Raw genomic sequence first — 137,401 nt, 5'->3', positions numbered from 1 at the left:
TATGCAATGAATTCATAAGAACATTAATTCGCCTAAAAATCTATTTTTTGTGTATGTGTTCGATAGAGACCTCGTTCAATCTGTTTATTTTGGTTAACAGGCGATATATTTGTAACATGGCACAGGTTCTCTGTCGGATGTTTTCACAATAAAGTTTATGAAGGACGCTTCTCCCAAAAACTGTGCTTTAAAATACACATCAATGTTGATATTGTTGCCTAAGAACGATTATGGTACCAAAATCTTATTTACATCTGATATAAAAAGCATCAATTCCAGTATCTCTCATGTTGATGTGTTTACAGTCACAATTTAACAATAGAAATTGTTACATTGTATTACTATTAATTATATTGGACATGGATGTAGAAATGAATCCAGGCCCTTTTGACAATGAATTGTCAGTATTTCACTTGAATGTGAGAAGTATCAGAAACAAATTCGAATACATTGAAGATATTACTGATAAATTTGATATTGTATGTTTTACTGAAACACACCTAGACCAACACGTGTCTTTTTCTCAGGTGGTGGTGTTTTAGTCTTTTACTAGAAATTATTAAAGTGTATTCGCAGAGATGATCTGGAATTCCAGGGTGGAAATACAATTTGGGTACAGAACGAAATAGCAAATCAAATTTTATTAATTTATAACTTATAATAACTATTTATAACTAATTTGTAAACAGACCAGAAAATTCACGCCACCAGTTTTGGGAAAATTTTGTATTGAGAAAGCTGTAGAAATTACTGGAAATGTTACATTAGTTGGTGATGTAAATGTTGATATCTTGTATTTATCATAAAACCATATCTTAAATCAAATTATGTAGGAACTGGACTTAACCAGTGTTATCTATGAACCCACCAGGGATGACCTTACATAGTTTACTTGATCCCATTTTATTAAGTGATCTTTCTGTGTGCAGCGATTCACTTTAATTGCTAATGACCGCGGTATCAGTGATCACGACGCTTGCGTAGTATTCTTGTCTCTACCCGTTAAACCTTTCTCGTACGTATTTACGAGAAGTTAGGGCAAATAAACAGGCTGATTTTAACTAGCTATATATATCAAACGATACAGTTGTCAGGGTAACACTGTTTCAAATTGTATTTCAGTTGACAAGCATTGAATTTACTGAACAGTATTTAGTATTCGTAGAAAAAAATAAGCCAGATTAGACCTCGTGATAAGTTATGGATGAATACCGATCTCAGAAAAGCTATGCGGTCACGTGATATGATACATAAAGCAGTTAAACGTGTCTATTTCCAACATCGAGAAATTTAAGACAGCGGAATAAAGTCAATAATAGGCAAAAGCACGCAAGGGAAATGTTTTATTTTAGCGTTGGTGATATAACAGATAACCACTAGTAATCCTAATACATACTGGAGATTAGTTAGGAAATTATTTAAGCAGTCTGGAAATCAGAATCTTATTCCACTTTTAATTGATAATGTTAACGGAAATATACAACTAAGTGATTTTGGTAACGCTAATATTTTAGATAATTATTTTTGTTTTATATCTACATTGAATGACAGTGACAAACTTTCACCCGTATTTAATTCCCGAAAAGTTTTCAGTGTTTGATGCCATCGTAGTTAGTAGTGAGGAAATATGTGATATTTTAAATGTTTTAGAATAAGGAAAATCCTCTGGTCACGACAGCTTAAATCACCATATGTTAAGTACTGCAAGTTCTATATGTAAGCCATTAGCTATTCATTTTATAAGTCGTTCAGCTCGTCTACATTTCCAGAAGTTTACAAAGAGGGTTTAGATGTGCCGTTATTTAAAAAAAGGATATACATGTAGTATTTACTTATAGACCGATTACGTTCTTATCTTGTATATCTAAAGCTATTGAAAGAGTTGTATTTAAGTATATATATAACTCATTGTTTTATGAGAAAAAGTCCGGTTTCATGATGCAGCATTCCACTGTCCACCAATGTATCATACATTTAATATATGATGGTCCCTTGAAGAAAAACAAACATACTTGCCTAATATTTTGTGACATATTAAAGGTATTTGACAGGGTTTGGCACAAGGGTTTATTAACAAGATTGAATACAAATAGTGTAAAAGATATTTTATTAAACCGGATAAAACATTATATATATGATAGGTAACAAAAGGTTATTGTTAAAAATTAATATTCACACAGGTAAACAAGTGCTGGCGTTCCACAAGGAAGTGTATTAGGGCCACTTTTGTTTTTAATATATATAAACAATATTGTTGATAACTTGAGTAGCATTTCTCGTCTGTTCGCTGATGATACTCTATGTCTCTTCGTCTTCTGATGATGGTATTGAAATGCTCCTCAACAGAGATTTAGATATCGATAGTCGAACGATTGACTTACAAAATTTAATCCTCAAAATACAGAAGTGTTATCAATGTCTGATTCTGTTAACAATCCACCCTTACAGTCCTCGTTTGGCGATGAAGTGTTGAAAGTCACAGGCACTTAAGTGTAACATTTAGATGCAATGTGGTCCCTAAATATTACAAACATTTGAAAATCGTGTTTTGAAATGTAGCAGTGTTGCGTAAGTTGTTTTTTTGTTAAGAAAGAAAACTTTTTTGAGAATACATAAAGCATTTGTATTTAGTGCTAAATAAATAGATGGCTCGCATACACTCAGAAACATCGCAATGAAATCCTTTTAACTTAATTTTAATGGTGGAGCAAGCATGTTGCCCGGATAGATATCCTCTAGATTGTATCTAGAGCAAGGAAACACATCATTACCTCCCATGCAGTAAAGGTTGTCGGAGGTATCCCGGATGTACGCGGACATGATACTGAAACCGCTGTCCGTGATGACAAGTAAGTCACATGTTGTCAAGGTGTAAAAATCCACCATACTTGTCATAAATACATCACATCCTACTGAACCGTGATCCATATTTCCCAGCGTACCCGACAAGGTGATGATGTCATACCCTTGAAGAAATTTAATGCCAGCATCCCGCACATATTGCTGATCGGATGCTATGAATATATCATATTTAGAACGGTCTAATTTTGAAAGAAATTTCCAAATTTTTGAAAAATCTCTGGGTTTATTACCAATGTCTCCCGCGCGCGAATGTGAGCATGCTAATAATTTATGCTTTCTTCTTTCCTGAATCTCAGCAAATTTGTCTAGAACAGTTTTGCCGGGTTTAAAAAGGTAATGATACAGTTCGGAATATATATCAGCGTATTGTAGTTTTGAAACCCAAGGAAAATCTCCAGCGATGTTTGGTCGTTTTCTAAAGTCCCGTGTCATATCCCAATTCATTCGGATAAAAGTGACATTTTGTAGAAACGCATTTTCAAGATGATTAGTCGTTACAGTCTGGACTCTGAGTTTGTAGGAGTTATTGTCAATCAAATTCATATACTGGGTGTTTCGTGGTACTTTAGATTCGTCAATTTTCCAGTTATATTTGTTAGGTTCAAGAAAAGTGTCAAAAGCACACGGTTTATCATGATTAATCTTGAAGTGTCGGCGTGCTACGATGGCTATTCCAAATGTACTTAGTATACCGGACAGTCTGTCTGACCATCCGCCACACAGACCCATGTGTCGTTTACTGCAGTCATACACTATATATCCATTTAACGGACGATCCTCAGGAAAAAACAAGTGACCTGTGCTTGACCCTTCATTCACCTTTTGGTCGTCTGAATGAATTCCAGGCACGTTATTGATATCCGAGAGTTTCTTGTCCGTATGTGGATATCCTTTGTTAGGAATTTTATTGGAAGTCATGATAACCATGATCCTGGAGACAATGGTGACTACGGTTACCATGATTATTATAATTCTCAGTTTACGTGATTTCATTCGACGTGAAAGCTGGTGAAACAATAAAAATGGAGCATTGTTTAATGGATTGAAAATGTGAATGACACAAGTATAACTTCAATCAGATGACTATTGAGATGTAAAATCATTTCTTAAAGACAAAAATACATTTTTACATGTTCTCTTAACGTTCCTTGCTAACGAGCTTCTTCTGAGATTTTGATTCAAACGTGCCATTTTACACATGAAGTAAGGCTGTCGACAATGTAAAGCGTAGCATGTTCACCTTTACTATGGTGTTGTATAGATAGATTTATCCATTTTGAAGTGAATTAAAACTAGGTATATGTGCATCATGTTTATAAGATATTTGATGGATTTTCTCCAATACTTTCAGCTGAAAACTTGAGATAAACCGTTATCAGAGTATTTTAAACTTACCATAATGATGATAATGTGTGGGTCTTGCACGTGATGTGTTGGGTAGAGCAGGAAGCAAGTAACTGGAAACATAACGTATGTATATATATATATATATATATATATATATATATATATATACACACACTTGTACGCATTATTATTAAAGTATCACATTAAATGTTGAAGTATAGACAAAATTACGAACGACATTTGATTCTATAACAATCCATTAGTACTTAAATTACCATGGTATGGAGTATATGACTTGAAGAAACGGTCATTGCTACGGCCTGTTGGTTTTGCTCTTTACAATGACTGAGTTTGATACAAGTTCAATAACTTGTATCCAATCCCTTTGTTTTAATACAATATGTTTAAACAAACTACAAACAAACAACTTGCCTTTTCAGACCAGTTGGTGAATTGTGAAGAAGTGTATGCCACGTCACTAAGATTGTGAATTCGTGTATACATGACAAGACAAAAAGACACATTAACCTGACATTTTTTTTGTATAGAAATTATCTTGATAAATCAAATGGTCTTTTGATGTTGACCACAACAAATACATAGCTTGCCGTGACACTTGATGGGTAAAATCGTGGTCACCCAAGCGGTTAATGACGGAGCTTATTCTACAAAAAAAGTTAAAGAATGTTGAAGGGAGTGAAACGTTTAAACAATGGAAAATAATGAAAGTATTGTTATGATAAAATGCATTGAAATAAGTAAGAGTACAGTAAACACAGTATATAACGTGTAAATACGACAAATTAAGGGACAAATGTATAGTTAGACTCTCATCAAATACATTAAAGTACATCAGGAAGCACGCCGGATGACGCTGAAGTATTCGCAACCAAATTAAAGCAAGTTAAACTAGGACGTCCGCTAAAGTACGTTAAACTAATGGTACTGGAGGACGTCTGCTACAGTACGCTAAACTACTGGTATTGGAGGACGTCCGCTAAAGTACATTAAACTAGCACGCTAAATTGCTGGTATTGGAGGACGTCCGCTAAAGTACGTTAAACTAATGGTACTGGAGGACGTCTGCTACAGTACGGTAAACTACTGGTATTGGAGGACGTCCGCTAAAGTACGTTAAACTAGCACGCTAAATTGCTGGTATTGGAGGACGTCCGCTAAAGTACGTTAAACTACTGGTACAGGAGGACGTCCGCTAAAGTACGTTAAGATTACTGGTACAGGAGGACGTCCGTTAAAGTACGTTAAACTACTATTACACTGACACCCGTACTAAATCATCCTACACTGACATCCGTACTAAATCCCCCTACACAGACATCCGTACTAAATCTCCCTACACTGACACCAGTGCTAAATATCCTTATAACGGTACCCGTATTAAATCTCCGTACACTGACAACCGTGCTAAATCTCCTTACAATGGCACCCGTACTAAATCTCCCTACACCGACACCAGCACTAAATCCCCCTACCTTGACACCCGTACTTAATCCCCCTACACTGACACCCGTACTTAATCTCCCTACACCGACACCAGCACTAAATCCCCCTACACTGACACCCGTTCTAAATCCCCCTACACTGACACCCGTGCTAAATCATCCTACACCGACACCCGTACTAAATCTCCCTACACTGACACCCGTACCAAATCCCCCTACAGTGACACCCAGGCTAAATCACCCTACACCGACACCCGTACTAAATCTCCCTACCCTGACACCCGTGCTAAATCATCCTACACTGACATCCGTACTAAATCTCCCCACACTGACACCCGTGCTAAATCACCCTACACCGACACTCGTACTAAATCTCCCTACACTGACACCCGTACTAAATCATCCTACACTGACACCCGTACTAAATCACCCTGCACCGACACCAGTGCTAAATCTCCCTACACTGACACTCGTACTAAATCTCCCTACACTGACATCCATACTAAATCTCCCTACACTGACATCCGTACTAAATCTCCCTACACCGAAATCCGTACTAAATCTCAGTACACTGACATCCGTACTGAATCTAAGTACACCGACACTCGTACTAAATCTCCCTACACTGACACCCGTACTAAATCATCCCCCTACACTGACACCTGTGCTAAATCATCCTACACTGACACTCGTACTAAATCCCCCTACACTGACATCCGTGCTAAATCCTCCTACACCGACACCCGTGCTAAATCCCCCTTCACTGACATCCGTACTAAATCTACCTACACTGACACCCGTGCTAAATCATCCTACATTGACATCCGTATTAAATCTCCCTACACTGACACCCGTGCTAAATCATCCTACACTGACACCCGTACTAAATCCCCCTACACTGACATCCGTGCTAAATCCTCCTACACCGACACCCGTACTAAATCCCCCTTCACTGACATCCGTACTAAATCTACCTACACTGACACCCGTGCTAAATCATCCTACATTGACATCCGTATTAAATCTCCCTACACTGACACCCGTGCTAAATCATCCTACACTGACACCCGTACTAAATCCCCCTACACTGACATCCGTGCTAAATCATCCTACATTGACATCCGTACTAAATCTCCCTACACTGACACCCGTGATAAATCACCCTTCACCGACACCCGTGCTAAATCATCCTACACTGACACCCGTACTAAATCACCCTGCACCGACACCCGTATTAAATCATCCTACACTGACACCCGTACTAAATCCCCCTACACTGACATCCGTACTAAATCTCCCTACACTGACACCAGTGCTAAATATCCTTACAAAGGCACCCGTATTAAATCTCCGTACACTGACAACCGTGCTAAATCTCCTTACAATGGCACCCGTACTAAATCTCCCTACACCGACACCGAAAGACTGTTTCCTCGTGTTATTTTGTTAATGTTCGGGACTAGTAAACCCTCAGAGACAGCACTATCATATCCTCATACTCCCTCTTAGAGTCGGCAATGATCTTAGAAACGTCTGCTCTCAGTGGTCCTTTTTTTAGTAACAGTATTTCTCGCAGACCTCCCACCCTACCTTGGCTTTGGAGTTATACAGCTTACCGTGGTCCTTTTTAGTATCAGTAGTTCTCGCAGACCTACCACCCTACCTTGGCTTTGGTGTTATACAGCTTACCGTGGTCCTTTTTAGTATCAGTAGTTCTCGCAGACCTACCACCCTACCTTGGCTTTGGTGTTATACAGCTTACCGTGGTCCTTTTTTTAGTAACAGTAGTTCTCGCAGACCTACCACCCTACCTTGGCTTTGGTGTTATATAGATTACCGTGGTCCTTTTTTTAGTAACAGTAGTTCTCGCAGACCTCCCACCCTACCTTGGCTTTGGTGTTATATAGCTTACCGTGGTTTTTTTTTTAGTAACAGTAGTTCTCGCAGACCTACCACCCTACCTTGGCTTTGGTGTTATATAGCTTACCGTGGTCCTTTTTAGTATCAGTAGTTCTCGCAGGCCTACCACCCTACCTTGGCTTTGGTGTTATATAGCTTACCGTGGTCCTTTTTTAGTAACAGTAGTTCTCGCAGACCTCCCACCCTACCTTGGCTTTGGTGTTATATAGCTTACCAGTATCAGTAGTTCTCGCAGGCCTACCACCCTACCTTGGCTTTGGTGTTATATAGCTTACCGTGGTCCTTTTTAGTATCAGTAGTTCTCGCAGGCCTACCACCCTACCTTGGCTTTGGTGTTATATAGCTTACCGTGGTCCTTTTTAGTATCAGTAGTTCTCGCAGGCCTACCACCCTACCTTGGCTTTGGTGTTATATAGCTTACCGTGGTCCTTTTTAGTATCAGTAGTTCTCGCAGGCCTACCACCCTACCTTGGCTTTGGTGTTATATAGCTTACCGTGGTCCTTTTTTAGTAACAGTAGTTCTCGCAGACCTACCACCCTACCTTGGCTTTGGTGTTATATAGCTTACCGTGGTCCTTTTTAGTATCAGTAGTTCTCGCAGGCCTACCACCCTACCTTGGCTTTGGTGTTATATAGCTTACCGTGGTCCTTTTTAGTATCAGTAGTTCTCGCAGGCCTACCACCCTACCTTGGCTTTGGTGTTATATAGCTTACCGTGGTCCTTTTTTAGTAACAGTAGTTCTCGCAGACCTACCACCCTACCTTGGCTTTGGTGTTATATAGCTTACCGTGGTCCTTTTTAGTATCAGTAGTTCTCGCAGGCCTACCACCCTACCTTGGCTTTGGTGTTACATAGCTTACCGTGGTCCTTTTTTTAGTAACAGTAGTTCTCGCAGGCCTACCACCCTACCTTGGCTTTGGTGTTACATAGCTTACCGTGGTCTTTTTTTTAGTAACAGTAGGTCTGCGAGAACTCTCATGGTCATTTATTCAGTTCTTAAAAGTTCTGACAACAACATATACAGAAAATGTTTGACCAGGATGAGGTAATAGATTAATATAAATAAGCTACAACGTCATATCTTAGACTTTCGTGATTTTATATATATAAAATATAGTTTTCCTTGGGGGAAACATGCCCTGGTTCCAACCCTTTAGTGGAAGAAATGACCCTTTAACGTCGTTAAAGTTTGCCGGTTGTCGCTTTGTCTATGTTGATTGTGTTCTCATTTACACCCTGGGTAAAGGGAGAAGATAATTGGTCAATATTACTAGGACTGTAAAGGACCTCGGTATCTAAATCAATAACCATATGTGATAACCCAGTTTTTAGGCAATTCTTTTTAATATTCAAAGTTGAAAATAAGTGATAGTTTTACTACTGACATTTCGTTAAGGAAGGAAAATATAATATACTGACATGCGAATTTTACTTTAAAAGGAATATTGGTATGAATTATATACACAGAAGTGGGGTGTTCTTTTAAAATCACCAAGTATTTCAAAAACTACAGTGTCTAGAGATGTGTCGGACAAAGCGCTGTGTAAAAAATGAATATGATTATAAAATAACTTTTTATATGATATTTTTAATCCTTGTTAAGTACCGTGCAATACAACTGATCTGAGTACAGTCTGAGTGAATACGTTTATCTGACACTACAACAACAGATTTGACTACAACTTGATTGAATAAGGTTAAATTGACAAACGTTAATTCAGGTTCCAATCCAAGAGCTGACTTTGATTAAAATCAATATTACCAGAATATGTTACAAACCCCTTAAATGTATGTTGCAAGACGTTTATTGATCATTGATCAGGAAAGTTAGGACAGCGAATAAAACAAGCTGTCTATACTATGACAATTTTGATGGCAGGACATTGCTACATTACGTTCATAAACAACTATGGTTAGAAAAATTATATTAAGAATATTCATAAAAAATATCATTCAAATCTCTTAGAATTGATACGAATTTTTTGTACAAATAAACAAATAAGAGAATTTGTTGGTTTATTGTTACCGAAAGGTAATATTTCAATTGGACCAAAACATCGTATAGGAAGGATGAAGAAAAGCCGATATTTAATAATAATGCTCCTTGGTCTGATCTTCTTCCTTATATGAACATAAAGGACTGTTGACAAGGTTTCTACGGAATAGATAGAGATTTAGAGACTGCATTCCAGTCTCAACTTGCATGGTAAATCTTACATAGTCTAATACCTCTATAGAAATAGAGTGGAACTTTGTGACCTGGGGCTTTTAGGTGATTTTTCAGTTTAGTTACTGACGGATCATTTTTTTTTTTACTAATTACCAATATAATACTAACACGAGTATTGCGATCATGGATACTATTGTTGCGATGAGGAAGAGATTCTTAGAGGTACAGTAGGAGACGACTATGATCCGGAGAAGTTCTGTTATCTTAGATCTGACCATGTGTACATAAGACAGACACGGCAGATTTTCCAGGCCCTCTAATAAGTTTTTCTTGTATATCTTCTATTAAATAGCCTTGTAGTCATTTCTGGGACAGTTCCGTGATTAATTCATGATGGAAGGATCTGTATAGATGTTCTGTATAGTAATTAACCCGATACTCTAGCACCTGTGTGTTCTTAAAAACATACATTACATCCGTTAACGAGTCATCCACTTCACAAAACTCTTCAAACCAAAGCTGTAACAATATCTTCGTCAACCCCACAACATGTTGGCTTTTTATGGTTCCCCAGTGATATGACCAACCTTTGTGTAGGAGTGTATCAAAGCCTGATGGAGGTATGTTATCATTTTCCCACACAAAACATTAAATGCAGTCTTCCTCTTTATCCATGCTAAGAGGTCAATGAAATGTTACCCGTCTCATATTTACAAAACAAACAGCATGTGTTGAAAAAGACAATCCTGAGACTATATCTGCTGTTCCGTTCTTATGTCGTTGATACAGTTTCAATGTTTCAACGAAACCCCACACACGAAACACGTCACACTATCCTCTTTTGCCGTATAGAAAAAGCCGCCAGCAGCACGTTGTAACGGAGTCTGATGACGGTTGTGTGGTACATGTATAAAAGTGTCCATACAATCACAACACTTGACAAATGAAGGATGATGTGGATACAGAATGGTTAACACTACAGCCCTCTGTTACGTTGTCCATTTATACTTTCTCTACAGATACACAACAAACTCTCCGACAAAGTCTCGTTTTCTTTCCCACTTCAATCAAACAAATCTAAAGCTCACCTAAATGTTTTCTGATGACGACGAACCCTTGTAACACTAAGACAGCTAACTTTGGTGAATGAAACGTCCGTTAGACTGATATTTTCTTTCTTCATCTGATCGGTTTCAGTTTAAGCCAATAAAATGAAGTAAGGGGGAAAACATTCCTTTATACATCACAGACTGGACCTTGCCTGGACCTTGCCTGGACAAACTGGACCATGTCTGGACTGAATGAACCTTGCCTGGACCTTGTCTGGACAAACTGGACCATGTCTGGACTGAATGAACCTTGCCTGGTCCTTGTCTGGACTGACTGGACCTTGCTTGGACTTGGAATAACATGACCTTGTCTGGACTGCCTATACCTTGCCTGGAGTGGCTGGACTTCCTGGACCTTGCATGGACTGAATGGACCTTGTCTGGACTGCCTATACCTTGCCTGGAGTGGCTGGACTTCCTGGACCTTGCATGGAGTGGCTGGACTTCCTGGACCTTGCATGGACTGAATGGAGCTTGTCTGGACTGCCTATACCCTGTCTGGAGTGACTGGACCATGTCTGGACTGACTTGACTGCCTGGACCTTGCCTTGACATTGTCTTGACCTTTTGTTGAGCCCAACATACATCTACTAGTTTTTTCAACTAAATCTTCAATAAACACCAATAGATTAGTTTAAACTTTATTTTATTTGCAAATTACAATCATGGTACAAAGCTTAATATGCAAAAGGATCCAGTAAAAAGTTTTGTAAAAACTTATGTAAAGTGTTTCCTAAAAAATCAACCAGCTGGCAGCAAGATCTAGTCTGGCTTTGAAAATGAAGGGAACAGAGAGATATGAGATTAGAGAAGAGCAAAAGGACTGTTGGCGGCATGATTAAACAGTGACCTTGGTACGCATTTGCGTATAGTGTTAATATCTATAGTAATTGAACACATTGGATAATTACAAAAGCATATCGAATATAAACAAGCATATGCACAGACTCTCTGTTAACGATTTTAAAACGCTTAGTTTGAAGGATAAATAACTGGACCCTTTGAAAGATTGCTTTATTTTCAACAACAGTTAGTGAGGGGTCACCAAAGAGAAGAGTCTGTAGTGGTTCAATGTCAGGTGGATTTCCAAGATGACGGACACGTAGATTAACAAAATTAGGACATGATAACAGAAAATGTTCAGTTGTTTCGTTTGCTTTGGCGGTAAAACGTTATCTGCATCTCTAGTACTGTGGCGGTGTATGTCAGAATGACGTACAGGAAGTAAATCGGTTAAGTAGGAAGGGGCTGCACCGTGCACTATTTTGTGGAACTGGATTATTTTGTTATTTTTCCTTCGAAAAGAAAGGCTTACCCAACCAGTTTCTTTGTATAAATTATCAATGTTAGTAAGTTTATTTCCCCCAGTAACTATCCTAGCAGCTTCTAATTGAATATTTTCTAGCATTTTAGACTGATTATCTGTTAAGTTAGCCCATACTATGTTAGCATATTCTAGAACAGGTCTAATAAAGGAAAAATACAACGTTTGTTGTGTTTTTCTGTCTATTTCAAATTTTAATGATCTTAGCATTCGCAGTTTAGTATTAGCTTTACTCAATATAGATTCTATATGTTTACCTCAGCCACCGTCTTCAGATAGAAAGACCCCAAGATGTTTGTGACAAGTGACTTGAAGCAAGGGAATGATATTCATAAGTAGAGGAGGGTTAGTGTAACGGTTTTAGTAGGATTAAATTTTACAAGCCAACGATTTGACCAACGGTGAATTTCTTCAAGATTTATATTTAAAATATCAGCACAGACATCAGGAGTATCAACGGTGACGTATAATGACGTATCATCGGCAAATAATTTAATGGGTGCATTTACATTATCAACAACATCATTTATATAAATTAGAAAGAGAAGAGGGCCCAATTTAGAACCTTGTGGCACCCCTGCCTTAATTTCCACCCAGTCTGAAAATTTACTGTTAATGGCTACTCTTTGTTTCCTGTTATGTAGATAATTTCCAAACCATTTTAAAAGTTGACCACTAATTCCAAAGTCATGTAATTTACTTAACAAACCTCGATGCCAAACTCTATCGAAGACCTTGCTGATGTCGCAAAAGACCATACGAATTTCTTTTCCCTTGTCTAGTGCCGAAAAGATGTCGTTCGTTATGGAAAGAAGTTGACTTGCAGTGGAATCACCAGAGCGAAAGCCAGACTGAGATGGGGTTAACAGTGAGTGATCAACAATAAAATTATAAACATACTTGAAAACACATCTTTCCATTACTTTCCCAACAATAGATAACAGAGAAATAGGACGATAGTTAGTAGGATCCTTGCGATCTTCTTTTTTATGAACTGGCGTGACATTTGCACATTTCCATGACTGAGGAAAAATACCAGTGGATAAAGATAGATTAAATAATTTCTGAAGGGGGACACTAAGGACGTAAGAAGCCTCTTTTAGCAAACGCGGATTTATAAGATCAGGACCTACGGCCTTGGAACAATTAAGAGTGGATATGACATCAATAACATCTTGCTGGGATATTGTTATATGGGATAAACTAAAATTGTGTCTCTTACTAGAAGGGGGTACGTCTGTGTTGGAATCGTCTATGTTGGACTGGGAACTAAAGAATGTATTAAATACATTTGCCTTTCCATAATCATCAGAAATAATGATGTCGTTAACAACTAATGGGGGGATATCTGACTTTTTGTTCGATTTGGACATAAAGCTGTTAACTATTTTCCACCACTGTTTGGGACGGTGTAAATTGCCGTTACAAAGACTTTTACAGAGTTTGTCGAAATACCTAGGTTTCGCGCGCCTGACAGCATTCACACACTTATTTCTAATTCTTCTGAAGTTAGACCAGGTAGTAACTGAACCTGATTGTTTTGCTATTTTGTACAACTTTTTCCTTTTCCTTAATAATTTACGAACGTCGTTATTTAGCCAAGGGGGATCATGTGTTCTGACAGTAATGGTTTTATTTGGAATACATTGCTTAGCAATATCAACGACTATATTATTAAAATTTTCAACAGACTGATCAATGTTGTTCATGGTTAATACTTCATTCCAATTTATATCACTCAGTTTCTGTCGGTAAAGATTATAATCTCCATACTCAAGTAACCAGATACTTCGTTTGAAACAAACGTTATTATTTCTACTAATATTAGGAATACCATAAACTGGACAATGATACCTTAATGGCTGATCTAAGAAACTTTCACCTACATGACAATTTTGAACAATGGAATAATTACTAGTACATACAATGTCGAGAAGAGAAGAAGTTGATTCTGTAAAATAAGTTGGCTCGTTAACTAACTGGGACAAACTGTAATTACTGATCGTAGAACGCAGCCGCGTACTATTGTTACTGTTACTTAGAAGATTAGCGTTAAAATCACCTGTAATTATAATATCACTGATACCAGTATTAAAAGCTAGGTCAATGGAGTGATCGATATGGTCCCATGTAAATACAGGTGAGTTTGGGGGTCTGTAAAAGGTTCCATATAGTATGTTGCGATTGTTAAGTACTATCTGAACCCAAACACATTCGACAGTCGGTACTTCTAAATCATGACGACGCTGAGCATATATATCATCTTTAATATAAACTGATATCCCGCCACCAAGTCGATTGGGTCTAAAGTAAGAGAACGGATCGGAGAAACCAGGAAAAAGAAGATTGTCTGTACTTTCGTTAGCATTTAACCAAGTTTCTGTAAAAGAAAGGATACTAACTTTATGCAGTTCACTAAAAAGGTCATCCACCTTATGTTTAAGACTCTGTACATTTATATGAACAAAGGAATACTTTGAATTATCAATTAATTCACTAAAGTTAGATGAGCAAGAAGATTCAGATGACAATTCTGAGTCCGATGAGGGACCAGGATTGATTTCTACATCACCTGATAGTAATAGGAACAAATGAGCTAACACAAGTATGAATAGCATATCCAGAGAGAATGTGCAAATACTCTGAGATTCGAGGGGAACACGACTCTTAAATTCTTTAGCACGGCTAAAAGTTTGGGCAAAGCTGTTAATTAAAGTAACCACGGTTATAACAAATAATACGTCAATGAGCAGTGAATCACTTAGATGATAACAACAATTTATACAAGGCAAGTTACGGCAATAAAAGTAGCCAATCCGAGCACTGTAAAATTCAGTACAACAGGGCATTTATTAAGTTATACCAGTAGATATGCAAAGAAAATAAACGCGTGCTTGGATAAAAAAGTCAACAAAGTATATTGTATGTCGTAAGATCTCTTCACAATACGGGTACCAAGTGTCAGTGTTGATGAAAATAAGGGAGGAAAAGAGATAGAAAGAAGGCGGAACAGAAAAAAGGTAGTACAGGAACAAAAATAGGTACATTTAGATTGAATTAATAACTCGGAAGGTACCAGAGGATATTATAACTATGACATCATACAATTACATATATACACCATATAACTAAATACGTCGATATACATACAGACGCAATTACCTGTATATCATAACGCACACGTATAGCCTGGCAAAGATTGAAAAAAAAAAAAAATCAATGGCATATTTGTCAGATATCATAGTATTTATATGATAAATGTAGGGTCCAAAGAGTCACAAGTGTAGATAAAATAAAATCAATGGTAAGGATATGAATGGTGATGGTACAAAAACCGAAAGTTTGCACCGGCACCGAATCATTTACAATCTCCTAACTGTGAAATAGAGAACAAAACAAAAGTCCATTTGGTGCATGCAGATTGGAGCCAATTTGGTTTAACGTTTTCAATCTCCACATGAACTTGGGACGTCTTGATACAACTTGACGTCATTTCATTATGGGCGAGACTCTCGTCACAATAATCTTTATCACACCTAACAATACGTTTAGAAGACGTATTGAAGTATTTAAAGGTGATTTAGTGAGAAAAATATACCACGTACATTTTTAGCTGTGGTTCGTGGATGTCAATTACACATATTTAAGTATATGATTTTCACTTGGTTCCGTAGGGTCAATACCCCGTGCGGATCAAATACAAAAGTAAATAATAGTCATAACTGAGTAACTTTGACTTAGTTGGCGTTTCCGATCTCATTAGGCTGGTCAGTGCAAGATAGGAGAATATTGTTTTGGTGAAAGTACGTGAACCATTCTCATCAGTAAGTACTGATTTTACAGTCTGTCAATTAATAAAACTACTTGACATATATGACTTCCAAGATCAATTATTCATGAATTGCAACGATTCGGAAGAAAGAAAAATCAAAACAGGCAATAAGGTAGGTCACCGACTGTTCCATAGTCGAGGGTAAGATGTGTATGCGCATAGCTACACGTACGATAGCGTAACATGTTACTGCATGACTATTGTTTCTGATTGCTTCTTAGAAATAAATATCATTCAACTGAAATGACCTGATAGTTGAGTAAGTAATATTTGGGGGAAAAGTATAAACATCTTAAGTAATTCGAGCAACAAGCTGATTTACCTGTAAGTAATGGGCCCGTCGGACGGGTTCGTGTACACCTACAGTTAGATGTAAACAAAAAGAGAGCACATGTGGAATAGACAAGATTTCATCACGATGGAATGAGGTAATAAAGACTAAAGCTTAATTATTATGCATAACTTTTCAAGTTAAAAATCAGTATGTTACGTTAAGTATATGAATAGAAGTACTTTGTTACAAATCTAGGTAATCCCACGTGTAATGCACGTGTGTAACTCATGTTGACATAGTTTGTCCAAGTGGAATGAGGTCAGTCTCTGAGCGGATTTGATATACACGTGACAGTTTATCCTTGATCATAATTTTGCCATTGGTTGTCCAAGTCTGTAAGATCTTATGGGACTTAACCAGTTGTCTGGCGTGAGGTCTTCATTTACTGACACGTTGGAGAATGTGGAGTTACGGAAAGCCTTGCTGGATTTCAACAAACGAAACTTGGCATCGACAGTCGTGAGTCTCATGATTATAGCCGAGGAACCATTGGTCTGCTGGCGCGGTTTGCCCACACGATGAGATCTTTCTACATCGGAGGGGCTTAAGTCCACACCTGCCATAGACACAGCCTCCATCACTTTCGTGGTAGTATCTTCTTCGTTTTCCTCAGGAATACCGGAGAACCAAACCAGCGACCGTCTGCTGTACTGTTCAACGTCGTCGATCTGCATACGTAGATCTCGATTCTCGGACTCCAAAGACTGAACTCGTTCAAGTAAGGGAGTAACTTGCTTGCTAACCTCAGTCGCAACTAGTTCATGTATTTCCTCCCGAAGAGAAACTTTGAGAGCACGTACAATGCGATCGATGTCCTCTTCCGGGAGTCTAGGACCACTCATGGTGACGTGTTGACCAGAAGGATATATATGCCCTGATGGCGGGGGGTTTATGTAGCTGGGAGGGTGGATTTGGGACGATCCGTACTGAGGGATGTTCTGGTTTGCCATAGCAGTTGGAGCAGAAGATGACACACCAGAGAAGGAATCTTCAAAAGAAGATGTAGATGAGATTGACCTTGGCTTATATTTTTTACTGTCACGAAGAATGGACGAGTCAGTGGAGGATGAGTGATCACGGTGACGTTTGTCTCTCTGTAGGACTGAGGAGTACGACATGAACAAATGTCACTCGAACAAAACAGAATGTCTCAAGCAGAATTTCGAGTTGACAGCGGTAAATATTAATCCAAGAGAAAATGCAAATGAGAAGAACAAGTTGTATATGTAACACACATGACTTTTGGTGTTGAACTAGTTACACTGAGGGGTCGAGAGCACTCTGAGCAGATCCCATGTACATGTATGGGCGAATATTGATGTAAAAAAGTCACATATCTATCAAATATGTATGTATGTAGACCTTTAAGACATTACCCCACATTGTCTGTGTACCCTCCGAGTTCAGGTTGTCCTTTAAATGCCCATAATATGCATTTTCGGTAGGAGTCGATAACAATAGCTGCTGCCCATTAAAGGGACGTAACTTGTCATAGATTAGCCATTTAGGTTAAACAATATATAAATACCTAGTACTGGTAAGCTTGTAAAAATGATAAGATAAAAACGCTTTCAAGATGCCAAATATTGAAAACTAGGAATTAAATAATATGATTTATTTAGAAAGTAGGATTGATTACACAATCCAATAGGTTATTAATTTATCGCATTTAGTATTGTAAATAATTAAAACTCCTCAAAGAGAGATAACTCTTACTACTGTTATATTATGTAGATGGTCCCGTCTCTGCGCCATCCTCGATACTCTACGGGGTTACGATCATTTTCGTTTTCTGCACCACCGGAACTTGTCATGGCAAAATTCAAGACACAGGTGAAGTAATTTGATTGGTTCCAGGAGAAAAATTGATCAATCACAGACTGATACATTCCTTTGTGACGATAACAAAGGAGTTAAACCCAGCTTCAAAAACATAACAATATACCGTTGTCCTACCTCAAGTTCACCCCGGTTTGATGTTCAAAGGATCAAACACGTCTTTTCGTCTTGTCCACTGGGAGTTGCATACGGAACCTTCAATTTTGCCATAATATGTTCCAAGGAAGCAGGGAGCAAAAGTGACACAAAGTTGTAACCCGTGGAGTCGCGCGTGACAAATCGGAAGACGTAGGTCAGCTCTCAAAAGGAAAATTCTCAGGTGCAGGCATAGATACACAGGTCCCTGGTCTATGCTATGAACCAGTATGTGATGTGTGTACGATATACATTTAAATGAACTTAACTTTATCCTTTGCTAGATCGGCAAAAATGGATATATTCACAAGAGTATTTACGTACGTTTCCTGAGTGTTCGTTACATAGACCAACGACAGGTTTTCAATTTCCAAGGTAAAACTACTAGACGTGACGCAGTGACATCATCAGAAACTGACTGGTATGCTATTTTGCTTGGGGTAAGTTCTGATATTATTTCAACATTGCCAAGTTCAGCAATGTATATCCAAGAAATCAGCGCGAGTTTCCGACAACGTTGTCAAAATCTGAGCTTCTCCGAACTGACTCCAATAGATTGTTATGGTGCACTGTATATATACCCCAAGTCTCTAAAGTTAGATACATTGTAAAGGCGTGTGATTCATTTTTTTCACAAATCAGCATGATCTGTTCCTAGTAGGTTTTGTATGATAGGTTGTTGGTAGGCGTTCATTCCTAACAATACATGTAAATAGTTTGTTGATCATGTACACCAATGGAATTGTCCATTTCGCACATTTATGAAATTGTAAATGTGTATGTCTTTTTGAAAAAAAATAAGGGGTATCCAATTTGAAGAAATGCATCTCTAAGAAACTTAACATCTCCAACAAGACATCTCTAAGAAACTCAACATCTCCAACAAGACATTTCTAAGAAACTCAACATCTCCAACAAGACATCTCTAAGAAACTCAACATCTCCAACAAGATATCTCTAAGAAACTCAACATCTCCAACAAGACATCTCTAAGAAACTCAACATCTCCAACAAGACATCTCTAAGAAACTCAACATCTCCAACAAGACATCTCTAAGAAACTCAACATCTCCAACAAAACATCTCTAAGAAACTCAACATCTCCAACAATACATCTCTAAGAAACTCAACATCTCCAACAAGACATAGCCTCGAAACATCTTTAAGCAATTCAACATCTCCAACAAGACATCTCTAAGAAACTCAACATCACCAACAAGACATCTCTAAGAAACTCAAACGAAATTTGAAATTTTTGAAAAAACGTTAATATTGTGTGTAAAAATAATTTACTTCAGCAAGTATTGAATGAAGTTATTTCATACAAATTGTGTAAGTTCTAATGTATAGAGGAAAGGTCTAAATTACAAGCCTTATTGGATATTGATGTCACAATTAAGTGTACTAGAAATGTAAAATTAATTTTTCAACGTGTTTAATCTGTATGCGTTTTAGTTGTCAAGATGACCTTTAAGTTCAAACTCGGTCATTTGAATGTCTAGACATTTTCACTTCACTTATGGGGTTTGTAATTTAAAACTGGAAGAAACTATTGAAAATACCTTTATGTCAACATAATCATAATCCAAACTCAAATTCAATAAAACTAGGGCAAAATACGAACAAAAGAAAGGTTTACACGGGGTCTACTGAAAAAGTACGAGGAGAATAAGACCATGTGTACCAGAAGAGTAAGTGTCATCTGATTCAACACCCGTCGTGTTCACTTTGGTCAATCCAAGTAAGTAATGTCACGTTCTCAAATAAGAACAAGGTATACAACAACGAAACCAATAGGTAAACTAACGAGTATCAAACACGTCCAGCTTTATATCATACAAAGAAATATAGTATTTCTCACGATAGCGACCATTAAACTTACCCATAATTTTCATCAACCTGCATCTTTTGAAACCCTGTGTTACGAGTTTGTCCATCAGTTGCGACTTCTTGCATTAAAATCGGGATAAAAGGAACATGCTCTTTAAAATAAAATCAACTGTGACATGTAGGTACCATAGTTTAGAGATGTATGGTTAATGCTATCAAGAAATGGAAAATTCACAATAGTGAAACTGAAATTGTTGGTTTTGTTGTAGGAAAAGATCGAGATAAGCAGCTGATGTAGAAAAGTCTGCAGCGTCTTTGATTTCCAATTCTGATAGGTTTTTTCGATGGACGTGGTCGATAAATGTCGTGTTACTCAAAGACATATTCCGATGTGAGCATCTTCTGATTCATTGACGACACCTGCCATGTAAATCTTGGTCAATCCAAGCAAGTAATGCCCCGTTCTCATTTGAGAACAAGGTACAGATTCATATCGTACAAGAAGAAGTAGAATGTCTCTCAATGGGATCCCCTTGACGACTTTTAACTAAAACTTCCCTATTATTTTTCATCAACCTGCATCAGTTGAAACCCTGTGTAACGAGTTTGTCAATCATTTTACGACTTCTTGCAGGGAAATAGTGATAAAAGGAAGAGCCTCTTTAATATTGAACTAACAGAGGGGCGCAGTTAGTTCCTACAGGTATGCCAATAGTCTGTTGTGAGATCTTACCACCAAACTCGACGAAGATGTTGTCAACCACAAACTGGATCACTTTTATGATTTCCGTATATTTCTTCTTAGATTCGGACGAAATACGCTTAGTATAGTTTACAACTATATATTGATACCGCCGTTCACTTTTTGTGGAATAGAAAACTCTCATGGCAAGGGAACGAAGGCCTTCTTTCAGTTTATGACTGGGTATGGTAGTTAACAGAGTTGAAAAACCAAATTTTCTTGAAAAAAAATAACGCGTTCAGAAGAAGTTCTAGAATGGTATCGACAAATGCTTTGTTTAAAAGTTAGAGAGAGCTAAAGATTATTAGACAAATACCGGTGTATAGTGGCCTGGTTACGATGGCAACCTAAATTACTTTTAATAAAAATCTTCATGTACATTTTATACAATTACATCGTATATACGATTAACAAGTAAACACCTATTTTTCACTCCTGATATGGAATATAACTCCTGAAATACATTCATAAATAAATTAAAACACAGGCATGCTAAGAAAGCTTAAATTCATTGAAACGAGGGGCAGAATATAGATATAAGGAATAAATGAACGGAGACCAAAACAGTATAGCAATGAAAACGCTCCCCAGAAAATACATAGCATTAAACCATGTAATAAAGTAGAAAATTAACATTATCACCGCTAACTCAGTTAAACTCAATGGTATAAAGAAACAATACGAGGCAATTTCGTTTTCTTTCATTCCCAAAGTACTAAACAAATATGACATTGCTTACTGGTGTATATGTTTAGGACTAACTCCATATAGGAGTATTGTTAATTGAAGAATATTTTGTATAGATGTCGTGCTCACAGTTATAACACATATGTGTGGTTTATCTTAATGGGGCTAAGGTCGAGACGAGATGTGTGTGTTTGTTTACTCCCACCAAATTAGGTCAGAACAATGTTTGGTATGACATTAGATTCATTTTCTTAAACGGAAGTGTCATAAAACGGTAATAGGGTTTATCTTGTATCAAAGGTATACATGTAAACGTGTTGATTTTGTATTGATCAGTATTACAATTAAAACAGAAGAAACAGCGTTAAGCCAATGCTATATGTTATATCTTACAGGTGGTTCATACTTTGCAATAAAACAGTACATTGTTTGATTGGAAGCATAATCATACAATTCACCGCGAAAAATATTTTGTATTAGTTTGATAAATGTTTGCTTAAACAATATTTTATTCAATAATTCGCATTTTAATACAGACAGGTACATTTAACACAGCATTTACATGTACATTATTAGAATATTCATCCGGCTTATTTACATAACTTAAGCTTAAAGGTTTGTTTTTCATAAGCATATGAAGAAATACCATAATAGGCATCGCATTGATTTTATAAACCAAAAATAAATTGGTCGCTTAAATGATAAGGAAGTCTAATTGTTTTCTCAAAGGTAACCGACTTTACCTCGCGTGATACAAACCAATAAGGACACGGTGCGAAAAACAATCAACGGATATTATGTAATATGATATGCAAAGTAGGGATATCTCCGTGTCCAAACATAGTCAGTTTGCAAAAGACGAGGTTTACGTGTTAAAAAATAGCGCCACTTTGTTACAATGTACACAAGATTTAGTCGTAGAATTACTTTACAAATATACTTAGGAAGGTAAGTATCATAAGTCACCACATTACAAAGACATAAAGACTAACAAAATTTTAAAATGGAAATCATTTGGTTTGGATGAGAAATTCTAGTGAATTTGGCCTGCTATTACACAACATACAACAATGTTTATATATCACAAACTATATAGTTAAATTGAAAATTTTATCACCTCATGCCGGGACAGAATCCACCATACTCTACACCATATACAAACAACTCCCATATAATACACTCTAACATCAAACCCTCGTAAACTAGGCATAATATGCGTGCACAATATATCCATGTACACATGATATATTTATATCTTTTTACTGGCTACTTTCAAGATTAACATATAAAAAACACCCACATGCACAGATTCATACACAAATATTTACAGGTAAGTATGTGATCATTTTGAACGTTATTTGCAATCGATAGAACGTGTAAAAAATGCACGTTAATTTAGATATTAGACTGTTAATAAATCGAGGTAAGTAATATTGGATAGTTGAAAGAATTCAATGCGATCACTCAATACAAATCAACGTCATTTATATGAACATGTGAAGTCGTTTAAATTGATGTAGGTGTAAGTACATATTACCATTTTCAGGTAGGTGATAAATGTTAACATATATTGATGTTAAACTAATATGTGAGTTAGGTACATTTTCCTTATATTTTGTAGTGTTATCTAATAAAAAGTACTAGGATTTTGTCAACTGTTAGATCATTTGTAAAACTGTGACCTAATGAAAGATAAAGAATTAAAACTCTACAATTATTGAGATTTGTCAATGATATTGTCTGTCTGTCTGTCTATCTGTCTGTAGCCTAATGAAAGATTTATACGAGTTGGAAACAATGTGGTTAGTTATATATGCTATAAATAGAATTCAAACTCGTGAACTACTGTGACTTGTCGATGAGTCTGTCTGTCTGAGAGATATGTGAAAGAACAGGGAAAACACACCGAGTGCCCCGACCAGGAATCGAACCCAGGTTAGAGTGGTAATCGACCGGCTCTACCAACTGAGCCAAAGAAGCATACTCCGTCAGCTGACTGAAACAGACTTTATTTAACATTATGAAAACTTTCTTGGATCTGTTGACAACTTGTTTTAGATCTATAGCAATTACTTATATTTCATTTAATTATTATGGGAGAAGTTTCCCCATATGTCCTCTACCATTTAGTGACAGTTTCAACTTCATCATAAAAACCTAATGGCTGTTATGACGTAATATCTTATTTTACCTTTAATTGCCATATCTCATTAACGGCTGAATGTATTGAATTCAACTGTGGATATGCTATGTAAAATAATAAATAAATAACATATCTCAGGAAACATTTTTTTGTAAAATGTCAACTTTAGGTTTTCGGTAGGGGTCAAAGTTCGAATCGAAAATTTTATGAAACAAATTTGAATAATTTGTACCATGCCTAGATGCTAGATAATTGAGAGTGAATGTTTTCGGATGATTGGCTACCAAGTGTAATGATATTAATGACATTGAGTTACTTCAAAGGTCTAAAGATTCAATATTGTCAAGAAAATTTAATTAGTACTTTCTCAATAAAGATGACTTAATGTAATTTTGTCAGTAGCATACTGTGACAAATTCCTATTTAATGTATTTATGAAATCTTGTCTGAAACTTCAACTCACTGTTCTTGTTACATTACGGTATTAACTACAGTGCACTAGTTTTTCCAGTGCGAAGAATGATCTTGAAATAGGTAATATTTACAAAAGTAAGATATAGAGAAGATTGTTGGATTTAGGAGTGAAAAAGTAGGTATAACACTTTACAGTATGTTGTAAGTCATCGATATTATGGACACTATATCAACGTTGATTTGTCTACAGGAATCTATTAGTATTTTGAGTTATGCTGGAGTTATATACCTAAACAATGAATTTCAACAAGCTTAATTATTTAAACATATCAATATGCAATTATTGTGATCCCCGCCTCATTAGGTGTAGTAGCATTCAGAGCAGGGATATGGTCATCACAGCCTGGCAGGAGTACACAGTATGATCTAACAATGGACTGATAAAACAAAGCAAGTAAGTGCACTCTCCCTTATCTATCTCGGCCTGTTATCTGTTATGAATCATGAAGGTGTGAGTTTTGCATAGACTCTCAAACTAGTGCCGTCAGATGAAGCATTTGGCCCCCAGCGCAAGGAATCACAGCAGGATGGAAGGCTGTCTATTTACCAGCTTTTTATATGACAAAGAATGATATTGTTTTAAAGAAGACAATTGCAAAACTATAAATCCTTTCCATGCCATCCATATATTTCACCTGAGTTCCTTTACCTGTGATTTTACCTGTTTTATCTGTTATTATATATATTATACTAGACACTGTTATATCACATATAGGTATTTGTATATGAATGAAATAGGACCAACAGTCTGTGATCAAAATACTGTCTATACAAGTATAAAGATGGTCTACTCCAGTACGGGGGTTAAATCAAAACAAAGATGTCTCAGATATTACTAATTATAATTTTGTCAGGTTTTCAAAGCAATCTGCCTGTACTATCTATCATATGATGAGGAAAACGAGGAAGACCGACTGCACTGGATATTCACTACTTGAATAATAATAATAAAATATTTGAAAAATTGTTAGTTTGAATGGGTGGTGCAGAAGATAATAAGTAATCATGAAGAGATGTAGCCTGTCGTTAAACTTAATGTTCATGAACACAATGATTGTTGTAGTCTTGTCGGCGACTGCTATCAGCAAACGCATTGATGTGATAAAATGTCAGATTTTCAACATGATATGTTTATGTAACTATGGTGAGATATTAACCGTGACTTTGACTATATAAGCCTCTTGTTAAACTTATTATAACTCATTATTGTTCTCTTATTGATTACAACGAGGAGGACATGTATTTTGCAGGAACACTGGACATTTATTCAGCACTGGTGTTTACATCATGGCAGCCGTCGAGCTCTCTCTCAAAACGAGGCTGTCCTATAGTCTATATCAGAACACTATACTGCAATATTGACCTAACTATAAGTATAGTCTGTATCATACAATGTAATGGCTAACACCACAATTATCACATAAACTATATAAAAAAAAAAAATGATTGGCATAGTCTTGTCGCCGGCAAAATTTTAGCAAAATTACTGATGTGAAAAAACAAGACGATATCAACATATTAAGGTGGGTGGCATAGCATTTAACGTAAACATTGAGTGGATAACAAAACAAATTTAAATTAACACAAAATCGGCACTGCTTAAAATTGAGCGCAAGTTTATCAACATTTTAACGGCATGATTTATGGCTTCACTGAAGCATGTTTTTTAATAAGCCTAAATTTTGCAAGATTTTGACAAGATACACGCCAGCATATCAACCTATAATAACAATGTGTTACCATGGACTTCGATCTATCTCCGTGGTGTCATCGCCGTCTTATGCACGACGATCGTGTCAGAGACCGGAAACTGATGTAATGGAAGTTACACCTTTATGAATTATGTCGTATTTTATCATTGAATATTGTTTGTTAAATATATAACTATTTACATAGATAGGATGCATTATTCTTCGGAAATGTCTCCTTTACCAAAAGTTTGGACTTTATAATGAACATGGATGGAACACCTTTATTAATAAATTAATATTTATTAACTTGTGTAAGTTGAGTACACACATTATTTTATATGCATAAAAACCTGATTGTCAAATTTATCGCGTCCCGTGACAAGTAGAAAGGCCAAAAGTCGGTAGTAACGAACGTTAAATCTGTTATGTAAATTAATAAAGTCAACTTTATCTATTGGACTGTTGTTATTACTGATCTTTACAAAATTGGATGTTTGTTTATTTAATGAAAAAAATATATGATCGACAGCTGAAGCACACAATTACATAAAGCTATCGCAGAGCATGTGAATAAATGTTGGTCCCACTGGTCGATGTTTCACACACTTCAGTAATCCGTCACGAAAAAAATTGTTCATAGTACATGTGGAGTAAGTGCCTTAACATGTATAGTGCGATATTGCAAGTGCTGCATGTTTTTTCTTACGTCTGTGTAATCTGAATACGGTATTCTTTATATTGTAAATGTGTCATCTCACAGAAACGTCTAAAGAATTTCCTGAATTGGATTGGCAACGACCGTAAATTAAGGCATGTTTACAAAAGTGATTTTCAATCGCTTCTACATCAATACAGACGCAAGATATACAAGCAAAAGAATTCGGATATTAGGGATTCATGTATCGAAATTCGAGTGAAATATCTCGTTCTTTATTTAAAAATATGTGGAGTAAAAACCGGACCCGCAAAAAGACATTTACGCCCACCATCACACGACGTCATCAATCTAGGACATTCGGAAAAGTGTTGTATTTTCAACTCGCAAAAAGCATAAAAATATTTTTCAAAACAACATTTACGAAGAATAAAAGTTGTTCAGCATTTTCTCTTGTTTCATGAGATATAATCAAAAGCTCAACGTAAATGTGGTTCGTAGTCACGCGTAAGATAAACGATCGATAAAAAGGAATTGAAATCAGTAGTCATTACATTCGACTGGTTACATTTATTTATATATAAATCTAACGTTCATTATAGTTGGCCTTTACGCTATGGTGTGTACATGGAATAATGAAAATTTACAATAACTGAATAATAAACATTATTTATTTTACAACATTTCTAAACCAAGTTTTTACAACTTATACTAATCACTCTTGCTGGCTTGTACAATGGGATGAAGAAAATTCTATTATTACTGATGCCCAGTTTGGTTTTAAAGCTGGTGACTCAACTGTAAAATAATAAATCTCTAAGTAAAAAAAAGTTATTATGTTTTTCCGTTGATTACAAAAAAGTTTTCGACCTTATAGATAGAGGGTAGTGGTGTTAAATAACTAAACACGGAGTTCAAGATCAATTGTTGAAGATCATACAATCCCTGTATCGGAAAAGGTAAATAATGTGTTAAATACAGCGACCATACTTAAGGATATTTTTCGAACAGGATCGCTCTCTTCCAAGAAGTTCTCGCCAATTTTATACTGTTTATTTGTCAATGACGGCGAAATTAATTTTATAAAAGAAAAGTGTCAACCAGTTGGAACTGGTATGATATCATTATTTTTATTCATGTACGCTGCCGATACACTTCTTATTGCAGAAACACCGCATGCTCTACAATCTATGTTAGTTGCTCTATGTACATATAACAATTAATGAAAGTTTATCCTCAACGTACAGAAAAGTAAAATGGTAGTTTTCAGGAGTGGTGGTATTGTTAAACATAAGAGAGATGGTTCTAAGACTATAGCGAAGTAGAGGTTGTTAATGAATTCAATGCTTTTTTATTTTAACGGAAAATTTCATAAAACTCAACAACAAGTTGCAGGAAGGGAGGAAAAGCCTATTTTGCGTTATCAAGTAAATTTAAAAAAAAAACTAATTCAATACTGAAACATTATATTCTGTACTCGACACCTATGTAACTAGTGTATTTAGGTATGCAACTGAAGTATGGGGTTTTCATAAAACCTAAAAAGTTGAAAAAGTTCAATTTTTTTGTAAAAAAATCACTAGGTGTGAGTAAAATGACCTTGTATATTACGAATAAGGTAGACTTCCAATGTAGAATAGTTGATAAAGAAGATTAGATTACAAATATACCATCAGAATTGAATAACTTAGAATTAGGTGATTATGAAATAACGAAACTGAAACTGTACAAGTTAAAAGAGGAAAAATTTGGTGATTACAGAATTCCCCAAAAGGAACATTGTATCAGCATTTAGTAGATAATGTTGGGTTTCAATATTACCTGGAAAAAAATCCTATGGACCAGTTGTATAAGAATAGTAAGCCATGTCTTCGTCAATGCTTTTATGATGTTAGCTTTAGTGTTTGTTCTTTGAGCCGTGAAATCATTCCATATCTTATTTACCTGTGTCTATTCACTTCAAAATATACGCTTGTCTTTGCACTGACTAGTCTAACCAGAGCCATTTTGTCGGCCAGTTAAAGGAAATCACATCTTTGTAACGGAAATAATACTAAAAAGTTTAAAGGACGGCCATACAGAAAATTGTTGAAGCTTTTAGGGCCACGAATTTACAAATAACTTTCTCCAATGTAGTTGTTAAAAGCTCAAACACGCGTTTTGTTTATGTTTGTTTGTTTTTAAAAAATCTAAAGTCAGCAGAAAGTATTTGTCACAAAACTTAACGCGATTTGAAAACTGAGATTTCTACTATACTGTTTGTTTTGAAAAAAAAGATTATTTAGGAACTTTTGAAGAAAAATGGTATATCAACACAGCAAGGCTTATTAACTCTGATTGACACAATATTTCACAGTATTCAATATTTTCCATAATACAAGCATCGTACAGAAAGCATCAACGTATACAAAAGGACTAACTCGTTTCGTGACAACCAAAATGATCAGATATCAAAACAGATACAAACATGCATTTTCTAGCACTCGAAACATCTTAGGAAAGTACAACAACAATCTCATATCCCTGTATTAAACGTTTCTGATTTTACCAGACAAAATTGACTTTAAAGGAAGATTTAATTAAGTTGTTGTGCTAGTATCGTATTGAGTACATTGTATGTCATTACATTGGACTCGTAAACAATCATGGACTTGTAATTTGAAGAATATGAACCTGGATTTATGCTGTAACATCTTCTATTGCTTAGTGTAATGGGTTATTGAAAAAATATAGTTAACAGTAGATGTTGTAGATCCCGTCCGATTCGAATTCTTGATCAAGATTTTTTAGTTGTTAATCTTCAAATTTTAATTGTTACAGTAATAATCGATTGTACTTTTCAAATGTATTTTCAAATTCTGGATCTTCTCGCAGTTTAATTTATTTTAAACCAAATTCAGGGGTGTATTTTTATACGCCTCTGACGATGACTTCTTCGTATATTGACTGTAGTAATGTGTGAATTCATATAGGACTAATAGAATATAAACTTTAACTTAAACCGACGTGTTGGGTCTGCCCTATCTTTTGGAACTATTCAGGAACATAGCCTACAAAACAAACTCATGACACAAGGTTTCGAGGGACGCTGCCTAATGGAGAAAACTGGGAAGTTTTATGTTCATTTCCAGGATCTAATCGAGAAATGAGATTTTCTTGTTCGATATAAAGTTATGTGATTAATGTTCGTTAGTGTGCTTGCTTGTTCCGTGGTTATAAATTTGTTCTCAGTTTGGAACGTGACATCAGTTTCTTGGATTGACAAAATGTACATGGCGATTTCGCTGATTGAGCAGAGGACGCTTACTCCTTCGGAACACATTGTTTTATTCTCTTTATACTCTTTCATATGTGAACACTTAACTCTGCCCTTGTGTTATTGAGTTTCTGTTGACATATCGGTACTTGATATGAACAAAGAATCACCACAAAAACAAAATACATATCACTTGTGATATAATACCTTCTTCCGCTGCACTGTGAAGTTGAAAGAGTTGAAAACATTGATAGATAGCAGCATTGATATCCAGCTGACAGCATAGACATTCCGTCAACAAGTAACATATATAACCTGTGGTCTTCAACGAAAAAAAAACCCACCGCACCGGTTAAACGACATACGCTGTGCAGACATCCAACAATAGACTTGGGTAGTTAGTGGGGAAGAATATGCGAGTAATACCTAGATTTAAATAGTTTCGTTATGGCGCGGGTAACATGGACGAGGAATTCAGAATTTCTTTTATCCTGTGTTGGATATGCCGTTGGTTTGGGAAATATTTGGCGATTTCCTTCTCTGTGTTACAAGAATGGTGGAGGTAAATATCGTTTTACTTTTCTTGTCTTTACTAGCTAATGTATTAATCTTTGTATATCTCCAATTTGCAGAGTCTATCACAGAAGTTCCTTTATTTACACTGTTTTCGTTTTCTCAAACAAAATGTATCGAGTTTATAGTAATCGTGTTTGTTATGAAAATTGTTATTTGATTAGGTTTTTGACTACAGTATCACTGGGGTTGCTAGTAAGGCGAAACAGCTGCTTGATGATGTTTTGGCTATACTATAGGAACATGCCTAACCTATATCTACAAGAAGACTGATTTTAGTACTTGCTATCATCATTGTCTTCGTGAAATAAATCTTTCATACCGGCAAATCAGTCATTAGCAATAAATACCATAGTGTGAAATATGACGGTTTTTCATGATAAACAAAGGCGTAGTATTTACTTAACGTGTTTTCCATTAAAATACTCCCACTGGCTGAAATTAGATAAGCTAAAGTTTATGCAGCACTAACAAAAAAGAAATCCCACATATGTGTTGATAAGGTCTGCTAAGGTAGTGTTTGTGACATGTTTTACATAATACGTTGTCTAGTTTCACAATGTCTCATTAGACATATTGTAATTCTTCTAGACCAAATGTTCAGTAAAGATATCAACTCAAGATGTGAATCAAAATTAGAAAGGAAGCAAGGGTTCATGTATTAAAGATTCAAGATACGACGTAAAACCAGTTTTCTTCACTAGGTACCCTGTAATCTCAACCTTATGCTGACAAAAGAGCCATTAAAGAAATGCTGTTTATAATTGGGTTTCGTCTTTAGAAAAAGCGGTCGAAAAAACCGTTTTTCTTGATGATGAAATATTATCCTGACATGAAGCCAATGCGCTTTAGGTTTTCTTTTGTTGCAAACCTAGACCACTTAAAGTTGGTGGGTAGTTTACCTCGTGTTCTATTTTCTCCCTTTTTATAAACATAGAATTCAATAGAAATATGAACTGGTTTTACTGTATTAGGATTTGTTCGTGAGTATTTTTTTTATAATTAATTTTTTTTATTCAATAAAATGAACTGATACAGTTATACATGTGAGAAACACTCCTCCACACAAACATTTTCACCTCCATGATTGCATGTATACTTGACCACACACATACAGATGTACATCAAGAGAATACATGCACATAAACACATAATATGTACACGTAAAGCATACGTGCACCGTACACCTAACAGCAAATATAATAAATATATATATGCATCATGTACATACACCGCACTCGCACATAGAAGCTTACGTACATGTACCTACAACCACACCTGTAAATCAAATACAGTGTAGGTATACAACTATATATTACAGGTGTATAAATATCAGAATCAGCAAACCACTTCTAAAGTGGTTAATCATATTAGCTATATCGGCATACTTACATTTATAATATTATCATAGAGAAATGTTGTTGTGAGGAGGTATAGAAGTGTTACAGTACATTGTATTGTTTTTTTTGAGGAAGAAGAAAGTAAAAGAATAAAATAGAGTAAGAGAGAAAAAAATAAGTTATTATCATATATTCTGAGATATTCATCTAAGAGGAGGGCTTCCGCAACCCATGGAAATAATCAAATACTTCTACAACAAAGCAACTGTGTTGCAAAGCATACAAGAAAGAAAAAAAAGAAAAAGAAAAAGAAAATAGAAGAGAAGTATGCATTAGTAGTGACAAGTGTAAGAGCAGAAGACAAGAGGAAGGCATTAAGAAGAACGACAAAGGAGAAATTAGAACACGCATGATATGGAAGGAACAGTATTGAGTTTATGTATATAAAAAAATGGGATAGATGAAGAAGTCATCAGCCTGAAAACTGCCGAGTTTTAAGCAATATCTATTAGTTTTTTCCATTTACTCCATTCATTTGAAAAGATTTGTAAGGAAGAATTGCCTTTAACAGTTGAAATGGACTTTTGGACAGTATAATTTTCTTTTATAACATTAACTAAAGCCATTACCGATAATGTACTATGTACAGTTCTGGTTCTATATTATGTATAAATATTTAATAATAATATATGTACTGTGATGTGATTGGACTGTTACCCTCGATTGTAGTATAGGCTTCACTCTTACGTTGCCTATGCTGGTCATTTACCAGACCCCTGGTAATACACAGCAGAATTCTTACCTCGATTTTGTAGTGGTGCGAGATTCTTTATATATGGAAGTGATCGTAAGAAGTCTTTTATTTATATTATAGGTCTTTCTCCTCGGACCAATAAATTTCTAAACATACACCAAGAGTCTTTCATCTGTTGACCGGTGTTACAATAAGATTTAATAATAAGAAGTACTTCATTATCTACTCGATTGTAGATGCCAGTATCATTTACCAGATTCAAAACTGACAAAAAAATTTTGAACTTCACTACATTCCCATAACATGTGAACAATTGTCTCCCTTTCTCTATTACAAAAATTACAGTTAGGGTTATTTGAAATACCAATTTTGTGTGCATATAAGTTGGTTGTTAATATAAAGTGATTAATCCTGAATTGTAACCAACGGAGTCTAGTGTTTTGGGTTTATCTAAACAGAATACTGTATATTTTTTTCCATTTCTCTTTACTGAAATCAAAAATATTTCCCCATTTATGTTGACCTGTAATGTTTACATCAGTTTTAATGAGAAGTCGATAAAAGTCTTGTGATCCTTTTTTTCTCTTTAAAATCGATTCAAGACTCAATGGGATAGAGGGATACATTAACAATCCACTTAGAGGAGTATTTAATGGACGTGGTCTGGATTAATATTTCTTTTCAGTTTACTTAGTTAAGTTTTTTCATCAATCTACAAAGAGCTAAGGTCCTTTTAGCACGTCTGCATTTATTCGAAAAGTGGCACGGTTCAGAATATATACATGTACTTGTTGTTCTTTTGAAATTATCAGTTACGTGCAAAATTTATTGCAATATTGGGCAAGTGCACTTCCCAATCTAATTTTCTATATTTGTTTTCTATCATTTTGGATTTTCCTCTCAGTGGCTTCCCACTTTTTAAAATTTAGGCCTTTACCATCGCTGACGAATCCTAGAAGGACGAAACAGCTGCATGGTGAAGTATCGTTGACGAAACCTAGAAGGACGAAACATCTGTATGATACAGTTTAATTCATTGTTTTTGCTATCAACTTGTGTATTTTGTACAATCTTACAGATTAAGGGACCACGTTTTAGATACATCATACTATTGAAATTAGAAATTGAATTTCATTCGATTAATCATATTCATCAAAACATAAATCATGCCGTATGCTACCGTATTCATGGCAGCAAGTTGTTGTGTGTTCGGCAAGAGAAGATTCTTACACTCTTATCGTCTTTTAAAAGCTTCTAGCCATGTACAACTGAACGGATTTTGACCAAATATAGTCAGAAGCATCCTTACGAGTAGGTTAATCAATTTTTCATTTTTGATCTCTGGGGCCCGAAAGGGGAAATTTAACAAATTCTTTGGAATCCTTCTCCTTCGATAGACTTTCTCCTCTCCAAATCCGGTCTGAAGCGTACTTAGATAAAGGCGCTTCAAATTTGTGTCGACGATAGGGGAGTCAGAGCAAATTCTTTTAAAGAAATGACTTTGTCTTTAGAAATAGCAGCATTCTGTCCGAATTTGATCTGAAATACCCATGAGTGAAAAACGATTATTCTGAAACCCGAGGGGTCGGGCCCATAAGGGGAAATACGCTTTTCTAAACCCTACATCTTCTGTAGGATTGCGTCCTTGGGTAAAGCGGAATCAATTGGGCATTAATGGTGTGTCGCTTTTAATTTTTTTTCTAGAATTAACTTTTTCTTCTTCTTAGAAATAAAGGAAATTCTTTAAAATACTACTTCTTTAGTAGGAATTGCACGATTCTGCTCCAATTTGTTCTGAAGTATCCATGGTTTTGTTACCCCCCCCCCCTGAGCAGAGGGGTGGGGATCATAGATATAAACTTTAAACACCCTTTTCCTATAGTTTGGATAACGAAATCACGGTCAAACAAAGCCAGGTAAGTGACACCTGCTTTAATGGCACCACTGTTTCGAAAGAAATATAAGTAATAAACCAAACTTTCCATTCTGTCCATATACTTTGCCACGAATACACTTGCACATACCTAAGCACATCTAATTTGTCTTCATGTATGTCAACGACAGCATGTAATTGTAAAAGTGTGCTAGAAATGATTGGGACATGTGCATTCTGACAAATATTCTATAATACAGGAATATCTTTAACTATGATAGACACTGCACTACTTTGATGGACCTTTAGTTCCTGAGAATAACCTGCATTCATGTTCCAATTCATTCGAATGTTGTACAAAAGGTACACAGGTGAATAACAGTTTATCATACAATTTTAGCATTAGATACAGTAGAACATAACAATGTTGCAAACTGCACCTCACAGCTGCTTCGTCCTTCTAGGGCTCGTCAGTGATGATAGGGTCTAAATTTTGGAACCTGGGGAAAATCCAAAGAGACCGAAAGTAAAGTCAAATTCTAGATGATGAGATGCATGAGCTCCATAATTAGATAAACGTCACAATTTTCATAGATCTGATAATTTCCAAAGCATTTCAACATATATGCAGCAAGAATAACACAGCTGTATAATGCATTTTAATGCATTATTTAGCTCTACTATACGGTTCAAAATATGTGAGCGATTCAGGCCCATCGGGCCTCCTGTGTTTTACAGATTCATCTCACAATTTGTCTTACTTTGCAATGTTTTAACTCTCTTAATATAGGACATTCTTAATATCGTTCACTGCTTACTACTATTAGGAATGAACTTGGTGTGAAATGATAGACTGGAAGTTCCTACATTTAGCGCACTTAATGTAAACGTTCAACGGACAATTAATTCACAACTGAATTTGTCTGAATCAAAACATCAAACATGGTATGCGACACTCTAAAATTTTACAGATAAAGTTTTCCGAACTAGTGAATTGTGACGGATGTTAAGTGTTACGAACTTGATGTCTTTTTCATCGCCCAATATCTCTATGCTCGTAGTATTTGTGGAGTAACATGCATGAATTAATCCGTGAAGCCGACAAAGACTTGTGTGTAAACTGCTGAACAGTCGATCAACACAGGCCTAAAGTATAGTACGATATGGTGAAAAGATACTTTATTCTTATCACGTTAATTCTTCCGTTTTTATGACTGGTTCTATGTAAAAGAGGTGATCACAGTCTTCATATATATATATATAACATAGCACGTGGATTGAAGGAGTTATTGCAGCATTTTCAAGTAGATCACAAATCCAAAATGGCTGTCATGATGTTATTTGTTAAAAACTTTCATACAGATTCAATTCGAAAACCTTTGGTTGTACATACTTCAAGCAATTATTTTATAAATAATTGTCATATCCAACTTTTTTCATTTCATAGTCATACAATAATGTTGATTAAAATGCTCACTGCTGATCAAAGCTCGCAATATTTTTCTTTTAATGTTTAAATTGTTTTACAATATTCTTTTACAGATGACTGCAGAATGTTGTTCTTAAAACTTTGATGTCTTCAATTTTTTCTGTGCATTTACCGCCAACGTTGTTATTCGCCCTTTTAATCTTTTAAAATGTCGACAATTCATTAAAAATTACATTACATCAATATAAAATGACTATTTCGTTTACTTGTAATGGAAAATATTTTCCCAAATGTTTGCTAGCATTTGATGATTTTTTTTTTTTATATTCATCGAAAAAACAAAATGACCGTCATGACGTCATATCTGCTCTTTCAGTTTTGGACACATTTTGTACATTACCAAGAAAACTCTCCCAAAAAGGTCTACTTCCGGTTTTAGTAAGGTTCAAAGTTCAAAAGTGTTGAGTTTCTGGTTAACACCAAGATTCGGTCTTTCAGTAGTTTTGCCAGAGAAAAGAACATCAAGATAGCAATGAATACTCCATGGGTGTGAACGATACCGGGGATTTAGTTTAGAAGGAAAAGATGATTTATCACTCTAAATGGCATCCTTATTGGAAAATGAACAAAACTTCGACCTTTGTGATTCACTCGTTTGACACTTGAATCAATTAATTTTATGAGTAATGTAATCAAAATGGCTTATAAACCTATGTGTGCGATCAAAAATTAGCTGAATAGACTTGCTACTGCAGTGCTTTTATAGTACGTATCAAAATATCTTTACCATGAAATTATGAGTCCAGGATTAATATCTATAGCATGAAATTTAAGAGCAAATAATAGCTTCTTTCTCAGATCGGACAATATTAAAATTATCCTACAGGTTGAACAGTCACAACGTAAGATATAGAAGCATGGTGATGGATAAAAAATATGTTTTCAAGTTCTAATCTAAAACTTGCTAGTATTCGACTTGATTTTCATATAGATTATGACATTATCTGCTGCATCAACTGCTTACTAATGGCTTACATTATTGAAACCTAAGAGGTGGCTGAGAAACGTATCTTGCTGATCTTTATAGTTATTTTTGTACTATCTTGAACATAGAAAATGAAACAATAAAATATAACATCTTATCATATTTGCGACTACGTTACTTGACATTTCATTTCCGTCTTCTTGTATCACTGTTTCTACAGGTGCGTTTCTAGTCCCTTACCTCTTCTCTTTGGTCTTCGGTGCAGCACCTGTTCTGATTATGGAGTTGGGACTTGGACAGTATATGAGCCAAGGTGCTGTCGGTGTCTGGAAGATATGTCCCCTGTTTGAAGGTAGTATTGATGATTACACGTATATATATGTCATTGATCTCTGTTACATTGGATTTCATATTCAAATATTTAACTTTAGAATGAAAATAAAACAAAACCTTCCCTATATGAAGAAAACATATATCTTGATGACCAGATTGTTAAAAATTCAAACCGAAAGCAACGATCAAATTTAGGATATTTACTTGGACATAATAAACTACAGAAAGACCGAACAAAATACACAAATGGACACAAATTTAAAATGAATTATTTACATCTCGTCTCCATGAACATACCAATAGCATATAAGCTCTAAGCTTGATTTCCCATCACATACCTGTCATATGTAGGTGTAAAACTGTTGAATATTAAATGTTGTTTAAACTAACATATATAACCTGAATGATTTAATGAAAGTTTTCAATAAGTGGACTTCACGTCTTGTTCATTCATGCATGAAATGTAATGGTAATTTCATCAATTCTCTTAGATTTCCGCCCCATGCCATTGATATAAACCAGTAAACCAAAAACTTTCCTTAAAATGCTGAGTTTGTTTTGTTCAAAACTCATGAATTTCTTGTTATAATCTTCAATCATGTTGGTCGTAAGTTTTCAGAAAACGTGTTCAAGTTTTCAAAAGTAACCTACAATATAGTTTTATAACAAATCTGACTGAAAATTGATTCAAAATACAACTGTAACTCATATGTTAAAATATACATAGATATATTATTTTAACTTTAAAGATGGTATGAGTGTGATCAACCTTACGACTTTTCGCTTAAATATGTAAATTAAATGAGATATGTTCGATGTGAAATGATTTTACATGGTAGTACCTTTGTTGTTGATCTTGTACTCGGAATGTAAGGGGTAACGTTTTAATGGCAAGTTTCGTCGATGAAGCGAAAGGTACTTTTCTGGAACACCTGGTCTTATTCTTCTCATCCAGGAATTTGCCCATTTTTTGTCCTCTTTTTATACTCATTTATTCGTCATTTATTTGTCACAATTACCTTTTCTGTGTTTTATGAAATCAAAACATCTTCAAACATAAAAAAGTATTGTTCAGCTGGCTTTGATTCATTTTAACAGTATTGATGACATCCATGTGACTGAAACCATCAGTTAACACGCCTTTATAATGGCATGTCCTTTTGTCCTTTACGTTTTGGCTACTCTCAGACAAAAGTGTATCATTCAGCTTAAAATTATTGTTTGTTTACTTGAACTTTCCGTGAGCGAGATGTTGAATTTTAAAACAATTTGGAAGATGCCGTTATGTTTCGGTTCTTTGAGGATACAATTTGACGTTAACATTCGATCAGACCTTTGTTACGTCAAAATAATGAGATTAACGGTGTATTTTAGGTGTCGGCGTAGCTACCATGGTGATCATGACGTACTACAACACCTACTACATGCTAATTTTGGCCTGGGGTGGATACTACCTCGTCATGAGTATGCAGGCTGTACTACCTTGGACTCACTGCAACAACCAATGGAATACTGTGAGGTATGGCTCTATCTGGTACGAACCAAAAAAATCGAAACAAAGATGATAATCGTTGCTTGACTTAAAAAGCCAAGAATAAAAGAGAATCAGTATAACTGACGAATGATCCCCAAAAATGACTTCATTGGACACAAAATTTTAACAAAGGCCAATGATTCTGTAATTAAGGATTTTCAGGCACTGAATTTAGTTCAACGTAGATCCTCTTAGTATGACTAATGTATCCATATAATTTGATTGGATGCAAGGTGATGCTATGGACTTACAATTTTAACAAATGGTTACTTGGTAATTTTAACAAACGTATTATTGTATCCCTATCAAGGTATAAGATACTTTTGAGATACGATTGTTCAGAATAGATATACAACGACGTTCAGATTATATAATTTTAGCGTTAAATTACAAAGGGATGACGCCACGTTACGTAGAATTGTAATTACAGCTCAAGTATTTGAACGTCTCCATAACACATTTTCTTGGAAGCTTGATATACTTAACAATTCATATACCTGTACATTTTGGTATAAATTGATTGGAACTACAACTACGCAGATCCAGCATTCAAAGGAAGCACAACGTGTGAGCCATATTTGGATTTGATATTTGGATAATCGGCAGAGTTATATTTTTACAATTCATGATTGTCACGAAAAAGGGGCAGCGATTTTACAATATGCTTAATAAAGTAATAGACACCTTGGGGTATACTGTTAAAATTATTTCAATACAACAATGTACAATGTACAATGAATATTCAATTTGACATGTGATAAGATGGGCGAGCTATAACGATGACAATCTTGATATATTTTGATGTACTGCCAACCGCGTATCACTCCGTACGGAGTACGATATACTTGTGGGTTGCAATCACAGTTCAATCGGTCATAATTAATGACCTCCTACATGCACAGAAGTCTACATTTACCTATAATTCATAGAACTTGTGATGTTTTTTAACAAAAACACAAACACGCAGTTACAACCTTGACATGTTGGAGAGAAACGTGACTGTGTTTAACAAAGACACACACACGTTAGAATGTGACGTTTATGGGAGAGAATGTGATATTTAACAAAGACACGTAGAGTGACATGGGAGAAAATGCTATTTAACAAAGACACGCACAGCGACATGGGAGAATGTGACGTTTATCAAAGACACGAACAGCGACATGGGAGAATGTGACGTTTAGCAATGAAACGCACAGCGACATGGGAGAAAATGATATTTAACAAAGACACTCACAGCGAAATGGGAGAAAGTGATGTTTTAAGAAAGACACGAACAGCGACATGGGAGAATGTGAAGTTTAACAAAGACACTCACAGCGACACGTTAGAATGTGATGTTTAACAAAGACACTAACAGCGACATGGCAGAGAATGTGATGTTTAAGAAAGGCACGCACAGCGTCATGAGAGAATGTGATATTTAACAAAAACACTCACAGCGACATGGGAGAATGTGATGTTTGACAAAGACACACACAGCGACATGGGAGAGAATGTGATGTTTAACAAAGACACACACAGCGACATGGGAGAGAATGTGATGTTTAACAAAGACACACACAGCGACATGGAAGAATGTGATGTTTGACAAAGACACGAACAGCGACATGGGAGAATGTGATGTTTAACAAAGACACACACAGCGACATGGGAGAGAATGTGATGTTTAACAAAGACACGAACAGCGACACGTTAGAATGTGATGTTTAAGAAAGACACACACAGCGACATGGGAGAGAATGTGATGTTTCTCTTTGTATGATTAAGATAACATAATGTACAGAATTACAGTTTGATATGCGAAAATATGATTAAAATATCACGCCTGACCTTGTTAATCATATGGCCAAATTTGTTTCCATCTTAGTTGGTGATATGAACATTTGAATTACCATAAAACCTTTGAACATGGCCGTTCTGTAAAGCACCCCTGAGATGGAATCGCGGACAAAGTAAAAACAAATGCATGGTTCAGTCTAGATACCACAGTTGTTTATATTTAGTTGTCATTGGTTAGAAAAATTCTACACGATATGATAAGTAATAGGACAACGAAAGCACGTGTACAATGACTTAACTAAACATATGGTAAGTATATGAAAAGGTTACGCTTCTATTTCTTGTTATAAAATGAGAGAGAGAGAGAGAGAGAGAGAGAGAGAGAGAGAGAGAGAGAGAGAGAGAGAGAGAGAGAGAGAGAGAGAGAGAGAGAGAGAGAGAGAGAGAGAGAGAGAGAGAGAGAGAGAGAGAGAGAGAGAGAGCGACTGTCACACTTAGGACTCCACAATACGCAAATCCTAACGCAATAGCAGAAATGTTTTGAATAAGCGGTGTGAAATATCACAGCCCGAGAATCATTAGCAGATCATCCGCCATCGGTAACCCAGTCCGCTAATACCGCGGTGTAATGGATTTGTTGTGTACATATTATATATATGCATATTCATCATAAACGTGCACCATGCCTTGCCAGGTTTCAACGACAAAAAACAGGGCGATGTACAAATCTCAAAGTACCAGTTTCTTTCCATGTAACGGCATTGACACAAACATAAAAGTAATATTGAAGATTTTCGTTTCATGTTTCTCCTATTGTCGAACCGCATTGATATCCCAGTGAGAGTGTAAATTCACAACACTTAATTGTGAAAATAATCGCAATTGATACAAAGGACACATATGAATAGATGGTGCATAAACTCCAACCAGCTATAATTTGAATTGGAACCATTATTTCTATTTTATTAGATCTTTAATTCATTTCCTTTTAAAATTGAATATGTTCAAGGACGGGGACTTTAAGAGGTTACTCTCAACAATCGGTGTATTCTTAACGTGCATGCAGGTGTGTGCGTTAGTGGTTATGTCAAGTGGCTTAGGTATTGATATTTCTTAATTCATAAAGGGCTGGAAAATTATCAAAAGTGCTTCCTGGAATCAGAAGAATATGACATACAAATGTTTCTTCAATGTTAATTTTTGAGCTCCGAACAATTTGTGATTTCAATTCTTACGAAAAATGTAGTTTAAATAGCAGTTTATATCAATAAGGTCATTACGTCAAGACGGTCTGTGTTATGATGTCGGAAGCATCGAAGTGCTTATTACATATGTTTTCCCGGTAGTTTTTTTCGGCAGAGCATATAGTTTCCGTTTTGTCCGCCCGTCCGTGCGTCATATTTTTGCCCGGAGCAAAAATAAAAAGTTATTAAAAGTATCAACATAAACTTCCTTGGTTCCTTCACAAAGCCACGACCCCTTCCTCCATCCCCATCCTCTACTATGATATTGTACGTTCAAAAGTTTATCCCATTTGCAATGATAAATGTCGCACGCTTGGTCAAGTCATGATCATTCTCATTCAAATTTGTCCGTCAGTCTCCAAGTATTCTAGACTCATCTAACTGTTTGATAGCACACATAGGCCTAATGTACTGTATTACGTCACTTCCGTTTGACAAGTCTTGGCCAGTTTTAAAAACAACTCGAGTTTCTCGTGCAGGCTGTTTATTTATTTTGGAGTAAGACAGAGATTAGCCACTTTAAAAGAAAACAAGAGGCCCAAGGGCCTTAACGGTCAATTGAGTCCCAATGCTTCTTGTAACATGTCATAGAAATTATTTTGTTAAAAAGGGATATTACTCTAACTATATTTTTCACATATGGTAAATGTACATTGTGTATATATTACCTGCTGTCCCATGCGAAGGCTTCTAACCAAGTTTGCATTAAAAGAAATTTTATTTTTTTAACTCAAGATTTGAATTTTCCTATATAAAAGAAATTTCAGCCAATTCGACCCTTTTTTAGCCCCGACCAACGACCTCATGGGGTCAGTCGAGGTCAATATGTGCATTTCATCAAACTGTCATCTTAAGCTAGTAATTCTATTCAGGTTTTAACTAATTCCAACATAACATAAACAAATAATATTCAAAAATGATTTTCCTATATATAATTTTGGATTTTGATGCATATTAAGGCCTGAAAGGCTTTTGTTAAATTTCAGTGCAGTGGTCTCGGGTGTTTTCCAGAAGAAAAATGTTAAAAGTTAACGACGCGCAACGCATGACGCCGGACAAAAGATGATCGCAATAAACACCCATTATGAAACTTGTCATGTCAAATGTGCAAGATTTCATTTGAATATTGAAAGGTAACACTTGTATCAAATTAAACAGACCTTTTATAAAAAGAGTTACCTTACAGAGCAATACATAGGTTGATGAAGTCTGTATAATGTCATCAGTAGAGGACCCCAGAGGGTACGTTCAGGACAGGGACGAAGTACATCCCAAAAAGTCCCGAAACCCAACCAGCACGACTGAATCATGATTTATTTGTATGATTAGAGAAGTAGAGAAACATTCAAATTCTTAATTATACATCAAACATAATATGCAGGATTACAAGTTGTACGTATGGTATATTTTTTGTTCAGCCCAGCATATGTGTTTAGTATGACCCATACGATAGGAATGGCTAACTGTTGGCGGCGTGGAAACTTTCCCGACCGATCTTCAAACATTGTTACATCGTCGTGTTGCCCGTTGAAAAGTAGAATTTATACGTTGGAAGTTTGGAAGAAAATATTTGAGAAAGGGCTAGTACACTCATATCTTACTGAACGGTATCGTGCGGGAGACTGGAGGTGTCCGTATTGTTCTGAAGATAACCAAAATTAAAACATGATTGGTGTATATGAGTGATATTAAGATATTGAAATAAGATGAGATCTGTCGCCTAAACATGTACATGTAGTGTGAAAATAATTTCAAAATATCACACGAGGGAAAACTTGTTTCTTCATTACTTGGCATATATCTGTTTCTTTGCAAGTTGCTTATGTTAAAAAATAATGTTACTAGCTGTTCCATGTGTAACTTTGAATATAGGAGACGTGATCAAATTATGACGTTGGTGAGGTCATGTAGTGTAAAAATAGCGAAAGTAGTGTTCGTTTGTACGTCGCTTTGCCTATGACACCCTGCTGCCGTCCTAACATATAGACTTTACAAAAAGTCCCAAAATATTGCCAAATAAGACGTATTTATGAAACACTATGCTAGATTTTGTGAAACACGTGTCTTCATTGTGCAATAGTTAAGGCCAAGGTTTAAGTTTTTTCAAAAAAGGTCTTGTCACAAGGAATACACATGCCAAATATGGAAGCCCGACCTTTTACTGTGCAATAGTTATGGGGAAGGCTTAAGTTGGCAATAGCCAAACAGACATTATTCTTGTTATAGTTTTATACACGTTGTCAAACGTCGATATCTACAGTCATTTTCAGTTCTCATTCTACCAAGACCTTTGATAAACTGTATATCCCTTAAGTATGATCAAGTATACATCAAGTTTATTGTCCTTGTTTCAATGAAAGCAAATTTTTGGTCCGGACACAAAATTTTATCTTAAGGCAATACCTATATAATGAAAGGGTGGATGTCTCTAATACGGATGCATTTTACATTGTTTTTGTACGCTGAATGTATACTCTAAGTTTTTTTGTCCTAGTTTTAATGCAGGCAAAGTTTTGCCCAGGACAAGAATGAATTTTTTTTTATCAATTCTTAATCCCCTACAGGGCAGTTTGTTTTGATAGCGAGTATAGTCGTTTCCCTTAAATCAATATTAGTTCCAACAGGTTAATTTACCTGTGAAACCTCTTCTGTTTGCACTCAGCAACTGGCATTACTTACATTTTTATTTATTTTTCGTCAGGTTTATGTTCTTATGACTATATTTCTTTTTACATATAAATAATTAAGGATAAATTTAAACAATACTCACTTTTTAGTCAACTTTATTCTCTAAATCATATTAAGGGCTGTTGGCATGATCCATGCTGGGGAGTCTCGCCGTCGAGTTGCACGGCATTTTGGTTGCAGTGTTAAGACAATTTGCGTTGGTAAGTCGTTTAAACCAAACTGTGTCAACATCCGATCGTCCCTGAAGCGGCCGACCCCGTAAAACGACCGCCAGGGATGACCGTTGTATACGATTGATACACTTGCGCAATCGATTCGTAACCGCAGTAGAGACTACAAGGACATTGCTTGGGCGTCGTGTGTCTCCCCAAACAGTCCGCAACAGGTTGAGGGCCTACCAATTGAAAGCGCGGCGTCCCTACACTGGACCCAATTTGTTGTGACGTCACCGTAATAATCGGCGTAACTGGACCCGTGTTCACCGTCCTTGGGCCTTACGACAATGTAACAATGTTCTGTTTTCAGATGAGTCCAGGTTTTGTCTGCAACACGGTGACGGAAAGTGCAGAGTGTGGAGGCGACAAGGGGAGTGTTTTGCGAACTGCTGCGTCGCAGAACGGGACCGCTTTGGCGGCAGAAGTGTAATGGTTTGGGGTGGTGTTTGTGGGGGGACTCGTACCAGGCTTGTGTTAAATGGCAATTTAATCGGCATTCGATATCGGGACGAAATTTTAAGACCAGTGGTTTTGCCATTCTGAAGACGCCATGGCGTTGGCGCCATTTTTCAACAGGATAACGCACCAGCGCACACCAGTCGCGTAGACAGAACTTTCTTGCAGCAGAATAACGTACAGGTGTTAGATTGGCCATCTAAATCACCTGATTTATCACCGATTGAGCATGTCTGGGACGTTCTTGGGCGACGCGTGAGAGAACGTCAAAATCAGCCGTCAAACTTGCAGGAGCTGGCCGAAGCCTTGATTGCTGAATAGAACAATATCTCTCCTCGAATTATCCGCCAGTTTACGAGTTCCATGCGACAACGCTGCAATGCTGTTTACTTCGCAAACGGTGGCCATACCCGTTACTAATGTTGTTACCTTTGAAACTGACCCCAACGTCCTTTACAGTCGAATAAAATCAACTGAACGCAAAGTTTTATAATGAACCATGACTGCAGTTTTATCAGAATTGATCAATTACTTTATTCGTACATGATTGGTAAGGATTTATGAAGGGGTTAATTAATTAATCACAGAATAAAGTAGTGTTACCTTTCTTTTTTTGTTTAGTATATGTTTAAGTGGTGAATGAAGTCAATTTCAATTATTCAGTAAGAAAAGGGCATCTTATATGAAACAGTATATGATTGCCATTGTTTCCTTCAACAACGCTATCCTATTGTTAAAATGTTGGCTTTTGAAGAACATCCCTTATCATAGTATGATCAACGTATACACCAAGTTTCATTATTTTAGTGTAAATGCAAGCAATTTAAGGTTGTTCTCTGAACACGAAATGTTAACAAAGGTCAATAACTCTGTAATTGAGTGGTTGAGAGCCCTGATTTTTTGCACGCTGCACATTGTCTTAGCATGGTCAGTGTATAAACAAGGTTTCAATATCCTGCTTTAAATACAAGCAAACTTATGCTGCGTACATGAAATTTCAACAAATGGCAGTAACTCTGTTATTGAGGGGTCCAGGGCCTCGAATTTGGTACAAAGCACATCACCTTACTATGACCAATGTATACACTAAGTGAAAACTAGCTTGATGTTAAGAAACTTTTTCGTGGTTGATATTTTGCTATTGAATAAATTAAATATTCCTCATATTACAATTGATTTTAAAAAACACCAATTGAATACCAACACGCCAACATAATGCAAACTCGAATTCCATAAAACTAGGGCAAAACATGAACAAAAGCAATATTTACACGGAGACTCCTGAAAATGTACAATGAAAATAAGACCAGGTGTTCCAAGCGTTTAACGAAAGATGTCTTTAACAAGGCAAATGATTCGAACTTATAACTAATTCAGCTTTTGTACCTTAAACAAATATTTTCATATTTGGTATTTTTACCAACTCATTTCTCTTACTTCTTCCTCCTCCTTATCGTCATTAAGACTGGAAACTCGCATTGCGTTATTTTAAAACATACTAAATGTCTTTGTATCTCTACAGATGTTCAATTTCAAAAGAGGCAACAATAGCGTCATGTCTTAGCAAACTCAATGTGTCACTGGACATGTACAATTCGTCTAGGCATCAATGTTTAGTGAGAAACTCAACAGACCTTCTACCGGTGGATCCAACAGTCGAATTCTGGGAGTAAGCAATTGTGAAAGTATTTTATGATCGAAGTGAAAATAAGTTTATATAGCATGTACTTTTAATTTATATTTACACAATGGTAAATTTTTCATGTCTTGTAAATAAAACTACAGAATGTTTATTTAAAAAATCACCATTTACTGATGTTTTGTTGTATACGAATACCTCGTATGGTTTGTTCTTCAGACAGAAACAATTGCTCAATGAAGTCTGCAATGAATTATTATTACAGTAATAATTCATTTGAAATTAGTATGGAGATCGATTTTTATCACAATTGACACAGTAGCACAATTTTATGCAAAACCCTTTGGGCATAGTAGTTCTGAAATTAACATCAAAACGCAAATAAACATGGTAAAAGAAACGGTTGTATTCAAAGGAAATTAATTTATCCTCGCCTTCGTTATGGTTCAAGATTTCTCACTTCATTCTGTCTTCCAGTAAGTTCATGCATTTGTCCTAATATCAAAACATTTCATGTTGTAGACGGCATGTTATCCAGATGTCTAATGGGATAGAGGAGAGTGGCGGAATAGTGTGGCAAATCGCTGTTAGTTTGTTTATAGTGTGGGTAATCATCTACTTCTGTGTGTGGAGAGGTGTTAAGTGGAGCGGTAAGGTAGGCACATAAAATTAAAAAGAATTTTCATATCTTTATTTTCTGTAATATTCTCGTGGATTAAAAACAAGAACAAGTTAACTTAAAGATTCTGTGTTATTGTTTTTTTTCATTTATTTTCTTTCACAAAAGATATTTGAACGTATCAGAAATCAGAACAGTCATGCCTGATGACGTCAAAACGCATTGCTGATGTTTCCTATCGAAATTTATCTTTATTCAATATTTTCCTTGTTACAAGATGAAAGCGATTTCCGTACAAACAGATTACTCAAGGTATTATGTAAAGTTTTCGTATTTTATATTTTTTGTATCTGACTTGCTAATGAAGAACATTGTCACATTTTCTTTTTGTGATACAGGTAGTATACTTTACAGCAGTTTTCCCTTACGTGGTCCTGTTATGTTTGTTAGTGAGAGGACTTACGCTAGATGGTGCAGTTGACGGGATAACCTATTTCCTTATCCCTAATTTTGAAAGACTTGGTGATGTACAGGTAGTATTTGTTTGTTTTAAAAACTAAATATTCTCCTCATCCTCTTATTTCTCAAAATTAAATATTTTCCTTATCCTCTTAATTTAAGTAATTAATTCATATGCAAACAGCGTTGTTGCGTATACTTACCCTTTCTATCACAACTAGATTCCATTCGTTTGTCCGAAGTAACGAGGAATTTCTAGTAGTTAAAAGACATATCCTCGCTCCATTAGCAATAATAACTTAAACCTTTGCCACATCTACTAGAAAGACCTATAAACTGAAAACACATTCATTTAGCATTCCTGCTCTCATGAGCGAAATATTCTCTCTCCACTTAGCAGAATTCTTAAAAGTCTACATACGTCAAAATTTTCAAAACATATCTCACTTATGCTAATTACCAATTTTTACAGTGGTTTTTATCAGCCCCGTTTCAGGAAGCCCACACATCAGAACTTACTGACATAATACACTATAAAATAAGAGTCCATATGTATATATGTTTCACAAACACTAAAACAAGAGTAAACATATAGTAGTCATGGGAGTACAAGTTAGAATCCTCTTCAATCACTCGATTTTAATATCAATTATCCCTTTTTTTATGTATCAGGTGTGGATAGATGGAGGAACTCAGATATTCTTTTCTCTTGCCGTTGCCTTTGGCGGGTTGATAACACTTGGAAGCTACAAAAAGTTTAATGATAACTTTTACAGGTAAAATCATTCATTTTCATGCCGATAATGATAACATATATTTTCTTAATTGTATTAAAAGGTGCTTGTCACTGGCGTGTCATCTGCACGATCGTGTACACAGCTGGTGAACTTTTAGTTCGTTCCAAAGGTTTTCCGTAACCTGCTTGCCTCGTTTTAATTCATTCGAATAGTGGCATGGCTCAGAATATACACATGCACTTGGCGTACCTCTAAGATAATAAAAACACATGTTACCAAAATCATTCAAATCACGGAAATAATGCGCCTCCCCGTCTTTGTTATGACATCGTTTTCGATCACTTTGTGTTAACGTCAGTCGCCACATAGGATTTCCAGAAGCACGAAACAGCTATATCATGCAGTTTAATTCATTATGTTTAGATTTATTTGTATTAAATGTGCTAGTCACTTGTGTGTCTTTTGTACAATATCCTTACGGTTGAAATTTTTCATCATTTTACTAGAAAATATCACCAGTCTATATCTACATTAATATTGTTCAAGTATTGTGTTTTAGGGAGATTAATTGGTCTTTCAATAAAACACTTAAATCCTAAGTGGAATTTTAAAGCAAGCAATAAAAAAATTATCAGAATCTTAGTTTAACAATTTACCTGCAATTTTCCGATAGAAGTTAGTTTTGTTTTTTCTTTTCAGGACTTATAATTGTTAGCTGGTCCGATTTTTTTATTTTAGAGACAGTATCATCATCATATGCATCAACAGTGGCACCAGTATACTAGGGGGATTCGCAGTGTTCTCAGTTCTCGGATTTATGGCGCGTGAACAGGGAGTTGACATTTCAGATATATCGACTTCAGGTACACGAGCGCCTCTCTCTTTCAATTATTTTGTTTAGTGCAGCACGATGAAGTATATTACCACGCTGTTATTTCATAGATAACAGCAATATTGCTCATCACACTTAGATACCATGGCCTAAGTGATACCAAGAGAAAGGATCAGAAATGTTATATCAAAACTTTGATGTCATAACAGTGATTTTATTTTACTACTGTTTTATTTCAGTTGACATCTTCCGCGATGCATGATATAAATTAAAATAAATTAAGAGCAAGTACAATGACATAAAATATGTTAGCAGAATGCATTGTTGTTAGATAGCAGGAGTGTGCTGCTGGCATTGTTATTTCATTGTTTATTTACGTATGAGATGTTTACCGCGCATGCGTTAGCCATAAGTATATGTACCATTTCATATTATCTTTTAACATGCCAGTCCCCAAACTCGTACATTTACCTTGTTCCTTCCAATTTCCTAAAGGCAGAATTTTATTCCTTTCTGAAAAGTACTTCATGATCATATATGTACAGGGCTCCATCTGCCATCTTAAAAAGACATGGGGAAACAAGATTCTACTTTCTCCACAACACATATTAAACTCTTATGGGGTTGCTTTAAAAGCAAAGCGGGTACATAGGTGCGTTTCGGTATACCACAATATCTATTTTAAGGTCTTCAAATTACCTACTGTCGCTCTCTCAAAATTTTAGTGTGATACGCCGTAAAGTGAAAATGACATCTCTCATTGCAAGTAATAGGATACGTGTTTTCCACCACCAGCACATTTGAAAGTGAACTTTGCCGACGTGTTCATATGAGTTTGTCAGAAATTGGATCACACGATATTAATCTGAGTAATTTGACAACTTATTACTACGCCAGTTGACAAAATTCCTGATTTTCGTAGGTCTCTGTCTTTTTGATCAAGTATATCATCATTAATGAACTAACTTGCCGCTCATTGAGCCTGGTTTTCTATCGCGAACATGTACAAAAAGCAGTGTTTACATCAAATTTGTTTCACTTTTCAATAAAATATGCATTTGTTTCGAACGGTCTAGTTTTTATTCGGTAATTAAATTTCAATTACATCTTGTCTTTACACATGCTTTATTACTTTCTGAATCATTACACAATTACCGCATAAGGTCAATTTCCAGATATTTTTTTTTTGATTTCAATTACATCTTGCCTTTACGCAGAAATAAAATTACCATAAGAATTTCTAGTAGGTTGTTTTTCCACACCTACAAAAAAAAACTTCGTTCTTGTGCGTTGCTGTATGTATTCGATAAGCTTATGAAGACCTTATTTGACATTCATGTATGTCGACTATACATTTTGTTTAAATGCATTTTTTCCAGCATGGTGACTTGATAGAATAAGTAGATATTTTTTCTGCACAAGCTGATTTCCAACGGCGATAATTTATTAGCACGTATGTACTAGGAGGAAGAATTGGGTAATAACCCAGTGCATGCTGCTTTCTGAAAGTCGAAAACAATTTGTTTCTTCTGCAGGTTCTTTCCACTTTGCCGACTCCTGTAATTCAAATAAGGCCTGAATTTGGCGTTCATGTAATGCAGATTATTATCATAGGTGTCCAGACAACCATAGTGACGATTACTTAATAATTTAACAGGTACAGCATTGGCTTTCCTCACCTACCCGAAGGCAGTTTCGTTGATGCCAGGATCCAGCTTTTGGGCAGTGCTGTTCTTTTTTATGCTGTTTTTGGTTGGTATGGACAGCTTGGTATGTTTACACATCAATAACAGTTTCTCTATGCTTAGCGAAAAACACAAACATGTCTTCTTTAAACCTACCGAAGTTTTTAATATTTGATAATGCCAAATGTGATTTTCTTATCTTCATTTCCGAAGTATGATATTTTGGCAACAAGCGTTACTTTGAGAATAGTCATATAGAAAGATGAAACAGCTGTGTGATGTAGTTAAATTAAGTTCTAGCCATATACTGCATCTCATTCGTATTGAAAGGCACTTTTACTCAACCCTTCGAGATCCCTGGAAGTCACTACATGTAGTATGCCTTGTTCGTGTCTATCATGGTCTTAGTTGTGCCTTAGCCTTGTACGACATATCTATTATTATGATTAGCAACACTTATTCTGAATAAATACCAAATAGTTTTCCAAAGTGGTCGTCTCTTGTAAAAACCTTCCCTACTGTACAATTTAAAGATATATATTCGTTCTCTACTATTTTGCCTAGTTTTCTGTCGATGTCTAGAACCTAATTATAAAATTTAAATATATGACAGTTTCTCGGAGTCGAAGTAGTCGTGACCATGATGGTGGACGCCCTTCCTGAGAGGTATAGGAAGACCTGGACTCGCATGTTATTGACGGCCATATACTGCCTGGCACTGTTCCTCGTTGGGTTGTCTATGACGACAAGAGTAAGACCTCGAGGAATTTTCCGAAGCTATTAAACTTAACAGTTAACATTCTCTTAATTATCTATTGGTACATATTACTGGTATATATTTTTCTGGTAGGATTGTAAATATCAATTGCATTTGTGAGGCAAAAATTGACGGACCATGATCAAGTCAATTAAAATAGGTACGACCAGCGTACAAAAAATGTGATAATAATCAGCGTTGCTTACTAATGGAGAAAAAAAAACCGAAAATGATGTACCAGTCAAGACATTTCGGTAGAAAACGATAATTATTTATTATTTCTACCCTTGTATAGATTACAAGGTTTGTAGCTTTCTAACTGCAGTGTTTTGTCTCTACTTAAATAGGGAGGAATTTACATTTGGATCCTGTTTGACAACTTCTCTGCTAGTGGCATGGTGTTGCTGTGGGTCTGTTTCTGGGAATGCATTGCAATTGGTTGGGTATTCGGTACGTATTCAGCCTGACAACATATGCCTATCTACCCGCGCAATACTTCCACCCTAAGAATAACATTATCTATAGTTTTAATCCAACCATATTTGAATTATTTATTAACTTGAAAATCAAATAGGAAATGATTGGTAGTCGAATATTTTTTTAGAATCTGAATGACATGGCAAATTTCCCATTTCCTTTTTTTTTATCAAGAGCAATATCACATTATAAACACAATAGTCTCAAACCAACTATCACTGTTTATCTCATCAATTTTACTTTTGTCTGCAAACGCCTTAAATGATTTTGATATCTACAAACGAAATCAAATGTACACGTATTTAATGTTAATCGTTTACACTCGTGAATACAAAGACATAAAACGTCCCGAACAAACAGTCACTCACTTTATAGCAAACATTTCTGTCAGCTACTTAAAAGAAGAATAAAAAAATAGAGCAATGCTGTTTACAGGCGCCGATAGATTTGATGACGTCCTGTACATGATGTTAGGTTTCAAGATCAACCGATTATTATGGATTTGCTTGAAGTTCATCACTCCCTTCCTGACTACGGTAATAATCAGTAAGATACATCATTCGATTAAAGGAAAAGAGCTCGCACTAATATTTCATTTCTTCAGACACAAATCGTAAATTTATTTGTAGTATGCGATTTTTGGAATGCCATTTTGACGTCACTTTGTTAAGCGTATAAACGAAAATGGCGTCATATGGAAAATGGCAGTGTAGATAATTTTGTATTATTCCTGAAATAAACAACGGAAAATTATATTAATATTAAGATAAGAAAATATGAATATTTTGCAAAAAATGTTCAATTATTGTCGAAATCCATCCCTAAAGTCAAGAAAATTCATGGAAAAAAGTGTGAAATATAAAGAATATATCATAAAAAAATATGAAAGACTTATGGCATGTCGCTGTAACTTCAAGGTAGCAGAGAAAAAAAATCCATGTAAAAGTACAAAAATTACACGTTTCGTTGTGAATAGTTCATAGAATTCTGGTATTTAATATCATTTTCATGATAATATATGCATTTTCTGTTTGGTTTCAAGGGACTGTTCATATCGCAACTTGCGTCATTACGACTAGGTAATTTAGGATCTTCCTATTCCTATCCGCCCCTCGCTCAAGCCTTCGGCCTTATGTTGTCCTTGTCATCAATGGTTTGCGTTCCAGCCGTTATGGTTTATAAATTACTGGGAACCTCTGGTACGCTTGTCGAGGTAAGTCGACTTCAAATATATAAAACAACTGTTAAAACTAGACCTTATTGACCGAAAATACTTGTTTGTCAATTCTGAAAGTGTTGAATTTCTACTTGCGTAGTGCGATATTTTTCCATGATGAGATGCATGTAGAAATGTATTGAATATTTCTGTAGTGAATGATTCCTTTGAGATAACATCAAGAAGCTTAAGTCACTAAAAATTATAACATAAAATATAATCTTTTATCTGCAAAACTTTGGAAATTATTTAACAATGTATACATAAACAAGTATTAAACCCCTCCATTTTTTTCAGCGCCTGAAAACACTGAAAACTCCAATTATAGAGGAAGGTCGGATACCTGATTCTTGGAATTCAGAATTGAGGAGATTCACAAAAAATTCATTGAACAAGAAAGAAGAGGAACACCAGATGTTGTAACTCAGAGTAAAGCACATCTATTGAATGGGGAAGTGAATTTAAGCTGTATAACACAGATTTTTGGAAAAGTTGGAGAGCAATTTATTAGGTATTCAGGAGATGGATACACCATTTTCATATATGTGGACTGGCATAGTCATGAGGTCAATTAATTAACCAATAGAACAATAGACAAACATATTTATTATTCCACTAGGTTTCTATCAAATTTTACCAACAGTAGTGAGCTTACTTCTTTATATTTTAAAGATTTGAATCAAGCAATTTAGAATTTTATAATTTCTCTTTTAAGCTTCAATACTCAAAACTCTGTAATTAATCACTAACCAGTCAGAAAAATACCCAACATCTGCTAATATATTCTAATTAATCATTCAGTATATACAAGACGTATAATCAAATTTGTATCTAGCAGACTGTGAAGCTGCGCTGTCGATATCAACTGATATACATGTTCAACATCATAAAATTTGCTATAAACATGACCATTACTTGGATTAGCATGGACTTAAATGGTGGGTGTTGCTGATGAAGCAAAATACATTCTGTCTTTCAGTAACCATGTTCTTATCTTCTTGTTCTTTTTCAAGTGTCGTCTTGTTAATTTTCCATCGGTAATATTGTCTATTCTTTACATCATTTTTCGGTTTCAAATTTCAATATAAGTAAATACAATCTTAAAACCACTTCTTGTTTAATTTTATTGAAAAATGATACAGAATATAAAAACAACAGCAAAACTGCCAAGTAGAGAAAGAGACACACAACGGGGAGGTCTCACTCTTCTTGGTAGTCAGGTGGGTAATTGATTGTTACAAAATATGGACAATTAGGTGTCTTGCAGCATTTGCCTGGAGCTGGTTCATTCAAATGACATATTGGTGGCAAGTTCCAAGTGACACATCTAGAATGCAAAGAAAATAGGAAAATAATTTCTGGAATAGGAAATTGATGTTTCAATCTTGTCTTAAAATGGATCTGTCTAGGCATTTACATTATTTGGTGCCAAGAGGCTCAATGGGAAAAAAGCCACAATTGGCCAGGTTGCAGGATGAGTACAATGTTACATGGTATTTATAAGACAGTTTAGGGTGTTTCATTTGTTGAGTATGTAGAATATTAGTTATAAGGGAGAAAGTTTGGTTGTATTTTATGAATTGGTGCAGAAGAAGGGCATTTGAAGAAAGAAGTTGCAGCTAAAAAATAGACAATGGACATCAAGGGCCCCAAGGTGATTTATATGTGGATTTTCGGAAAGATTCTTGTAGTAGTTTCTGAGAAAAAGTGCACATCTTCAACATATACATAAACATCCTACAAAGTTTCAAACTTCTACGTCAAAAACTCTAGGAGTAGTTGATTCTACAAAACTGGTACCACTTTTCCCTGTCCACCTGCTCGACACTCACCATACTATAACCCAGATTTGCACTATGTGCAACCCGGCTAACAAAAATTTGTTTTTTTACTGTTTCGATTTATTTTCTTCTAACTGGGTGTGTGGAAAAGAAAGTTTTCTTACTCAAAGTATCAACCCCTATTTATGATGGAAGGTTGGAATTCAACCATCTGAAAAATACATCAGCAAAATCTACGAGAGATATGCAAGAATCTTGTATCTTGGTTTGAGGTTTTTTTATCAATCCCCTGCAGTCATGAAGGCTTGTTAATAATCATACAATGTCTTCATTATTTGTTGTGTCATGCATGTTGGATCAGAATGGTAATGAATTTGCAGGACAATTTACAAACAAACCACAATATCAATCATGGGTTTAACTTAATATTCAATATTCAAATCAACAAGACAATCTCTAGGCCTGTCAGATCTATCTTAAAAGTGAATTATCTGACTTACTTTTGTGTACACTTATATCTTCCCGTTGCAGCATCTGTACAGACACATTTGTAATCACATCCATCATCCCATTTCTCCCCAGTTCCATAAGAATTGCCCTTGTAAAAGCACATGTCTGCAATCAAAATGGAAATTAAAGAATAATATGTAAGAGACACTCTATATGATAAAACATTTTCCAGTAACAAATGTTTCCAGCTTCAATGTTTTTTACTATTTTTTGTTTATGTTTGTTGTAGGTATATTGTACGTATGACATGAAGTTATTTCTTGCAATGTAAAAAGCAGTTTGAATAGCTAACCACTCTGAATGTAGCACCTTCTGCTGTAGCATGTAACTACAAACCAGTTTCCAAAACATATTTCAAACATTCCTCTTAACAAAATTAGGAGTTAATAGCTAGTACATTGTCAGTGAACAATTGGGTAGAATCGCCAAAACTTTCTGACCACTCAGCCATTGTGAATTACAAATTGTAAAAGTGTGTTATTTTTTAAAATTGATCTTGTGTAAGATTTAATTATTCCAATATAAGTGTATTTACAGTACTGAATGTGTATAGGTACATCAAAATCAAAATGGAGAGACAGACCAGATGATTCTACAGGGCACTTGAAGAATGAAGAGCTCCAGTAACAATATCTATTCTAAATGAGAAAACTATTCTCGTACTTACTGGGAGGAGCAGTAAACGATATTATTGTTCCAGTGAAGACGAATACAACTTTAGGACAACACTGTCCAGGCACCTTTTCCAATTTCAGACTGCTTGGTAGATTGGTATAGACAGGACACCTTGTAACAAATGAAAATAATCACATTAGTAAATACAAAACTGCTTAAGACATTAATCAATGATAATTCTGTATGGACACTGATTAATATATCCACATCTTTACTTTACATATAAATGTTTATAAGGATAGTGTGATATAACATTTGTTTATCCCTGAAATAGGCCCAAGCAAGTCAACACCAACATGTAAGATTTTTTTCTAGGTTAAACGATCATCCGTTTAAGGTAAAACAATTGAATATCGGTAAAGGAAACATATATCTGGAAAGTAAATTATTTTTCATCATGACTCTCAGATGGGTGTGATCAACCAATTCAATATAGTACTAAACTTTACTCTAGATTTGAAAAACAACATAAACACAAATATTTGCTTGGGTATTTTCTATGGCTTTGATAAAGCAACGAATACATTCAACATCTCTTGTTAGTTGGTGGCTAAACTGAAAGCAATTCCTACTGCTGGAAAACATACCAAACTGGGGAGGCTGCATAGCTAATGAGAGGGCCTAAATATTGTTTTCCAAATATTGACATTTTCAGTGTGTGGTTATCTGCTGACAGATACAGCACGGTCATCCTTGAGTTATGAAATTTCCTTTAACCCTGGCATCAGTACTAACAAACCAATACTTCAATTGAAGGTCATATGAATGTTTAGAAATTTAGCGATCATGACTGCAAAACTTTCATAATTACATTTCATGTATTGGTAGTAAAATATATATTGTGAAGTGTTGGCAACTCTAAGATTATCAATCCTGATATGTTTACTCGTAGTGGTTAAGCTATACTTACAAGTCGTTACAGGTGTAGTGACCAGTGACATCAGAATCACAGGTACAGTTGTATTTACAATCATCCACCCAGTTATCTCCAGCTTTGTAAGTTTGACCCTTGTATGTACAGCCATTTCCTGTCACAGAAACAAACCACATATATAAAATCAATCTAATTATTTCTTAGCAAGGTGGTAATACCTTCTTTACCTTTAATGATTTGAAACTCATATTAACAGTAGACTGTTTTGTACACAAGTTTTGAATTATATTTCAAAATAGTATATATAAAATGTTTATGAATAATTTGTGATAATTCCACCTAATTAAGCATGACAAGTTTTTCAGTTAACATATAATTTGTGATCACTCCGCCCAATAAAGCTTTAAGGTTTTTCAAACAATATAGCTTAAAAGTTTTTCTATAAAGTTCATGTGGATAGTGTTTTGACTAGGTAAAAGTAATATAAAAAAAGACCACTATGGCACAAAGTTGTAGATTATTTTCAGTAAACTAGATCAAAGTTTTATGATCAACTACAAAAGATAGTGATGATAAAACATCTACAGATAAACTATCATATATATTCAGCAAACAAAAACTGTGACATCCATTTATATACCCGACACCACTTTTAGACAGGAATTGATTGGTCAGTTTGGTGAGTTCAAGATTGCAGTCTTCTTTCTAGACATGGTTATTATAATAACAAAGTTCTCAGGCCATTTTAGAAGCTAATGCTAAATGTACATACAGATTACTGTTGGTAAACTGTCTAAACTTGTCTTTTGTTCACAGCTTGCTGTTTTTTTTCAATACAATTGACCAAGTTTGAAGCAAGATTCTGTAGATCAGGTGATAAATCACCATCAATTTGGTCTAATATATGTTATTTTTATCACATCTGTGACAATCATTTTGATCACACTTACGCCAGTTACTTTGAGATCAATTTGACCACATTCTGACGCAATCATTTTAATCACACCTGTTGCTTTAATTTTAATCACACACAACGTCGACGTTTTTATCACCTAAGACCATAATTTTGATCACATCTGAGGCTTTATTTTGGTCATTAAGGAATCCCTGATTACTTACTTGATCCTGAATTTGTAGGCATCACAAGTGTTGTCGGACCTGTAAATAGTTAAATATTTAATTTGAACACATTGATAAAAAACCCACATGTTTAATTTTTTGTACAATGAAATAGGGATCAAAAGATGCTCTGATATAACATTACACAAAAGAATCCGTCAAACTTATCTTCTAAATTATTCTTTATCAAACAAGCTATAAGTATCCAAACCATATGTAGCACATATAAACGTTAACGCCATATTCTACCTGTTTGTACATCAATAAGGCTTTGATCAATTAAAATACATATGTATTACTGTATTCGTCGAGAGTTCATTTCAAGACTTTACTCTATCTGTTTCTATATCAAATAATAGAACCTCGATTCCCATCAATCCTGTACAAAACGATGTTATCTTTGAATCAGAGTCTGTGATTAAAACTTAAAAAGTGAAAATAACACCAGAAACTTACATGTGCTGTGGCCCTGGATTGCAAAGACATCACCAGTTCCTTTAGCTGCACAAAAGGAAATTAAACTTGTTTTGGTACATATATAATATACATATTAAAACACAATGTCTTTTTTGTAATTTCATACAATATTGGGCAGCATAATGAAAATGCTGTCATTTAATTTATATATACTTGTTATCACAAGCTATTTTCCTATTTGAACTGATAACAAATCATCTTTTATTCCCTGGATTTCAAATAGACATAACTTACTAAATCCCCATCTTGCTTGGGTCTGTCCTGGAGCATAATAGAAAGCAGGCTTGCTTCCTGATTCGAAGAAACAGGGATTAGTAGTCGTAGTAGAAATCATCATCCATCCAGATGAATCGCACCCATTGGAATTTCCACTGGCATAAAATTGGCGGCCAAAAGTTGGGTCTCTGTTAACAAGGATAATTAAATCTATGTTAACTTGGTTTTCTAATAAGAAAAATAAAATCAAAACTGATGTGGTCAAAAATGTAAATATTAATTTGAAGAAGATATGTACTAACCCAGCCATAGAAAACTGGCTAGCAGCTGTCTTGATATCAGACCAACTGGAATCAATGATTCGGTCCTTGGTATACCAGTTCATCTTGTCAGCTCCTGTGGCATTGAAAACAATCCAGGCCTTCTCCACACCCTTGTTGTAGATTGATACCTTCACCTACAGACACCATGACATGAAAGAAAAGAACTTCAAGCATTAATTTTGCTGACCATAACATAGGTTTAGTAATAAACAGAAAAGTTGCAGAAAGTGGCATTGACTACTTGTAATAACAGATTTTCAAGAATTAAATCCTATTGTCCTCCTTCACAATCAGATTAAGAATCTGTTGGTAGTGACATTAAAAATTACGATAAAACACTCTATTCTTCAAGTGATCACAATAGATACCTGTGACTTGCTTCAATTAACCAAAAGTTCACCAAAAATTGTGTGTCCTTCATTGTTCATATTGGTTATGAAAATATTGTGTTGAAGCATTTTTAACATCTGTTCACCCATATATAGACTTGTAAAAGAATATATGGCAGTCTAACCTGGTCCAGACAGAGTGACCCCCAGTTGTTAGAGTAATCTGGTTTGTAGTGACCAGGATACTGTGCTGTGAGGTATGAGGCCTCTGGAACGTTGGGGTTGAGCGTTGCAGTACCTGACCACAACTGGTAGAGGTTACCAGGAACTCCTGCAACACCCTTCATCAGCAGAAGCCAGCCGTTACCAGTGGTCACTGTCAGATCATCAATCATAGTCAGTAATATCATCATAATCATTTTCATTCTTCTTACATCATTATTGTTCAACTGTCATAAAAAATCAGGCATGATTTATAAGGAATGCAACTTTTTTTAAACTTTAGTTCAAAGATCCTATGATAAAAAGGAAGTCAGTTCCACAAGTCTGATGCTCATGGTTAGTACAAATAATGTATGAAGGGGCCATCGAATATATGTAGACTTATGAATATAGATTTTAATAAAACAATACTCTAATAATACATAATAATGAAATAAAAATAATAAAAAAAAATATTTATGGTAAATTGAGTATAGATGATCAATAATAGAAACATGCCCAGCTTACAAGCTTGAATTTACCAGTTATATTGTTCATAATAGATTCAGAAATACAAATGAAATTGAAAACATACCACTTATATTATGGTGAAAGAATTTCACAAAAAAATATCAATGTATCTTCCACCAAAGTATCAACGCAGCAACAACATAAATACAATCTTTTGACAGTGACCTTGACCTTAAAAACCAAAGTTAGAGCGATACCAAAAATGTCCCATTTATAGAAATATTATCAAGTCAAAGAGCTATTTTGGGCAAAGCCATAGACTCAATTCTGATCCGAGTTACTTCCCTTCCTTTCACTTTTAGACTAGTGAAAACAGAGATTCCAACAGCGCAGTTTCACTACTTATTTCAGAATATTGAAACCGACCCATCAAAGCTTCCTATGGAACTTAATTAAACAGAGAAACTTTCAGAGATAAAATCATTAAACAAATTGAAGTATATGAAATACATACTTGATCCAACAGTCGAAGTTGGTCCGTGAGCATTACCTGTAAAAAATGAAGGAATTTAATTTGAAATGAAGTTTTCAGTTATCAAAATAATGAAATAAAAAAACAAATAATTTTGAATAGTGAGGAAATATCATTTTCTTAAGATCTAAAATTCTATTTACAAATATGTCGTCTACAATCAGTCAATTTTCTTTCATCCTAGAACTCAATTTATTGAAAAAGTGGAAAATATTAGAAAATATGAAAGTTATGAAGTAGAAGATTCTCTTAATACATCAACATCTTTTTTTTTTATACCAACTTGGTCATATTAAGAATTCCACATCTGTAACATCTATAACTTGATTAATTTATCCTGTCAAATCTAGATCATACATAATTCAAGTTGAAGGAACCATAACACATTTTATGTTGAAGGTATTTGCAGTTTTGAGAATCTAAAAATAGGCGATGATTTTCCAGCTATTTCTCAAAATCCACAAAAAAATCACAGTGGTAACTTCTTCTTAATGCAAGTCGCTAATCATTTGATATGACGATGTACACCAAATGTGGTTGTGTTAGTTCTTTCTGAGAATGAGAACTTAACAAACGAAACAAACTTAACAAATTAATGCCACTGCAATTTGAAAAGTTATATCATAGTCTTACTTTCACTCCTTCATAGCTGTGGGGCAAAACTAGAAATTAATTAAAGTATCCTTAATTTATTTCTTAATTTCTAATCATGCAGACATTGTTTAATAAGTTTTGTTCATTCTACCAACATAATAATTCAAAACGGAAGTCTATACATACCATTACACAAGCCACAAGTGTAAGCACAGTTAGTCAGTGACCAGTTGCGGTAGGCTGGATCACTACAGAAGTTGGCAGCAACAAAGTCTTGACAGTTTGGAAGGACATCCACACAGGGTAAACCAGTAGTGGTAGTGACAGTAGTTGTTGGGAAGTGTGTAGCTTTAAACAATCATATTTGATACATCTATAAATTATTTTTGACAATAAAGAATATAGCTATCTTAACTGTGTTTATCTTTTAGTAATTCAAGGTATTTCAATTCCTTTCACTCAAAGTCTCAAAATTGAATGGATTGGTTTAATGGTTTCATTTCATATAATGAACTGGGAAATGTTTCAAATTCAATTATTCTATTGCCTATAAAGCAGCATAAACTATGACAAGTTCTAGCATTTTTCAAATGTATTTATTTTTCATAGACTAATTCAGACAATTAACTCTATGCATAGTTTTATATCACACGAAGAAATCACATTTTTCTTTTAATTAATTAAAACCTAATATAGAGGCAACATTTCTATAATCAAAGCAATTGAACATTTATGTGACACTTGCTTCAGTTTAATTTATACAAACCTCCGGGACATAGGCCGCAATAATCAGCACAGTTGTCCTTGGCCCAGACAGTGTAGATACCAGAACATTGGGAGTAGCCAAATTCATGACAGTTTGGCAGTTGGTCTCTACATGGTGTTATTGTAGAAACACCTTAAGTAAAAAAAAAAATGGTTAAGAACATATCACTTTATTACTATCAAAGCAAAATGCATTACCACGGTTATCTAATTCAATTCAATTTGATGCAAAATTAAACTAATTAAACCACACCAAACTATTGGTAAGAAAATCCAAACAGACATACTGGCCTTACTGTTCCATATCTGATGATAGGGAGCAATACATCACAAAACTATTTAATAACAAAAGGATCAAGCAGGGAACTAACTTGATAAGTGCAAAGAAAAATTGTTGAGATCAGCTGAACAGTTTTGATGTTGCCCAGAAACACTCCTCAGATACAAGGAACAACATCAAAACCGATGAATGGAGCCGTATATATTTCTCGCAAACATATTTCATAGGGAATGATAATCAACTCATATGTAAAACTAGAAAATGTCTGTAAGACATGAATGCCATAAATGGCGGGGGCATAACAATAAGGCTAGATGTTTGATAAATACTCACTACATAGACCACAATATGCCTGGCAGTTACGCATGGCCCAGCTGTCATACTGAGAGCAGGCATTCCTTCCATAAGTAGCACAGTTGTCAATGGCATCAGAACAGTGGGGTCCTTTTGGATCAGGTGTAGGTGTTGGGGGATAGGGGGTAGGTGTAAGAGTAACAGGTGTGGTCGTAGATATCAGAAGTAGACCAGGGTCACACTGAACCTTCTTACAACAGTCGCCTGGTTGTGAAACCAAAGTACAGTAGGATGGTAACTTGGCAAAAGTTGGACATCTGAAAAAAACGTTTTAAAGAGAATTATATCATTTTCAAAATAGAAAATTGAATTAGTGTTAAATTAACTGAAATTTTATCATATAAAGCAAAGCTAAATTAAAACTGATAAAGAGAAAAAAAGTTGTATCAACACATTGATATTGTTCTGCCTTGTCTTTTAATGCCCAACATTTATGATATATTATCTTTGAATAGATAAAGAAATTGGGAGATAATTTAAATTACAGATGGAATCGTTTATTCATCCAGACAAACATCAGTTATTAAAAAACAAAGATATTGAGCGTAAATTATTTAAGTTATTTACTAACTAGGCCTTTGAAAATGAATAAACAACTTCATTTATCTCCATCATCTTCACCCGATTGATAAAGATGGCATTTATCTTTCTGAAGAAACGTCTAACTGTTTATATCACATACTATGAAATCATTCATTTTCAGGAGGATTTTTTTTATTTTCATTGATTATGGGGTGGTGTTGTGTGTGTGTGTGCTTTGTATTTGTGGGGTGGGGTGGGGTGTGTGTGAGTGTGTGAGTGTGTGTGTGCATGTGTGTGTGAAAAATTTCGGTTATTAACCACAATATCCATACTTAATGCAAATTTGGTAGTGGCTACCAGAAGCGGTTTAGGGGATAGTGCTTTGTACATGATGTTTTCCCAGCACATGGTTGGTAGTGCCTGCTTTAATTAGAGGATAATTTATGACAGGTGCCGATACCATTATTACATTACTGTTTTCTTTCTGCAATCTACAGTATAAGGTTTATTTTGCCACACCCAGATTTCATCAGTTGGTGTAAAAATACAAAAAAATCTTGTTTCAGCAAAAAGCGTTATTTGGCCATTGAAGAGCAGGAACATAAAATCTACATGTCAACCTACAAATGATCAAAAACAGCAACTCATGTGTTTCACAACAACAACAACAAGGCATGTATGCTGCAATGGCGGAAGACATCTTAAAGGATAAAAATATATGCAAAATAGGAGTTACAGTGTGTTACACGTACTTGGTATTACACTGATAATGACCAGTACTAGCATCGTCACAGATACAGGAGAAGTCACAGCCATCATCCCACTTATCATTCTGCTTGTAGGTTACTCCCTTATAGACACAAACATCTGCAAACAAACAACATTAAGCATTCAAACTTGATGGGTCAATAGAACAAATTTTTGTGCATCTACATTGTAGTTTTTATGGGGTTTTTTTTCAACAGAAAACTAGATTTCCTGGATAATCAGATTCTGCAAGATTACATCATGAATGGGCCAAGTTTAACAAAAATAAAAAACAAAAATGTATATTCACTTAATGAGGTCAATATAAGGTTCTATGATCCTGTAAAAAATAGTTATGAAGCCATGCATACTTCTCAAGTTGGAGAATGATGGGAAAGTCTGTGTGAAGTTAATTCCGGGTTTGAAGCCAGTAAAACCACCGGAATACTGTCCCACAACAGGGATGCCTATGTCTGGGTGAGCAACAGGGTCAACCACCATGCCATAATAGGTACATTGTGGAACACGACAACAACTCCCTGAAGCCTTAATCAGGAAGCATGTAGCTGGCAGATCAGGGTACGCTGGGCATCTGTCAGAAGGATTTAAATGAAGGATGACATCATAAAATGATCATATAAGGTGAAAGGTTCATAATATAAATCAGGTGTTGATTTAAGCAAAATGTGTGAGCAGAGGGCTAATTGCCATCTCCCCTTTCCCAACAAGTCTTGTAAGTTAGAAGATGTTTGTAAGACATACATAAATGTCCATGCTCTGAAATATCCACGTTTGAAATATTTCTATAACTAATAAAGATAACCTAGACCTGAAACAGCGATTAACCACAGGTATTGTCCAAGCTGACCTCTGATAAAGACTGATGAAATTTAGGTTACTTCAGTGATAAAAGGTGAGCAGGGATTCACAAAGATGTAGCCTACACCCCTGGATTAGGAAGTAAGGGGTTCAATATCAATTCTGTACATAAGCTTTTCACTTCAAAAGTGGTCAAGAGTGACCAATGACCACCAAAACTGATTCAGGAGCAGACTTTGGTAGTATGACGCCATGGTGTGAATATGAACCAAATCTGTTAAAGTGATAACAAGATATCTTGAACACAACATAATCACAGATGCACGCAGTGATTATTGCATACCATACAACCTGACATATGCAAGCAGGGGGCATATATACCAGACTTTTTATCATACTGCTCAGCAGTCGTTAGAACTTCTACCTAATATACAGTGTGTATTTAAGTGTGACTGTACATAATAGGCTCACCAAATTTTTCAATCCCCCACTCACTCCACCCCTCAAAGTTTTCTCCCACATTTTAAAGATCCCTTCACACTTATATCCAGAAAGATTCCAAGTTTTTTTATGATCTTACTTTTGTCTTACTCCTAAAAACTTTGTAAGCTTTCTTTTTGGGAACAATATTCAGTATGCATTGTTTGAGGAGAATATTTGGCAGACTTACTTCGGTTTACATTCGTAATATCCTGTACGTCCATCAATACACTCACAAGTATAGTCACAGTCATCATCCCACTTCTCTCCTTGATTGTAGAGTTTATTCTTGTAAATACATTGGCCTATCAAGGCAAACAAATAAAAAATTTTATGACATTTGCGTAATGAACAACATGTTTCTGTAAAAAGGAATTCTGGAATTCAGCTCATCATCTGAAAAAACATTTGAATATAATTACATTTAATATGCTGGAATGAAAATGGGCAATGCAAAACCTTTCAATCAATTTATAATTATTATCTTTCTTCTTCTCCTCCATGTAAAATATTGACTCAGCATGAAATAAAAGCTAAACTCAACTTCTTGTTTTAAAACTTCACCCATGGTATTTGAAACTAAATATTTCCAATATTTTCTTATTGGAATAATGATGCAGACACACATAAACAAAGTCTGCAAGCACCTGTAAAGCTGAACTATGTGTGCGAAAACAAGAAAAATAGGGAATACTCACTTGTGACACCAGAGATCTGGTTGTTATTAATAGGATAGCCACCTCCAGGCAGAGGAGCAAAGCCACCAGTGGTATTACCAAGAGAGGTACTGGGGACCACATGGATGACAGGAGGCAGACCTGATGGCCTGGGAGTAGGTGACACGCCTGGTTGTGGAGTAGGGGCCACAACAGGAACTAACTGAGGAACAGGGTTGTAGTTTCCGAAGCCTGGTACATCACATGACAGAGATGGACAGCACTGTCCAGGGACAGTCACTTTGTGGCAATAGCTTGGGACCTGAGGATAGGCTGGACACCTGTCAAAGAAAAGGAGAAAGGTTTTCTTTTGAAGGCAGAAATATCAAGTTTATCAGCATTACATCCTCAGCTCACAGAGAACATAACAAGCTTGTCTGGAATCATCATCTTTACTACAAATCACTGGTCAGGTACAAAAGGTGTAGAAAAGTTTTGATTCACTTCAGAAAACACTGTGAGCACAAATTGAAACAGTGAAAAATGTTACCTGGTAGTAGTGTTAAAACTATACGGAATGGAAACTTTTCAATCATTATTTTCATAAAACAAATTCCACACGAATTTAGCAAACTCATGAATCTAATTATGAATTATTTACTATTGCGTGTGTTTACAAGACTTACTTAGACAAACATCTGTATACACCCTTCTCCGCATCCTCACAAGTACACACATACTGACAGCCATCATTCCAAGACTGACCCTGGGAGTAAGCCTGTCCATTGTATATACACTTATCTGGAGCGACAAGACACTTCAATTATTGGAGGGTGATATCATAGCAACACATTGTTATAACAGTCATTTCAGCATTATAAGAAATTCAGAGTGCCAACCTAACTTTAGCTAATGCAGAAAAATATTTCTCTTGATAAAAACAAATAACTTTGACAGAATTAACTCTACTGACTTGATCAATGCATTTTACATTGATTCTTAGTTGCATATGCAAAATTACATCAAGTTTCCTGTCATTCATTCATATATTGGCAAAGTTAATTGCTGTGCAACAGGTATAAGCAGGTTTCAGCCAACATAATATAACACTTTATGAACTCTCAGCATTACATATATTAGTCAACACTTCTGGATTTCACTATTTTGCCTTCTGATAATTCCTTATAATATGAGCATTCTTACCACGTTTGCCTGTGACTGGATGCGTTCCTGACCCTGGTCCCCAACTTGAGCCAGCAAATACGTCATGAGTGCCTACAGGTAACACATTGAGGGAGTTTGGTGGGGGTGTAGCTGTGCCATTGATCACAGTAACTGGTGTGTATGAACCACAGCTTACCTTCTCGCAACACTTGTCACTGGGATCAGGTACGAGGGAACACACAGAAGGCAGGCTAGCAAATACCTGGCATCTAACAAAGATTATCCAGAAATGAATCTTTTGCAGTCTTAAAGTATCTATATATCTGAGAGTAAGATCAAAAGTTTTACACAACCCAGCACAACACCACTCTGCCCAATTACTCTGAAAATCTTTGATGCAGAAATAGCACACTGATCTATACATTATGTCAGACCTGGACTTTCTATCAAATTGAAGAATTTTCTTAATCTAACATTACGCCTAACATACTCTGGAAACCCAGGATGATGACCTATGGAATACTGTCAGTTGATGAAGCTTGCTGTATAAGTTGCTCCTTTGATTCAAATTTTCAGGGCTTTATCAAAATTTTGAAATAAAAATAACACACTTTGTGTGGAAATCAGGAAATTGACTGCTTATTTTATCATTGTATATATTTTTAGCATTTTCAATACATCCTCAAAATAGCGAAAAATAGAATCTCTCTTTTAAACAAATTTTATAGTATTTAGGTGACAATTGGAGCTCCTTGACTTACAAAACATGTGATAAAAAAACAGTGCCTTACCTTGCACTACAGCTGAACTTATTCTGGCTGGGATCGACACATACACAGTGGAAGTCACAGCCAACATCCCATGTCTGACCCTTGCTGTAGGTTGTGTTGTCAATGTACAAACATACATCTGAAGCACAAAGCGGTATATGTGTTTGAAGACAATCAATTATAAGAGTTATCTGTTCCTTTTAACTTGTGAGTTCTCTCAGTTTTCATTAACAAGGACTAATATATTAATTTGACAAGCTGAGAAATGTATAACTGAATTTTGCTATTTGTGGCCTACAGGTTCAACTCAGTTAATGCCAGAAATGTAAGAAGCTATTTGTCGGCGTGAACGAATTGCCAGATATACAACACACATTACACCTATAGGATGTTTTTAAAAAGTATTTTCAATCACCTTTATGATATAAACCAATACCACCATTAAGTCATCAAAGCCTTGGTTATTGTCATAAAATATCTATTCCTATACACAAACTTAGAGACAAGAAAAATCATTTGCCTGTCTGCAAAAATGGGAAAATGGTCAATGGGTCAAAATTCTACACATGAATTTAGCTGAATATTGTACTCAAATAGTATAATGAAAAAACAGTTGTTATCAAATCTAGAGTGAAAATCCTACAGAACTGAAATAAAGACATAAAGAGTAATAACTAAAGCACTACGTTAATCTGAGGGAATTAGGGTAACCAGCTTTAAATGTTCCTTTTTAAGGCAAGAATCCATGTGTAATTTGAGTACAGATGAAAATGTCAATGTCAAAATTAGAGTTACCCACCTGGCAGCCATTTCGTTTATCCTGATTGGTCATTTAACAAATAAGTAAAGACTATCGAATATTTCACTTTTCTGATCAGTCCCAAAGTGGACAAGGCACAATTAAGGTTAAGAGGATCCTGCATTTATATCTTACGGATGGTCCTTTTTGTACTTCTCAAAAAAAAAAAGAGTGATAATAAACTAAATTTCAAAACCCAGGACCGCCATTTATTTTCACGATATATTCCTTAACTTACAGCACACAACTAAGCAGTAGAGGAAACTTACACATGAAATTAAAAAGTGATTCATCAAGTTTTTTTTCAAGTATCAGTGATAACAAATATAGTTTAAGGAGAGAAAGACTAGTGATGGGCTATATAATGTAAAACATATCTAAAGGAAAACTCCGACTTTCATCTCTTTTATTTGGTCTTACCCAAAGGTTTGACAGTAGGGCCTGTCCAACCATGAGGAGTTGGGGCCATGGTGATCGGAGCTGGAGTTGAAGGAGCAGGAGTTGGGCTCAGGTTGAAGTCACATTTGGCTATTTGACAACATGAGTCCTTTGGATCCTTCTCGTAGTGGCACTGCCAGGGCAGCTGATAGTACTGTGGACATCTGTAGCATTCAAACAGTCAATAGATATGCAAGCCTGCATGCTGTGTAAATTTCAAGTAAATTCAAAGAATTGTCACATATCTACACTACAAACATTTCTATATTCTGTTTGCTATATGTTTAATCTAATCACTAAAATAACAATGTTTAGTTGTATTCTAGTATTTGGCATGATAAAGATTTTATTTCTACAACGGTCTCATTTTTGCTTATGCACAAATAACTCTTTTTGTACCTTGACTGCATATTTTTGTCACTTTACTATCCTGTTAATGCATACTTTATAAACTATCTCTGGCATCTTCATATTTACAAAGTACTTACTTGTCGTTACACTTGTACAGACCACGGCTGGCATCCTCACAAGTACACTTGTAGTTACAGCCATCATCCCATGTCATTCCTTGACCGTACACTTTACCCTTGTACACACAGAAATCTGCAAAATTAACATCAAATTTAAGTCCTTAGACAGCTTTACTCTCATTAATTTATTTCCAATAACTTTGAAATAAATCAAAATACTGACTTTGAAAATGAAATAGTTAAGTTTGTCATCCACTCAGATATTCTTCCAGGATAAAAATTGCTGTGTAAAATTTTATCAAAATCTTAACAAACGCACTGATTCCTCCTCCTGTAATTCCACTTGGTGTTTGGGCAGAGCCTACGAAGCTTCCAGTGACAGCAGATGGTACATAGATTGGTATGGGTGTGGTTGGCGATGCCCCTGGAACAGGTGGTAGGTCAGGGCGAGGTGTAGGGTACTGGTTACAATCGGGTGCCAGACAGCAGGGGTCAGCTGGGTTGGTCTTCAGCACACAAGAGCTGCTCAGGTTGCTGTATCTGGGACATCTAAAACATCATCAAGAACAAAGCTGTAGTACAGAAGAAAAATCACTGAATCATATGATTGATGAGCATGAGTATTCCACTCATATGAATGTTGAGGTTTAGTAATACCTACCTGGATGAACACTGGAAGTATCCTCTCTCAGGAGCCTCACAACGACAAACTTTCTGGCAGCCATCAGTCCAGGTCTGTCCCTGAGTGTAGTACACACCCTTGTATTCACAGAAGCCTGTAGTACAACAGTACATCAGTATCAATGAAAATGTTTTCATTGAAGATTATTTCAAGTGCTCTCTTATATCTTATGTTTATATATTATGTTATTTTCATGTTTGTAAAACTTTTTATAAAATTAATGAATGAATTTTATGACAATTATCTATTAAGAAATACCAATGCTGTCAAGTTTGATGTTTCATGGATAAAGACCTACCTTTCTGTTGAGGGATGAGTCCAGGATTTGTGCCGTTTGGTGAAGGTGTGATACTTGGAGATTTGGTAGGATAGTAGACGGGGACCAGGAAGGGGTTGACTGGAGTAGCTCCATTTGGACCCAGGGTTGGCTGTACATTAGGTTTTGGTGTAGGGGACACACCAGGGTTTGGACTTGGTGCCATTATTGGCTGAGGTGTTGGTGCTCCATTGGGGAATGGTGTAGGGTTGAGGAAGTCACAATAAGGAACTTCACAGCACTTGTCGTTGGGATCCTCAATCAGAACACATTTATCCTTAGGTATGTTGTTGTATCTCTGACAACGCTGAGAACACTGATAACGTCCCGTCATATCGTCCAGACATTCGCATTTGTAGTTACAGCCATCATCCCACTTAATACCCTTTCCATAAATCTGTCCTTTGTACAGGCAACCTAAAACACAACCAGATGTATTTAAATACCACATTCATAACAAAACTTCAATTATTATTTTTTGCCAGTTAAGGAGTTACTTTGGTACCACCTTATAAATTTATTTTACCATCATACCTTGATTGATATCAGTATGGATACAATGGCTGATAAAGGGGAAGTACATACCTGGTACAGGTGTGACAGCCACTGGTGCAAGGGTGGATACTCCGGGTTGTGGTGAAGGTGTAGGTTTAGGAGCTAGGGTAGGCACTTTTCCATACCCAGTGATTACACCTGGGGGTGAGGGGACAGGAGTGTAGATCCCTGGGGTAGGAGTCACACTTGGAGTAACAAGAGGACAGCTGGGGACCTTACAACATGCAGGATCTCTGGAATCTGGCACCATGGTACAACCAGCCCCTATTGTGTTGAACTTGGCACATCTGATTAAAATACATAACATTTAACTGTTAGATGAAGTAGAAGTGAACCATTTTCTCTTCTTGTGCACAATAAATTTAAACCATCATGTAGAATTACCTGAAAAAACAGTTTTCTATTGAGAAACACGTTTTTTTTTTTAAATAACAAGGATATTCTCTCATGGTCTACAGAATGAAACAATATGTTAGTTTGAAAGTAGCACATTGTTCAAAAAGAGATCAACTGTAATATTTACTACCTGTCCTGACAACGATAGAAGTTGGTTGCTCCATTTTCACACAAACAGATCTTGCTACAGCCATCATACCACAGCTGTCCTTGCTTGAACATCTGACCATTGTAATTACATCCAGAATCTGAAAGTTTCAAATAAAATTACATTCATATCGCTCAACCAAAATTGTTTTTTTTAGTTTTAGTGATCTGTGAACCAGGTAGTTATTTGTACTTCTTAACTTGAAAAGTTCATGTTTAAACCAGAGAAAGTCGATGTGATAGGGTCAAGATTGCTATGCTACTTACTGCTCAGTTGAGGTGGTGATAGGGGCGATACAGTTGGTGGAGTTTGGCCAGGAGCTAGAGATGGCTGAGGTGAAGGAGTCTTCAAAGGTGTACAGTAAGGTTTCTCACAACACTGGTTAGCTGGATCTTGAATCATGGTACAGTAGGACGGAATCTGGGCATATCGTGGACACCTGTAAAGGAGCATCATGTCTATAACCATACTCTTACAAGACCCCATTAATGTGTGACTGATGTGTAGTTAATAGTTTATAGACTTATAGAAGACAATCTCAGGATCAGTTCTGACTATAATATGGAATTTTTCATGATTTCAGTCAATTGTTCCATTAGAAATCACTATTTCACTCTTCCCCTCAAGACAATGCCAATAAAGAAATGAACCAGACACAAAAAATCTATGCTATTTCATTTTATCCTTAACACACTTTCATACCTTTACCTTCTACGCAAATTATTATTTAAATTACAAACAAGGATATCCCATAACTGATAGTAGCAAATTTGGAGTCTTAGATTGGAAATGTGATTAAATTCATCATTGAATACTTCTTACAATTTGGTTTAAAAAAAAAAAAAAAAATAGTATTCACTGTCAATAGATATCATATATTTACAGAAGTAATTATTTTAACATACTTCTCTGTACATCTGTATAATCCAGAGGAGCCGTCATCACAGGAACAGTGGTAAGCACAACCATCATCCCATTGCTGACCCTGAGTGTAGTATTTTCCCTTGTATACACAGCCATCTAAAGTGGTAGAAAGTCAGTAAGGAGATTTTTAAAGTTTTTTTCACAGAAAATTCCATTCTGGTACATTTTGATAGATGTTGAATATATGGAAGGAAAGCAATGTTAAAATGTAACAACATCTAATTCAGAACAAATTATAGAGAAAAATGATAATAGCTAACTTCGTGTGCCAGAGTTAGGAATAGGAAGCGTTCCATGTCCTCCATTAGTGATGGTGCCAGGAACACCAATGATGACCTGGTCAGGATTGGTGGTGTTAGTGTTGACACACTTTGGTACCTGGCAACAGTCGTCATTAGGGTCAGTCACCAGTGAACAGGTACTGGTCAGCACTGGGAAGGATGGACATCTGCACCACAAAAATGTGCGAGGAGTAAGCCACTCAATAAATTTGATATTACAATGGTTAAGGAGTGTTGGAAAGAGACTATCTACAGCTAACAACATTAAATTTGTATACAGAGTCAATTCAATGCCCACGTGTAGTTCAAAATGTCAAATGTGCGTAATTTAACTACCATACCATGTTAAGAAATTTTTGGAAAGTAAACAATGTATGCTCAAAATATGTTTTTTGTTTGTGACCTGTGGTAAACATTGCCCTTCTCAGAGAATATATGTGAGACCCTGGGTTCACAAAATTTACAATTCTGGCATAGTACCTTGAGATCTAACCTTCCAAGAAGAGTATTTGATTTTACCATATCCAAAATTTGAAAGATTTTTGAAATTTCAACCAATTTGACCTTTTTTGGCCCTGTCCCCTGGGATTGGGGCCATATAATTCACAAGTGGTTCACCTTTGACTAAGAGAGGTCTCTGCAAAATTTCATTAAAACTTCTTTAAGACTTATGGAGAATCTGTAGTAAAATATTAGTTGTTTACCAATGAACAACACACACTGCACAAAAAAAGGCAATTGTAATCACGGAGATTATACTAAATAATAACATTAGAGTTAAAATGAAATTTCTAATCCGGCAGAAGTAACTACCAGGCAAAACAAATCCGTGAGTATATGAGACGACCGACATCAAGTCAAAGTTACCATAAACCAACTTTCTCAGCCACTAACTTTCAACAAAACGCCAAATATATCTATAGCCTTATGTGAATCTGGCTTTATCCTACTATTCTGTATCATTGTTTACTATGTGTTTCTCGACAGCAAATAACTTTTGCTAAATTTTTTGCAAAAGTGTTTTGATTGAGAAACTTACATATGTAAATTGTACATGAAAATATAATGGTTTAAATACAATACCATGTAGATTCATCAAAGTATTTGGAGAAATTTACCTGTCATCACAGTTGATACGGCCTGTCTTGGCATCATCACATCGACAGACCTCCTTACAGCCAACCTGCCATGTCTGACCCTGTTTGTAAGGGATTCCATTATACACACAGAAGTCATCTGAAATGAAAGACAATATTCCTTTACTAAAACAGGGATTCAAATTGAATAAGTCTCCCAAATAAATTGTCCTATTTACTACTTCCACTTAACCTTGATGATAATTTAAGTATAAAAGTTTTGTTTTTAATATTTTCCAATTTTGTTGAAAGGTAAACCTTCATCTTTCCTATATTTGGTTTTACTTATAATGTTAGTCAAGTTTCAAGAAATTTAACATATGAAAGAAAACATAGTTTTTTCTGTTTTAAAACGTCACAAAATAAAACATTACTTGGACTTGGTGTGGTCTGGCCTGGTCGAAGGGTTGGTGCAGGATTGGGTGAACAATTTGGTTTCTCACAACAGGGGTCCATGGGGTCAAACTCCAGTCTGCAAGAGAGGGGCAAGTTGGGGTAGCGTGCACATCTGTCGGTACAAATGAATCTTCCAGCATCAGCATTCATACACTCGCAATTGTATGAACAACCATCTTGCCATTTCTGCCCTTGAGTGTACTGTGTACCCTTGTAGACACAAACCTCTGTGAAGACCAATCAGACAAGTCCAATACAGTCACATAACGGATAAAAGAGTAGAATATTGTAGATATTATGTTTATCTGATCTGACATAGAAACGGAGCAGTCAGAAATACAGTTAGATAGATGTCAAAATGTCAAAACTTGTGTTGACAATTTCATATTGAAAAAGTTGTTACAAACAATTCAGTGATAAATGAGAAGAAAAGATCTACAAAATACATCAGAAGATTTAGATTTTCAAATACTATATAGTACATATGTAATAAAATTGATGTACCAATGAGATTTAAGCTTAAATGAGAGAATAAGGTAATGCCAGTCAAAAAAACTTACTTGGCATGGGTGTTGGTGATGGTGCGTTGGGGTCTGGAGATGCCCCTGGTGCAAGTGTTGGTGCCAAGAATGGTGCAGGAGTTGGAGGACGCCCGCTTCCTTCAATTGAACCATATACACCAGTGGGGTTGGTGGTGTTGGTATTGTCACACTGAGGAGCTGTACAGCAGTCAGGATCATTGGGGTCAGGAACCATTATACATGTAGGAGTCAGGTTGGTATAGCTTGGACACCTGTAACATATAGTTCAGTAAACAGATCCATGTCATATCATTGTCAATGGTCAATACTGGTTCTGACCTTTGGTTGGAGACCTTGCATGTATTTTAACATCATAAGACAGAGATGTATACATTGTCCATTAATAAAAGATTTTGCCAAACACCACTTTTTCCACATCTATCAAACCACCTCTGATTTATAAAAACAAAAACAAAAACCAAGATTTACTGTCTAACATGATAGGAAATCCTACACAATACTATACTTTTACCTGTCTGAACATGAGTAGTATCCAATCTTGGCATTCTCACAAGTACATTTCTTGTCACATCCATCAAACCACTTCTGACCCTGGGTGTATGGGTGACCCTGATATATACACACTTCTGAAATGTCAAAAAATATGCAAAACATCATTTTACTGACAATACAAGAAATCAGAACAAATACTCTCATAAATTTAAGTATTTAGTTGAAAACAAATATTTTATGGTTTGTCTATTATTTTCCTCTTGTTTTATAAATGACATGTGATTTGAAGACTGCACATCTTAAGTTACAATCAGTTGTATGATTGTGCTGTATATACGGTCCAAGAATCCTCACATGTAAATCCACAAATAGCTACAGAATGGCCCCAATTGGCACCCTATGGTGTGATGGAGCAGTTTTTAATTAAGTTGGTAGCCAGTGATTTTCTTACCTTTGCTTTGAGGCGCAGGTGTGGGGGAAGCGAAAGGACTTTGAGTCGGAGACAGAGTGTGGCCTGGTGCTGGTGTGGGCGACAAACCAGGAGCAGCAGTAGGAGGACAAGATGGAATCTTACAACATGTATCCTTTGGATCTGTTGCCATGAAACAATTGGCCGGTAACTTGGCAAATCTTGGACATCTGGAAAAAAATTGATTTCACAATGACTTTGATAACCAAATGACAATGCAGAAAGAAGTACATAAACAACATCTAAAAATATCTCCATTTCCTTTTTTGTGTTGGTACAGAAGCAACTGAAGTTATTTTTACCATTGCGCCTGATTTTTTCTTTTTGCAAAGATTGACAACTTCTAATACAAGTGTAATCTAAGATTGTCAGGCCCACTGAAAGCAGCCAATGCAAAATGCTGAAGTACTGCATAATCCAATAGACATTACCATAATATGAATTCGACACTGCATCACCGTTAAACATTTTTTATTGGACTGCATTGACCTTCTGTCTACTCAAGAACATTTTTCTCATAACATCACATGTCTAAAATCCCTTTTTGAAACTGTGGAGATTTGTAAAATTCTGCATTACCTGAAAGATGTTGGCCTATTTAATAGACTTTGACGTAGCATTTTAATCTTTTGTGTAAACATACCTATTTAAGATTTTTAACATTTGTCTTTTACCTTTTGGTTTGTTTAATGCTATTTCCTTTTGCCAATCAACAACTGATGTTGTGTCTGTCATCATTCATTGTCTGATTGCAGAGAGCAGAGTACAGTCTGCTTTCAGTGGAATACTTAATGTTGGTCAATTGTTAGCTTGACCATCAGTAAAATATGTTTCTAAATGGTGCATGTGTTTATAATTCTTGTAAATAAAAATAACATATTTGATGTATTAAATTTTGAAGCTACAAACCTGGTGAGACAATGATTTTTCTCATATATATCTTTGATCTTATCCTGTAATGAACACAATTTTGAACATGTCATATGATAGTGAAACCTGACAATGACTAATGAGAGAAGGACTCAAATGCTGATGCCAAAGTTGATTAATTTCAAAGTTCATAAATCTACCAGATGATACTGACAATGTCACAGATTCCAACGTGACCTATACAGATAGAGAAGATGAGAGTGATGTTTAAGTTAAAGTATAAAAACACAATTAAATAAAACAAACCAAAATCAATATCAAGCAAGTACTAATTGTAATGGGGACCATTACAAATGTCCCCCAAGCGACCCCTTCAGCAGTAAATGATCACAATAATCAGACCTGCAGTCATGCCAAACATGGCCTACACCAATTTTTAATTGAAATGAGAACATAGATTTTTAAAACATCAGAAGAGAGGAAATGGTGATGCTTTAAGTTTGGTATAAAGAGAAGTGTCCTTACCTCAGTATGACAAAGAGTTTATTTTGTGTCTGCTAATTTCAATGTTAAGTACTTCTCAATGGTCCATTTAAACATAAAGGGGAAAAGGTGTCAAATGGACTATGCCTTTTTGCTCCGATTGCCATCTAATACATATATACCAATTTTCACAAAAATCAGACAATATCTACAATTTGGCCAAATTTTGACCACAGCTGACCGCTCAAATGACCAATCGATGGCCGAATGAAAATGGACTATGCCATTTTGCTCCTAGTGCCATTATAGTGAATTATATCTATTAAGCCATCATAGCTGTTATGTTACTTTTCTATTAAGAAAACCTTTATCGAAAATAATGCATTAAATCAATCTACACCTCCTATGTGAATATTGGTTTGTCTCTAAAAAAGGTTAACATGGAAGGTCATTCTTGTCAAGGTAGCTGTAAACAACAGTCACATGGAAAGAGAATAAATGGTTATACTTAAAATGTGCCAGATCTACAGAAGTACCAATCACACTCCAGTATTGTTATAAGGGCCATAGAAATGAGTCGCAAGAGTTGTGTCCACTCATACATTTAATTATAAGGTCAAAGCAGGGCAAAATTGTTTTGTTCCTGAATCCCGTGCATGTGCAATAACATTGTTTACAACCTCCAAACGATAATATCAATTAGGCATAGGTTACTATTTCAATTTTTTAAGTTTCTCAATAAAATCATTGTGCAAACTTCAAAGTTTTCTAATCAACACAAAGTGCACAACTCTACACACACTTTTAGATGGTGTAACACTTTTTATCTGTTGTGATATGGAAATCTAACCTAAATTTAGTCCCTTTAAAAGTTAGTTCTGTTGTAAGACAAAGTTCAGTCCAAAACATAGTCAATTTTACAAAATTAAAAACAAATCAGCATTAAATTGCCATAACATCATTCTTAGATCTTAGAAGCCTTTCAAAAAACTTTCGGGTTTTGGAGTGTGAAACTGAGCCAAGGGACTAACATAAGCTCATGATTACTCCAAACTGAAGAGCTAACACGACAATTAATACTTTGCCTGACTTCTACTAGAGGACAATAACTACCTACCTTTCATTACAGGTGAATGTGCCAGTTGACTCCTCAATACATTTACACTTGTAGTTACAGCCGTCATCCCAGGTGTCGCCTTTGTGGTATTGTACACCCTTGTATTCACAGAAACCTACATACAGAATTAAACACTCCAGATAGATGGTTCATCCACATAAATAAACACTCTAGATAGATGGTTCATCCACATAAATAAACACTCCAGATAGATGGTTCATCCACATAAATAAACACTTTAGATAGATGGTTCATCCACATAAATAAACACTCTAGATAGATGGTTCATCCACATAAATAAACACTCCAGATAGATGGTTCATCCACATAAATAAACACTCCAGATAGATGGTTCATCCACATAAATAAACACTCTAGATAGATGGTTCATCCACATAAATAAACACTCCAGATAGATGGTTTATCCACATAAATAAACACTCTAGATAGATGGTTCATCCACATAAATAAACACTCCAGATAGATGGTTTATCCACATAAATAAACACTCTAGATAGATGGTTCATCCACATAAATAAACACTTCAGATAGATGGTTTATCCACATAAATAAACACTTCAGATAGATGGTTCATCCACATAAATAAACACTCCAGATAGATGGTTCATCCACATCAATAAACACTTCAGATAGATGGTTTATCCACATAAATAAACACTCTAGACAGATGGTTCAATATAAATAAACACTCCAGATAGATGGTTCAACAGAAAATGTATATAATGAAAAGTGACAAGTTTTAGACAACTTACCCACAATCTGTGGCAAGCCTGTGTTGGGGTTTACTTGTGGACCAGACCCAGTGATTTTTCCAGGTGGCAAAGTTGGAACTGGATAGGGGTTAGGGTTGGGTGTGGCACCAGGCATCAGGGTTGGCTGCATGTTGGGGGCAAGTGTTGGAGAATTCAGACATTCTGGAATCTGGCAGCAAGGATCATTGGGATTTGTCTTCATGATACAGCTGGGGTCAAGGTTGCTGAAGGATGGGCACCTGTAGGAAATATTTCAGACTTTGTATCAATTATTAGGTTTCCAAATCTATCTGTGCTATTAACCAGGGATTGACATGGAACAAAAGGAGGTTTCATTGTCAGTCAGGATTGTGTCAGTAACATCTCTTGCTCAGGTATTGAGGTTAAAATTTATTACATTCTGGATATTTGTCTTATCTTATTTATTGTTTTGAATTTCATAAGAGTTACAATGCATAACTAAGGGCTTGGATGATATGATAAGATCCAGAACTAGATAACTTTATCAAAATTTCAATTTTAATGTTACCCGAGTCTTATCTTCTAGGACTATTTGAAAAATTAGCTGTATCAAAAAAAATAAAATAAAAAATTGAAAAAAAATATTCTAATTTTTTCATTAATATGACATCTCATTGGCTATATATTATGACATGGAATCAGGATATGAAAATTAAAGAAACCAAACCAATCTTATCAGAAGTCGGTTCAATCACAGATGCATTGAAATGCAGTGGTCAGGTCTAAAAATGCATCTCAATTCTATAAACCATTAATAAAACGTCAGCATACTTTAGAACCAGTATGTAAAAGGCACCACCTACCTGTCAAAACAGGAATAATAATTGGTGACAGCATTGTCACAGCGACATTGCTTAGAGCACCCTTCCTCCCAGACCTGTCCCTGTTTGAATGGGAGGCCATTGTACACACAGAATGCTGAAATTGATAACAATGAGCTATATTTTAAAATGTTAACAGAAAGAAAGGCAATTTATAATACACTTTTATTTGTAACCTTTAAACAATTATTGCCTCTAGGTAAGGTCGATACAAGGTATCAAGATAAATTATCAACAAAGGATTTTAGTTATCAAATTCTTGTTTATGGACTTGTTTTGGACAGGGTAAGTCTATCACTCATTCAATGCAGTCCATATCTATCTTACTTGTTATCAAGGTAAAAAGTTAATTAGTACAAAGCTAGAAAATTGCATGTATATTTTTTGTGTAATTGGCTTTGTTATGAGGTATTATAGATTTCCACAGACAAAGTTCTTCAATTAAGGTTTTATCATTTCTGTGAAACTTTTACTTAAACTTTTTCAAAGTTAAAGGTCAAGACTCTAGAAACAATAACTTCACCATAACCAAATCAGAACTTGACCTGCATATTTTCAATATACAACAACATATAACAGATCTTTTTCTGTTAGAGAGTAAATGAACAGAAATGGCATGATTACAGAATGACAACCAAGAGTAACACTATATGCCCCTAACCATGAAAAAAACATAACTGTTTTTTTTTTCTTTTTATTAATTCTTGTCCATGATTTAATGCATTTTTTGTGCTTGATAGATTAAATAAACATCAGGAAGAAATGTTTGTCTTCAACAAAGTTTTCAAAAAGGAAGAAACATTTTCAAGCAACTCAAACTTTTAAAGTTTTATATAATTGTGAAATGCTGTTTGGAAATCCTCAGAGGAAGAGAAGGGTTGGGGCAATACTCACCAGTGGATGGTATATTGGAAGCCCCAGGAACAGGAGAAAATTGTGGTGCTGAAGTTGGCACAGTCTGGTTGAAGTCACAATGTGGAACAAAACAACAGTAGTCCTTGGTGTCCCTCTGTAGCTGACATTGTGGTGGAATGACGGGGAAGGTCGAGCACCTGATATGTACAACATATGCTTATCTTATACTTTTAAGTACTATATTTTTCACTTTAATTCAAAGTTTAGACTCAAATTTTATCAAATGTATCTCATGAATACAAAGGTGGTTCCCCTCAATCATTAATATCCTCAAAAAAGTACATTTAACTTGACTTAAGGTTGACATTTGGAGTATCTATTATAAACTATTAACATGGAAATATCACAATACTATCATATAAACTCAATCCTTAAAATGTAGCATTATTTTTTAACACCCTCAAATGTAAGTGTTTAAGCACCAAAAAGGTTTGTTATCTTGTATTGATTAAATGATGATATTGTCAACAAGAAAGCAATCCGATAATATATTGATAAAAACAATGAAACCAATATGTCACTGATGCAACAGAGGCAGCAATGACTCATTCAAACAAGACTTAAATCTGTGTGACTTTAACATGTCACTTAGTCACTATCATGACAGTCACTTTTCACTACGAGAGTACCATCATTAAACTATTAGTTATAGTCACACTCTGGTCATACTCCAGACTGTAGAAAGGAGCCCTACCTCTGTGTACACTGGTATTTGCCCATCTTTCCATCAACACATTCACAATTGTAATCACAGCCGTCCTGCCATTTCTGACCTTGGTGATAAGCTTGACCCTTGTAAATACACTCGTCTGCAATATTTACAATAGCATCGTGACAGAACACTAAACTTTTTTCTGCTCAATTATTTTTTTTTGATAAAATCATCTTAAAGTGCAATATATTCCAAAATTTGTCCATGATCAACTAAAACAAAATTCAAAAGATAGATAATTGTATCATATTCTCCAAATAAAATTAAAAACTAACATACTAACACACAGGACATCACAACTTTAGGTTAAAATACTATAAATGTGAACAAGTCTCAAAGAAAAAACTTAAGATTCAGATTTTAACCCTAAAAATATTTCAGCAAGGATTTTTCGTAATGTTAAAATCTACAAACAGCTATTAAGATAACAACCAACTTAACTACATTATATGACCCTCAAGTAAATAGTTACATATCATAATAAAGGTACCAACTGCTTGTGTAAGTTGAGATGTACATCTGAACATCAATTTTGTCTGAATTGACGTTGCAGTTTAGAAGTTGTCTAAACAGGGTAATTCCTGTAAACCCCATGTAACTTTGTTGGGATGGAGAAGTGTATATTACGTCTAAGGGTGATTCCTGTAAACCCTTGTAACTTTGTTGGGATGGAGTAATGTATAATACATCTAAGGGTGATTCCTGTAAACCCTTGTAACTTTGTTGGGATGGAGTAGTGTAAATACATCTAAGGGTGATTCCTGTAAAACCGTGTAACTTTGTTGGGATGGAGTAGTGTATAATACATCTAAGGGTGATTCCTGTAAAACCGTGTAACTTTGTTGGGATGGAGTAGTGTATAATACATCTAAGGGTGATTCCTGTAAAACCGTGTAACTTTGTTGGGATGGAGTAGTGTATAATACATCTAAGGGTGATTCCTGTAAAACCGTGTAACTTTGTTGGGATGGAGTAGTGTATAATACATCTAAGGGTGATTCCTGTAAACCCGTGTAACTTTGTTGGGATGGAGTAGTGTATAATACATCTAAGGGTGATTCCTGTAAACCCTTGTAACTTTGTTGGGATGGAGTAATGTATAATACATCTAAGGGTGATTCCTGTAAACCCTTGTAACTTTGTTGGGATGGAGTAGTGTATATTACGTCTAAGGGTGATTCCTGTAAACCCTTGTAACTTTGTTGGGATGGAGTAGTGTATATTACGTCTAAGGGTGATTCCTGTAAACCCTTGTAACTTTGTTGGGATGGAGTAATGTATAATACATCTAAGGGTGATTCCTGTAAACCCTTGTAACTTTGTTGGGATGGAGTAGTGTATAATACATCTAAGGGTGATTCCTGTAAACCCGTGTAACTTTGTTGGGATGGAGTAATGTATAATACATCTAAGGGTGATTCCTGTAAACCCGTGTAACTTTGTTGGGATGGAGTAATGTATAATACATCTAAGGGTGATTCCTGTAAACCCTTGTAACTTTGTTGGGATGGAGTAGTGTAAATACATCTAAGGGTGATTCCTGTAAACCCGTGTAACTTTGTTGGGATGGAGTAGTGTATAATACATCTAAGGGTGATTCCTGTAAACCTGTGTAACTTTGTTGGAATGGAGTAGTGTATAATACATCTAAGGGTGATTCCTGTAAACCTGTGTAACTTTGTTGGAATGGAGTAGTGTATAATACATCTAAGGGTGATTCCTGTAAACCTGTGTAACTTTGTTGGGATGGAGTAGTGTATAATACATCTAAGGGTGATTCCTGTAAACCCGTGTAACTTTGTTGGAATGGAGTAGTGTATAATACATCTAAGGGTGATTCCTGTAAACCTGTGTAACTTTGTTGGAATGGAGTAGTGTATAATACATCTAAGGGTGATTCCTGTAAACCTGTGTAACTTTGTTGGGATGGAGTAGTGTATAATACATCTAAGGGTGATTCCTGTAAACCCTTGTAACTTTGTTGGGATGGAGTAGTGTATAATACATCTAAGGGTGATTGCTGTAAAACCGTGTAACTTTGTTGGGATGGAGTAGTGTATAATACATCTAAGGGTGATTCCTGTAAACCCTTGTAACTTTGTTGGGATGGAGTAGTGTATAATACATCTAAGGGTGATTCCTGTAAAACCGTGTAACTTTGTTGGGATGGAGTAGTGTATATTACATCTAAGGGTGATTCCTGTAAACCCGTGTAACTTTGTTGGGATGGAGTAGTGTATAATACATCTAAGGGTGATTCCTGTAAACCCGTGTAACTTTGTTGGGATGGAGTGGGGTATTGTATGTCCATTATCAATGCATGATATGTATAACTGATCAAAGATGTCATACTTTTAGGTAAAGGAGTGATGCGGGTGGGTGGTGTTTGTCCCGGTGGTAGAATGGGGGTCACATAGGGATGTGGTACAGGTGTACCACCAACCCCTGTGATAACTCCAGGAACACCGGTCACAATGATTGGTTGTGCTGATGGGTTAATGGTGTTTCCATTCACTCCTGGAATAGGGATACATTGGGGCACCTTGCAACACTGAGGATCCTTCGGGTCAGCTGTCAGCGTACATGTATTGGGAAGATTTGGGAACTTGGCACACCTGTCAAAAGAATAAGTCTGGTTACTCAATGTCAAGTTACTACTTGATCATATATTGTCATATTGTTGTACATTTTACCACAGACTTTTCTCCTTTGATGGTACAAAACTTTAATTATACAATGATAAAATCTCCTATCAAATTTTTCATATCACTATTATAGCATCAATGTATGTAGCTGAGCAAGAAATGAAAATACTCTTTGATCTGGTCTGCTTGATTATTTTACCTATCGTCACAGCGGTAGTAGCCCATATGAGCATCTTCACACACACATGTTCTGTCACAGCCATCATACCACTGCTGACCCTGAGTATAGGACTTCCCATTAAACACACATGTCTCTGCAAACATGAAGAATAGAATTGTCATCTTGAGAACGTGTAATACCCCTTTCCACAGATCCAAAAACCATTATATTCCAATTTTGATGAATGAAAAAAATGACAAAAACAGTTTTTAGAATTCCCTAATTCCTCAATATACAAAATTAGGTAAAAATCAAACATCTTTATTTTAACAAATAAAAGGAGACAATTTGCCTTAGCATAGTTGTTATGAAAAAAAACATATATGGTGATGTTTGGAATCCCCAAATGTCCCTATAGACAAATTTGGTCAAAATTGGGCAATATATAAATTTGAACCAATCAGAGGTCACCATTTTCCTTAGCATACTTGTCATGGCAATACAACACATACAGTGATTATATCCCTACATGTCAATTTTTTAAAAAATCAGACAATATCTAAATTTTGACCTATCAGAAGCAAGGATTGTGTAGCCATAGTAACTGTTTCTAAAACGTTATAATGTTTCCTACAACAGGTTGTGATAAGTTACACCATTTGACCATAGTCAAATAATGAAATCTGTTGAAAGGAAATAAATCTTATCAGAACTTTCAAACCTAAACTAAATGATATTGTTAAAAATTGTATAGACTACATGGTGATCTCCCATCAATCATGTCACATAATCACTCGTCATGATGTCATAGATAATGTATCTAGCCAATTTATTAAGCATCATGGAGATTCAGAAATGAAAGCAATAATGCTTAATCCAGCATGTTGTTTGAAATTATATTTCACAGCAACACTGTGAATTCAATCTTTATATTTGAATATACTCAGATAGATAACCGTTCAGCGTTTTAAAAGATTATAATAGTTTCTCTTAAACGTAATTGTGTACTTCATCCCTTAAATTTTTTCTTGACTTAAGGTGATCTTGATAGTGATGATGGATAAACACATGTGTCATATAACCTTATAGCCATAGTTAGTCTACTCCTACCTTTCAGCGTTGGTGCAATGGTCTGTGGTCCAGTATGTGGGGTGGGAGATACACCAGGGACCTGTTCAGGAGCAGGGGTGGGGCGCAGAGTGGGCTCCACACACTGAGGAACCTTACAGCAGGCATCATTAGGGTCCACCACGAGGCGACAGTAGCTTGGTACATTGAGGAACAAAGGACACCTGTCAAAGCAATTTCAACATGAGTACAAGGTCTACAATGTGGCCCCAATTACTTGCCTGGAGTTATCCTGATAAATTGCCTTTGTCATACGATAGATGAACCAGAAATAAAAACTCACTTTTCTTTACACCTGTATCTGCCAATAGACTCATCAATACATTCACAATTGTAAGCACAGCCATCCTGCCATTTCTCTCCCTGATGGTATGCTACACCTCCATACATACACACCTCTGAAAAAAATATATATATCCAACTTATTTTTTAATATTTTTTTATAATAATCTTTTTCAATTTCCTTTGACTTGTGCACAACTTTCTCATTTACATTCATTGATTAAAAAATTGTAAAATGAAATTTGGCATTTCAGTTTTTAGCCGGGCTGAAGTAGACCAGCCTTAGCCCAGATCTCTGCCTGTTGATATCAACCAACTGAACAAATTCTTTATAAATTCTCTGACTTACTTCCTTGTCCGTTTACTCCTTTGCCTTCAAAGATACCAGGAACAGCAGTGGGTACAGGATAAGGCGATGGGGTGACGACAGGTGTCGGTGGTACATTTGTGTATCCTGGATATGGAGTGTTAGCCAGGGGAGGTACCAGTGTGAAACCTCCTGGAAGAGTTGGGTACATGCCTGGCTGATACATAACACCAGGTTGTGGGGTCAGAATCATTCCTGGCATAAGGGTCTCACCACCTGATATTGTTGGATACAAGTATGGTGCATAAGTTTTACCTGGAGAAGGAGTGTAGGTATGTCCTGGTATACCTGGAGCAGTGGGAATCGGAGCATTGGTGTAGCCTGGATAGGGCGTGTTGGCTAATGGTGGTACTAGAGTGGCACCACCTGGAAGGGTTGGATACAAACCAGGACCATAGGTCTGGCCCGGCAGTGGAGTAAGAATCATCCCAGGTACAAGCAACTGTCCACCTGATACTGTTGGATACAGATATGGTGCATATGTTTTCCCTGGGGCAGGTGTATACAACTGTCCTGGTACTCCTGGAGCAGTAGGTATTGGTGCAGGATATGTATATCCTGGGTATGGAGTTTGTGCCATAGGTGGTACAAGAGTTGCACCACCAGGGAGTGTTGGGTATAGTCCTGGGGCATACGTTTTCCCTGGTTGTGGAGTCAGCATCATGCCGGGTACAAGTGGTATACCACCTGGTACTGTTGGATAAAGATATGGTGCATATGTTTGTCCTGGAGAAGGTGTGTAAATCTGACCTGGAACACCTGGTGCCGTGGGAATTGGTGCAAATGTGTATCCAGCAAATGGTGGTACTAAGGTAGCACCACCTGGTAATGTTGGGTACAGGTTAGGAGGGTAGGTCTGACCAGGAGCAGGAGTCAAGATCATGCCTGGAACAAGCCATTGTCCGCCTGGAAGAGTTGGGTAGAATCCTGCAGGTCCATAGGTCTTTCCTGGTGAAGGTGTGTATGTTTGTCCTGGGATTCCAGGGGCAGTTGGTATTGGTGGAGCATAGGTATATCCTGGGAAAGGTGTGTACATAAGTGGTGGTATTAGGGTCTTTCCTCCAGGAAGTGTTGGATAGAGTCCAGGAGCATAGGTCTGGCCCGGCTTTGGCGTAAGCATCATACCAGGTACAAGGGTTTGTCCTCCTGGTACAGTTGGGTAGAGTCCTGGGGCATATGTTTTTCCTGGTGATGGGGTGTATGTCTGTCCAATTATTCCAGGAGCAGTAGGTATAGGTGGAGCATAGGTGTATTTAGGGTATGGAGTGCTAGCTAGAGGAGGTACAAGTGTTGCACCACCAGGAAGTGTTGGGTAGAGGCCAGGCTGGTACATTACACCTGGTTCTGGCGTCAACATCATTCCCGGCATCAGTGTCTCACCACCAGGTACTGTTGGATATAGATAAGGTGCAAAGGTCTTGCCTGGGGAAGGCGTGTAGGTCTGTCCTGGTATTCCTGGAGCTGTTGGTATAGGTGGGAAATAAGTGAACCCTGGATACGGCGTAGGTGCATATGGAGGCACTAGAGTTGCGCCACCAGGTAAGGTGGGATAAAGTCCAGGAGCGTAGGTCTGACCCGGCTGTGGGGTGAGCATCATGCCAGGTACAAGGGTTTGTCCACCTGGTATGGTCGGATAGAGCCCTGGAGCATATGTTTGTCCTGGAGAAGGTGTGTAAGTTTGACCAGGGATACCTGGTGCAGTAGGAATTGGTGGAGCAAAAGTGTAACCAGGGTAAGGTGTATATGCCAAAGGAGGCACTAATGTTACTCCTCCTGGTAGAGTTGGCAAAATTCCTGGAGGGAATGTCTTTCCTGGTTGTGGTGTAAGCATCATGCCTGGGACAAGTGTGATGCCCCCTGGTAAGGTGGGGTAGAGTCCTGGGCTATAGGTCTGTCCTGGAGCAGGAGTGTAGGTTTGGCCTGGCACACCTGGAGCAGTAGGAATAGGTGTTGTTTTAAAAGGTGGAATCAACGTAGCACCTCCAGGAAGCGTTGGATAGAGTCCAGGAGCGTAGGTCTGGCCCGGCTGTGGGGTGAGCATCATACCAGGTACAAGGGTTTGTCCTCCTGGTACAGTTGGGTAAAGCCATGGGGAATATGTTTTACCTGGTGATGGTGTGTATGTCTGTCCTGGAACACCAGGAGCAGTGGGAATTGGTGGACTAAATGTATATCCTGGATATGGTGTGTATGCCAATGGTGGTACCAGAGTTGCTCCACCAGGAAGCGTAGGATAGAGTCCTGGAGCGTATGTCTTCCCTGGTTGTGGGGTGAGCATCATGCCAGGCACAAGCGTCTGTCCACCTGGTACAGTCGGGTAAAGTCCTGGTGCATATGTTTGTCCTGGAGAAGGTGTGTATGTCTGACCTGGAACACCTGGTGCCGTGGGAATTGGTGCAAATGTGTATCCAGCAAATGGTGGTACTAAGGTAGCACCACCTGGTAATGTTGGGTAAAAACCAGGTGCGTAGGTCTTGCCAGGAAGTGGAGTCAGGATCATGCCTGGTACAAGAGTTTGTCCGCCTGGAATTGTTGGGTACAAATAAGGTGCATACGTCAGACCTGGAGCAGGTGTGTAGGTCTGTCCAGGTACCCCTGGAGCAGTTGGGATTGGTGGAGCATATGTGAATCCAGGATAAGGTGTGTATATCCGAGGAGGAATCAAAGTCTGTCCTCCAGGCAGAGTTGGATATAACCCAGGAGCATAAGTCTGTCCTGGTTTAGGGGTCAGCATCATGCCAGGGACTAAAGTCTGACCGCCCGGAGCAGTTGGGTAAAGACCAGGAGCATACGTTTTCCCAGGAGATGGAGTATATGTCTGGCCAGGAATTCCAGGAGCAGTAGGTATTGGGGGTTTGTTCGTGTATCCTGGATAAGGAGTGTAAATCATAGGTGGCACAAGGGTGATACCTCCTGGTAAGGTCGGGTACAAACCTGGAATATAGACCTCGCCTGGTTTAGGGGTAAGCATCATTCCTGGCATCAGTGTCTCACCCCCTGGTACTGTTGGATATAGGTCTGGTCTGTAAGTTTTTCCTGGAGAAGGTGTATAGGTCTGTCCTGGTACACCTGGAGCAGTGGGAACAGGAGCAAAGGTGTAACCTGGACGTGGCGTGTTGGCTAATGGTGGTACTAGAGTGGCTCCACCTGGAAGGGTTGGGTACAAACCAGGAGCATAGGTCTGGCCCGGCAGTGGAGTAAGAATCATCCCAGGTACAAGAGTTTGTCCCCCTGGTACTGTTGGATATAGGTCTGGTCTGTAAGTATTTCCTGGAGACGGAGTGTATGTTTGTCCCGGTATACCTGGAGCAGTGGGAATGGGCGTAGGATATGTAAAACCAGGGTATGGAGTATTGATCAATGGTGGTACCAGAGTTGCTCCACCAGGCAGTGTGGGATACAATCCTGGGGCATATGTCTTCCCTGGTTGTGGGGTTAGCATCATGCCGGGCACAAGCGTCTGTCCACCTGGTACAGTCGGGTAAAGCCCTGGTGCATATGTTTGTCCTGGAGAAGGTGTGTATGTCTGACCTGGAATACCTGGTGCCGTGGGAATTGGTGCAAATGTGTATCCAGCAAATGGTGGCACTAAGGTAGCACCACCTGGTAATGTTGGGTACAGTTGTGGAGGGTAGGTCTGACCAGGAGCAGGAGTCAACATCATGCCTGGAACAAGGGTTTGTCCACCTGGAACAGTTGGGTAGAGTCCTGGGGCAAAGGTCTTTCCTGGTGAAGGTGTGTATGTTTGTCCTGGGATTCCAGGGGCAGTTGGTATTGGTGGAGCATAGGTATATCCTGGGAAAGGTGTGTACATAAGTGGTGGTATTAGGGTCTTTCCTCCAGGAAGTGTTGGATAGAGTCCAGGAGCATAAGTCTTCCCTGGTTGTGGGGTGAGCATCATACCAGGTACAAGGGTTTGTCCTCCTGGTACAGTTGGGTAGAGTCCTGGGGCATATGTTTTACCTGGTGATGGGGTGTATGTCTGTCCAATTATTCCAGGTGCTGTTGGTATTTGAGGAGCAACAGTGAAAACAGGGTATGGAGTGTTAGCAAATGGAGGAACAAGAGTAATTCCACCAGGAAGTGTTGGATAGAGTCCAGGAGCATAGGTCTGGCCAGGCTGTGGTGTAAGCATCATACCAGGTACAAGGGTTTGTCCTCCTGGTACAGTTGGGTAGAGTCCTGGGGCATATGTTTTACCTGGTGATGGTGTGTATGTCTGTCCTGGAACACCAGGAGCAGTGGGAATTGGTGGACTGTTTGTATATCCTGGATATGGTGTGTATGCCATTGGTGGTACCAGAGTTGCTCCACCAGGAAGCGTAGGATAGAGTCCAGGAGCATATGTCAAGCCTGGCTGTGGTGTAAGCATCATGCCAGGCACAAGCGTCTGTCCACCTGGTACAGTCGGGTAAAGTCCTGGTGCATATGTTTGTCCTGGAGAAGGTGTGTATGTCTGACCTGGAACACCTGGTGCCGTGGGAATTGGTGCAAATGTGTATCCAGCAAATGGTGGTACTAAGGTAGCACCACCTGGTAATGTGGGGTACAGTTGTGGAGGGTAGGTCTGACCAGGAGCAGGAGTCAACATCATGCCTGGAACAAGGGTTTGTCCACCTGGAACAGTTGGGTAGAGTCCTGGGGCAAAGGTCTTTCCTGGTGAAGGTGTGTATGTTTGTCCTGGGATTCCAGGGGCAGTTGGTATTGGTGGAGCATAGGTATATCCTGGGAAAGGTGTGTACATAAGTGGTGGTATTAGGGTCTTTCCTCCAGGAAGTGTTGGATAGAGTCCAGGAGCATAGGTCTTCCCTGGTTGTGGGGTAAGCATCATACCAGGTACAAGAGTTTGTCCTCCTGGTACAGTTGGGTAGAGTCCTGGGGCATACGTTTTACCTGGTGATGGTGTGTATGTCTGTCCTGGAACACCAGGAGCAGTGGGAATTGGTAGACTGTTTATATATCCTGGATATGGTGTGTATGCCATTGGTGGTACCAGAGTTGCTCCACCAGGAAGCGTAGGATAGAGTCCTGGAGCGTATGTCTTCCCTGGTTGTGGAGTCAGCATCATGCCAGGCACAAGCGTCTGTCCACCTGGTACAGTCGGGTAAAGCCCTGGTGCATATGTTTGTCCTGGAGAAGGTGTGTATGTCTGACCTGGAATACCTGGTGCTGTGGGAATTGGTGCAAATGTGTATCCAGCAAATGGTGGCACTAAGGTAGCACCACCTGGTAATGTTGGGTACAGTTGTGGAGGGTAGGTCTGACCAGGAGCAGGAGTCAACATCATGCCTGGAACAAGGGTTTGTCCACCTGGAACAGTTGGGTAGAGTCCTGGGGCAAAGGTCTTTCCTGGTGAAGGTGTGTATGTTTGTCCTGGGATTCCAGGGGCAGTTGGTATTGGTGGAGCATAGGTATATCCTGGGAAAGGTGTGTACATAAGTGGTGGTATTAGGGTCTTTCCTCCAGGAAGTGTTGGATAGAGTCCAGGAGCATAGGTCTTCCCTGGTTGTGGGGTAAGCATCATACCAGGTACAAGAGTTTGTCCTCCTGGTACAGTTGGGTAGAGTCCTGGGGCATACGTTTTACCTGGTGATGGTGTGTATATCTGTCCTGGAACACCAGGAGCAGTGGGAATTGGTGGACTGTTTGTATATCCTGGATATGGTGTGTATGCCATTGGTGGTACCAGAGTTGCTCCACCAGGAAGCGTAGGATAGAGTCCTGGAGCGTATGTCTTCCCTGGTTGTGGAGTCAGCATCATGCCGGGCACAAGCGTCTGTCCACCTGGTACAGTCGGGTAAAGTCCTGGTGCATATGTTTGTCCTGGAGAAGGTGTGTATGTCTGCCCTGGAATACCTGGTGCCGTGGGAATTGGTGCAAATGTGTATCCAGCAAATGGTGGCACTAAGGTAGCACCACCTGGTAATGTTGGGTACAGTTGTGGAGGGTAGGTCTGACCAGGAGCAGGAGTCAACATCATGCCTGGAACAAGGGTTTGTCCACCTGGTACAGTTGGGTAGAGTCCTGGGGCAAAGGTCTTTCCTGGTGAAGGTGTGTATGTTTGTCCTGGGATTCCAGGGGCAGTTGGTATTGGTGGAGCATAGGTATATCCTGGGAAAGGTGTGTACATAAGTGGTGGTATTAGGGTCTTTCCTCCAGGAAGTGTTGGATAGAGTCCAGGAGCATAAGTCTTTCCTGGTTGTGGGGTGAGCATCATACCAGGTACAAGGGTTTGTCCTCCTGGTACAGTTGGGTAGAGTCCTGGGGCATATGTTTTACCTGGTGATGGGGTGTATGTCTGTCCAATTATTCCAGGTGCTGTTGGTATTTGAGGAGCAACTGTGTATGTAGAAGGTGGTGTGTAAGCCAAGGGAGGAACAAGTGTTACACCTCCGGGAAGAGTTGGATAGTAGCCTGGAATATATACCTGGCCTGGTTTAGGGGTTAACATCATTCCTGGCATCAGTGTCTCACCCCCTGGTACTGTTGGATATAGGTCTGGTCTGTAAGTTTTACCTGGAGAAGGAGTGTAGGTCTGTCCTGGTACACCTGGAGCAGTGGGAACAGGAGCAAAGGTGTAACCTGGACGTGGTGTGTTGGCTAATGGTGGTACTAGAGTGGCACCACCTGGAAGGGTAGGGTACAAACCAGGAGCATAGGTCTGGCCCGGCTGTGGAGTGAGAACCATTCCAGGTACAAGCGGCTGTCCACCTGAAACTGTTGGATACAGATATGGTGCATATGTTTTCCCTGGGGCAGGTGTATACAACTGTCCTGGTACTCCGGGAGCAGTAGGTATTGGTGCAGATGTATAGCCTGGATAGGGAGTGTTGGCTAATGGTGGTACTAGAGTGGCACCACCTGGAAGGGTTGGGTACAAACCAGGAGCATATGTCTGTCCAGGTGCAGGAGTAATCATCATGCCAGGCATAAGGGTTATTCCTCCAGGTAGTGTTGGGTACAGGCCAGGTGCATAGGTCTGTCCAGGCAGAGGAGTGTAGGTCTGTCCGGGGATTCCTGGGGCAGTTGGGATGGCCGGAGCAGGCGTGGGTGTAATTCTAGGGTCACAATATGGTCTTACACAACACGAGTCCCGTGGGTCAGTGATCATTGTACAGCCTGGAGTCAAATCGTAGTGGGGACACCTGTAAGCAAGGGTTGTTTTCATTATTCTTTTGAGATTCATAAACCAAAAGCATAAAAATTTGAATTGAAGTGAAAAAAGGTGCCAAGATGAAAATTCATTTCATTTGTTTCCCTGAGTAATGAAAATTATTTGTTCCTATCAATATCAATAGAAATTCTATGAACAAATATATGAGGAATAATATCCTGAGTACAAACAACACTTAACTATATTAGGAAAGCTTCCTTATGTTTTGGGACATGGTTGCCTTGAAATTGCCTCTGTACTGCTGGGAGACTCACCTGTCATTACATCTGAAGTATCCTGTAGTGGCATTTTCACATACACACTTCAGCTCGCACCCATCCGACCAGGACTGTCCCTGCGTGAATGGCACACCGTTATATATACACACTTGATTAGGTGATGTGTTGGGCTGGGGTGATGGAGTCTGACCAGGTCCTAAGGATGGAGTAACTGCAGGTTTAGGTGTGGGTTTGAGGACACAATATGGTTTCATACAACATGGGTTCAGGTAGTCCCTCTGTAGAGTACATCCAGCGGGCAGGTTCACAAACCTTGAGCATCTACAAAAACAATTTCCTGTTCTTAAGGTACTTGTAACTTGAATGAAAGAAAACAAGAACTAAAAACATTTATTCAATTCACTCCAGATTTTAAATGATTTGTTGGTGATGGAAAAGGTCTGGTCATTTATTTCTAATGAGAATAATTTCATACACAAGGCAACTCAACAGATTTCAACAATTACGGTCCCTTATCAAATTTGAAATTATATGCCAAGGCTACACTGCCTAACCAAGGTAAACCAATACCCAAAGTAAGACTTTCAAGTGATAAGTAGGGTAAAAGAAAGAGCACTGACAAACGTTTTCTCTGATGCAGGTCGGAGTGACCTACTTACGATGACACACTGCCTCAACAATAGGCAGTACCACACAGATAAATTGAAGTCGATGGGACCAAATGAAATATTCGACTTATCTGATGGTTTGACATAGCCAGTTTTTATGAACAGAGACATCGTGCAATTAAGATTGATCTTATTTTTATTTATATGATAATTATCTCCTTTAATCAAATAAAAAGTTATCGGTATAAATATACATAGAACCAAAATTGTCATTGCAGTACACACACTGGAATACTAACCAACTCTCAAACACGTAACTTAGTGAAATTGATAGACAAAGCAACACAAAAATTGTACTCATACTTAAAATCCCTTTATCTTGTTAACAATTTCTTTTAAATAAATCTCAATTAATATTTACTCTTGATTAATCTACATTGATGTAACATCAATAGCATTGAGTTAGGTTATGAAAGGCAAAAGCTGCATTGACGTCACTTTTGCAAAATTATACACAAACCATGCACATAAAAAACATAAAAAAGAAAACAGAACACAGTAGATTTACAACGAAAAGACTACAGTTGATGTATTTTAATTTTGGTGGCCTAATTCCTTATAAATTCAAGCAACAAATGTGCACCTGTATAAACGCCAGATTAATGTCCAATCAATACAAGAAACCTACAATAGTTAACACAGCAGACTGATCACACACTACGTCATTTGTACCAAAGCCAAGAAATTTTACCTCAGACATGATGACACCTAAAGGTTTGACACAAACAGGAAATATTGGTAGAAATTACAAAGGATGGACCACAAAACATATTGGACACAAACACAGTATTTAATTCCTCAGTATTCAAATCATCCTTGTTCAATTCACTAAGATAAAGATGGGGGAAAAACAGGACCAAACAACACATTCGACTCATCTGACATATTTCTTCCAAGGGTGTTAAACACAAGTGAGTTTTACCGTAGTCCCTAACTATAACCCATCTCCCCATTTCTAATGGGGGGACTATTAAATGAGACACCTCATACTGAATCAATACAATAGTGCACATTCTTGTTTAAAAGCATTCACCTTAAATCCACTTGTACTTATGATGGTATTACAGAGCATTGTCTGCTTCATGCATAATCTAATTTCAATTAAACTGAAAATGTCATCCAATTATAACAGCATAGTCCTTAAAATGGAACATTTGCTTTGGAATGAACTGATACAGTCAATACAGTTTCCACTAAAAAAGACACAAGCAACCAAAACGATTCAACTTTTTCTGGTACTCAATTCAAATTTTGTGGTAGTGTTCTGGTACTCGATTAAAATTTTGTCGTCTCTACCAAAAAAAATTTTTGGGGGGTTGGTTTTTTGCGCATGATGCTGTTCAAAGCACATGGATGTTAGCATTTACTTCATTAAAAAAAAGATGATTTACGACTGTGAAGCTTATAATATCGGTATATTGATATTTATTATATAGATTGAAAAGTTGAATTCTGTTTTTCTCATTAATCCTGCCTCAGAAATCAGAAGTAGGATCCAAGTCCACCATTGGGATGTCAGTGTGAACAACCTGGCATAAACTAGCTGACTTTGAATTATTATGTTAAGTTTTTTTTAAGAACTTAAGTAAAAGTAAATAAACTTGTAACATATAAAGCAAATTATCATTATTCCAGATTTGACACTTATAATTTATTAGACAAATATTCCCTCAATATATACGATCAAAGCTGTTATGAAGGATACAGGGGCACTTTGTTTTGAGGTTTCAAGACATCATGAATATGGTGAGAATTAAAGAACGTACCTTACTCCTAGTTTACATGAAGTGGTATGGCTGTGTAACCGTTTTTAAGGCTAGGATAATTCATACATTTTACCGTTCAGAACACTGGTACCCTTACACCTAGTTTACATGAAGTGGTATGGCTGTGTAACTGTTTTTAAGGCTAGGATAATTTATACATTTTACCGTTCAGAACACTGGTAGAATCCTGTCTTGGCATCAGCACATTCACAGTTGTAGTCACAGCCATCTTCCCACTTCTGGCCCTGTGTATACTGCTGGCCTTTATACACACATACATCTGCAGGTATATAAACATTATTGATATATAATTTTGTAACATTATTATTCTAACATAATGATAGGACAGATCAAAATGAGATTGCCTGCATCATGCACCCTCATGTTTTAACTGATTGTGATAATATTTCAGAATCAAGAACACATACACTGCACTTCTCCATATCAAGATATATCTACCTATGAAGTTTCATATTGATACCTATTATATTTTTTGTGATATGCCACAAAAAATTAATGACGGATGGACAGACAGACAGCCGGACAAAGCATTGACTATTCCCTTCGAAAAGCACAAAAATACAGAGTATATTGAGGAGAAATGAGTATATTGGAAATATGTTGGAAATGTAATTCTTACATAAACATGGTAACAACAAGATTGCTGTGGACACAATATACGCTGCCACAAAATATAAAGATCAAGATAAAATGGCATAAATCTTACAAAATAAATGAACCGTAAAATGGCCCCTTCCTGCACATCAAACCATTGTATTAGTGACATTGAGTAAGTTTCGTGAAAATCTGATGATCAGTTTAGGAGGAGTTGCGTTCACAAGAAATGGACGTACGGACATACGGACGGACAGACGAAGAAGATGACGCCAAAATCTGACCGCCTCTGGCAGCGTATAAAAATAAAAGGAAGAGATAAAGTATAACATCTGATTTAAATATGATTACCTTTGAATGTAGGTCCTAACGATGGGGCTACTGTAGACACACCAGGGATGGGCTGAGCTGTGGGCACGCCGTTGGGTCTCGGTGTAGGATTCACAACACTACCTCCAGTAATCACACCAGGAGCAGCAGTTGGGTAGCCGTAGCCAGAATATGTGCCATTTGAAGGAGTGAAGGAACACTCAGGTACCTCACAGCAGAAAGGATCCTGAGGATCAGGCACAAGTTTGCAACTGGCAGGTAGTTTTGGGAAGGCAGCACATCTGAAACACAAAAAAGTTATATTAACTGATGACTCATACTGCAGGAAAGAAATATTATTCTCATCATTCCAAGGAAAGAAAATGACCAGGCAACCCTCAAATCTGACCATTCCTTTTTTTTATATATTAGATAATAATTTCATTCTTATTTTTAAAATGGTAAAAATTTGCAGAAATTGGCTTGTTTTTTGGCTCCCAGGATTATCAATCTGCATTGTGAGAAACACAAATGACAGTTCAAAAATTACCTTTCACTACACATCATAAAGAGAGCATTCATTTAGAAGTAACATACAGGGGAAAAATGTTTGATAATTACCTCTCGCTACACCTGTAGACACCAGCTGATCCATCTTCACAATAACATACAAAGTCACAGCCATCATACCACTGTTGGCCTTGGTTGTAGTTTTTCCCCTTGTACACACATGTATCTAAAAAATATAATTGGATTACCTGTAAAATTGTCTATTCTATTTTATTCAATACTGGCTTTTATGGCTTCTCTTCCCAAAAAATGCTTCTGACCAAATTTTGTCTAAATGCCTTTATCCAAACTTAAATAGGACTTCTATTTCTTTACTTCCTCTATTGAGGTCCATCCCTCGGCCCCCGAGGAATCCGAAGTCAGACTCACTGTTTATACAAAGTTGAGTCTTCCTCATTAACAATGCTTCTGACCAAAGTTGGACATTTCCAAACATTCTTACTGAAGATGAAGGATTTTTAAGAACTTGCAAAATTCTCTTTTTTGAGCATTGCCCCTCAGGTTTGGGAAGTTTTGACAGTTGGGAAAGGAAGAGGGGGAGAGGGAGCCACATTCATCATTTATACAAAATTAGATACCCTTCTCAAAATGATGCTTATGGGAAAATTTAGAGCCATTTATGACTTAAAGAAATGAGAAAAAAAAATATAGAGATTTATGATGGACACAACGCCATGCTACATAAGCTCATATCGCCAGATTAAGTAAGAAAGGAACAGAAATTTCTTCCAATTTTTACCAAAGTATTTGGGCAATGTATGTTAGGCATCCACCAAATCAAGTGAATACATATTGTTACCTAATGGTGTTGGTGCTGGAGTTGGCAAGGAACCTGGGCCAGGTGCAAGAGTAGGACCAACTCCTGGACCTGGGGGTCCTAAAGTCGGGCCAACAGGAGGGGTTGGGAAGTTAGTGATGCCTTGAGTCACACCCTGAAAGTCACATTCTGGAGTCTTACAACAAGGGTTTGCAGGATCCTTCACTAGACGGCACTGTGCAGGAAGATTCAAATATCTTCGACACCTAAGTGAAAAAAGACAAGAAATTTCAGAACATTAGACCAACTAACCTAATATCCCCTGATGCACAAACAAAAAATAAATTATGAATATTACAAAACCAGAAATATTCAAAATAAAACACAAACAAAACTAATAATGAGGTTTTTTTTGTAAACATTTACACAATACCTAGTAAACATCAACTTGTCAACAAAAGACCGACAATTGTACACACGTACATACATTGGTTGCACCTGTGCATCGTGTATATGCATTTTAACCACTGAAAACAAAGTCATTCATTCAGATAACTCATTAAGATCTGTTTAAAGAATAAAAGTATATATCACTAGTGTAGTATACCCTGGAATGCTTTTTCATTGGTTGCAAAAGGCAGAAATTGATTAATATAAACAATGACATAAGGTCATAAAATGTGAGTGGGAGGACAAAATGGCTGCCTCCCTCTGATACTTCACTTTTTAACTCTATATCTGTCAAATGTTATGTGATTATTTTTGTTTGTTTTCATTTCTTATGAGACTTTAGGAAACTTGTCAAGATGTTTTTCATTGCTCACCAACGTTCAAAAAAATAAAAAGTACTAAGACTAGTTTCATAGAATTTAAGAGAAAACTCATTTAAGATCCTACATGTATGTTCTACAGCACACTTACCTTTCAACACATTTGAATTTGCCTGTTGATGCTGTCACACATTCACATTGGTAGTCGCAGCCATCATACCACTTCTCGCCTTGACCATACCGTGCTCCTTTGTACTCGCACCACGCTGGAAATGTCATAAATTGTCTACAAATCCTCTTTATCTTAATGCTTGCATATATTATACACTTTTGTTTAGCAAGAAAATGCAAGAGAAGAAATAAGTTTCATCTTTTCACACCATGCAAATCTATTGCACTTTATCAGACATACAGTAATGATGACTTACTAAGAAGAGGTGGGGCCACTGCAGAACCCCCGGGGACAGGTGCTGGTGTTGGTATATTAATGCTTCCACTGATGACTCCTGGAGCGGCAGTAGGGATCTGATCTGGAGTGAGGCCTCCTGTGGCATTACCAGTCAATGGTGGGAATATACACCGTGGTGCAAGGCAACAGGCATCATTAACGTCTGCCACCAAACTACATTCACTGCCCAAGTTGTTATATTGTGGGCACCTATAGATATTTAGAAAAATATTTTAAAACAATGATATTGTCCTGCCTTAGGATCTATTTCAACACTACCAAGTACTCATACGAAAGTTATTGAAATACAAATCAAAATCACAGTGACCTATATTTGATATGTTGATATGGAACGTAAGTTTGATGTTGGAACCATTACCCCATTAGAACCCTTGTAATGTGAAATATTCTAATGCTCATGTTTGTTATTGTCTTGCAATGTAGTCAGCATTAAAACTATTATATTTTTTCATTATGCAAGCAGATTATCTTATTGATAAGGAAATAAGTCAAACCTTACAAGAGTATCAATGATATTATATATCTCTGGTAATAAGCCAACTCATAGTACCAATGCTATTTCTATGTCCTGCAATAAGCCAACTCCCTGGGTAAGGAGAAATGTTTTGATAAGCTGAGATTACTGCAGGATAGTTATATTACAAATGAAGTTACCAAAACTGAACACTGAAACATTATCTGAATGGATCGGATTACCATTGTGGTTTAACTTGAACAAATATCTCGAATAAGGCGTTTCTTTGATCAAGGTCCAAAGACAAGGTCACAGTGATCTGACTTTACACAGATATCCCAATGTGCATCAATGTTCAATATAGTCACCAGAATCAAATGATATAGAAAATGGGACTCAAGCAAGTTACTTGCATGATCCATGAAAAAACGCTCATTGCCAAGGTTATAGTGACCTTATAAGGTGAATCAGGCCAAATCGAAGAGGAAATAAGGCCAGAACAAGATCTTTTCCATTAACGTGATAAACAATTATCTAGTGGTCAATTATATATATTAAATACATTTACAAGATATTTTGGTGGTAAATCAATGTTAGAAACATTTCTGTTGATTATAGTCTTTCATATTCTGTGCAAAATAATGATATTAATAATGAACCCAAACAACACCAACTATGACCGTTATGTAATTAAAGTCTCTAATTGAGAAACTGCAATGTCATTCCTAAAAACTTTTGGCAATATTAAAGAAAAGTTTGTGCATAAAAAATCAATTTAAAATATTCAATAGTGTAAGTATATATCATTGTCAAAATTTTGCTGCTGAGAAAAACACGATGTAGAATCAATGGAAAGTGTCAGACATCACAAATGCTTGCACAGTTTTATATCAGACATGAGATTGGAGCTTGTGCATTGCCTAGAACTCAGGTGTTTAATAGACATGGTGTTTGGACTAGAGGTCCAGTGGCTGTTTCATCTGTTACATGTTTACCTTTCATTACAGACATAGACTCCCCTACTGGCATCGTCACATCTACACCTGAACTGACAGCCAACCTCCCATTCCTGACCTTGGACGTACTGAGCATTCTCATAAACACAGAATTCTGTAATGAAATATCATTACTTATTGGTAATCGAACATGTTTTAAATTGATTTTCAAATAAATCTTTAGGTTTCACATGACAACTAGAGTATGTATATCAGTGTTCACAAGCAACTGTTTACACCAATTTTTTCAAACGCGTCATTCATGAGGCTAAGCAAAACAGCCCTTCCCAATTCAAAGGAACAAACACTATTTCATTAAAATGCATAAAAATCTTAAAATGCACCTTAAAATTGACATAAAAAAATTTGTCAAATCACAATGCTTTTAAATCAATAATCAACCACATTTAAAGATTAAAATTCTCCAAAAATCAAAAGGCAAACTCCTTCAAAAATGATTCATCTTCAGTTGAAAAGCAAAGCATTGTCATGAAAATAAGGTGTACCTGAAGGTTTAAACAATGAGAAAATGAGTCTGACAGGAGAGACAGGCATTGTTAAAACAATATGTAGCCTGGATGTCAGTTGTTATTGATGTCTATGGTGCAACAGGACTGACAGGATACACTGGCATGGTTAACACAATATGTAGCCTGGATGACATTTGTTATTGATGTCTATGGTGTAATGGGCCTGACAGCAGTGATGAGCATTGTTAACACAATATGTAGCCTGGATGACATTTGTTATTGATGTCTATGGTGTAATTGGCCTGACAGCAGTGATGAGCATTGTTAACACAATATGTAGCCTGGATGACATTTGTTATTGATGTCTATGGTGTAATGGGCCTGACAGCAGTGATGAGCATTGTTAACACAATATGTAGCCTGGATAATAACTGTTATTGATGTCTATGGTGTAATGTGTATGATAGGAGACACACATTGTTAACACCATACACCCCAACATAAAATGGTAGGAGCATAAAAATAAAATGTTTTCAAGTGAGAAACCGAAACCATAGAAAAATGTATAGACAAAAAAAATGTTTACAACAGATGGAAGTGCAGATTAATCTATAAACTGACAACGCCATTATATATCACCCTTAATTCAAGGGCGTATAAACATACTTTGTCCGTATCCTAGGCCTTGACCCCCAGTGTAAATGTCCTCTACGACAAAATAAAGACTCTTAAAACATGCCAATGACTCCTTTAAATGCAGTTGACTTACGAGCATTGGGTGCTAGTGTTGGTATTGGGTTTGGTGCCGCTGTAGTTCCACCAATGACAGGATTGACACCAGTGACTACTGACCCTGTCTGGCCATCACACACTGGCCTCTTACAGCAAGGTTTTGTAAAGTCAGAGATCAGACGACAGTTAGAAGGCAGACCCGGGTATTGGGGGCACCTGAAAAAACAAGACAATGCAATATATGCAGCTAAGCTTGCAAAACATCACTATGTGATTTCTGTATTTGAAAGCAGCATCTTAATATAAAAGACACCTAAACAGAATGGCTATAAAGCCATTTAGCATTGAATTTAGTTCGCAAAATATGTAGACTTTTATTCATTCAAACAGACAGTTGGGAAATCTGTCTCCTTGAATTTAAGATAACTTATGATGACAAGCCTTACTAACCATATATTCATAAGAGGCTCTGTCGGTATTGGATATTTACAATTTTTGTTAAATTCTCAAGACAATTTAAAACCATAGAGAGTATTCTAGAACATACTTGTCAGTACACTCATAATGTCCCTTGCCTGCTTCCACACATGTACAATCATAATCGCAGCCATCTGACCAGGTATCACCCTGAACATAACTATCTCCTTTGTATATACATTTTCCTGCAAATAAAAACATCCAGAATCACGGTAAATTTTAATTACTGAAACCAAAAGAATAAAAGTAACCTGGAAAAGGTGTTCTTCTATTAAAGTAGTACCCAGTAACTCCTGTCTTAAGAGATGTTTTTCGAATTAACTGGATCCAGAGCAAATCATCTTGTCAGAAAATTGGCAGTATTCACATAACATGAAAATTTGTTAGCAAAATCGAAAGTTACTGATGGAACATTTTTTTTCATTTAATCCAATGTAGTTCAGTAATAATAGTTTTAAAATTTCAATTTGTGACGATATAAACAAGTTAAGCTAACATGATGTTATGTTACATCACAGCATTTAAGAAAAATGCACAAGCTGTACAGTTTTCTGCTCAATTCGGACTTTGCTGTAAGCTGAACAAAATTTAAACACTCTTTTCCTGAGGGGTCTTCAAGAAGTCACTTTGACCATTAAGTTTTCCCAGCTAAAGACATGAGAAGGCAATGGTGATATTTGTAATAGAATTTGACAGAATCTGCTTTGGTAAATCTAATAAGAAAATGTTGATAAACTACATGTGAAAAGAGTAAATGTTTGGTCAAATACAAGAAATTGTCAGCTGTGCAAAAGGCAGCAATTACTGCCTCATTGTTCCACATCAATTCAGCCACTACGATTAATAGACAAGCTAAAAGATTAAGAAACCATCTACTGGTCTTCTTGAGGGTGGCCTCATACAAAAGTTTTAAATATAGAATTATCACTGAAATCATGAAAAATGCAAACAAAGTGAGAAAGTGTTCATATAAACACTCCCATCCCAAATTGTAGTCAAGTAAGAACTTGATTTAATGAAATTCTTCATAAATGTTTTAATTCATTGAGGTATTAATGAGAAATCACTCTTTTAAAATCAGTCATAGATAATTCTATTTGACTCATGAACACAAAAACATACTTTTTATGATTTTTTTATTATATCTCTTTAGTATGAAAATGAACTAGATCTGTTGAGTGATTCATCTCATTTCAATCTTTTGCTATGGAACCCAGGAGCTAAGGGATGCATAGAGGGACAGATGCAGAGAGAGTAATGACAGATTCCTTTATCAATAAGAGGTGCATGATTAGTCTATTTCAACTAATTTGCTAATGTCAGCAGTCATTGTTAATTACACATACAAAAATACCATAGACTGACCAATGCTGGCACCCTGATAGCCTGAATAGTAGCCTGTAGGTGCTGGGGTGGGGATCTGTGTGGCAGTGCCAGTTGTGTTTTGTGCTGGACAGCTTGGAATTCTGCAGCAGTAAGGGTCGTTGGGATCTGGTACCATTGTACAGCTGGCATTGATAGAGTTGAACGTAGGACATCTGAAAAATACATGTCAATTTGTAAAGAAGTGGATTTTTATATAAGTACAAACACAACTTATCATATCTTAACCAAGATGATCATGCATGCTTAAGGATAAGTACTTTGGAATGGAAATGGAAATAATCTTGTTAGTGATACAACCACCACTGGAACAAGACACAAAAAAATGAACTGATGACGTCTGAAGTTCCATGCTTACATTGAAAGTGAGAGATTGATCTTGGAAATGACAATCAACTTAGTAGTGGAAAACTAGTCTTGGGAGTGTGACACTAACCTCAAGCAAGTAACACCAATTTGGAGAGATAATGACTTTGGGAGTGATATACTGACCTTAAGTGTGACACAAGTGTGACCTTTAAAGTGAGACACTAGAATGAGACATTGACTGGTATGTAGAAATAATGACCTTGAGAGCCAGATACTGACTTTAAGAGCGAAACCCTGACCATAAGAGTAAGACACAGACCTTTTGAAAGAAACTGGCCTTTAATCTGAGATAGTGACCTTTTAGAGTAGACACTAACCTTCGAGAAATATTGACCTTAAGAGTGAAACCCTAACTTTTAGAGAAATACTGACTTTTAGAGTGAGACACTAACCTTTAGTGTGAGACACTAACCTTTAGAGAAATACTAACCTTTATAGTGAGACACTAACCTTTAGAGAAATACTCACCTTTAGATTGAGACGCTAACCTTTAGAGAAATACTCACCTTTAGATTGAGACACTAACCTTTAGAGAAATACTAACCTTCAGAGTGAGACGCTAACCTTTAGAGAAATACTCACCTTTAGATTGAGACACTAACCTTTAAAGAAATATTTAACTTTAGAGTTAGACACTAACCTTTACAGCAATAATTACCTTTAGTGGGAGATACTGGTCTTTAGAGTGAGAAACTGGAGAAAGATTCTGACCCTTAGAGTCAAATACTTACCTTGTGAGGCATCTGTAGGCTCCTGAGAGAGCATCATCACAGGTACATTTGTAATCACAGCCATCAAACCAGGATTGGCCTTGTTTGTAGATGGTATTCTTGTATTCACAGTGATCTATAAGCAATAGTCACATTTATTAATAGAATTGACATGTTTCTTTGGACTGTGTAATATTTATCTATTTATCTAATTGCCGAGCATACAGTTTGGTATCCATACTTAGAGTGCAGCAACCCAGTGACCACCTACAAACTTTGGAATGGCATTGGATCTACTTCAATTGTTAATCATTTGTAACAGATACAAATGCATGTATGACGAAAACCACAGGTTCACATAAACATATTAGTCCTATCAATATATAATTCATTCGTAAATAATACTCAACACAACATCACTAACAACATGATGCTACTGTTGTTGGAAATTATGACAAGGAGATGCTACTATCCTCCTCCAGTTTAGACACTTTTTTTCTCTCAATACTGATAACATCAGAGATTTCTATATTTAGAAGTGATGTACCTAAGGGATCACTTTAAAATCAGTATTCCTACAAATGAAATGTTGTGTCATTTCTATTTTATCTTTTCCCTACATCTAATTTGTAAGAAGGAAAGAATTTCAAACTTTCAATTTCTTAAGTGAAGTCCAGCAATGTTTGCTTGCAATATGAATTGGGATGCATATTGCCAAACCCTCCCTATTCTAGGAGGGAGACTTCAGGTTTTTGACTCAAACTTTCTATTTAGATTGTCTTCGTCAAAATGTTTATTATATTCTTGAAATTTTGAACATGTGCAATCTCCTCTGGATTTTCAGATAAGTGGACACGTATGAGGATATTATATTGTTATTTATCTCCATATTAAACTTACAAAAATGCTGGTGTTTCTAATTCAGACAGCTTCTTTAATCGATATTGAGACATTTGCCTCAACTTTGTCAATTTATAGAGTGAACTTTATTTAATCATGTGGTGGGTTCCCATCCTACTACAACACAGAAACACACAGAGAAATTTGACAGCATACTTCTCTAGCAAGTATAGCATGCTGAAGCTTAGAGGACATCGAAAAAGAACTTGTGTTAACTTACCAGACGGAGGTTTCGCTGTACTGATGTATCCAGTGTTGGTTACATAATTGATTGGAAAGTTACAATATGGAATTTTACAACAAGGATTGGACGGATCTTGTTTGAGGTAGCAGTATGGTTGTGGCAGATTTCCGAAGTGGTTGCATCTATACAAAGAGTTAATAAGGAAATGCGTTAAAGAATAATTGTATTGGGAAATAAACGATTTTAAATCTTCTACATGTAAATAGGAATAACACATGTTAACTTGAACCATGAGTGCAAAAGTATAAAAAGATGTACCAGTTTGCTTGTTAACATATGAAAATCAACACCATGCAGTCAGTTGTCAAGACAACACTTGAAAGTTGAATTACATAAATTGATGCAAAATAATGTGTGATAAGTTTCTCAGTTAAGAATCTATCCAATAATTTAGCATTATATATAGCGTAAATAAACCTTATAGTTGTCTGTAACGGGATATAATGTATATATTATCTTATGTTTACTACTGATAACACCAATTTTGTATGCGTCCCTTTCTTATATGCATGTATGTCTATTGATCTTGTCTATCGTAATACTGATTTCAAAGCTATAACAGAGTGAATTAAAATTACTCTGTTTCTTAACAAAAGTAATTCAATTAAAGAGAACATACTTATTGTTGTAAAGAGTTCTTAAGTTAATGTACCATAATGCAATACATCATTAATGTATCTATCAAACTTAACAATTAAAACCAAATATATTGCAACAAAGTGTAGTTGGGAAATTAAGATATTGTACAAGCTTAATGCACTAGACAACAATCACATACCAGTAGAGAAGTGTTAACTCTACACCACTCCTAAGTCATTAAACATGGTAAAACCTGCGACTCACTTTTCAATACATCTGTACAGTCCACTCCTAGAGTCTTCACACACACAGTTATAGTCACAACCATCCTCCCAGGTCTGACCTTGACTATATAGTGTACCCCGATACACACAGTGACCTACAAAATATCAAACAGAATCTACACATAAGTTAAAGATAAGGTATACACTTCTTAAAATACAAGAAAAGAACGGCAGGCTCTGAACTCTAGACTTGTAGAAATTTATCTTTCATTAACAATGAACTTACCTATTCCTCCAGTGATGTTTGCTCTTTCTGTGGGTGGGGCAGGTGTGAGGTTAGTCCCGAAGATCAGAACACTCCCAGTGTATTCATTTTGGTTGTACAATTCTCCAACAGTTGGTGGTCTCACCAATCCATGGTATTGTACCGCTGGCTGGAATGATGGGATAGGTATAAAAGTACTTCCTGTTATAGGGTCATATCGACACCTGGGTGCCTGGCAACATGGGTCATTGGCATCAGTCTCCATGTGGCATGACGATGGAAGATTCTGGTACATCGGACACCTTAAACATGTAGAATGTTCAATATTAATTCTTTTACAAATAAATGAAAAGGGGCCAGAGCGATATAAGCCAGTAGCCTGAAGATCTTTGAGATATGGTAATGGAATAACATATCCATATGTGATGTTGATTTGAATGATGGGATAATCTATTTCAACATTCTCTCAGACATTACCAACAATGATTATTATCATTATTACATTCTTATCAGCCCATCAACACATAAATGGTCATTGGGGCCATCAAACAGTGAAAGACACAGTGATCCAAAAGAAAATAACATCAAATAAACTAAAAGGTAAAAGACAAAAGTTAAAAATCTTAAAATATTATCACAAAAGTTTAAAATTTTAAGTCATATCCTGTAATAAAGACCATCTTTCAGATAACCTAGAATTTCATAAATCTGAAAAGTTTCAGAATAGGTATTAAGACTTGTAACATTGTAACAAGAGTTTATGGTTTGGAATATTTTCTAAGTGTCAAAATTATCATACTTAGGCCTGCAGGAATAGACTCCCTTTGTGCTGTCTGTACACTGACAAGAATAGCTGCAGCCATCCTCCCAAGTCTGGTCCTGTACATACAACTGACCTTTGAACAGGCAGCCCTCTGTATTGGTATGAAATCAATTAGATATTTAGACCAAATAAACATTTACATTGAAATAATTATATATAGAAACATTTTTTACGACCACAAGAACAAGGAATTTGAAAAACAAATTTAAGAATTTTCAACACAGCTTATAGCCCCCAACAATTTTTCATGTTTGCTTTCATTTAGATAAATATTCAAGCTAGAAAGAGCTTCAAAACAACACATCAGCATCCTAGGGCTTTTATTGAACACGAGATGCATTGTTTAACATTTATTTTTCTTTGAAAGTTAAATCTTTTCCCTATTTTCTCTTCTGATGGTTCTGCTCTTAATTATATGTAATTTGAAAATTCCTCTAAGAAATGAACATCAAAAATAGTCTTCAACTGTCAAATCAAAGATGGCAGCAAGTCAGCTATCTTTACATCAGTCTCAAAATCATAAGGGTACAACTATGGACAATGGGGAACCTTCACATGAAATTTTATAAAGATCTATTTTGTCCTCAAGAAAAAGTAATAACAGATAATAAAGCAGAGTACATCTAGGGAACAAGGAAAAGCGACATATGAAATTTCAGAAAGATCAAGCCAATAGTACTTAAGAAATACTGATAAAAATAAGTGTTTATTTTCATGGATGGGCAACAGACTTTTGGTGTCAATAGCCCACCATCATCAAAAAGAGAGACTTGAATGTGAAATCTGATCAATCTGTGATACACAATACGGTAAACATTGCAGGAAATAAGAAATTCTTCAGTCAGGAAATTAGTTCATCTGTTAACTCTGCAACTTCAGCTGCAGCATTTTAAAGCTTCATTAATTATATATAAACATCTAGAAGACATTCAATAATTTTCATTAAGCTGAAAAAAAACCCACAAACGCCAGACCTGAGTACAAGTATTTACATACTTAGAGTTGGGGCGACAAATCCTGTGCCTCCAGCTCCAGGTGCTACAGTAGCTCCAGATGGCTGGGTAGGTGACACAACTTGCTGACCACCAGTTGGGTTAAGGACATGAATCAGACCTCCACTCCCAATGGAGTTGGGATCAGTGGTAGAACCTATGAAGTTGCCAGAGTCACATCGAACAGTGGTGCAACAGTCTGTGTTATGTTTGCTCTCGTAACAGCCGGCAGGTAGATTGTTGTATTTTGGACAACTGTGAAAATAACAATTTATAATGTAGCTTCTTTTATTCAATTGTACCCTATCTGTTTCACATTTACACATCGTAACAATATTCAACAATTGAAGTTTTTACTTTAATTTCATTTAGAAAAATGATCCCATTCATCTAGCCTGACTTACTGGAAATTAATTACAAATCAACATTATTCACTTGATACATCCTATCCCTTATAGATGGTCCATTTCTAGACTAAGCTTCCCATTCCTTCCCCACAAATTACTGGCGTATGGTAAAACCTGCAAATGTTCGGGAGCATTTTATTTCTGTGATGTTTGTGTATCACAAAAGTGTAAAATAAAAATCCTTTGCCACCTCCTAATATGACAAACATTTTAACATTTAATAAAATTATTTCTGGTTAGCTTATTAACAATATCAAGTTCTTATCCAAATAATATGGAAGTCTTGTATGACAAATAGAAGTCATTAACATGATGTTTTGTGCGAATTTTACTAACGTGTTGTCACATCTGTAGTAGCCATACACAGCATTCTCACAAGTACACTGTGTGTCACAACCAATGGTCCAAGACTGGCCCTGTCCATAGGACTGACCATGATATACACATTTGTCTGTAAAATATTGAATATCTTTCATATTGCACATAAAATTGGTTTTCATAAATATATATATGACAATTGTTTACATATGAATACAAAGAATGACATCTGTTGACCTTTTTGCTAATTATTCATGGTGTCAGTTTTTAATTATCAATGAAATTATTTCTTTTGCTGAAGAACTTAGACATACCATATGTTAAGATGTTACAAGTAATGGAATTCAGATCAGTTTACTATTCTTTCAATGATAAGATTTAATTGGTATCAATTTTAGCTAGGAGGTAGGACTTGTTACCCAGTGCAATAACAATCACTTCCACAAAACTGACAGTAGAATAGCTTTAATAATGCATAAATTTTTAGACTGTGACATGTAACAATTAATTTGATTTTAAGGGTTTCTTCTCAATGCTGTGATTTTCGAGCAAGATGCAAATGATAGAAACTCTCAACACAGGGTTTTGAGAAACACAGGTGAGGAGGGGGAAGATTCACAGTCGTCCTAATGATTTCATACGGAAATATTCAACTTCCTTATGCGATATGAAGTAGGTCTCGTTTGATGCTCATTATTATACCTGTGGGTTATATTGCTGTTAACAGTGTTCTCATTTGGGAACATGACATTAGTAAGTAGGTTTGACCAAGATTTACATAGTAGGTGTCAATGATGAAATAGAAAAAGCTTACCAGGTACTCTTCTGGAACACCTGGTCTTATTCTCCTTGTTAATTCTTCAGGAGTTTTAATGATTTTGACTTTGAACTATGATTTTGTAGCCATGTTCATACTTTCTTTGTTGTTTCTATTCATGAAGTAGTTTCTTGTATTGATTTATAGCTAGAAAGACTGATGTAAAGTTACCAAGAGTCATCATTACCTTGTGAATTAGGGGTTGGCTCTCCACCTAGAGATGAAGAATTCAATCATTTTAGTCTGTGCAACATCATCAAACAAGTATCGACAACATACTAGATACTATTGAAAGTTTTCATAGCAGCCATAAATAAGATCAAAACAATCAGATGAAGATAATGACTTATTTCTAGTAATTTTGAACCAAAGATCGGTATCATACTTTACAGATCGATATCTAATTCCAAAATGAAGTTCTGAAGTACTAATCTAATAATATGAAATTATTTTGATTGAAAGGGACAAATGTTATAATTGATTTATATCTTTAAGTTTAATTGCAATGACAGTCTAAAAATTGTTCCTTTTATGAAAGAAAAACAAAAACAAAAGTTTTCTATGTAACTGGTTACAATATGAAACATTTAAATTTTTTTCTACATTTATATCAAGTATCATTTTCAAAACTTACAAAGACCTGTAGAAATAAGCTAACAAAGCCAAACACTCACCACAAATACCACAGAACTTCCTGCAGTTGTCCGTGGACCAGTCTCGGAAATTGGTACAAACATCTTTTCCATACTGAGCGCATGTATTTATACGATCAATACAAGGTAGTGGAGTTGTTGGGTTGGCTCCTGACAAGAGATGAAGTTAAAATGTAGAAAATCATTTCAAAACAATAAAAAAAGTTATGATTCCTTCTGGTATACCATTTTCCTATGTTCCCTTACATTTCACCAATCAATCTAAGTGCAGTTGCTGTTTTTGTTCAAAGAAAGTATTTTGGAATCTCCTTTCTTCTGCAGGCTGTTTTTGTCAGGTACAAAATCTTGGACAATTGAAATCTAATATATACAGGGAAATGAAGGAATATTTTATATAAATTATACACATACATATAAATGTAATTGGAGTTTTTAAAAGCTAGTCTTTAGGAAAGTGTTTTTTGAAAAATGCATATTGCCGAAATGTCAGTAATCTGAAAAGCAAGCATTCGCCCATACATTGGGCAGTAATGGGGGAAAAGTGATCAATTCTTGGTCATCAATAGGGGCATTATTCTTTTAGTTGTTGTTCAAGAAAATAAAATTGTATGAAACTTCTGTTTATAACTTTTTAATGTTTAATATCACTATTATTTCAAAAGAAATCTGTAAGATTGTCAACACATATCACAGTGTCCTATTACCAGGCCAATATCTCATTTTTCCCAATCAACATGAAACCTGTTGCCAACGCCTAAAACTAACCTAGTCCTTGTCCACTGACTGTGCCAACTCCAGTGAAACTTCCATGCTGTTGGTCATACTCGCAGATTGGTTTCTGACAACAATCACCAGGTTTCTGGTCCAGATGGCAGTTAGATGGAATGTTGTTATAGGATGGGCATCTAGAAAGAAAAGCAAAAACCATTTAACAAGTGTTCACATCTGGCAATTTTAGTATGTTATGATAAAAAATGATTGACCAGTATATTCATCAAAACTGTACTGATTTAAGCTGCTATATATATATATTATGTATAATGTGCAACAATATAACAACAACATTTCTTGACACTAGAAAATGTCTGTAAGACATGAATGCCATAAATGGCGGGGGCATAAAATTGTCATAGCATAACACTAAAAATGAAACTTCCAAAACAGAGTAATACAAAAATGAATACTGGGGGTTGTATTATGATTACATGATTAACCCATAAAAGAATAATAAAATTACATGTAATGGTAAAAAAAAAAATTTTCAATTTTTCAAGCAACTTATCAAATATAAAGCCCTTTTTAATTTTTCTATTCCTACATTTAATAATCATTGTTGAGAACATGGATTCCTGATAGTTGTATCTTAAATTTCTGAAATAGAATAAAGATTTTCTTGAAAATTTTGAGTCAATTGATTCATAACACGTTTTAGGTAGACAGGTCCTGTCAAACTCAAAGAGTCAAAGCTTATTCTGAAGAGTGACTTTTCAGTGTCTTCTGCAAGCCATTAAGATATACAAAAATTTAATACAGAAAATAAAAAAATCTAAGCTTACATGGCATCACAGGTGTAAAGTCCCTCTGTAGCATTAGCACACACACATTGTTTTGAACAGCCATCCTCCCACGTCTGACCTTGGAAATACTGTTTACCACTGGCGACACAGACCTCTGAATACAAATATACACCATATATTCATGTCTTGATTTAAAACTTGTCATCATGTGTTACGAGTTAATGAAGAGTCAGGGTTTCTTTGTTGCACTACAGACATAGAAACTCCTGCTATGACAGCCCTAATCCTCCATCCCAAAACAACATGAATGATTTTTCTCACATTACAGCCGATAGTATGTTTCATAAGATACCTCAATTGTATGCATTCTGATGTAGGAGTATACATTCCAATGGCTTGTCATCTTTATATTTTTACAATTTCCTAACATCTGAAGATACGAGTCTATTTAGTCTCTAGAATTATCTGCTGTGATTAGTTTATGTCTTCTATGAAAGTCCTTTCTGGCAGAACATTATTCCTCTGTTATATGTTTGATCGTGTCAATGTTAGAAACAAAGCTGTTCATTACCAACTTGAATGCTTTTACGGAAATCAGTCTAAACTAATATGTTTATTTACTTATTCCTGATGCTGTCTGTCCTTTTCCTGTGCTTTCAAATTTCTGTATTGTTTGATGGAAGTTACATACAGGTTGTAAACAGCATTCTCCATCCTTTTTAATCAGAGTGCAATCTTTAGGCAGACCATGGTACAATGGGCATCTGAATAAAAATGAATACATGTTAAACGAAACAAGATATACATGTTAAAACAAAAGTAACTAAACATTGTGAAACAAAAATGCCATTCCAATCAAAAGTTAATTTCCAACTTGAGCCAAACATCTAAACTATAACATTCAAATATGTTGTTCTTCAGCTTAATAAGTCCACTTACAAGTTTCCTTTTCATAACCAATTCTTTTATTCATAAGTAGTGCATATTGGAGTAAAATGATTCCAAACTTGATGCCAGGCCTTTTATAAACAAAAAGATTAAAATGACTAAATGTAGCCATGAACATTGTGCCCTCAATGCTGGACAGACCAGAAAATGCACTCTTTTTCATAGTTGTACATGCTCTGCTGCACAACATGACAAAGATCACCTTTAATATCTTTGATTTCACAAGAATAAGGATTCAACTGGTCATGAAATTTAGATTAACACTATAAATGTTTAATGAGCAATTAATGAATTGAAATCTCATTTATTTTATTCCTTCATAGAAGCCCAATCAAAACAATTCTACCATTATTATGATTCAACTTAATTTCGCACTTTTATATACAAGTAAAGAGAACAGATAAACTTGTATTTTTGAAGATTGTACTGCAATTGTTTATAACATCAAGACAATGAAAATAAAGTCAATTGTTTGAACATAAATGGTTACTTTCTATAATCTACCATAAAATGGCGCTATATTTGGAATGATACATGCCAAATCATAAATTCGTTCCTCTCTTAAGTGACGTACAAGTGAAATTGTCACATTTAATTTAATTCCATTATCAAAGCGTTTCCTCTGTAACTACGCCCCATGTACTAGTCTCAAGAAATTTGGCAACAAGAGCGTGTATAAATATTCAGTTCATAAAATGAATTTACTTGTTGAAGCACTTATAACGACCAGTGTTTCCATCCTCACAGATACAATCATAGTCACAGGCGTCGGACCACTTGGCACCGGTTTGATATGACTGGCCCTTGTAGGAACATTTACCATCTGTTATAAAAGAAATGTCGAACTCTTTGAACAACAGCAAGACATATACTTGAACAGTTAAACGAAATAGATGCCGCTTTATTTTCTCCTCTCCGATTAAAATGGTACATTTGAAGAGGATTTGTACTGAAATTTTATGTAAACGTGTTATCTTTCACTTATTTGATAAGATACGAAAAAAACGTACAATTCTCTACACCACAAAATGGCGGGCTGCTGCTGCTCCGTAACAAATGGAAAATTTAGAGATGTTCTTCAGGGGAGGTAATGCAAATTGTTACAAGCACCTATCTCCATATTTACAAGTGCAGTATTTAACTAGAGAACTGCGATAAAGTATTCTTTAAAACTTCCAAGTTATATATAAACACATCCCGCGTAAATATGAAAAGGCAACACAGATTAGAACGCTCCCTATGACAAGACAGAGGGACAGTAACTCCCTCTATATGTTACTGGGGAAAAGTGATGATTGAAAATTTCTTGGGTGATTTTATCAGGATTCGTTCACATTTATGGCATCCTGTCATACGTATCTTGTACAATATCATACGAAATTACAACATCTTTTATATTTTATAGAATTGCATGCTAAGGAACAATGAAAAAATTGTACTATATACTTACAGAATCCACTGGAACTCAAAGTTCCTGAAATGAAACAATTATAAGTCGATATGTATTTTGGTATTGCGATTATTGTATATATGTGGCTAGTGGAATAGGATCTAACATACTTACGTTGTACGCACGAATACTTATATTACAAAATGATCAAGTAACTCTCACTATTACAATTATACATCACAAGTTAGTTAAAATAACACTACTAAAATTGTACTAGGCAACTTACTTGAAATTATTCTTTAAGCTACGAAGATGATAATGTATTTGAAAAGTTTTCTTTGGAACACAATACTCAGTGGAGCCATTATCCAATTAAATGTATCATATATACAAAATGTACTTGTCGTACGTTTCATTTGCCCAGTCTTTATGGCATGATTACTTACCTGTACATAATCCACAGAAAAGCTGGCAGTTCGCATTAGCCCATTCTGGGAACTGTGTACAGGCAGAAAGTCCGTAGGATGAACAGGTTGCCAGGGAGTCTTGACAAGCGGCAGGGGTCGTGTACATAGCTAATAAAACAGAGACACATATAAAAAGAAATTGAACTGATACAGAAAGAAAATATGTATGAAACCTCAGGAAACAGGGACCATACACACAGAAAGTACCATGGGTCAACTGTCATCGTGTCGAAGATGTGGTTGCAATAAAAACAATGGGTACAGCTATTCATTGCAACTATCTGCGAAATTATATATTGTTTCTTCAACGAATTTCTATATAACGTAATCTATGGAACAAGTCTATAACTTTTCGTTTTAGTCCATTAAGAATTAAACAAATCTAAGACTCATTTCATAAATTGAATATGAGTCTGAAATTCATTACGAAAACGTCCTTTCCGATGCTGAAATTGATGTCCTCTCGGCTCTATATAGTCTCCATTCTGACATCACAAGGAAATCTGCGCTGTGTGACTTTTTCAGTAATCTAATTCTGACGTCACAAGGAAATCTGCGCTGTGTGTCAGTCAATCACGTGCGTCCAGAGTTTAATCCATGCGTGATTATTTTAACAGCAGTTTACACATTATTGGTTGTATTTCAATCTGGCCTTCGTATTCAATATAAAACACGTTTTTACATTTGCTAAATATAATACTCTACTGAGGATCCTTTTTGGAGGGAGAATGTAAACAACATCCTAAAATGCACTTCTTTCAATATTTTAGGGCTAATCGAGGCGAGTTTAATCTTATACTACTTTTAAATTTCCTTTATAAAGATGAATATTTAATACCTAACTTTGCAAACATTATCTCACAGCCTTTCATTCCAATGACTGAAATTTGGCTGCACATCCATGAATTTCACAACAGAACAATCAGTATTCTTATAGGGTGTAAAGACAAATCGCTATACCATCAACGGCGTGTGTGTGCTTATAAGATCAACAGGAACCACTTTAACGCGAAAATTAATAACACTGACATATTTCTACTTCTTTGATCAAATGCGTCCATAATGCATATCGTTAGGACAAACAAAATGGTATCTTTTGTGACACAAATAAATTCGCAGATACACGAGTTTAACAAAGGTAAATTAAAATCTATTCCGTATACTGAAGCACACACTACAATAGATTTTTCAAAAACAAATGTCCTGTTTTGACTCCCTACAAACCATACTGCAATGCCCTGATTTGACTCCCTACAATCCATACTGCAATGCCCTGTTTTGACTCCCTACAAACCATACTGCAACGGCGATTTGACTCCCTACAAACCATACTGCAATACATCGTTTTGACTCGCAAAAAATTCAGCAATGCGCTGTTTTTACTCCCAACTTAACATGCTACAATACATTGGTTTAACTCTCAACAAAGCTTACTGCAACATTGGCGTTGCAATACATACTGCAATAAAAAGTCTCATGAAAATATAACAATACATTTGTCTAACCGTAGGTTTGCTTTGTGTTTCTAAACTTCAAATTTTGATCATATTATGTGAATAAGTTCGAACTTTTCAGAATTCATGAGGCACATACGTTGACAAACGCCGCAGAAGCGAGCGCAGTGGTCCTGGGCCCAGGGTGCGTAATCAGTACACACTTTCTTGCCGTAGCCTGCACAATTGGATTCTTTATCAACGCATGTATCTGGTGGGAGGGTACCACCTGTCGAAAATGAAAATAAGGATTTCATTTATAGGTATATATAGTAAGGACAAACTATACAACAAAGCCAACAAGACTCCAAATAATTGTTTTTAAACAACCCATGGACTAAAATGTCTTTGTAAGCCATGGAAAGTACTTCGATATTACAATAAATTGTCTTTAAGTGACACTCAATACGAAAAGCAGTATTAGATTAGATTTACATTAATCAATGCTTACTGTTTTGTTATCCATAATGGATTTCATCGTGTTCATTGTCATCTCCAAAGATACGTTACTGAAGACAATGTATTTCTAAGCATGTTCTAACGTATGACTTAATTCTTACCAGCAATGCCATGCTCAGAACGCTTCTCGTTATCTATGTGTTTTGTGTGTTTATCTCTCTCCTACATAGTTCTTGATTATGCGTCACTTCTTATCAATTTACCAAGGTACATGAAATATGCTTGACCTTGAAATAAGTCGCATCACATTACTTACATCAGTGAACTACGAATCAGAAACACAATTATTTCCCAAAGGAAGTTATTGAACTCTGGCGTGCTTGGATTCTGAATTTTAAAATGCTGTTGTCTCGACATGGATTTATGGATTTTATTTTCTTAACGAAAAAAAAAATCTTCTGCAATTGTTACGACCGTTTTCTGGTCACAATCTTTTTGAGAAACATGAATTTATGTTTCATGTGATGCGAATCAGAAAAAAAAATTAATGATAAACTGTGTTTGAGAAATGGCAGCTGATAGAAGCAATGATGATAAGAGGTTTACTTCCTCTCTTACAGCGATTACTGATTATATTGTTCCTGACGTGATCAGTTAAACTTACCTGGAGCAGCTGTAACCATAGGTTTCACGGTAGGACTAACTACAAATAAAATGATAGCTCAATTAATGTTTGAATGTTTCAATCACAATAGTTTTACTGGTTACATATTTAAATGATTCCATGACGTCCGAGAAAATATTTAAAAAAAATTTTAAATACTGGTATTATGTTCACAAAAAATATCAAGCATCATGATCGACTTACTTGAGCATGTCTTGGCCAACAGCTGGTCAACGATCTGGTCCAGCTGGTCATAACTGCCAACTGTGATAACGTTTTGTGATGCCGGACTGTTAGCAATATTATCAAGTTCATTTTTGTTGACGTTGTTTCCCACTCCAACGGCGATAAGGCCAATATTATTGGTTTGTCTTGCCTGATCAGCTTGGTATGTTGTGGACGCACTGTTGATAGAACCACCATCAGTTACTACGATGGCAATACGAGGAACATTTCCACGTGCGCCACTGTTCAATGAGAACATCTGTTCGCGCATGTATTTAATGGCGTCCGCTGTGTTAGTACCTCCAGACATATAATTGATGTTTTCCACGGCTTTGAGAGCGTCTATTCGATCAGTGTACATGTTTAAAGGAAACGCCATATTTGGGTAGCTACTGTACTGCATCACACCAACATGTACTTTGTCGGGACCGAGGTCCAATTTGGAGATGGACTGCTTTAGGAAGTTTTCCATTTTCTGGAAATTTCCCGGCCCAACACTCGTTGATGAGTCGATCAGAAATGCCAGGTCTGCTTTGTGTAGACAACCTGATTAAGAAATGACAACAAAATGTGCTTCCTGTAGAGTATTAATAACAAAGAAGTATATTGATGTACAACAAATACAGTATTTTCGCCTTATACTTAATTTAATGTAAATGTTTTTAGACACATGATTGATATTTAACATAATGCTTTACATTTGCAGTGAAAACGAAGCATCATTTTCCAAATTTGTAATAATATTAATTATTTGTCAATGTTAACATTCTCATTTCATTTTCATTAACATGCATTGTCTATATTACCCTTTACGAGTCAGTGATGCACTGTCAGTGATTCACTTTGATAACAAAGAAATTGCCGACATGTCAACAGGATCTTAATTAGAACTCAAAAACAATGAAACGAGCACATGGAAACTAAAACCTAGTGTTCCAGAAGGATGAGTGTCTTTTGACGACACCCGCCAAAACATATATACAAAATTTGTTACATAAAACATCATTATTCTATTTATTAATTGTAATTTTGATTTTGTGTAATTCTTTGACACGATAAAGGTAAGAACAAAATTTATGAATTGTTCATTTCTGTGTTGTTGGAGCGCATTTGATATGTCCCAACAGGATGACGTGTTAAATTGTTAACGTTTTAAATATACTTTAACAGTATTTTACGTACAAAAATATATGTTTTAATATATATTAGATAATCTGAAGTCATATTGTGAGATTTTTTTCTTTAGTATATTTCCGGAATGTATAAAAAAAATCTACAGGTAGAATGTCTTCTGTATATTGGTATTATTTTTTTTCTTTTTATTTGTACACTATGATATAGTCACAACACTTTACTTACTTGTCGGTGCTGGTAAAGCAGCTGTTGTAATTGGGAGCTCTGAAAACCGACACAAAATTATTTTGATGAATAAAAAAATACCATAACGTAATTTGGAATACCATGAAGAATTATTTGAATAGTTACGCATTAACTGATTGTATATTAACTGTCTCAAAACCAGTGAGAGGACTGGACTAAGGACAATCTCGACTGTCGTTTTTTTCAGCACATGTTTTTCATGATACGTATGCTTTTCCTTATGATATATTTGTCAAGTTTTATCGACTAATACTGAAGATTTGATATCATACGAGATCAGGATAATGTTGCACTGTTATATTATTGTTGCTCTTCATGCTTAATGTCGTCGAAATAAAAGATTTGAACAAAATCCGAAGTTATTCGCAAATTTGTGATACAGTGAAGACACAAAAGTGAATAGTACCTTTTCATAATTTAGAGTGAGATAGAGTAAAGCCAAACAATGAATTGAATTGCATCATATTGCTGTTTCATCCTTCTAGGACTAGTCAGTGATTCTATATCATATAGCTGTTTCATCCTTCTAGGACTAGTCAGTGATTCTATATCATACAGCTGTTTCATCCTTCTAGGACTAGTCAGTGATTCTATATCATACAGCTGTTTCATCCTTCTAGGACTAGTCAGTGATTCTATATCATACAGCTGTTTCATCCTTCTAGGACTAGTCAGTGATTCTATATCATACAGCTGTTTCATCCTTCTAGGACTAGTCAGTGATTCTATATCATACAGCTGTTTCATCCTTCTAGGACTAGTCAGTGATTATAAAGGCCTTGATTTTGAAGCCTTGGAGGCGAGAAAGGGACATCCAAAGTGATCAAAAGAAAGTCAAAATCTAGACAGGGAGGTACAGCAGCCATATAATCAAACAAATTTCGTAATTTTCATACATCAGATAATCTTAGAATGGCGCCAACTACATGTGTATGAATTAAAACAGGCTACGACAAACCTCAAATTTCATTTTCTATTGTGTACGAGCATACCAAAGTAGATTATATCAAACAGGAAGAATTTAAAAGCAATCAACAAATACAATTAGTTAACGTGCTTCATCATGTGTAAATATAAACGAATCTCTTTGGTGATTGAACTTAATTTCAAACAAGCCATTTTGTATAGGGGTGTATTTGATTGAAATAGGACAACATTTTCAGTATATTTTGAATGGTGAAAAACATGAATGATTGAGGCAGGTTGAAATATGACTTATGCGTGATATCGAAGTTGGCAGTTTTGTGGTCATATTATAAGTGGATCAATATTTAAATGAAATATGAAAATGTTGTATGGACACGACTATGATGAATTGATAGATATTTTGTGATTTTATTGGAATACTGTTTACATGAATACAATCAAGGTCCTTTGTCAAACTGTAAAGGGCATATTCTACAATACAGAAACTGGCATATCATGTGAAAGTTGTAGATTATTGATTTTCACTAATGATGGGTATAAAGCAGCGAAATGAGGTGTAGCAAATGTTAGAACATATTTACGTTCTCATCACAATTTTCATGTGCGTGTTTTCTATGATAATTATAGGCAACGCCTTCATAGAACATTAATGGCATTCGTGAAATATCACCAGAAATATTTTAATGTTTGAAGATCTTTATAAAATATCCTACTTACCATTGCAGAGTTTGGTGGCTAGAGATCCAGAGACCGTTCCGAGAGCACCATAATTCTGTGTTTGTATGAAGTAACGAGAGTCGGGATCACTGGCGACGGCTTGTAACTCGTCCTTGTCGACGCCACTGCCGACGCCAACTGAGTACATGATGATGTTATTATCCTTCGCCGACTGAGCTTCAATCTTAGTGATTTGCTTGGACGAAGACGGACTATTCGTCACCAAAACAGCTATATGAGGCACATTATTTCGCGCCCCATGAACTGGGTTGAATGATGTTTGGGTGACATAACGAATAGCATCCGCCGTATGAGTTCGTCCACCCCTAAATGGGATGTGCATAATCTCATTTCTGGTCGGGTTCTCCTTCAAGAAGAACTGGTTGTACACCCCGGAGCTGTACGTCACTATACTTACTTTAGTTTTACCGGGTGACGTGTCCATTTGCGACACTGTGTCGGCTATAAACCCCAACTCCTTGTCGAAATTGTCTTTTCCGACGACGTCGGACGAATCAAGCACGAATGTAACATCAGCTTGAGTTTCACAACCTGGAAAATAAAACGAATACAAATATATCATTTCTTAAGTACAAAAAACCGACACTATGACCACATCCATCCTGTGGAGATAAAGACAGCATAACATATCGAAAGTAGATACATCATCAATAATCAGGGGGTCAGCGTTTCGGATTCCAATTATTTTTCTGTGGATTGAAAATAATGAATTCATGAAAATGAAATATTGTACACAATGAAATTTCTGAATGTGACCCAATAGCAATTGCACTATATGGGGTATAAAAAAGACTGACCATTTTTATAAACCTATACAAAGACAATAACCAGCAGATTCAATTCAGTCAAAATAAATTAGACATATATTTCGTGCTCATATTTTCAACAGACAATTTTTTTTATAAAAAAGTAGTGTATATTTCAGGTCCTTTATTAAAACATATTTTGGTTGACTTTTATATACAACAGCTCAAGTTTCCTTCTAAAAGCAACAACTTAATAAAAATACGTTTTCTAAAACAGTACCGACACGATTCATCAGTTTTCATTAATTACACCAATACAAAATCTTCTGCATGTGCCATATCTGATTGGCGTTACTATAATGAGCAGTAAAGAACACATGAAAATTTATATATCAATCTGGGATAGAACACAGTGAAAAAACACCATAATGTAATATTGTTTATTCTTTAGAGAAGTTAAAATATGAAGTATGTTTGAGACCTATTTTCAAGCGAATTGCTCAATAAGTCACAACAATCTAGGCAATATTAAAGGGAGTTGGACAAAGCTGAGATATAAAAGTTGTAGTTACCAATAAGCACACTAATATACAATATTACCCGTCAGGTATGGTTATAATACGAATGCATATAAATGAAAGTGAGGAAAACTTCCTTTTCAAACTATATACATAGACAAGGTAAAAGGAAATGGATATATCGCGTTTTATTTGTTAGGGTGGTTATATTTTATGTATTGGAACAGCTATAGTTTGGTTTTTGAGTTTAAATTTCCAAATGTATTTACATATCTTTTCATCGCGATGTTTGAAATGGGGATTGTTTCTATCAATTAAATAAAATAGCGGTGGAAACCCAATTACGTAAATACAGAGAGCAGCTAATATAATTCTATGATAACATATGTTGGAGATTTATTATACAGCATGCACTAATGGCATGTTTATATAATTCTATGATAACATATGTTTTATGATATATTATAACGCATGCACTAATGGCATGTTTATATAATTCTTTGATAACATATGTTGATTTATTATTCGGAATGACGCCTTCACAAAGAAATGGAAGGCAAAATCACCTTATCTAAGAAGTGGGAAAGAGCACATGGTCATAGGAGAGAAGTGGGACAGAAGAAGGGAGTGATACCAAAGGAAGTGGTCTATTCCTAGTGATATGACACGTCTTTAATGTTATATATACATCTATATAGACAGTTACATGATTATTCATACAGAAATAAATAGCTTAAGCAGGAAGTACGAAAGATATTCATTTACCTTCAGATGTATAGAATAAATTAAGTTAACTCTCGTCCACGTCATTACATCAGCATGTTTTAACAGTGTAAACTATGACAGCAAACATAGATAAAGTTAATTAAACAAAACCTTTGTAATAATTTTATTAACAATGAGATATATTTACACCCATCCTAATCACTGCTAGTTAAGTGTTTGGGCCAGAATATATATAAGGACAAGTCTTATTGCTGTTATGTCGCTGTTATTATATATTTTCGGAAATCACCAGTTGTTTTACAATGGCTTCGATATTTTTATCTTGAAGCATTCATCATGGTAGAGGTAGTGTTCGAACCAGTATATATGTATATTCATGACGATAGGCTTGTTATCCCAACGAGGTAATGTCTGGCAATTTTATATCTTTAATTTTCACTAATGATGGTTATAAAGCAATGAAACGATATGTAATAAACATTAGAAAATGTTAACAAGTTGACAAGGTAATGTCTGGCAATTTTAGATCATTAATTTTCACTAATGATGGTAATAAAGCAATGAAACGATATGTAATAAACATTAGAAAATGTTAACAAGTTGACAAGGTAATGTCTGGCAATTTTAGATCCTTAATTTTCACTAGTGATGGTTATAAAGCAATGAAATGATGTGTAACAAATGATAGAAAATGTTTTCGTTCTCAACAAATAAGTTGATAAAACTAGCACATGTTAGAATCTGACTCACACCAACCAAAGTAACCTTAATTAAACAAGTGCATACAGTCCTCACAATCAATTACCAAAAAGTCGAATTGCTGCTTGAATAGCTTTCATCCGAACATACCGTAGTATTTTTCCCCACTTTATACAAAATCAAACACGATCTGTTCATCTTTCATCACAATTGTATTTGTAACTTAAATCTTCACTTTTTTTCGAATGTACAGGGTTATAACTGTTATGGATTTCACCTTACACGACTATGGATATTACAAGTAAATGGAATTAACCTCACCCTTGTTAATACTTATTTCCTATTAAGTTTAACAAATATCAAGATTGCAAACACTTTCAAGAACGAAATGCAATCTTAGTTATAATTACGATATTCCACATCTGCAATTAAATTAATGAAAGCTAAATCTAAAGCATAGTTATGTAGCTATTCGTCAGAACGCTAATTTGGTTGGGTCATTGAATGCATCCTCGTGTTATGTTATCAACTTATGTTCGTATCACAAAACAAGTGTTCGACAGCACAAACGAAGGAAAGAACATATGAACGAATGAATGAATGAAGTGAAGGAATACAAATTATATAAATTTAAATTAAATAAACAGTCAGGTGAATAAAGATATCAGCTGATATACCAAGATACAATTATCAAAAGTAACACTATTGTGATAAAGGCGTAAAGCATACTATTTTGTATCACATATCGTAAATATAAAAACCATCATCAAAGGTAATTGTAATGTACAATTGTCAAGTGGAGAAAATGAATGAATAAGTGGTTTTTTTTTTCAAAAATTAGAAAATCAATCAACATTTCATTTGATAAAGAATCAATAAAAAGGTGATTGTATGTATACTTAATTACTACGAGTATGCGTCTAAGATACCAATAATCAATTAATGGTTCTGATAAGTAGCTGTAAAATAAATAAAATAAAAAATCTATCTGCCAATTATTGTGATGTCTTGATAATGACGTCACAATCTTCAGGGTGCTATTGACGCGGTTGACGTCATAGTCATCCATCAATGGTTAACTGTAAAACTCATATCTTGTTTGGGTTAGTTTTTTGCAATGAAAAGTAATGCTATTCAACAAATAAGAACTGTAAAATATATGGTCGCATGTCCGTTGTTTTTAACGTACAGATTTACTTACCTTTGGATAAGGGGAAAAAAGGGACTATTTGTCAATTTTGTTATCAGTATCAAAAAGTCAAAAGTATATGTATTGCTTTTTAAAGATTGGAATTTTCATTTCAATAGATTAAAATTAAAAGAAAAAATTCTGTATCGTCTTTTTTTTTTTTTTTTTACAAATTGTGGTTAATCTCGTGAACAAAAACACAATTGATAATTTTTTATGACAGCGTAGGTTTTGCTGATATATCTTAATGCATAATTACTCACCTCCTGCAGCTCTCTTCGAAAACGTTGCCGCCCTACTGGCGGCAACTAAAGTAAGAATGATAGCGACTAGGCGCATCATTCTTCCGAAACGAAAATTGACAATTTCCTGACTTGTTCGAGGTAATATAGATATTTGGCAAGCCGTGTGGTCACGTGTCAAATCTACATACTACATCCAGAGGCGCCAAGAGGGATATGGCTATCGGATATGTACCATATGTGACTAGGTGACTTCTAGCTAATTTTAAATATCAATTACAAACATGATGAATTATTGTTTTGCACATGATTATTTTTTTAATAAAAATATAACATTTTTATATATCATTGTTGTCCTAATGGGCCCCGAGAAATGAGAAAGATAAGACGGTTATATGTAGGATAGGATCGTTTAGCTAGGTCTAGAATGACCTCCACCTACTGGAACGCATTCTATGAATGTAATTCCTAGATAACCTCTACACTGACTCTGCAAGTGTACAACGAAGGTCGTAACCCAGGACATATGCTTAGTTTTCTCTTAAGTCTATTTATACTGGTCATTATGTTTACAACAACATGCTACTGTTTAATAAGCGATTTAACTTCATCCGTGTCTGACATGTAAATTATGGAAGTCCATAAGGATGTTTTTGTGCCTATTCCTTTTGTTGGATTTTTTGCATTTTCCAATCAGGATATGAACAATTCATAAAAAGTTTGGTTCACCTTGGCTGTGGTGTTTGAAATAGGGAAGGGGCAATCTAGAACGTTTGTCCCTATTACTGCCCATCCCAAAAAATGTAAAACAAAAACTTGACTTCCTTCTGTTTTTTTTTTAACTTTAAGTGCGTAACCACGCTATTCCCACTGAGAGTCTGAGAGTGGCATATCAAATTTCAAAAATTGTGCAGTTCAAATACTTGTTGTTCACATACCATTCACATGAGGTTGTTTAAACACAACAGAATGTGCATTTTAAGCTACTGCTCGAATACCTGTTGTTCATTAATAAACACTGTTATACTATGCGCCAGTTTACCGTCGACTAAATGCGTCGTAACTTATTTTTTCGATATCCAACATAGTTGGACACTTATATGGTATGGGATACCATTTTATAATTCACCTCTAAAAATATGCCGTTAATTCATTTAGAATCTAGCTTTTATCCTAAATGAGCAGTGTTGTTAACACACATTTTATATCAGTAGTAACCTACTTTTTGGTGCGTTTAACATGCTCATTTAGGATAAAAGCTAGATTCTAAATGAATTAACGCCATATTTTTTAGAGGTGAATTATAAAATGGTATTCCATATCACAGACTTATAACCGGTTCTCACATTCATATATTGCTATACAAATGGGATGTGGTAGGAATAATTTCAGACAGGTGGGTATGAGAATTTATACTCCACAAATTGTTAACTGAGTTCATTGGGGATGGGGAAGAGTGCGTTAGGTAGGCCAAAGGGTCAACCAAAAATTTGCTTGGTGTAAATTCTGATATTCATCTGCCTTTTTTCAGGTATCATTGAGATCATTTCTACCATATTTTATCGAAACCAGAGCAGTCATCTTCTTGAAAACTCTCATTAGAATTAAAAATTGAAAATGCATCATGTGACCTGTTTTGGTCTCGTGACCAGCCCATCATGGTCCTGTAGGGCAAGAAATCTATCAATTATAAGATACCATCCCCTTATAGTGGTAATCCTTGTTGTCAAAATAGTTTATGGTTGGTTGATGGAACGAGAAATAGTCTTGTTATCAATTCAACGCTCAGATCAGTTGCTGACCTGTTCCTTACGACCTGACTCTAACATTAAAATTTCCTATTAACCACACAAAATCTTATCTTTTGAATATGATACGCAACTGTGTCTTTCTGAAAATAATAGGCTTATCACTGAAAAGCATACAGTAGGAATTTAATTATATAAAATAAACCCAAATATTGCATTTAACTACATACAATAGAGCCAAATAATGAGTTTAACCACAAAGAGTAAACCCACGTGATGAGTTTATATACATAGAGTAAACCCAAGTGATGAGTTTATATACATAGAGTAAACCCAAGTGATGAGTTTATATACATAGAGTAAACCCAAGTGATGAGTTAAACTACATAGAGTAAACCCTAGTGATGAGTTTATATACATAGAGTAAACCCAAGTGATGAGTTTATATACATAGAGTAAACCCAAGTGATGAGTTTATATACATAGAGTAAACCCAAGTGATGAGTTTATATACATAGAGTAAACCCAAGTGATGAGTTTATATACATAGAGTAAACCCAAGTGATGAGTTAAACTACATAGAGTAAACCCAAGTGATGAGTTTATATACATAGAGTAAACCCAAGTGATGAGTTTATATACATAGAGTAAACCCAAGTGATGAGTTAAACTACATAGAGTAAACCCAAGTGATGAGTTTATATACATAGAGTAAACCCAAGTGATGAGTTTATATACATAGAGTAAACCCAAGTGATGAGTTTATATACATAGAGTAAACACAAGTGATGAGTTAAACTACATAGAGTAAACCCAAGTGATGAGTTAAACTACATAGAGTAAACCCAAGTGATGAGTTTATATACATAGAGTAAACCCTAGTGATGAGTTAAACTACATAGAGTAAACCCAAGTGATGAGTTTATATACATAGAGTAAACCCAAGTGATGAGTTTATATACATAGAGTAAACCCAAGTGATGAGTTTATATACATAGAGTAAACCCAAGTGATGAGTTTATATACATATAGTAAACCCTAGTGATGAGTTTATATACATAGAGTAAACCCAAGTGATGAGTTTAACCACATAGAGTAAACCCAAGTGATGAGTTTAACTACATAGAGTAAACCCAAGTGATGAGTTTAACTACATAGAGTAAACCCAAGTGATGAGTTTAACTACATAGAGTAAACCAAAATAATGAGTTTAACTACTTAGAGTAAACCCTAGTGATGAGCTTAACTGCATAAAATCGAGTTAAAATAAAGACTTAAACTACATACAACAGAGCTAATATAAAGACTTAAATTACACAATAGAACTAAAATAAATAATATTACATACAACAGAGACAAATCATGAATTACTTGCAGCAGAGACAAATAATGAATTTACAAGCAGGAGAGAAAATGATGAATTTACATACAGCAGAGACAAATCATTTTTTTTTTATAAATTTACATACAGCAGAGACAAATCATGAAGTTACATACAGCAGAGACAAATCATGAATTTACATACAAAAGAGACAAATCATGAATTTACATACAACAGAGACAAATCATGAAGTTACATACAGCAGAGACAAATCATGAATTTACATACAACAGAGACAAATCATGAATTTACATACAACAGAGACAAATCATGAATTACTTGCAGCAGAGACAAATAATGAATTTACAAGCAGGAGAGAAAATGATGAATTTACATACAGCAGAGACAAATCATGAATTTACATACAACAGAGGCAAATCATGAATTTACATACAACAGAGACAAATCATGAATTACTTGCAGCAGAGACAAATAATGAATTTACAAGCAGGAGAGAAAATGATGAATTTACATACAGTAGAGACAAATCATGAATTTACATACAACAGAGACAAATCATGAATTTACATACAACAGAGACAAATCATGAATTTACATACAACAGAGGCAAATCATGAATTTACATACAACAGAGGCAAATCATGAATTTACATACAGCAGAGACAAATAATGAATTTACAAGCAGGAGAGAAAATGATGAATTTACATACAGCAGAGACAAATCATGAATTTACATACAACAGAGGCAAATCATGAATTTACATACAGCAGAGACAAATCATGAATTTACATACAGCAGAGACAAATCATGAATTTACAAGCAGGAGAGAAAATGATGAATTTACATACAACAGAGACAAATCATGAATTTACATACAACAGAGACAAATCATGAATTTACAAGCAGGAGAGAAAATGATGAATTTACATACAACAGAGACAAATCATGAATTTACATACAACAGAGGCAAATCATGAATTTACATACAGCAGAGACAAATAATGAATTTACAAGCAGGAGAGAAAATGATGAATTTACTCTCAGAGACAAATCATGAATTTACATACAACAGAGGCAAATCATGAATTTACATACAACAGAGACAAATCATGAATTTACATACAACAGAGACAAATCATGAATTTACATACAACAGAGGCAAATCATGAATTTACATACAACAGAGACAAATCATGAATTTACATACAGCAGAGACAAATCATGAATCTACATACAACAGAGACAAATCATGAATTTACATACAACAGAGACAAATCATGAATTTACATACAACAGACAAATCATGAATACTCTATTTGTAAAATTTACATTTCTGTATAGCAGCATCCTCACTATTAGCATATCTATGGGAACTATCTCTGTCCCTCTTTTGGCCGACATGTATTTGTTTTCATGGTAGACTGAATTGATCAAGTATCTAATCAAAACACAACGAACAGTGAACAATGTGTATAAATATGTTATATTGTACTTCTATTAAACATGTAAACAATGTTTAACCATAAATCTTATACATATTCCACTAATTAAATATTTCGGTTTGTTGCTGCTGTCGTGATTATGTCGTTTGGTATCGACATGATACTGCAGTAATCTGTTGGTTTTTTTTTCTTTTTTCATGTCTTCTTATGGTTTTGCGAATTAAACAAGCTTGTTGCTCAACGAAGCGTGATCTGAACAAATGTATTTTATTTACGGAAAAGTCAAAGTTTGCTGTGTTTCCACCTATTTTATGTGTACGTTTATCTACAGTATTGTTCCATTATGAAACTAGACAATTTTATCACTAAGCTCAGGAGTCACGGATATCTCATCCGGTAAACAGAGATAAGGGATCCTAGGAAGCGGGGGCGAAAATTTTAATTTACATAAAGTGCAGCATACTTCCTGGATTTTTATGTAAACCATTTAAGTAACAGCAAATGAACATTTATTGCTGGAGTCAGCATTTACATAACCAGCAAGCTTTCTCATCGCACCCTTCATGTGAACAAGCTGCTGGTCTCTCATTATTATTTTTTTCGCGTTTTTCATTTACTTCTTTTTTTTTCTTTTTGCATTTGACTTCTAGGGCAGATTCATGAGAATTCCTTCGTCTTCAAACGCAGGATCGGCGAAATAATTCATTATTGAAGTTCATTTTTTAAGTTCTGTATGTTTGCTAGAAATAGGTTTAGTAATTTAGTCTTTTTAACATTTTATTGATGATCTTCAAAAACATTTCCGAACGAAGGTAATAATCGAGATGTTGACCGGACCTCTATTTAATGTCATTTGGGTATTGTCGTTTCTATATTATAACTTTTAAATCCGTGACTCCTCCGCGACAAGATCCTCAAGAAATACTGATATCGAAAGGAGCATTTATAAAAAACGTAACGAATTCATAATGGACGAACAACAAGAAAGGAGAGACTCTAAACAGAGGCAGACAGGACGCCATGTCCACTCGACTGTGAGTACCGTATGTCGTCCCGTCAAATTCTAGTTACCTATTGCGATGTAAACGCATTTTACACATTTTTTTGTTTTGTTTTTTTGTTATACATATTGGTTTTTGTTTCGAATATGTTTCCTTCGTGCCAGAAATATTCCTAAGGTTTTACAATACATTAAATCAAAATAACATATGTTCTGTTTTACCTTTATGCTAATATTTCTTCATTTCTCATATAAGTACGTCTAGGATTGAACAGGAAACACACAATCAAATAACCTTTTACTTAAAAGCACGTTATTTTAAACCAGTATCAACGTAAATACCTTATGTAATATATTTACGTTAGATCCATGCCAACATGGCAACGATAGAAATATTAATTAAATGTATAGTCGTTGTAATTAATTAGAGACAAGAAGAAAATTCTCACACGAATTATCATCCTAACGCCATTCTATGTCGTTCTTATCAATTGACATGTTGAAAGGTTCTGTGGCTGAAAAGTGTTGATTGACATCAGCATGAAACGATCACTTTTACTATATCCGAAATAGAACTAAATGAGAAAACGTGCATACTGTACAATTTCTGAACAAAGCCCAGTTAACTGTAATTTATAGATAGAATTCAAAATCTTATATATATGTTGGGATGGCCATGTATAGTTTTAGAACGTATATTCCGGGTTTAATTCTTTTTTTTTTTTTTAGAGAGAGACTAATATCAATACCGAACTTTACGCAGAATTGGGATACTGTGCCATTAATTATCAAAAATCCAATTAACGACAAATTGTTGGTAGATGAATCTGGAATGTGTGTAAGGATATCCATGTGTAGATATAATTATATCTGATACGGAGCCCGTTAAATGACATGCTCCATACTTATTTTATTTCGTTTTTTCGAAATAATAATTCGTTTAAACGAAATATTATTTCGTTTTTTCGAAATAATTATTTCGTTTAAACGAATTAATATTTCGAAAAAACGAATTATTATTTCGATAAAACGAAATAATACTTCGAAAAAACGAATAAATATTTCGAAAAAACGAAATAATATTTCGTTTAAACGAATTATTATTTCGAAAAAACGAAATAATATTTCTAATAAACGAAATAATATTTCGAAATAACGAAATAAAATAAATATGGAGCATGTCAGTTAACGGGCTCCGTAATACGAATTAAACTCAACACTAATTTTGGTCTAAAAGTTAAGTTCAATTTACCAACAAAGATCATAATTAAAACAATTGAGGCAATCATACATAAATAGTGCGTGTATTTCTTGAACAGTATTGAATTTTACACACAACAGTTGCCGCCGCCGGCGCTGCCGATTTGTCTCGTTCATTACTACGTTACATGCGAGATAAAAATTGTATTATGTCAGTGACTTGAGAAGGGGATTTGTTACCTAACTAATTTTGTATTGATAAAGGAATATGCGTTCTGTTTATGTTATGAAATTATTTATTTCATACATAGTAAACATTTCACGTTAGTATAATGAGAACCGAAATCGCCATTTCTCTCTTTACTATATCACGTTTAATACTGTCAGAAGTTGGTTTTCAGGAAAGAAGAGGTTTCCAAAATACCTCTCTATAACGTGTGATATAATCGTTTTATATGTTTGTTTTGCAAAAGAAATAGATCCTCGCCTACTTTCCTCAAATGCTTCTGTAAACTAATGTATATATAACCGTTTCACGCTGTTTTTTTTTCTCGATAAATATGAAGGTTCCTTGCTACTTCACATATATTGAATCACGCATGAATCTGCTAAATTAACTGCATGATCTGGTCATAATTGATCATTGAAAAAAAGTTTTACAAAATTGTATGAAATATTTCCAGCATTTATGTTATATAATTTCAGTCATGTGTAAGTAGTAAGACAGGGTCCTTTACTATGCATTTAATACCTGACTCAAGAAACGGATACATTTCTCAGATATAATTATTCCTTTTTGTTCCTTAATTCTTTCATGTCCCAGGAAACACAGAACTACATTCTTAATAATTTCTCTACATTTCATGATACTTATTTTTGCTAGTTTAATTTTGTTTAATAATTTGTTTTCTGCAAAAGGATTAACACCACGTGTAAAATTCTAGATTTGTTTTCCCCAATTCCTTCTACATGGATTATAAGTATGTTTAGAAAGACCTGGACCTGTATTCACGAAACCGTTCTCGTGCTCAAGCATGAATTTTGTGTTCAAGCCTTATGTCTTGTTTAAGTTAAATTTTGAAAAGACTTCAAGTCAAAGTTATAATCAATGTTTATATTTGACATTTATATTATTTCATATGATTTAAGAGAATAATAAAAAAAAGTTTGCTTGAGCACAAAATCTATGCTCGAGTATAAGAATGGTTTCATGAATACAGGCCTTGATTTCCTTTACAAGATATTATCTTTTGTTGGTTAAGCGTTCAAAATGAAGTATTGCTAAACTGTTTCTCTCTGTGATGAAAATGGAAACATTGCAGTTCCAAAGAATGGAGTAAAAAAATTAACTGAATGATAATAACAATAAATAAACACATATATCTGCTAAGTAACGAAATTGAAATCAGTTAGGTGCTGAGAAAACATAACCAATAACGACAACGACACCGATAGATCTACCAGAGTTAAGAAATTTTTTTTTCCTTAATTTTTACAATTTGTTGGAATTATAAAGTATACACATAAATCACATATACGATGCAAAATACATATTACATATATCGTCATTATCAAAACCATAAATCACAAAAAAGGATTCAACGGCATATGATTGTGACGAACAAAATACAAAACTACAAGGAGATAAACTGATGTATCCAGATATCAAACTATAAGTAATTGTTTATAATTTATACCTGGAAACATACGTCAACTTTACCGTGGACTTTATACTCTTACTACTGAACATAAAACTTATACCTGAAGTTAGCCGCGATGCTGCCCGGTGTAGACTGAACATCAAACTTATACCTGATGTTAGCCGAGATACTGCCCGGTGTAGACTCAACATCAAACTTATACCTGAAGTTAGCCGCGATACTTTCCAGTGTTGACTGAACATCAACTTATACCTGAAGTTAGCCGCGATACTTTCCAGTGTTGACTGTACATCAACTTATACCTGACGTTAGCCGCGATACTTCCCGGTGTAGACTGAACATCAACTTATACCTGAAGTTAGCCGCGATACTGCCCTTTGTAGACTGAACATCAACTTATACCTGAAGTTAGCCGCGATGCTGCCCGGTGTAGACTGAACATCAAACTTATACCTTATGTTAAGCCGCGATACTTCCTGGTGTAGACTGAACATCAACTTATACCTGATGTTAGCCGCGATACTTCCCGGTGTAGACTGAACATCAACTTATACCTGAAGTTAGCCGCGATACTTTCCGGTGTAGACTGAACATCAACTTATACCTGAAATTAGCCGCGATACTTTCCGATGTAGACTGAACATCAACTTATACCTGATGTTAGCCGCGATACTTTCCGGTGTAGACTGAACATTAACTTGTATCTGAAGTTAGCAGCGATACCGCCCGGTGTAGACTGAACATCAAACTGATAATCTGAAGTTAGCCGCGATGCTTCCCGGTGTAGACTGAACATCAACTTATACCTGAAGTTAGCCGCGATACTTCCCGGTGTAGATTAAACATCAAACGTATACCTGAAGTTAGCCGCGATACTTTCCGGTGTAGACTGAACATTAACTTGTACCTGAAGTTAGCCGCGATACCGCCCGGTGTAGACTGAACATTAACTTATACCTGAAGTTAGCCGCGATACTTTCCGGTGTAGACTGAACATCAACTTATACCTGAAGTTAGCCGCGATACTTTCCGGTGTAGACTGAACATCAATTTATACCTGAAGTTAGCCGCGATACTTTCCGGTGTAGATTGAACATCAAACGTATACCTGAAGTTAGCCGCGATACTTTCCGGTGTAGATTGAACATCAAACGTATATCTGAAGTTAGCCGCGATACTTTCCGGTGTAGACTGAACATTAACTTATACCTGAAGTTAGCCGCGAAAAAGACAGTGATTACATGTATTCCACAACTGTGTATTTGTATTCCACAACTGTATATTTGTATTGCATATAGATTTTGTTTTTTTTTCATATACTTTAGTATTCATAATCAATTTGTGTTTATTTATTTTACTTTTTTCCATCTAAATTTTGTATTTCACATTTACATTCGAGAATTTATCTGTATTGTTAAAAAATCATTTGTATTGTATATTTGGGAGTCATGTTGTAAATTTTCCATTTATGTTCTAGCTCCTTTTGTATTTTAATATTGGTTCATTTATATAACAAAAAAACGTTTTCTACGATTTTTAATAATATCGTTTCCAAATTCAAATATACTATACAAATGAAAAGCAGTGTTGAACACAAATTTAATGGCGATAAAAATAGTAATGAAAGTCATATAATACAAATGAATAAGTTAAAGAGTACCAATATTCTACTATATACGGTGTCTCTGTCTCTTTATTTGCTGTAGTTTCCATCAGTCAGCGTGTCGAACCATATCAGTAAGCCTTGCGAAAAGCTATACTAGTTAAAATCCGCGAAACATACAAGAAATAGATATGTGATCTTGAAGTCTTTCCAAAGTTGAGGATCGTTTAAAAATAACAACGGTAGACATAGCCACTCAGTCCAGGTAAACATATGTGACTTCTATTAAAAGCAGAGAACTACACGTTAGTAAAGAAAAGTCCCCATGACATTTATTAAAACAGAACGTGGCGGGGTAGTGTACATGTTCAGCCCATGTTTACAAGTACAATCTTCTATCGTTGTTGTTCGTCGTTGTAAAAAAATGAATAAATTTCTATTCCTTTGCAAATATTTGCATGTCTCCCCCTTAATGTATCCACGGTATAAACAAACACTGGTATGTCCATTCAAACAGCTCGTCTGACGAGTTGATAATAATACGTCAGACAAGGTATGCCGAAAGACGGCAGTTGCTCGATGTATGATTTAAAACAAGGAAGTCTAAACCATTTTAATTATCAGATTCACCGTTGTCAATTTCTCTCTCAATATATTGCAACATTTCTGCTGAATCATTTTCCGTCTGCTATGTCGACGTATTTGAAATGTATTAAATGTATTATAGGAAATAACACCGCAGGTTATTGTCATTCTGACAATTATATTAAACACGAATGTAATTAATTTTAAACTAGTTATAACAGTTTTATTTTCATACAATTTACATCTTGACCAGGTCCGTCCAATTCTTCCGTTAAAAGAGACATAAAAAATGTGGTTTGTAATTTAAGTGGTTTATTTAGATCACGAGAGACTTGTGTTACCACATTTACTGGGACATGTTTGATCATTAGTTAACCATTCCCAAACGTTAAGCTGGAATAGTTCCGGAACTTTTGTGAATTTTTAATTTTAGAATTAACTGAATTGTGACGTTTGATCATGTTGTGTTACTTTATTAAACTTAAATTTTAGATTCGACAGATCCTTTATCATTGGCACCAGTACAGCAGAGATACCAGACAACGTTCATGTGAAATACTTTAAAGCCCCTCGTCTGACTGGCATTTCATCCTCAGAAATAGACGTAACATGACCGCGTTTTGTCAACACAAAACCCCTCACAAGTAAAATTGGAGCCTCTCTTTGGTTCTCACCTGATGTTGATATTTTTCGGATTGGTTAGAAATCATATACGGTCATTACGACCGCTACCCGGCAAAACACATTTTCTAACAAACTAATCTCATGCCCTACCGATGCATTGAGCTGAGCGGAAATTTTGTGAGAATATTGAGTAACTAAATGAAAAAGAATCAAATGGGATATTGAATAAGCATATTTAACAGTCATTTGTAAAATTGAAGGACAAGACATCAGCGAAGGAATTGAGTACAATGTTAAATCAAATACTCTATTGTGATTCCCTGTTTTTCGTTGGTGGATTTGAACGATTTCCACATGGTTC

The 137,401-nt window shown here is 35.9% G+C and overlaps 5 protein-coding genes across 5 annotated transcripts; 1 reads left to right on the top strand and 4 right to left on the bottom strand.

Annotated features, from left to right (window-relative positions):
• Positions 1-2,685: 2,685 nt before the first annotated feature.
• LOC132543648 (uncharacterized) lies at positions 2,686-3,822 on the bottom strand. The gene has a single exon (XM_060207164.1). It carries the CDS (start codon positions 3,820-3,822, stop codon positions 2,686-2,688), a length of 1,137 nt encoding a protein of 378 aa, XP_060063147.1.
• Positions 3,823-30,261: 26,439 nt separating this feature from the next.
• On the top strand, positions 30,262-54,116 carry LOC132543656 (sodium- and chloride-dependent creatine transporter 1-like). Its single transcript, XM_060207171.1, has 14 exons — positions 30,262-30,376; positions 36,989-37,120; positions 38,476-38,620; positions 46,543-46,689; positions 47,182-47,314; positions 47,677-47,811; positions 48,410-48,513; positions 49,213-49,337; positions 50,964-51,076; positions 51,605-51,742; positions 52,096-52,198; positions 52,661-52,761; positions 53,268-53,438; positions 53,739-54,116. The coding sequence occupies exons 1-14, from the start codon at positions 30,262-30,264 to the stop codon at positions 53,862-53,864; spliced, it is 1,788 nt and encodes a 595-aa protein (XP_060063154.1). The 3' UTR covers positions 53,865-54,116.
• Positions 54,117-54,641: 525 nt separating this feature from the next.
• Positions 54,642-57,098, bottom strand: LOC132543647 (uncharacterized). Its single transcript, XM_060207162.1, has 4 exons — positions 56,995-57,098; positions 56,400-56,518; positions 55,723-55,837; positions 54,642-54,768 (listed from the first exon to the last, which is right to left on the bottom strand). Exons 1-4 carry the CDS (start codon positions 57,096-57,098, stop codon positions 54,642-54,644), a joined length of 465 nt encoding a protein of 154 aa, XP_060063145.1.
• A 215-nt stretch (positions 57,099-57,313) lies between these two features.
• LOC132543646 (kielin/chordin-like protein) lies at positions 57,314-84,843 on the bottom strand. The gene is made up of 39 exons (XM_060207161.1): positions 84,701-84,843; positions 84,270-84,471; positions 81,839-81,948; positions 81,124-81,281; positions 80,212-80,326; positions 79,388-79,626; positions 78,615-78,729; positions 76,166-76,314; positions 75,695-75,806; positions 75,280-75,434; positions 74,620-74,874; positions 74,228-74,345; positions 73,089-73,276; positions 72,810-72,924; positions 72,174-72,343; positions 71,887-72,004; positions 71,391-71,647; positions 70,788-71,222; positions 70,469-70,583; positions 70,127-70,356; positions 69,826-69,940; positions 69,320-69,501; positions 68,122-68,239; positions 67,370-67,599; positions 66,853-66,967; positions 66,209-66,507; positions 65,701-65,815; positions 64,583-64,803; positions 64,217-64,331; positions 62,922-63,199; positions 62,310-62,441; positions 61,730-61,891; positions 60,932-60,967; positions 59,931-60,121; positions 59,396-59,550; positions 59,112-59,281; positions 58,857-58,901; positions 58,401-58,439; positions 57,314-57,435 (listed from the first exon to the last, which is right to left on the bottom strand). Exons 1-39 carry the CDS (start codon positions 84,841-84,843, stop codon positions 57,314-57,316), a joined length of 6,339 nt encoding a protein of 2,112 aa, XP_060063144.1.
• A 487-nt stretch (positions 84,844-85,330) lies between these two features.
• On the bottom strand, positions 85,331-125,931 carry LOC132543645 (mucin-2-like). Its single transcript, XM_060207160.1, has 37 exons — positions 125,856-125,931; positions 121,694-122,245; positions 120,029-120,067; positions 118,649-119,215; positions 118,445-118,483; positions 117,482-117,610; positions 115,868-115,996; positions 115,482-115,505; positions 114,737-114,854; positions 113,705-113,847; positions 113,123-113,237; positions 112,332-112,471; positions 111,588-111,716; positions 111,101-111,127; positions 110,115-110,229; positions 109,376-109,626; positions 108,356-108,470; positions 107,578-107,858; positions 107,332-107,446; positions 106,465-106,610; positions 105,366-105,480; positions 104,248-104,420; positions 102,953-103,067; positions 102,443-102,621; positions 101,204-101,318; positions 99,714-99,943; positions 99,437-99,551; positions 98,558-98,781; positions 97,810-97,924; positions 97,231-97,490; positions 96,430-96,544; positions 93,867-94,151; positions 93,087-93,583; positions 86,421-89,111; positions 86,073-86,187; positions 85,772-85,953; positions 85,331-85,344 (listed from the first exon to the last, which is right to left on the bottom strand). Exons 1-37 carry the CDS (start codon positions 125,929-125,931, stop codon positions 85,331-85,333), a joined length of 8,790 nt encoding a protein of 2,929 aa, XP_060063143.1.
• Positions 125,932-137,401: the final 11,470 nt, after the last annotated feature.

Source organism: Ylistrum balloti, unplaced genomic scaffold, assembly GCF_031769215.1.
Source record: "Ylistrum balloti isolate Yb309-2 unplaced genomic scaffold, AGI_CSIRO_Ybal_v1 Utg369760, whole genome shotgun sequence".
NCBI lineage: Eukaryota > Metazoa > Mollusca > Bivalvia > Pectinida > Pectinidae > Ylistrum > Ylistrum balloti.
The sequence above is the reverse complement of the archived record's forward strand: the minus strand, read 5'-3'. Positions and strand labels throughout refer to the sequence as shown.

Coding starts and splice junctions, on each gene's coding strand:
- LOC132543645 (XM_060207160.1), bottom strand. CDS start 125,931: ATGCGCCTAGTCGCTATCATTCTTACTTTAGTTGCCGCCAGTAGGGCG. Junction 107,447..107,577: donor AAACATCACTGGAGGAATAG/GTAAGTTCATTG, acceptor GATATTTTGTAG/GTCACTGTGTGTATCGGGGT. Junction 103,068..104,247: donor CTATCAGGGTGCCAGCATTG/GTCAGTCTATGG, acceptor TTTTATTTGCAG/GAAAATGTATATACAAAGGA.
- LOC132543647 (XM_060207162.1), bottom strand. CDS start 57,098: ATGACCGTGCTGTATCTGTCAGCAGATAACCACACACTGAAAATGTCA. Junction 55,838..56,399: donor ATCGTTTACTGCTCCTCCCA/GTAAGTACGAGA, acceptor TTTTGATTGCAG/ACATGTGCTTTTACAAGGGC. Junction 54,769..55,722: donor AGATATAAGTGTACACAAAA/GTAAGTCAGATA, acceptor TTTGCATTCTAG/ATGTGTCACTTGGAACTTGC.
- LOC132543648 (XM_060207164.1), bottom strand. CDS start 3,822: ATGGTAACCGTAGTCACCATTGTCTCCAGGATCATGGTTATCATGACT.
- LOC132543646 (XM_060207161.1), bottom strand. CDS start 84,843: ATGACAATTCTATTCTTCATGTTTGCAGAGACATGTGTGTTTAATGGG. Junction 74,346..74,619: donor CCAGACCACACCAAGTCCAA/GTAATGTTTTAT, acceptor CTTTCATTTCAG/ATGACTTCTGTGTGTATAAT. Junction 72,005..72,173: donor CCTATCACCACCTCAACTGA/GCAGTAAGTAGC, acceptor TGAAACTTTCAG/ATTCTGGATGTAATTACAAT.
- LOC132543656 (XM_060207171.1), top strand. CDS start 30,262: ATGGCGCGGGTAACATGGACGAGGAATTCAGAATTTCTTTTATCCTGT. Junction 52,199..52,660: donor TGCAATTGGTTGGGTATTCG/GTACGTATTCAG, acceptor TGCTGTTTACAG/GCGCCGATAGATTTGATGAC. Junction 52,762..53,267: donor TCACTCCCTTCCTGACTACG/GTAATAATCAGT, acceptor TTTGGTTTCAAG/GGACTGTTCATATCGCAACT.